The sequence below is a fragment of the Ovis canadensis genome, chromosome 1, assembly GCF_042477335.2.
Source record: "Ovis canadensis isolate MfBH-ARS-UI-01 breed Bighorn chromosome 1, ARS-UI_OviCan_v2, whole genome shotgun sequence".
Classification (NCBI taxonomy): domain Eukaryota; kingdom Metazoa; phylum Chordata; class Mammalia; order Artiodactyla; family Bovidae; genus Ovis; species Ovis canadensis.
The window spans coordinates 15,521,449-15,643,562 of record NC_091245.1 but is presented as its reverse complement, the minus strand read 5'-3'; the positions used below and the strand labels follow the sequence as shown (position 1 = coordinate 15,643,562).

Genomic DNA, 122,114 nt, shown 5'->3' with positions numbered 1-122,114 from the left:
TGCTATTGTTATTATTATTATTATTAGCACAGGAGGGAATTCCCTGGTGGTCCAGTGGTTAGAACTCTACTGGAGGGGGCATGGATTTGACCCCTGGTCAGGAAATTAAGATCCCAGGTGGTGCAGTTAAAAAAAAAAAAAAAGCAGAGGAAAGTGAATGCATATTCCAGGGTCTCAGTATATGGCCAAAGCAAACTTCTTCTCTTCCCAAGTACATATATTTGTATTGAAGTCTTGAATTTTTCCTTGACAATTCTTGCAAAAATGTTCCCTCCATTCCATACTGTGACTGTGTTATCTTGTCATTAAACTGTTTAACATTAGCTACCACCAGAGAGAAGAGTTTCTAATCTGTCTCAGTGGCTACGGGATACAGTTTGGTTGCCTATGGATTTCAGAAAACTGGGATAAATTGAAGAGACCTGACACCATATATACTCAACTTCCAGGTGACTTCTCTTCTTGGTCTTTATATCAAAATATTCTGAAACCTCAACTCACATAAATGAAAGTACAAAATAGAAACTTGTTTTTAAACTGTTACATTAGAATAGTCACTGTGGTAAAATGCCCAGAATACTACAAAAAAAAAAAAAATGATATGGTGAATATTTTGGGACTGTTGTTATTGGAAACTATCATTAGTGTATCTTTTTGCTAAGAGATCAACTCTCCTGAGTCATATATTGAAATAAAGCAGCTTCTAATCCACTGGTCAGACACTTTACCTATTCAAGGTAATACTCAATAAAATGACTTTAGTCAAGCAAACTGAGATAATCAACCAGGACCCACTGTATAGCACAGGGAACTCTACTCAGTACTCTGTAATAACCTATATGGTAAGAGAATCTGAAACAGGATAGAAATATGTATATGTAAAACTGAATCACTTTGCTATACACCTGAAACAGACACAATATTATAAATCAATCATACTCCATTATAAAATGATGGTTTCGTTGCTAAGTTGTGTCTGACACTTGCGGCCCCATGGACTGTAGCCTCCCAGGCTCCTCTGTTCATGGGATTCTTCAGGCAAGAATACTGGAGTGGGTTGCCATTTCCTTCTCCAGGGGATCTTCCCGATCCAGGAAACAAAACCAGGTCTCTGCATTGCAGGCAGATTCTTTACCAACTGAGCTACAAGGGAAGCCTTCCATATAAAACAAAGATTGAAAATAAAGCTGGATAATTAGGTTTTCCATTTTATTACCAGCTCTTGCGGTTTGTCACATGTAAATGAACTTCGTGTCTCAAGTGAACTCATAATCTAGTCAATAGCTCTCTTCAGGCAACTCTCAATTTTTTTCTCAGTGATGAGAACTTGTGATTATTTAAAAGCTTCCACTCCCTTGCAAACATATGCCTGCGCTGGAGGCCAACTCTCTGAGCTCTGAGGCTGAGCTAGGTGCCCCTCTTCTGCTGCTCCAGTTCCCGTTTGTCTATTTGCACAGCCTGAGATTCGAGGAAGAGCCTCAATTTTCTGTTGTTGATGGAATGCTCTGTGAGAAAGCCATGTCTCTGTCAACAACACTATTTCCTGCTGTTCACAGCACTTTTTGGGATTCCAGGTGATCAGTTGTAGTCCCCTGCAAGGACAGAGAGATGGCTCCTCTCCAACTCTATCACACGTTGTCATCTGGGCCCAAATGGCTGGTGTGTAGTCCTACAAGGTCTTGCTTAAAGGCAGCTTAGCTGGTGTTTGAACCTCTCCCTCTCACCTAGGGGCTCAGGCCCATTGTCCAGAAACCCAAGGAGTCTGAGGGGCACAGACTTCAATGCCGTATCAACCCACCATTTTTCTCAAGACAACTTGAGCTTCTGACCTCTACTAAACATCTCGACCTCTTTTCTCTCTCTTGGTGATGGTGGTGGTTTCGTTGCTAAGTCGAGTCCAACACTTGTGACCCCATGGACTATAGGGCTTCTCTATCCATGGGATTTCCCTGGCAAGAATACTGGAGAGGGTTGCCATTTCCTTCTCTAGGGGATATTCCCGACCCAGGGATCAAACTCGCATCTCTTGCATCTCCTGTATTGGCAGGCAGATTCTTTACTGACTGAGCCACAAGGGAAGCCTCTTCTCTTTCTCAGCTTCACAAAAAAACTTCCCATGACTATCATCAACCACTACTAATCTGGGAGAGGAGGCAGAGCCCTCTGTACCAGCAATACCTGAATCCCTGCCTAATTCACCATCACAGCCTTCTTGCTATGTTGCTCACAGGTGCGTAATGGTGACCAGACATCACATGTGAGCAGTTGGATTGCAGCTATGGAATGATGCAGGAGAGTGGGCACCGATATTCCTATTTCTTGCATTTTCAGGGCCTAGGAGGAATTGAGCAAGTATGCCTAACGTTGCCTGGCCTACTCTGGGGACCCTGTTGTATAATAACAAAAATTTAACCCTCATCAAATAGCAGGACACTGGGGGAAAGAGAGGATCCTAAGTTTCCAAAAAGGAAAAACAAGTCACATAAAAAGAATGCAAGAATCAGAATGGCACAGAGTTCTCAAGAACAACTCTGGAGGCCTGGGGACAATGGAAATTGCCTCCAAAATCCCAAAGGAAAAAGAATTGCCAGCTCAGAATTCTATACTAGCAAAACTATTGCTCTAGAGGCAGCACCGAGTAAAGACACTTTCAGATACTCTAAATTTAAAACTTTTGCTTCCTATGCTGTGCTCCATTGCCTCCTCCTGCCCCCATCTACTCTCCACCCTTCACCCTGCGTTGTGCCCCAAGAGGCTCTGTGCCCGGTATCCGCTCCTCCGCACATTGACTTCTGGTTGGATTCAGCCAACTGGAGGCATGAGTGGAATATAAGAGGGCAGGAGCAAGTGGAAGCTGAGTCATTCAAGGAGTTCCCTGGCAGTCCAGTGGTTCAGACCCCACGCTGTCAACGCAGGGTGTGTGGGTTAGATCGCTGGTCAGGGAACTAAGATCCCACATGACATTGCAACACGGCCAGAAAACTGAAAAAAGAAGACGACGATGAGTTATTTATTTCTCTGCTCCCTCCCTGCTGACATAACTACCATATTTCTAAGTGACAGCCAGCGTGCCCATGAGATAGCCCTCTCCTGTGGCTGTGGGTCTCACTATGTTCTAGGAACACCCGCTTCTCTTGCCCCTTCCAGCTTTAAGGGTAAGAGCTTCCAGTTGTTGCTAACCCCAGTGTACATCATGCCTCTTGATTTTTTCTTTTAAGCCTGCCCACATTTTGTAAAATGATTCCTTCTTTAAATTCTCCTCAATTGCCCTCTTTGTGTTGGCCATATGCTTCCTGTTGGAACCCTAACTAATTCATCTCCCAGAACGCTTACTGATGCATACTTTGTCCAAAATGACAGAGTAAATCAAGAAAAATGAAAACACCAAGTCCAAAAAAGGAGAAAATTTAGGAGGATGAGGACAGAGGCTATTCCCAGGGTGATGGTGAAGGGAAATTCCAAGGTGACAGTGATACAACAGAATGGCTACCCTAGATTGCAGCACGGAATGGCCAGGGCCAAGAAAAATTAAATTCATAGATTAGCTGAAGTGTTGGAACCAAGAGGAAATTCTCTCTGTCAGAGGATAAGGGTATGAATTTATCATAGATTCATAGAAAATTAAACAAATAAAAATGGAGCAATTATTGACTCCAGAGGGGAAAAATTAGCCAGAAAAATGTAATCAATGAATATAGGACTCAACTGTCAATAATATTTAGTCATAATATGAGAGAGATTGAGTATTAATTGAACAAAATATTGTTATTTAACTACACTGGGAAAATGTTGGACAGGAAGTATGTGGCGCGGAATAGGGAAGGATATAAAGAAAGAAATCTAAGTGCTCATCTTCCACAGCAGGACATGAATAAACAAAGCCCAAAAGGTATATAATGGTAGTATAAGCATGTCATTTAGGTAAACTTGTAAATTCCAGAAGAAACAAGAAGAATTGAAAATGGTTGCTTCAGAGGAGTAGAAACAGGGTGGGTAGGAGTGGAGCAGGGCATTCTCCTTCATCATTATAAGCTTCATATAATCAGATTTTTAAATTTTTATACATGTTTTACTTTGATAAGAACATTTCTAGTTAACATAATATTTTTTAAAACCCACTGTCTTTCTACGATCAATACCCATGAACTCTGAGAGATGTTTCAAAACATTTCCTGTTGAAGTGGTTTTTACTCCATGCTAAATTAGCCTCAGATAAGCATCCGCCTGGATTTTTCTCTCCATCTGCCCTCCGCACAGAGTTCCGCTCTCTGTAAATTCAGAATGCTTTTGAATGTGAGTCACAAGAAATCCAAATAACCATGGCTTAAACAAATAGTGGTTTATTTTCTCACAGAACAAGAAATCCATAGGCAGAGCAATTATTTACATTGATTCAGCTGCCTGACAAGGCCATCAGCACCCCCACTCTATCATTCTGTTTTGCCCTCATCAGGCTATTGAATTTTCATCTTCATGTTCAGTGGTTCTCAAGGGTGGTCCCCAACTCAGTAGCATCAGCATCACGTGAAAACTTACTAACAACGCAAATTCCCAGGCTCATTCCAGAGCTAGAAATAGGTCTGGGATAGGTTCCAGCAGTCTGTGTTTTAAGAAGTCCTCTGGGACTTCCCTGGTGGGCCAGTGGTTAAGAATCCGCCTGCCAATGCAAGGGACACAGGTTCAATCCCTGGTCCAGGAAGAATCTACATACCTCGGGGAAACTGAGCCTGTAAACCACAACTACTAGACCTGTGCTATAGCGCCTGTGAGTCACAACTACTGAAGCCTGTGGGCTTTAGAGCCTGTGCTCCACAACAAGAGGTCACTGCAGTGAGAAGCCGGTGCACCTCAGGAAGAGATTAGCCCCCGGCCACCACAACTAGAGAAGGCCCACGTGCAGCAACGGAGACCCAGCACAACCAAAAATTAATTAATTAATTTAAAATTAAAACAAAAGAAGCCCTCTGGGTGATTCTGGCGCACGCTCAAGTTTGAGAACCACTGCTCATGTTTATCACCTCATGGTCACAAAACGGTTGTCACAGCTCAAAACATCACATTATCTTTGAAGATGGAAAGAGGGGAAAAGAATGCTTTAAATTCCTTTTATCAAGAAAGCAAAAAATTTCCCAGAACTTTCCAGCATACTTTCCCTTAAGACTCCTTACCCAGAATCAGACTACATGACTCAACCCCTAACTACAAAGATGATGCGGAAGCCGTGTATAGCTTTCTAGGCCCTAGACTTGAAGGCAGCAGTAGAGAAAAGGGCTAGGAATGGCTGCGTACAGTAAGCAGACAGCATCTGCCACAGGGTTTATGATGGTCGGGGCCATAGACAGCATCGTTCCTGACCTCATCATGGAAAAGCAGCATCAGATCTTGTCACTCTTCTGCAAAAATAGCTTTGTGTGTGCGTGCTCATTCAGTCACTTCCCACTCTTTGCAGTCCCCTGGACTGTAGCCCACCAGGCTCCTCTGCCCATGGAATTTTCAAGGCAGGAATACTGGAGTGGGGTGCCATTTCCTTCTCCAGGGGATCTTCCCCATCCAGAGATGGAACCCACATCTCTTGCATCTCCTACATTGGCAGGAGAATTGTTTACCGCTAGTGGCAACCCACTCTAGTGTTCTTGCCTGGAGAATCCCAGGGACGGGGGAACCTGGTAGGCTGCCTTCTATGGGGTCACACAGAGTCAGACACGACTGAAGAGACTTAGCAGCAGCAGCAGCAGCAGCGCCACCTGAGAAGTCCTCAATATAGCTTTAGAACCTGGCAAATTCTTCAGATGGGAGAATCTACAAGACATAGAAATTGAATTCTTATTAATATTATCTGCTTCTTATGGCATGGTGTTTCTTACCATAATTCATTATGCAGAAAGAATCCCTGCCCAGGGGAAAGAGGGGACAGAAAATCCTGTCCTACCACACTGGCTGAAAGAAACATTGTTTTACATGTTAACATGGAGATTTGACATAGTGACTGCTTTGATACCGTTGATCAAACAGCCCATCAAGATGCCCTGTTTTGGTACACATAACACACAAAAAGGAGTGCTTAACTCTATCTTAATAGAGTTAGTTTCTAGGCAATCAAGCAGGACAGTCGAGGCAGAAAAAAAAAATGAGTATTCCTAAAAGAGCAGAGGTGGGAAAGGAGAACAGTGAATTGTTAGAAAGGGTCCAGGTGATGAGCATTAGGAGAAGCTGGAGAAAGAGCAAAGGGCCTTTTGTGCTGTGCTGAGGAGGTTAAGCTCTACACTGTTCCTGATATCATTAAAGCTTGGAGGATGTCTTAAGCTGGGCAGACAGATGGACTTTAAACCTTGTCAATCCTCTGAAATTAGAACAGGGACTTCATGGCTGTGCAGGTGTGTTCCCTCTTCTGAGGAGTAGGCCCTAAATTTTGCTAAGATATATACAACCCAAATGAGGTTAAGAATCACTTCTTTGAGGAGTCAAAGAATTAGTCATTAGATTTTGTATTTATCACCAGAATAAATTCAGACTCCAACCAGATTCTAGGCCCAGGTTAACTAGAGAAGGACAGAGCTCAGACTAGCACCAGAGTTCCATTTTCCTGTCCAGAGTCCTTTCCTGTGAAATCTCTGAAGTGGGCACTCTCCAACAGATGCCCAGAGAGATGGGTATTCCTCCAGTGTGTGAGAAACACCTGCTAGGCCCTACAGTTCCTCCTCTTTCCACAAACCTCTCAGTCCTGCCCTCTATCGCCCCTTTCACGTGATGAGAGAGGAGGAGATGGAGCATCTACAATGTAAGAACCACTGCTATCCATCACGGCTGGACACTCCAGAATGGCACACTTTGCACCAGGAAGTCACCAGAAAAATGGAACAGGAGTGAATGTTTCCAAGGTGAGTGGAATAGGTGCAAAGGACCTTGTCACCTGTGACTTGTCCCCGTGATTCCCCATAAAGAGTAGGATTAACTGGGGACTTCTGTGGTGGTGCAGTGACCTGAGACTCCACGCCCCTAATGCATGTGGTGCGGGTTCCATCCCTGGTCAGGAAACTAAGATCCCACATGCTACAATGAAGACCGTGTGCACAACTAAGACATGGTATGGCCAAATAAATAAATACATTTATATTTATATATAAATATATATATATATTTTTAAGAGTAGGATCAATGAGATCTCTTCCCTCCCTTGTGTCTTCAGAAGTCTTTTAACTCTGGCAGCTTACAACCATTACTTATGATGAATGAACCAGCTTCAATTCAGTTCAGTCACTCAGTCGTGTCTGACTCTTTGCAGTCCCATGAACTGCAGCACGCCAGGCCTCCCTGTCCATCACCAACTGCCAGAGTCTACCCAAACCCATGTTCATTGAGTCGTCAATGCCATCCAACCATCTCATCCTCTGTCATCCCCTTCTCCTCCTGCCCTCAATCTTTCCCAGCATCAGGATCTTTTCAAATGAGTCAGCTCTTCACATCAGGTGGCCAAAGTACTGGAGTTTCAGCTTCAGCATCAGTCCTTCCAATGAACACCCAGGACTGAACTCCTTTAGGATGGACTGGTTGGATCTCCTTGCAGTCCACGGGACTCTCAAGAGTCTTCTCTAACACCACAGTTCAAAAGAATCAATTCTTCAGTGCTTAGCTTTCTTTACAGTCCAAATCTCACATCCATACATGACCACAGGAAAAACCATAGCCTTGACTAGACGGACGTTTGTTGACAAAGTAATGTCTCTGCTTTTGAATACGCTGTCTAGGTTGGTCATAGCTTTCCTTTCAAGGAGTAAGCATCTTTTAATTTCATGGCTGCAATCACCATCTACAGTGATTTTGGAGCCCATAAAAATAAAGTCAGCCACTGTTTCTACTGTTTCCCCATGTATTTGCCATGAAGTGATGGGACCGGATGCCATGATCTTCGTTTTCTGAATGTTGAGCTTTAAGCCAACTTTTTCACTCTCCTCTTTCACTTTCATCAAGAGGCTCTTTAGTTCTTCACTTTCTGCCATAAGGGTGGTGTCATCTGCATATCTGAGGTTATTGATATTTCTCCCGGAAGTCTTGATTACAGCTTGTGCTTCATCCAGCCCAGCATTTCTCATGATGTCCTCTGCATAGAAGTTAAATAAGCAGGGTGACAATATACAGCCTTGACGTACTCCTTTTCCTATTTGGAACCAGTCTGTTGTTCCACGTCCAGTTCTAACTGTTGCTTCCTGACCTGCATACAGATTTCTCAAGAGGCAGGTCAGGTGGTCTGGTATTCCCATCTCTTTCAGAATTTTCCACAGTTGATTGTGATCCACACAGTCAAAGGCTTTGGCATAGACAATAAAGCAGAAATAGATGTTTTTCTGGAACTCTCTTGCTTTTTCGATGATCCAGCGGATGTTGGCATTTTGATCTCTGGTTCCTCTGCCTTTTCTAAAACCAACTTGAACATCTGCAAGTTCACGGTTCACGTATTGCTGAAGCCTGGCTTGGAGAATTTTAAGCATTACTTTACTAGTGTGTGAGATGAGTGCAATTGTGCAGTAGTTTGAGCATTCTTTGGCATTGCCTTTCTTTGGGATTGGAATGAAAGCTGACCTTTTCCAGTCCTGTGGCCACTGCTGAGTCTTCCAAATTTGCTGGCATATTGAGTGCAGCACTTTCAAAGCATCATCTTTCAGGATTTGAAATAGCTCAACTGATATTCCATCACCTCCACTAGCTTTGTTCGTAGTGATGTTTCCTAAGGCCCATTTGACTTCACATTCCAGGATGTCTGGCTCTAGGTGAGTGATCACACCATCGTGAATATCTGGGTTGTAAAGATCTTTTTTGTACGTATGAACCAGCATAGTAGGGCAGAATATTATTACTTATTTTTCTTAACTCAGAGAAATTACTTCATAAAAAGTGTTTTAGAAGATTATACAGAAACGTTCTTCACAGAACTAAACTGTTTGACAATGGTGTTCTTTTTGGTTCTTTTCAATCAATTCCTGAGTTTAAGATGGCTTTTAGGTTCTCGGCCCTTCAAGTACCACATCCTTAAAATATTCATCCAGTAAACTCAACAGACCTCCAAGTAACTGTCAGCACCCTTGAGCTGGGTGGGAATTTCCCTTGATCTAGCAAGGCGGGGCCCTATTACCCACGTATATTGCACAACTAGTGCCTAAACAGGAAGTAGCCCAGATTTGCACATTGCCACACAAGTTCAGTTTTGCACCAGCAAAACAATCTTCCTCTTGGTTTTGTCTCTTACCAGTAAACAGATGTATCACCCTTTGCTGAACTTTGGTCTGCCCTTGAAGTACTCACCAATTCCTGGACCTCGTCTGGCCAGGCTCTTATGGTGTCATAGGCAGGGATCTCAGATTTGTGCGTTGCCTTCTGTGCCTTTTGTTGAAAACAGTGTGATGGGTCTGATCCGACTACTACATGTCCAGTGCTAATGTGCCCTGAGGTTTGGCTGGTTCTGTTTCGGTGTCTGCCGAAGGTCATGGCTGGGGGACCTCGTGACTTCTCCTCTGGCTCCTCTGGCCTGGTCTCTGGTACTGGATCCAGCTGGGCAGCTATTCCCTGACTTCTCGAGACAGGAATCTCATGAACAGACACCTGCTCCCCTTACTGATGGGGAATTTACCCACACATCCTCTTGAGAAGACCTGTAGTGAGTACTGTCCACCCCACCAACCTGGACTCTCTGGAAAGGTTGGAGAAAATTCTTGCTGTCTGTCTGACTCACCAACCCTCTGCTGTTTCCAACAAGTGCCTATGAGATGCCATACTGGAAAAGGTGCTCCTATGAGTGATCTTAGAAGGGATGGAAAATGGGTGTTTGAATTGCAGAGAAAATAACACTGCACATGTTGTCATGAGGATGAGAAATAATGAAGAGCTTTCCACTTATTCTCTGCGTGACTGCAGGCAACCTACTTAACTTCTATGTGCCTTGGCATCCTCATCTCTAACATGGGATTAAAGGATGATTCTGGGACTTTCCAAATTAGAGATACCAAGGGAACATTTCATGCAAAGATGGGCTCAATAAAGGACAGAAATGGTATGGACCTAACAGAAGCAGAAGATATTAAGAAGAGGTGACAAGAATATACTGAAGAACTGTACAAAACAGATCATGACCCAGATAATCACAGTGGTGTGATCACTCACCTAGAGCCAGACATCCTGGAATGTGAAGTCAAATGGGCCTCAGGAAGCATCACTACGAACAAAGCTAGTGGAGGTGATGGAATTCCAGTTGAACTATTTCAAATCCTAAAAGATGATGCTTTGAAAGTGCTGCACTCAATATGCCAGCAAATTTGGAAGACTCAGGAGTGGCCACAGGACTGGAAAAGGTCAGCTTTCATTCCAATCCCAAAGAAAGGCAATGCCAAAGAATGCTCAAACTACTGCACAATTGCACTCATCTCACACACTAGTAAAGTAATGCTTAAAATTCTCCAAGCCAGGCTTCAGCAATACGTGAACCGTGAACTTGCAGATGTTCAAGCTGGTTTTAGAAAAGGCAGAGGAACCAGAGATCAAAATGCCAACATCCGCTGGATCATCGAAAAAGCAAGAGAGTTCCAGAAAAACATCTATTTCTGCTTTATTGACTATGCCAAAGCCTTTGACTGTGTGGATCACAATCAACTGTGGAAATTCTGAAAGAGATGGGAATACCAGACCACCTGACCTGCCTCTTGAGAAATCTGTATGCAGGTCAGGAAGCAACAGTTAGAACTGGACATGGAACAACAGACTGGTTCCAAACAGAAAAAGGAGTACGTCAAGGCTGTATATTGTCACCCTGCTTATTTAACTTCTATGCAGAAGACATCATGAGAAACGCTGGGCTGGATGAAGCACAAGCTGTAATCAAGACTTCCGGGAGAAATATCAATAACCTCAGATATGCAGGTGACACCACCCTTATGGCAGAAAGCGGAGAACTAAAGAGCCTCTTGATGAAAGTGAAAGAGGAGAGTGAAAAAGTTGGCTTAAAGCTCAACATTCAGAAAATGAAGATCATGGCATCTGGTCCCATCACTTCATGGCAAATAGATGGGGAAACAAGGGGCTCCAAAATCACTGCAGATAGTGACTGTAGCCGTGAAATTAAAAAACACTTGCTCCTTGGAAGAAAAGCAATGACGAACTTAGACAGCATATTCAAAAGCAGAGACATTACTTTGTCTACAAAGATCCGTATATTCAAAGTTATGGTTTTTCCAGTAGTCGTGTACAGATGTGAGAGCTGGACAATAAAATAGGCTGACTACCAAAGAACTGATGCCTTCAAACTGTGGTGCTGGAGAAGATTCTTGAGAGTCACTTGGACAGCAAGGAGATCAAACTAGTCAATCCTAAAGGAAATCAGTCCTGAATATTCACTGGAAGGACTGATGCTAGAGCTGAAGCTCCAATACTTTGGCCACCTGATGCCAAGGGTGAACTCATTGGAAAACACCCTGATGCTGGGAAAGACGAAAGCAGGAGGAGAAGGGGATGACAGAGGATGAGATGGTTGGATGGCAGCAGTGGGACGTGAGTTTGAGCAAACTCCAGGATACTGTGAAGGAGAGGGGAGCCTGGCGTGCTGCTACCCATGGGGTTGCAAAGAGTTGGACATGTCTGAGTGACTGAACAACACAATATTCCATTGTATATATGTACCACACCTACTTTATCCATTCATCTGTTAGCAGACATTTAGGTTGCTTCCATTTCTTGGTTATCGTAAACAGTGCTGCTATGAACGTTGAGGTGTATGTATCTTTTTGAATTAGAGTTTATGAGAGCTGATTGCTAAGCCTAGTGTTGCCATTTATGGTACAATTTTGATTAACTCATTGGAACTCTGGAGGAATTGAAACTATTAGGTCTGTAAAATCCTGGGTACAATTCTGATTAAAACATTCATATTCATAAACATGAGTGAAAATGTCAACTTCATCAAAATTGTGTCAGTGAAATGTCTGGCACAACCTCCCTACTAATAAAAAGAAAAGCAATTACTTGGCTAGTGCATGTTTTCCCTATCACAGGAGCAAACACATGAAAGATAGATAAGGTCTGGTGTTGGTGCGGGTGTAGAAAAATGTCCAGGCTCACAAACCATGGTGGGAGCATAAAAGGGGCTCCAAACTTTTTGGAAAGTGGTTTGATACCTTTTTTGCAGTGATATTTAAATGCACATGCTACTGAACAAGGGAGTCCTCCTCTGGTGATAGATCCTACAGAAATAATAGCAAAAACACCTTAAGAAGCACAGTCAGTGGTATCCACTGCAGTGTTGTTTGGTAATCCTAACACATCCAAGCAGCCCAGTCTTAACATGGAGTCACATTCAAAGATGCTCAGCAATCATGGGTGGACCTAGAGATCATCATACGTACGAAGTCAGACAAAGACAAATATTATATGGTGTCACTTATAGGCAGAATCTAAATATGATGCAAATGAATCTACATACAAAACAGAAACAGACTCACAGGCAAGGAAACAAATTTATGATTACTAAAGGGAAAGGGGGGTGGGGGACAAATTAGGACTATGAGATTAACAGATGCACACTACTGAATGTAAAGTAGATAAACAATGAGGATTTACTGTATAGCACACGGACTATATCCAATATCTTGTAACAAACTCTAATGGAAAAGAGTCTAGGGAAAAGAATACAGATATATACCTATGAATATTGTGTATAACTGAATCACTTTGCTGTGCACCGGAAGCTAACGCAATATTGTAAATCAACTATATATCAGAAAAAATGTTCAGCCATCAAAATCAAGTGCCAGTCCATGAAAAGATGTTCAACATCTCTAATTATTAGAGAAATGCGAATCAAAACTACAATGAGATATCATCCACTGTACCAGCCAGAATGGCTATTATCAAAAAATCCATGAACAATAAATGCTGGAGAGGGCGTGGAGAGAAGGGGACCCTCCTACACTGTTGGTGGGAATGTAGACTGGTGCAGCCACTACGGAGAACAGTATGGAAGTTCCTAAAAAACCTAAAAATAGAGCTACCATATGACCCTGCAATCCCACTCCTGGACATATATCCAGAGAAAAACACAATCTGAAAAGATACATGCACCTCAATGTTCATTGCAACACTGTTTACAACAGCCAAGACATGGAAGTAACCTAACCTAAATGTCCATCAACAGAAGAATGGATAAGAAGATTTGGTACTTAGATACAATGGAACATTACTCAGCTGCTAAAAAAACATGAAATAATGCCATCTGCAGCAACATGGATGGACCTGGAGATTGTCATACTGAGTAAAGTAAATCATACAGAGAAGGAGGAATATCATACGACATTTCTTATATGTGCAATCTGAAAAGAAATGATACAAATGAACTTACTTATAAAACAGAAACAGGCTCACAGACTTAGAAAACAAACTTATGGTTGCCAGGGGGAAGAATGGGGGTAAGGGGTAATTAGGAGTTTGGGATGAACATGTACACACTGCTATATTTAAAATGGATAACTGACAAGGTCCTACTCGATAGCACATGGAACTCTGCTCAGTGTTATGCAGCAGCCTGAATGGGAGGGGAGATTGGGGGACGATGGAGACACGCATATGTACACCATGTACTTGGCTGTACACCAGAAACTCTCACAACATTGTTAATCGACTATACCCCAATACAAAATAAAAAGGTTGTTTTAATTTAAAAAATAAAATAAAATAATCAAGTGCCAGCAGAAAGACATTTCAATGCTTTATTTCCCAAAGGGCGTTGAAGGGAAGCTGCAGCCACACTTCATCCCCTATTCTCCAGGCATCTCCCTGGCCAAACCTCCAAAGGCTCGAGGCTTCAACCTTTTCCTCTGGCCTCCTCCACTTCCTCTCTCTACCTGTACCTGGTCTGGAATAAAAGAACCTGGGAAAGGACAGAAATTTGTGTAGAAGGCAAGATAGAGGCAGGGTAAGGGGAAAAGCTGAGCAAAAACAGATTTGAATTTGATTGGGGACAGATTGTTCCTAAGGTTCAGATTGGAGAACATTGGTAACTGCAGAAAAACAATAATTGGAAGCCACAACAGAGTCCTTCATTTGTGGGATATGGTTTTAACACTACGTGATTGTATACAATAGATGCAAGCATTAAAAAAAGAGTATGTACTGATCAATGAAATCCATGGTATGTTGAAGAAAAGCAGATTACGTGTGTGTGTGTCTGTGTGGGTAGAGAGAGAGAGCTTGAGAAAGAAAGCATTTTTAAGAGGTGGGAATCTGGATGTTACTTCTTATTTTGTTTTTTTTACACACAAAAAAATTAAAACAAATAAATGTGAACCTTTAGAGTTGAGAAGTCTCCTTTCCATCAGCAGAAAGGAAACTCCTTGAATATCCCAGGGTGTGATAGTTGGGGCTGGAAGTGTTGCCTTCTGAGCTGGGAATCAGCAGCACAATCATTAAAGAAGCAACAGTCTGGCCACCCAACACTCCTGCTTCTGCCTCTGTCATTCAAAGCTCGCATCACTCCCACAAGCACGATGACTGTCTTGGACACCTCTGCCAAAATCCTCCAGCATACCCTGCAGTGAGAGTTCACAGAACAGAATGTGTGAGCTGGAAGGAATCGTGTCCATTATTTCTCAAAGCAAACTCAGGAAGAGCCTGCTTCACAGTGGACCCTGGCGGGACCACACGCAGAGACACGGCAGCCGGGCAGGCACAGCCCCTGGCCTCACAGACTTACAGTCTAGTGGGAGAGACTGAAAGGTTCGCGGGTACTCCAATGCCATAAAACACACCTTGCCTTGGGAAAAGTGCTGGAAGGCGTTGCAGGGGGACCACTAACCCAGGGAAGGTCCAGAAGAGGACGATGCTCGACTGGACCTGATGCTGAAGGCGATGAACAGTGACCTTGGTCATGGCACTGTGCAGCTGCAGCAGTTCAGTGAAGCCGTATAGTCAGGTGCTTGAGGCTGGACAGAGGGCAAGGTGAGAGTGTCCAGTAGATAGGGACGAACAGATCGCAAAAGCTGCTTTATAACAGCTGCAGTAGGAATCTGATCGGTAACCCGAAGTCCGTGCTCAGTCACTCAGTCGTGTCTGACTCCTTGTGACCCTAAGGACCATAGCCTGCCAGGCTCCTCTGTCCATGGGATTCTCCAGCCGAGAATACTGGAGTGGGTTGCCACTGCCTCCTCCAGAGGATCTTCCTGATCCACAGATCAAACCCACGTCTCCTGCCTTGCAGGCAGGTTCTTTACCACTAGCACCACTTGGGAAGTCCACCCCAAAGTCTACAGGGAGCCACTTAAGAGGTTTTTTCCATTGTTGGTTTTGGGTTTTTTAATTGAGGTATAACGTGTTAGTTTCAGGTATACAGCATATTTTGATATTTATATATATTATGGAATGATCACCAAAATAAATCTACTTAGCATCCATCACCATAGTTTCAATTTTGTGTGTGTGTGATAAACAACATGTAAGATTTAGTCTCTTAGCAACTTTCACTTATGTAATACAGTATTATTAACTATCGCCATCATGCTGGACACCACATTTCCAAGGATTACTTATTTTACAACTGGAAGTTTATACCTTTCGACCACCTTCGCCTATTTCACCCACCCCACCATCACCAGTCCCTGCCTCTGGCCACCACCAATCCGTTCTCTGTATCCAAAGTTTTTTGTTTTTCTTTTTTTGGTTCCACATATAAGTGAGATCATATGATTGTTTTCTTTCTCAGTCTGGCTTCTTTCACTCAGCATCATGCCCCCAAGGCAAAACTCATGTTAAGAATTTTAAGCAGGAGACTAACATGATTGAATTTGTTTGGGGAAGGCCATGCTGGCTAAAATTTGCATGGGTATGGTGGTAAACAGAATAATAACCTCCCACAGATGTTCACATCCTAATCTCTGGAATTTATGAATATGTTACATTATGTGACCAAAGGGATTTTGCAGGCATGGTTAAATTAATGCTCCTGAGATGAGGAGACTATCCTAGATTAAGCAGATGAGTTCATCTTAACCACAAACATTCTTAAAAGTGAAAGTGTGGGGTTAGGAGCAGAAGAGAGGGGCAGAGGAGCTTTTGCCATGGAAGAATGGTAAGAAAGATGTAACACCACTGGCTGTGAGAAATGGAAGGGAGAGATGTGAGCCAAGGAATGTGGGAAGCCCTTAGAAGGTAGGAAAAGGAGACTTCTCAGGCAGTCCAGTGGTTAAGATTCTGTGCTCCCAACGCAGGGAGCACAGGTTTGATCCCTGGTCAGGGAACTAGGATCTCACATGCCACATGGTGTGGCCAAAATTTAAAAAAAGAGAGAGGGGAAAAAAAAGGTAGAAAAGGAAAGGAAAGAGACTCTCCACTAGAGTCTCCAGAAAGGAAAGCAGCTGTGCTCACCTCTTGATCCTAGCCCAGTGTTGGACTTCTGACCCACAGAATTTTGACATAACAAACTTCTGTTGTTCTAGGTCACTCAGTTTGTGGTAATTTTTTACAACAGCAATAAGAACTAATAACATCTGCTGTAGCAGATATCTAAACAAGTGGAAGTGACTTTGGAGTTGGACAGTGGGAAGAGGCAGGAAAAACTCTGAGGGATATGAAACAAGAAACCCCGGATCACCTTGGACAGACTTTAGGAGAAATCTGGGTGAACTGGCAAGGACTCAGAAAAAAGCATGGCCAAGAAAACAAAACAACCTGAAGAATACCTAAAGCACATGAATATACTTGTAGCAATGTGGGAGCTAGAGGCGCTGCCTGTGAGAGCACCCGCTCGGAGGAGATGAGGGACATGTCATTGGAAACTGGAGGAAAGGGTGATCCTCAGGAGCTCCCTGCCCCCCGCCCAAATTAGAATTGCATGCCCTGCAGTTCTATAGAAAGCAGAACGCAGATATTTCGCTGAGGAGACTTCCAAGCAAAGAGTGGAAGGGTGTGGCCTGGTTTCTTGTTACTTTTGGTAAAATGAGAGGGGAAACAGGTAAACTGAGGGAAGAACTGGTCAACAAATAAGAACCAGGACTTGATTTGGGGAGTTCTCAGCCTATCTAAACTGCATATGATATTAACATCAAAAGATTCACTGCCAGGAAAGCTCCTGGAGGGGAAAAGCTGAGGATGTGTTCGACAATCTTTTATTAATTTCTCTGAAAGATTACAAGACTGGAGTATTCAATCACACAAGGTTTTTTGGAGATGAAGTATGTAACCCACAAATTACCCTCAGGTATCTCAACAGAAGCCAAAAATAGAAATGAAACTATCTAGGGAATATCTATGGATCTTCTTGTCTAATGGAGTGCATTCTTGGGACGAACATGAGAGACCTACAAAGTTCTTGAGAATTTCACACCAGGAGACACAGTGGAACTTGGGCTGAAAGGGACAGAGAGTGAAATAAAAGACTACACAACTCGCAAAATTCTATAGACAAGAAACAGGCTGATACAACTAGCCTGAGGGACTTCCCTGGCGGTGCCCTGGATATCTGTCTGCCAATACAAGGTACCTGGGTTCAGTGTCTGGTCTGGGAAGAATTGACACTCTGCGGAACAACTAAGGCCAAGTGCCACAACTATTGAACCTTGGTGCTGCAACTACTGAAGCCCGTGCACCTCGAGGCTGTGCTCCACAGAGACACAACCGCAACTAGAAGCCCATGCTCCCCAATAAAGAGTAGTCTCTGCTCACTGCAACTAGAGAAAGCCTACACACAGCAACCAAACATAATAAATGAATAAATATCCAGTTCAGTTCAGTTGCTCAGTCGTGTCCAACTCTGAGACTCCATGGGCTGCAGCACGCCAGGCTTCCCTGTCCGTCACCAACTCCCAGAGCTTACTCAAACTCATGTCCATTGAGTTGGTGATGCCATCCAGCCGTCTCATACTCTGTTGTCCCCTTCTCCTCCCACCTTCAGTCTTTCCCAGAATCAGGATTTTTCGAATGAGTCAGCTCTTTGCATCAGGTGGCCAAAGTACTGGAGTTTCAGCTTCAGCATCAGTCCTTCCAATAAATATTCAGGACTGATTTCCTTTAGGATGGACTGATTGGACCTCCTTGCAGTCCAAGGGACTCTCAAGAGTCTTCTCCAACACCACAGTTCAAAAGCATCAATTCTTTGGCGCTCAGTCTTCTTCACAGTCCAACTCTCACATCCATAAATGACCACTGGAAAAACCATAGCTTTGACTAGATGGATCTATGTCGGCAAAATAATGTCTCTGCTTTTTAATATGCTGTCTAAGTTGGTCATAACTTTTCTTCGAAGGAGCAAGCGTCTTTTAATTTCATGGCTGCAGTCACCATCTGCAGTGATTTTGAAGCCAAAAAAAAAAGAAAATATCTCACTGTTTCCATTGTTTCCCCATCTATTTGCTGTGAAGTGATGGGACCGGATGCCATGATCTTCGTTTTCTGAATGTTGAGTTTTAAGCCAACTTTTTCACTCTCCTCTTTCACTTTCATCAAGAGGCTCTTTAGTTCTTCACTTTCTGCCATAAGGGCGGTGTCATCTGTGTATCTGGGGTTATTGATATTTCTCCCAGCAATCTTGATTTCAGCTTGTGCTTCATCCAACCCAGCATTTTGCATGATGTACTCTTCATATAAGTTAAATAAGCAGGGTGACAATATACAGCCTTGTCGTACTCCTTTCTTGACAAAAAGTGGTCCACTGGAGAAGGAAACAGCAAACCACTTCAGCATTCTTGCCTTGAGGACCCCATGAACAGAATGAAAAGACAAAAATAAATATTAAAATGTATACATGTATAATAAATCTTTTTTAAAAACCTAGCCTGAAAAGTGAAAGTGAAAGTGAATTCGTGTCCGACTCTTTGCAACCCCATGGACTGTAGCCTACCGGGCTCCTCTGTCCATGGGATTTTCAAGAGAAGAGTACTGAAGTGGGTTGCCATTTCCTTCTCCAGGGTATCTTCCCGACCCAGGGATCAAACCTGGGTCTCCTGAGTTGTAGGCAGACGCTTTTATTGTCTGAGTCACCAGGGAAGTCTGAAACAGGTGCTATCTTTAAAGAAAAAGCAAAAATGACTCAGATGGCAAAGCTGTAGGCCCAGAGGGCTGAACCTTGAGCTTCAGAGTATTATTCCTAAGCCTTGAAATCTAACGGAGTTTGTCCAACTTAATTTTGAAATTGCTTGGGACTGGCTATTCCTTTATCTTTTCTTTTTCTCTCTTTTTGCATGCAAATATCTATAACTGTGCCTTATGCCAGCACCACCATTCTATTTTGGGAGCAGAAAACTCGTTTTCTAGTTTCACAAGTCCACAGATGGAGAGAAACTTCGCCTCAGGATAGATTATACTGAGTGTCATCCAATTTCTAACACAGATAATTTCAATGATGAGATTTGGGACTTTCGAGCTTGAGAGATTTGGATGAGATTTTTGAACTTTGAGTTGATAATATGAAAGGCTGAGACTTTGAAGGAACTTTTGAATAGGTGAATGTATTTTTTATGTAGGACAGACACAAATGTTTCGCGAGCAGAGAGAAGATTATGGTAGGTAGAATAATAGCTCTCCAAAGATGTCCACTGGAAGGACTGATGTTGAAGCTGAAACTCCAATACTTTGGCCACCTGATGCGAAGAGCTGACTCATTGGAAAAGACCCTGATGCTGGGAAATATTGAGGGCAGGAGAAGAAGGGGACGACAGAGGATGAAATGGTTGGATGGCATCAACGACTCAATTGACATGGGTTTGGGTAGACTCCAGGAGTTGGTGATGGACAGGGAGGCCTGGCATGCTGCATTTCATGGGGTCGCAAAGAGTCGGACATGACTGAGCAATGGAACTGAACTGAAAGATGTCCACATCCTAATCCCCAGAGTCTGTGAATCTGTTAAACTACATGGCAAGAGAGTCTTTGTAGATATCATGAAGTTAAGGATCTTGAGATGGAGAGATTACCCTAGATTACGCCAGTGGGTCCAATGCAATCACAAGAAAATGTGATTTTTTAAAGAAAAAAAAGTAGAAGAAACCAGAAGAGAGGAATCTATGAAAGAATGCTCAGAGAGAGGTAATTCTTCTGGCTTTGAAGATGGAGGAAAGGGGTTATGAACCAAAGAATCGGGGAAGACACAAGAAGGTGGACAAGGCTAGGAAACGGACTCTGCCCTGGAGCTTCCAGAAGAGATCACAAGAAACAAACAAGGGGCCAAACCTAGGCAAAGAGTCCAAGTCAGACAAATTCAAACAAAAAATTCAAATTCAAGCAAAAGAGAATGGAGTCCAGGGTTGCGGTGGGGATGGACTGATAAACACATAGTCCATGGGGTCGCAAAGAGTCGGACACAACTGAGCGACTTTCACTTCACTTCATAGCTCAGGGAAATCCAGCACTGTGGTTTATCAATGTCACACCAGACTGAGAAGGACTCAGATGGGAAAAAATAGGGGGAGATACGGAACCAGCACCAGGATTTGGCAGGTCACAGGAGTTCGGAAGATATTCGTTGAAGCTTGAGAAGGAAGTATGACAGTTGGCATTTTCTATCCAGGTATATATGAGGACTGCCAGAGTTCAGGGGAGCAAACCTGCTTAAGACGGGGGCTCAGCTTAGAGTACGCAGCTGATTCCAGGAAGGGCTTCCAGCTCCCCCCACTTTGCTATGGCCAAGACCTGTCCCTCCCACCCCAACCCCACTCCAGCAGGGAAGGGGGATCATGTCATCTACCGGGTGTTCTGAACATTCATCCTGTTCCCTGCCTTTGCTTACACAGCAGTTCCTTCTACCTAAAATAACTATCCAAAGCTTGCTGGGCACTATGCTAAGCACTTCATGGCCATCAAGAGGCATGAGTGTTTCCTCCAATTACAAATGAGGAAACAGGCTCAAAGAGGTGACATGACTTGCCCAAGGTCACACAGTTTGTGGTAGAATCACACGACCCAAGTCTAGCTGAATACAAATTCTAAGTCGCAGTTCCCCAAAAGTCGTGGTCTTTTCGCTCACTGAGTTCCCACCGTGTTTTATCTTCTCACTCCTTTCCATCTCCCTAGGATTCTTCTGCCTGAGAAAAGGGCTTTCCAATCACTTTTTCAGCATGGTGTGATGCTGCCGATAACCACTAGGTGGCGGCAGAGTACCAGAAGCCTGATTCCGGCTGGCCAGGAGCGCGGAAGAATTGGGCAGCAAGGAGATCAAAGCAGTCAACCCTAAAGGAAATCAATCCTGAATATTCATTGGAAGGACTGATGCTGAAGCTGAAGCTCCAATACTTTGGCCACCTGATGCAAAGAGCTGACTCATTGGGAAAGACCCTGATGCTGGGAAAGATTGAAGGCAGGAGGAGAAGGGGATGACAGAGGATGAGATGGTTGGATGGCCTCATCAACTTAATGGACATGAGTTTGAGCAAGCTTTCGAGATGGTGAAACACAAGGAAGCCTGGCCTGCTGCAGTCCATGGGGTCGCAGAGAGTCAGACAAGATTGAGCGACTGAATAACAGAAAAGGAGTTGGGCTCTCCCAGGGAGGGAGGAATGGGTGGGGAAGGGAGCCTGCCTTTTCTTCCTGACCTCCTTCCCATAAAAATGCAGAGAAAGGATCAGGAGATGGGAAGTTTAGAGATAAGAGGTCTGAGGATTGTAAACTTGAGTGCTCCAGGCCTTAATTCAAAAAGAAGATTTAAGAATTTGCCTCCAAGGAGAGCTGTGCTCACGCTCAGTCTCTCAGTCCTGTCCAACTCTGGGACCCCAGGATGCAGCCTGCCAGGCTCCTCTGTCCGTGGGATTCTCCAGACAGGAATACTGGAGTGGGTTGCCATGCCCTTCTCCCGGGGATCTTCCCAACCCAGGAATTGAACCCACGTGTCTTGCGTCTCCCGCGTTGGCAGGCGGGTTCTTCACCACCAGCGCCACAAGGACTAGGAGCAGCAGCGAATGCAATGGCAGGCTTGTGGCAGGGACGGATTTCATTCCACACCTCCCTCTGTCATCCACTTTTGTGCGGAGCTCAAATTGCGCAGCCATACACTGTGATTTCAGTGGAAAAGGGAGAAAATGCACATTCCTGGTACCCACCATAAGGCAGAAACTGTGGAAACCCGGCTGAGCATTTCTGGGCAGATCATTTCTTGGAGCCTCAGTCTTCTTTTCATGAAATGGGAGTAATCAAGGGACCTATCTCATTGATAGGTTCTGATTAAGTTCTGATTAAGTTCTGGAGACTTAACCAAATGCACATAACACACGAGTGCAATGTCTGTCTTACAGCAAGTGCTTTGTATATTCTTATAAATACATAATTATATTATTACAATACAAATATATACGTGATGAATGCTGTACTTAGTCATTTCTAGCTAACTTTTTTTTCTAGCTACCATTTTTATGATTTTTGTCATTTAATTAATTCCTCACGCTTCAGGCCTGACACATAGTAAGTAGGTCCTTGGGAAATATTAGTGAAATGAACATTTTTTAAAACAATGTTCATGTTCTCTGGGCTAATTCAGGTTGTAGAGGCTTAGTTTCTGGGGGTGGAGTCTTTAAGGACCAGCTAAAAATAAGCACAACCTCTGTAGTGTACAGAACAGTATCTGTGTACAGAGACAACATTTTATTTCTCCTCCAAGTTTCCCTCACACAGTAGGCTTCCTTTTATCTGAACTCCCAGCCCCAGGTGTGAGCTCTGTGAAGTGTCTACCTTGTTCAAAGTTATACCTACACAGTATAAAGCAGGTGTTCACTAAATAGTTGTTAAATTCCTAAACTGGGCTGAGTTCCAGTTCTGGTAAGAGGGATGTCAAAATACTTAACATAAAAACTGAACTATGGAATAGGAAAGTAACCAGAAACAGGCATAAACTAAGGGAGGGACTTCCCTGGTGGTACAGTGGATAAGAGTCTACCTGCCAATGCAGGGGACATGGGTTCGAGCCCTGGTTCGGGAAGATCCTACCTGCTGAGGAGTAACAGCCTGCAAGTCACAACTACTGAGCCCACGTGTTGCAACTACTGAAGCTCGCGCAGCTAGAGCCTGCGCTTCACAGGAGAAACCACTGCAATGAGAAGCCCATAAACTGCAGCTTCAGAGTACTCCCTGCTCTTGGCAACTGGAGAAAGCCCACGAGCAGCAGTGAAGACCCAACACAACCAAAAATAAAATAAATAAATAAATTTAAAAATAAAGGAGCTACACTGAACCTGGATTTTCTGCTGAAGGTATTCCCCAATCTTCACAGCACAGGGAAGCTAAAAATCAGGCAGAAATCCAGAACCCTATTGTTTGATAAATCAGAGGACAAGGTTCAGGATGATCACAGTGTCTAAAATTGAGGAGGAACCTCCAAAAACAAAAGCGCCAAAAGGAGAGACGGCCAAAACTCTGTGCATAAACTGCCTTCTAATCCTTTGTTGCTGTTCAGTCTGTTAGTCTTGTCCAACTCTTTCCAACCCCATGGACTGCAGCACACCAGGTCTCCATGTCCTTCACCATCTCCCAGAGCTCGCTCAAACTCATGTCCATTAAGTTGATGAGGCCATCCAACCATCTCATCCTCTGTCATCCCCTTCTCCTCCTGCCTTCAATCTTTCCCAGCATCAGGGTCTTTCCCAATGAGTCAGCTCTTTGCATCAGGTGGCCAAAGTATTGGAGCTTCAGCTTCAGCATCAGTCCTTCCAATGAATATTCAGGATTGATTTCCTTTAGGATTGACTGGTTTGATCTCCTTGCAGTCCAAGGGACTCTCAAGAGTCTTCTCCAATACCACAGTTCAAAAGCATCAATTCTTCGGCGCTCAGCGTTAAGATCAAACTCTCATATCCGTACGTGACTACTAGAAAAACCATAGCTTTGACTATACAGAACTTTGTCAGCAAAGTGATGTCTCTGCTTTTTAATATGTTGTGTAGGATTGTCATAGCTTTTCTTCCAAGGAGCAAGCATCTTTTAATTTCATGGCTGTAGTCACCATCTGCAGTGATTTTGGAGCCCAAGAAAATAAAAGTGTCACTGTTTTCATTGTTTCCCTATCTGTTTTCCATGAAGTGATTGGAACCAGATGCCATGATCTTAGCCTTTGAATGCTGAGTTCTAATCCCTGGCTAACCTTGAAGAGCACATGCATGAACAAGACTCCAAGTACCGCACGGGGAAATCAATAATAAAGGATGAGAGAACTGAGCAAAGATTTTAGCTACTGCCCACTGTAAGAATGACGGTTGGGAGTTAAATGATGCCAAGTTAGAAATTCTTAGTAAATACCCAGGACATTCTATTAACATCTCAAAAGGACCACACCTTAGGAAAAAGCTATATATCCTAGAACTAAGAGTTAGACCCTAGAACTAGGAGCAAAACCAAAAGTAGACTTATTTTAACAAAGAGTAAAGCTAAACATCCACAAATTCAAGATGATCCCCCAGTAACTTAACTGTTGGCTGAAAAATATGTTACATTCTTTGGAGGAATATTACAAAATTCAGAGTCACTATAACACATCACTCATGTTCAGCATCTGTACTGCTGCCGCTGCTGCTGCTGCTAAGTCGCTTCAGTCGTGTCTGACTCTGTGCGACCCTATAGATGGCAGCCCACCAGGCTCCCCCATCCCTGGGATTCTCCAGGCAAGATCACTGGAGTGGGTTGCCATTTCCTTCTCCACAGTATATGTACATATGCAACAAAATCAAGAAAATGTGACTCATAGTCAAACAGAAAAATAAATCAATAGGAACAGAGCCATAGGCAACTCATATCCTGGAATTACCAGGCAAGGACTTTAAAATAACCATGAAAAATACGTTTAAGAGTCCACAAGAAAGCATGATTACTTACATTAGGTTAAAAATGAGGGAGTTCAGGGGAGACTCTGAAACAATAAAAAAGAACCAAGTGGAAAGCCTAGAAATGAAAAATACAGCTTCTGAAATTTAAAAATGTATTGGATATATTAATAGCAGATTTGACACAAAGAAATAATTCATAACTATAAGACAAAATAACAGGAATCAAGCAACCTGAATCACAAAGGAAAATAAAAGATTGCGGAAAAGTAATCACAAACTTCATGACCTACGGCATACTATTGAAAGCTCTAATATGTGTATAATTGGAGTTTCAGAAAGATTAGAGAGAGATTATGAGGAATAGCAAAATTTTGAAGAAATATTGCTGACAATCTTCTAAATTTAACTTTTTTTAAATGTAGCAATCTATAAACTGTGGAAAATTCTGAAAGAGATGGGAATATCAGACCACCTGACCTGCCTCTTGAGAAACTTGTATGCAGGTCAGGAAGCAACACTTAGAACTGGACATGGAACAACAGACTGGTTCCAAATAGAAAAAGGAGTACGTCAAGGCTGTATATTGTCACCCTGCTTATTTAACTTATATGCAGAGGACATCATAAGAAACGCTAGTCTGGAAGAAGCACAGGCTGGAATCAAGATTTCCAGGAGAAATATCAATAATCTCAGATATGCAGATGATGCCACCCTTATGACAGAAAGTGAAGAACTAAAGAGCCTCTTGATGAAAGTGAAAGAGGAGAGTGAAAAAGTTGGCTTAAAGCTCAACATTCAGAAAACTAAGATCATGGCATCTGGTCCCATCACTTCATGGGAAATAGATGGGGAAACAGTGGAAACAGTGGCTGACTTTATTTATTTATTTATTTATTGGCTCCAAAATCACTGCTGATGGTGACTGCAGCCATGAAATTAAAAGACGCTTACTCCTTGGAAGGAAAGTTATGACCAACCTAGATAGCATATTAAAAAGCAGAGACATTATTTTGTCAACAAAGGTCCATCTAGTCAAGGCTATGGTTTTTCCAGTAGTCATGTATGGATGTGAGAGTTGTACCATAAAGAAAGCTGAGCGGCGAAGAATTGATGCTTTTGAACTGTGGTGTTGAACTATGGTGTTGAGAGTCCTTTGGACTGCAAGGAGATCCAACCAGTCCATCCTAAAAGAGATCAGTCCTGGGTGTTCATTGGTAGGACTGATGTTGAAGCTGAAACTCCAATACTTTGGCCACCTGATGTGAAGGGATGACTCATTTGAAAAGACCCTGATGCTGGGGAAAATTGAGAGCGGGAGGAGAAGGGGACGACAGAGGATGAGATGGCTGGATGGCATCACCAACTCAATGGACATGAGTTTGGGTAAACTCCGGGAGTTGGTGATGGACAAGGAGGCCTGGTGTGCTGCGGTTCATGGGGTCACCAAGAATTGGATACAACTGAGCAACTGAACTGAACTGAACTAATATCAAAAAAACGTTTAGGATAATTATAAATTAGGGAGGCTAAAAGGACATAAAGGGAGATAAGTTTTATACGTTTCTCTGAAACTGATAAAATATGATGTTATTTATCTATAATGTAATGTCTCTATAGTTTTGCTTTCAGACCAATGGTAGCTTCCTAAAGTGAACTGAAAAGTGTTCTCTCCTATTTTCTGGAACATATTGTTGAGTTCTTCTGGATTCTTGCTGATGTTCTAGCTGTAGTATCAGTTGTTGAGAGAAGGATGTGCAAGTCTTCAGCTCAAACTGTGCATTTGTCTATCTCTGTTTCTCAGTTCTATCAGCTTTTTAAATAACAGTTTTGTTGAGATAGAATTCACATTCACACAGCTTATCTACTTAAAGCACGTAATTTAACGATATCTAGTATTTTCACAAAGTCGTACAATCATCACCACAGTTAATTTTAGAATATTTTCATCATCCCAGAAAAAGAAACCTGTACCTATAAGAGTCACAGCCCATTTCTCTTCAGCCACTTCCTTCTCTCAGCTCTAGCCAATCAGTGATCTACTTTCCGCCTTTACAGATTCACCTGTTAGGAACATTTTGTATAAATAAAATAATAGAATATGAGGTCCTTTGTGACTGGCTTCCTTTCCTTAGGATGTCTTCAAGGTTCATTCATGTTATAGCATGTATCAGTACTTCCTTTCTTTTTATTGCCAGTTAATATTACATTATATGTATATGCAATTGTATGTATATATATCATTGTATTTTATTTATTCATTCATTAGTTGATGGACAAAAAGTGGGGTTGTTCCCACTTTTTGACCATTGTGAGTAATGCTATAATAGACATTTATGAACAAGGAACTGCCAGGCTGTTTCCAAATTGGCAGTACCATTTTACATTCCTCTTAGCAGTGTATGAGGGTTCCAATTTCTCCTCATCCTTGCTAACATTTCCATTGCCTGATTTTATATTATAGCCACACCAGCAAGTGTGAAGTAGTACCCCAATACTAGCGGTTTTGATTTGCATTTCCCTAATGAAATTAAAAGACCCTTACTCCTTGGAAGGAAACTTAAGACCAACCTAGACAGCATATTAAAAAGCAGAGACATTACTTTGCCAACAAAGGTCCGTCTAGTCATGTATGGATGTGAGTTGGACTGTGAAGAAAGCTGAGCACTGAAGAATTGATGCTTTTGAACTGTGGTGTTGGAGAAGACTCTTGAGAGTCCCTTGGACTGTAATGAGATCCAACCAGTCCATTCTAGAGGAGATCAGTCCTGGGTGTTCTTTGGAAGGAATGATGCTAAAGCTGAAACTCCAGGACTTTGGCCACCTCATTCGAAGAGTTGACTCATTGGAAAAGACTGATGCTGGGAGGGATTGGGGGCAGGAGAAGGGGACGACCGAGGATGAGATGGCTGGATGGCATCACCAACTCGATGGACGTGAGTTTGAGTGAACTCCGGGATATGGTGATGGACAGGGAGGCCTGGAGTGCTGCGATTCATGGGGTCGCAAAGAGTTGGACACGACTGAGCGACTGAACTGAACTGAACTGAACTGAACTGAATGACTAATGATGTTGTGTCCAGGCTCTGTGCATCCACTGGGAGAGATGAGGGTGAAAGGGTGTGATGTCAGTGTTTCCTTCTGGTCTACTATCTGGCTTCCTGGGCCCCCGTTTTCAGGTTATTCTTGCAGAGGTAATGACTATGGCAGGTGGAAAGACAAGAGCAGACATTTGAGTTTCTTTTTTTGGCATTTTGAAATGATCTTAAGCTTCTTTAATAATGTGGTGAATCACATTAATAGGTTTTCTAATTTTAAACCCGGTATAAAACCAACTTGGTCATGATGTTTCCTGTAATAGATTGCTATACTCAACGTGCTAATATTTTAAATAGGATTTTTCCATCTGTGTTCATAGGATAGATTGGCCTCCAATATTCCTTTCTGTTACGGTCCATCACTGCTTTTGATATCAAGGTTTTCTTAGCCCTGTAAAATGAGCTTGAGAGTGTTACTTATTTTTCCATTCTCTAAAAAACTTGTAGAAGATTCAAATCAGATAATCCTTTGAAGTGTTTGTCAGAGCTTGTTTTATTGACTTGTAAGAATATTTTGTATGTTATTCATATTAAGTCTTTGATAATGTACATGATGAATATTTCCTTTTTTGTTTTTAATTTTATCTAAACATGTTTAATATAAAGATATTTTAAAAGTGTTATGAAGTCAAATTTAAACATCTTTTCAGAGTTTTGTCTATTGCTCAGAATAGTTTTCCTTACTCTAAAACTGACTTTTTTTCTGACTATATATCCAATTACTTCAAAAGTTTTTGACTAATCTACCCTTTCCTCAATGACCTTAAATTTAACATTTATCATAAACTAAATATATAGGTCTTTATCATAGATTAAGATGAGTGTGATGAGTGTGAATACGTGTTCTCTCTCTTTCTTCTGTCCTTGGGTTGATAAAACTCTACTTGCTATATAATATGTTTTGATCTCTGGTGGTAAAGATGTTTCTCATTTACTTTTTAAAATTTTCCTGGCTATTTTCATGCCACTTCTCTCCTAGAGTCTCTTTAGAATCAGTTTGTCAAATTTCATAAAAAACTACATTCTGCTTCTTCCTGCTGGTCTTGGAGGGTCTCCTGGGGAGGCTGCGGCTCTCTCTTAAGACATAAAAGCTGGTGGCAAGCATACCCAGGAGTACTCACCTGGTGATGCAATGGTAAACAATCCACCTGCCAATGCAGGAGACACGGTCTCGAACCCTGATCTGAGAAGATGCCACCTGCCACGAAGCAACTAAGCCTGGAAACCGCAGCTACTGAGGCCACGTGCTGCAGCTATGAGGCCTGCACGCTATAGAGCCTGTGCTCTGCAACAGGAGAAGCCATAGCAACGAGAAGCCCCTGCACCACCACGAAGAGCAGCTGCAGCTCGCTGCAACTGGAGAAAGGCCCGCACAGCCAAAAACAAATGAATAAAATTATGTTTTAAAAACTGCATTCCAATGTTGATTGGGACTGTGTGGAATTCATAGACTAAGCTGACATCTTTGCCACATTGAGTCTTCCTATCCAGGAATGTCAATATATGACTCTCCATTTATTCCCTGCTCCTTAATAGCTATATGAGATTGGCTGGAACATCTGGTTCATGACTTGTGTCTAAGATTTCTCTTGATCAGCTCCTACTTGGAGCTTAAGCTTCCACTGAATTGGTTCATTTTATAAGCCCAAGTATGGTAGATTGCATTTTCCAAAAATAGCTGCACCAATATATGTTCCATCTCCCATGCTGTTTTTTGTTTTGTTTTTTTGTTTGTTTGTTTGGCTGGTTGGTTTTTTTTTTTTGCTTAAACAACAGAAGTTTATTTTCTCACAGTTCTGGAGGTTGGTAATTCAAGGTCAAGGTGCTGGCAGGACTGGTTTCTCCTGAGACCTCTCCCTTCTCATGTTGCAATGGCTGCCTCGTCACTGTGTCTTCACGTGGTCTTTTATGCATGTGCATTTCTTGTATCTCTGCTTCTTCCTGCTGGTCTTGGAGGGTCTCCTGGGGAGGCTGCAGCTCTCTCTTGAGACATAAAAGCTGGTGGCAAGCATACCCAGGAGGACTCACCCAAAGGCCAAGATCTTGCTTGGGCCCCATGCTCTTGAAATGTGTCAGTGACACTCCATCAAGAGGTGGGAGTCCCTGTTCTTTCCCCTTGAAACTGGGCAAATCTTTGTAATTGCCTGGACCAAAAGAATGCAGTGAAGTTAACTCTGTGTGACTTCCAAAACTAGCTCCTGGGTGGCAGTTCTGCTTTAGTCTGGTATTGTCCCACTATCTCTGAGCTGCTATGTAAGAAGTTCAGATACACTGAAGCTGCCACGTGGGAGAGACCTTGTGGCAAGCCCACAAAGGGATCAAGGACAGAGACACCCAAGAAATTCCACTTATTCCAGCCCCAGCTATTGAAGGATTCCCAGTACAGACACCAGACACGTGAGTGAAAAAGCCTTCTGGTGACTTCAACTCCAGCCACCATCTAACTGCAACCTCATAACAGACCTCAAGTTAAAAACCAACCAACAGAGCCATTCCTGAATTTCCAAGCTAAGCAGGGTTGTTTTAAGCCATTCAGTTTTTGGATGGTTTGCTATGCTGCAATAGACAATGAATACACTCATGTATCCTGTTCAAAGATGAAGCTCATTCTCTTTCCATCTTTCCACACACAGGAAAAAAACAGTACTTACTCCTCAGAGACTTTTGTGTGTTCAGCCCACAAAGAGAGGAAGAAATGAACAACATGAAACCAACAACTTTGGACATCTTGTTACTTAGAAATCCTTTACATATAATTCCACACACTCAGGCAGTGCCCACCAGCTCTCTCTTTCCTCCTCCTCTCATCTTACTTCCTACAAACTCCTGATTCTCCTTCACTCTGTTGGGCAGAGCAATTCAGTTCTCTCAAACGCTTTCTCCCAAACTCAGGGACACTTTTCAAAGCCCAGAGCCCTTTGCCAACATGCTGAATGGAGTTGAACTTTCCCAGGTTTCATAGAGTATTCTCCTTCACTATTTTAGCTGACCTGCTTGTGGTTATCTTCCCCACACAACAGGACTGATACAAAGAGTCCTCAATAAATCATAATGAAAGCAGAAATGTAGCAAGCACCTACTATGTGCTGCTTGTTAGGTTAAATACTTCATATGTATCATCTCATTCAATCTTCACAAAACCCCATAAGATAGGGACTACTATTATCTCCTTTTAAAGAAGAGCAATCTGAGACTTACCCAGTGGCTCAGTGGTAAAGAAAAGGCCTGCTAATGCAGGAGATGCAAGTTCGATCCCTGGGTCAGAAAGATCCCCTGGAGAAGAAAATGGCAACCCACTCCAGTATTCTTGCCTAGAGAATCCCATGAACTGAGGAATCTGGCAGGCTACAGTTTATGGGGCTGTGAAAGAGTCAGACACAACTTAGCAACTAAACAACAGCAGCAAAGACTTCATATAGTTTCAGGGCCTGTGGTCATACTTAGTGACAGAGTCAGACCCCAAAGCACTAAACCAGCATTGCTTAGTGAATGAAGGAGAAGGCAGGAGACTGGAGAGAGGCTATCGACTCTTTGCGACCCCGTGGACTGTAGCCTACCAGGCTCCTCCGTCCATGGGATTCTCCAGGCAAGAATACTGGAGTGGGTTGCCATTTCCTTCCCCAGGGGATCTTCCCAACCCAGGGATCGAACCCAGGTCTCCCGCATTGGAGGCAGACACTTTAACCTCTGAGCCACCAGGGAAGCCCACTATATTTGACAAGTAGGTTTTAGAAACTCTGGTAAAGAAGCTGTGGGTTGTTTCTGTGAACATGGAGGAAATCACCTGGAGGTAGAGGAATGGTCAGTCCTACAGACCCTGGTGCTTAAGGGAGCTGCAGAGAAGAAAAGGCAATAGAAGAAGAAGTGCTTGGGATCTCCCTGGTGTTCCAGTGGCTAAGACTCAGTGCTCCCAATTCAGGGGACCTTGGTTCAATACCTGGTCAGGGAACTAGATTCCACATGATTCAGCTAAAGATTCCACATGCTCCAGCAAAGATCAAAGATCTGGAGTACTTCAACTAAGACTCAGAGCAGCCAAACAAAAAAAAATCTTTTTAAGAAGGATGAGTAAGTGGAAGGAGGAGGGTTGAATGGTGGATACCTGGGCAGTGAAGACTTCAAAGACAGAATGGCCAAGCCAGACCCAGGTGCCAACAGCTTCATGACTGGAGGACTAAAGAGCCTCACTGGTCTCCCAGCTGGGGTGGAAACACAGAGATGAGAGGGAGATGAGGAAGTTTAGAAACGGGATGCAGACAGATTGGCTAGTGTTAGCAGTGAAGCCGGGGGAGAAGGTGAAGGGGTATTCATAGCATGGCTGATCCAGGAAGGGCCTTTGTTGTTCAGTCGCTCAGTCTTGTCCAGCTCTTTGCTGACCGACCCCAGGGGCTACAGCACACCCGGCTTCCCTGTCCTTCACTATTTCCCGGAGTTTGCCCAGACTCACGGCCATTAACTGGATGATGCCATCCAAACACCTCATCCTCTGCGGTATGTTTTAATAGGGACGAGGCCTGATTGATCGTAGGTGGAGAGGAACTAGGTGGATGGAGAGCCGGGCAAAGCCTGCTACAAGGTCGGCAGAACCTGCGGTGTCCTCGGCCTGGGCCCTGGACCAGGGCACCCAGGCCCGGGCTCGCAGGCTGAAGTGGCTGAGGACAAGGCGCAAGTTATGGGAGGCAGAGTGCGGGTCGGGGAAACGGGCTGGGTCCCGGAGATCGGGCTGGACAGGCAACTCGGACGGCCCTCTTCCTCTTCATGGAGGAACGGAGCCGTGGTCCCGGTCCCGCACCCTGGCCGCTCTTCGGATCACCCGGCCGAGGCCTCCGGGAAGCCCGGCGAGAGGATGGAGGGTGGGCGCTGGCGGCAGCACAGAGCGGGGCGGAGCTGGGCCGGGAACGCCAGCCTCCCTCCCCGGGTCCTCTCAGGTGACAGACCCCGCGGGCCCCCCGCCCCGCCCAGCCGCATATTCAGGAGGCCCTGCCCGCCGGGTCCGAGAGCAGCCGGAGCCGTCGCGCCAGGAGCTTCAGCCGTCGGTGCGTGCGTGGTGCCCGCATCAGTCCACCTCGAGCCCGACGCCCGCCATGGCCCCCGCGGCCGCCCCGCGTAGCCTCCTGGTTCTCCTGCAGGTGCTGGGGCTCGCCCTGGCGCAGATCGTAAGTCCTGCAGCCACTCCCGCGCCGGGCTCCGGAATGCGGGATCTGGGTCCAGGGTTCCGGATCCTGGGGTCTGGCGGAGTGTTCGGCTTGACTCCCACCCTCCATTGACACCCCCTCGCCTGAGGGGCAGAAGCTCACGTTCCTTCAGTAGGGGCACAAATGGGGTGGGGGGTGGAGATCTCGGCACCGTGAAAAGAGGTGGACGAGCCGGGGAGCCAGAGGGACCCTGTCCGGAGATGCTCGGCGCTGCCCGGCCCGGCGGCGTGGAGCAGGAGCTGGCGCCGCGTCCTGGCGGCCTGGGGAGCCCAGGTGGCGGGGGAGACAATGGTGCCCATTCACGGAGCTCGGCATCCTCCGCCCCCGCCGCCTCCCAGGGGGCGCCGTCTCCAGCCAGACGCCGCTCCGGCTCGGCTGACGCTCTCCGCCGGGCTAGCGCGCCCGCGTCTCACTTCCGAGGGCCGGCTGGGGGCAGAGGCCCTCACGCGACGGGGGCGCGGAGGGGCCGGGCCGGGGCGCCGTCTGGGGCCTTGGGCGGTTCGCAGCTCGCCCGTGGGACGCCAACCTGGCATTTCTCGGTCTGGGGGTGGGGGTGGGAGCGCGGGCACCTGGCAAACGCCGGACCCCTGCCTGGGTCTAGGATGGATCGCGTTAAGAGCGCCATCCAACCGAGGACGGAGAAGCGGTGCTGGGGGAGACGGATGCTCTCAAGAGGAGGAGAGAACAGGCTTGCCCTCCCTAGACATTTCGCCCCCCAACGGCCCCATCTCTCTTCGCCTCCCCAACTTTCCCGTCGGGCTTTATCTGCACCAGGGGGAGAGGTAGGGGGTACCTATCCATCTTCAATATCTGTCGTCCATCTAAAAATAATCCAAGCAACCGTTCATTGAGGATCAAGCATCTCTAGGTACCGTCTTCCTTAAGCATCCGTTATTTGAGTCATCAGCATCTCCTTCTATTCTCCACCCACGACGGCGCAGGGGCAGCGCGGTGCAGTGGAAGGAGCTGGGCAAACCTAGGACGGAACTCTAGCTCCACAGTTTACCTCCTATGATCTTTCGGAGCCTGAATCCGAACGGAGGGTGGTCGCTGACCCCTGAATCTTTCGGAGCCTGTTTCCTCACCTGCAAACTGAGGCTCGTTAGTTTCGGCTCACAGTTCTGAACCAGTCAATAAGATAATATATGTAAAGGTCCACAGTGTGTTCTCAGTGAAGGAGAGTTTACGGCTTCTCAGCGGGGAGGTGCGCCCCTGGACGCCCAGTTCCCTGCAATGTCTGAGGGCTGCCCCTTTTGCGTTTTCAGAGAGGTCCGCCAGGAGAGCCGGGGCCTCCGGGGCCCCCAGGGCCACCGGGAGTGCCTGGATCCGACGGAATCGACGTGAGTCTCTAACCCGGGACCGGCGGGGCGGGGGGGCGAGAGGCTGCGGACCAGGGAATTTTGTGTGCTCTGGGAGGGGAAGCAGGGGGTGGCGGCGGTGAGGTCGGTGCCTGGAGGTGCAGTGCCCCCAGTTGCCAGTAGGCAGCGCCGGCCTGCCCCACAAGGAGCCCGTTTGTTCTACACAAACCTCAAAGCAGCCTGGAGCGGCAGAGCCCGTTATAGCTGCTGGTGGACAAGGAGCTGCTGTTCGGTCCGCCTGCCACAGCTCACAGCGATTCCTCATCCCCCGCCCCCTCCTCCCTTTTTGGGGTGGGAGAGGCCTTAACTTCGCGCTGCCCCCTGGCAAGTCTGGGTGCCTCTTCAGGGTAGTTTGGGAGGCTTGGCCAGACCGCTGTCCAGTGGGGGCCAGACTCCAGTCTCTTCCCTTTACATTTTTATTCCCGATTTAGAAGCAGCTGGGCTCGTTCCCTGCTCTCCCCACCTTGGTGAGAGTTAAATACCTTATTCTGGATGCTCCCCCAGGAGGTCAGCCCCATATTTACCCATCTCCACAGCTTTCTATTCAACTTGGTGCCCCCACCCTCCAACCATGGGCGCTGGGCCCCTGCCAGGCTCTCTGGCTGCCACAGGCCCTGAAATGCCTGGAGGCCTCTCTGGGGCTGAATGTGATTCCACTGGCCACGTATGTTCTCCATCAAGGAGCCTTTGTCACAGGGGAAGGAGGTCCTTCCTGCCTTGGGGACAGATTGAAGCTGCCCCCTTGGTCCCTGCCCCTGCCCCATCTCATTCTCCTGACCCCAATATACCACTGCCCTCTTCACTTACCTCCTCTTCGTGTTTTCCTAAAAGCCCCAAAGTTTCTTCTCACACTTGCTCAAATCCAAGAGGCACCACTCTCCGAGGCAACCCTTTCACAGATCTCTTGACTGGCACCGTCCCAACACTGGCATGTCTAGAACTCACTTGCATGTTGATATCACCCTCTCCAGCCTACATGGGGTTGGTCTCAATCCACCTATGGTTTTCTTGAAGGAAAGGGAGCTATTTTCCTAAAAAACACGAGGTTTGAGAGGACCCAGGACAGAAAAGGAGAGGAGCACGTGGACAGGTCAACCAGGGCTTGTGTGTGTCCATCTGGGGTAGCACAAGCCGTGGTAAGCTTTCTCAACAACTTATATCTTGCAGGGTGACAAAGGGCCCCCTGGGAAAGCTGGCCCTCCGGTGAGTGCTTTTTCCCCTTGACCTTTGATGCTTCCAGGTCTCTCCTGCCTGTAGCTAATATTTGCTCCACCTCTGTTTTCAAGGGACCTAAGGGAGATCCTGGCAAACCGGGAACAGATGGGCCAGACGGGAAGCCCGGGATTGATGTGAGTATCTACCTGACTGTCAGGTAGAGTAGGCTTGGGCTCCACCCCCTGACTTCCAAAACCCAGTTCTGGCATCTTCCCCGATCTGCTGTGCAGAGCAGGATGGAGACTCTACAGCTGTGAGTTCCCCTTACCTTCATGTGACTTATGACGTCACACCCACGCCAGGAGCACTGAATCAAGGGCAGATGGGCATCCAGAGGGCTTAGCAGCAGTCAGAATTTAGCCTCACATTTCTGGCCTCCAAGTATTACAGTTAATTCTCTGGGCAGAGCTGTCCTTTTGCATCCTCACCTTTCCTCCCCTTTACCCTTCCCCACCCCACCCCCTTACAGCCCCAGGCACTACTCAAGAGAAGAACATCATTTGGTTGATAGCGTGCAGGTCCAGGGGTTCATGGGCTCAAGGCCACAGGCTCCTGGACACAGGCTCCAAGGTCACTGGCTCCTGGACAGGGTTATTGGGAAGTCATCTGGTTCGGGAGACACTTGAGTCAGTCACTAAAAGATGGGAGGAAAAAGTGACCCCCCATGAATGGCCTGCTGGCTCAAGAAGTGCCCATTAGGGCTGTGAGCAGCCACAGGGTTGCTCCAACTCATCCACACCCTGCAAAGATTACAAAGCATATTGCCTTACACATCGATTTTCATAACCACCCCGAGAAGCAAGCATTGATTATTAACCCATTTTGCAGATGAGAATACTAAGGCTCAGAAAAAGTTGTCAAGGGCAGACATTAAGAAAATGGCTAATCCAGACCCATATCTATCTAGGTTTTCTAGATTCCTAGACTGGAGATGTGAGATCTGGGCCAAGAAATCATTGGGCCTTGGTTTCTTATCTTTCAAAAGAGGATAATCATCAAGGGCTAGTATGGGAACTGGAAGAAAGAAAAGTGAGGTGTTGATGCCCATAGGCCTTCATGCAGTGTGACGAAAGGCAGCCTGGGCCCAACAAAGAGAGAGCTCTACCCACCCTATCCTCCCACTGGTCAAGGAGCAGGTTTGCCCCTCACAGATGTATCTTCTTTTTCTTCTCCAGGGTCTAACTGGAGCCAAGGGGGAGCCCGGTCCTGCAGGGATCCCAGGAGTCAAGGCAAGTGGCCTGCTAGGGGTTCAGCATGGGCAATCTAGGTACCAGAGTTTAGGAGGGGCTGTTGCAGAGAGGAGCAGAAATGCAGGAGACCCCAGCCTCTGAGCCTCTCCCATTGCTTTTGCAGGGCCAGCCTGGGCTCCCAGGTCCCCCCGGCCTGCCAGTGAGTATAACCTGCAATGGCTTTAAGGGCCCCTTTGTAGGTAGGGGGATTTGTAAAAGGAGCCATGAACCTAATCTTTCCTTCTGTTTCAGGGCCCTGGCTTCGCCGGACCTCCTGTAAGTCCTCAGGGGTGGGGCAGGGTCCCTGGGACTCTCAGAGGGGAGGGTAGAGAAGGGCTTCCAGGGGACTGGCCAGCATGGGGAGGGGCCAGCATGCTGTGATTGTGTCAGAAATGGGCAGACTTGTCAGAGAACCCTGGGCCTATCCACTGACTCTGAAATTCTCTGGTCCTTAAAGCCCTAATTTGTCCGCTTCTTTGGGGCTGGTTGCAAAGTAGAAGTGGGAAAAGGGGCCCTGGGCACCTGTTTCTATCTTTGTGGCAGGGCTGGGCTAACCCTCTGAGGCATCCTAGCCACTGATGTCTCTGTTCCTAGGGACCACCTGGACCTGTTGGCCTCCCTGGTGAGATTGGACTCACAGGCCCCAAGGTGAGCCCCAGTCACTCCTCTGCTCCCTCTGTCTCCTGCCCTCTGCCTTCAAGTGCAAGCTAAGCACCTCTCCAGGAGTTCCTGGTCCTGCTTCTGGCCACCGGGAATCTCCTCCAGGTCTGGGGCAGAAACCCCTCCTGCTGAGCACACCAATGGCAGGGCATCCTCTGCAGATCAGGCTTTGATCTCCCCAGATCTCAGGAGGGGACCTGAAGGGAAGGATGGACAGGGCAGTAGGGGGAACTGGAGCAGGGGGCAGAGGTGACCTAGCCAAGGCTGGACAAGGGTATCATTTGGGCCTTTCTTGCTTCCAGGGGGATCCTGGACCAGAGGGACCATCAGGGCCTCCGGGACCCCCTGGGAAACCGGTAAGTGTCCTCAGACCTCCCACATGGCAAGGTGTGGCTGGGGAAGGACAAGGGTCTCCGGCACAAGTCTGGGGAGAGGAGGGTTCGAGTCAGGTTCCATCTTCATACGTCTTTTCTCAGGGCCGCCCTGGAACCATTCAGGGTCTGGAAGGCAGCGCGGATTTCCTGGTGAGAGGCGGGGCCTGGGGCGGGGCTAGTCCGGGGAAGGGGCGGGTCATCTTGAGAGGGGCGGGCAAGGAGACAGGTCCCATTCGAAGGCAGAGTCCCTGGGAGACGGGGAGAGGCTGCAGCGGAGAGGCGCAGCCAGGTGCGGATGGAGGAGAGGTCTTGGGAAGCACTGCTCTATTGGCCTGGGGCAGGCCAGTGACACAGAACCCTGCGGGATTTCTCTTCCAGTGTCCAACCAACTGTCCAGCGGGCGTGAAAGGGCCCCCAGGGCTGCAGGGCGTGAAGGTGAGCTTCTGGCCCAAGTCTTGGGGGGCGGAGCAGGGGAGGGGGGGACGGGACGTACTCTAAGCTCTCTCCTTCCCCGCAGGGGCATCCAGGCAGACGCGGGCTTCTGGGAGATTCCGGCCGCCAGGGGAAGCCGGTGAGTGCGAGGGCGGAGGGCCGTGGGAGAGTGTGTGTGGAGAGGGTCCTGCTGGAGCCTCCCCGCATCCTTCTCCCTTCCCTTCACCTGTGGGGCTCCGGGGATGAAGCCTTGAGCTGGGAGGCAGGAGGCCTAGGCGCTAAGTCAGTGTGTCCCTGGGCAAGCCCCTTCCCTTGCTGTGCCCCCATTGCCCTATCTGTCCTCCCTGGGACCCTATGCTTTCCAGGACGCCTTCCTGCCTGCTCTTGCTGAGAAGAGGATGTTGTCTTTGGTTGTCTGAATATTTGTCTCTCCATCTGCCTGCCTATCTGATCTCTCTTTCCTGGCCCTTAGGGTCCCAAGGGAGATGTGGGTGCCTCTGGAGAGCAAGGCATCCCTGGACCACCGGTAAGGAACACTTTCCCCGCCCCACCTCATCCCCTCGGGAGACCTTAGTGGAGTCATTCCCTTGCTCTGGGCTCTAACTGATGGAAGAGATGCCTGTGTCCAGCTGGTGAGGCTCTGGATGAGGCTGCCTGTGAGACACTGGGGGACTGGAACCAAGGCTGCTGTCAGCCAAAAGGCTCAGCTGGGGCCCTGGTTCTGCCACTGTTCCTTTGAGTGACCCTGGCGAGTCCCTGGCATCTCTGAGTCTCACTGACCATCTGTGACAGGGACTCTGTGCCTGCCTTAGGGAGACATCGAGAAGACTGGGCTGGGGTTCAGGGAAGGTGTCATGACGTGGGCCTTCTAGTTGCCATCACTGTCATTCTGTCTTGACAGGGTCCCCAGGGCGTCAGGGGCTACCCAGGCATGGCGGGACCCAAAGGAGAGACGGTGAGTGGGTCTGGGGGGTTGTCCTGCAAGAAAGAGCTGCCGGAACCAGCCCTCTGGCTTCTGGGGTCCAGCCAGGACTGACCCACAATCTCTCCTCTCCCCAGGGCCCTCAGGGGTACAAAGGCATGGTGGGCTCCATCGGCGCTGCCGGGTCACCTGTGAGTCTGCTCCTACTTCCTTGCGCCCACTTTCCTCCCCTGGATGCAGCTTCTGGGGTGCAAAGGATGTGAGTTCCCTGAGCCCATGTAACTTGGATTTCTGTCTGTCCTTCCTGCCAGGGTGAGGAAGGTCCGCGGGGACCACCGGGCCGAGCTGGAGAGAAGGGTGATGTGGTGAGTCCTCAGTCACCCCTGTTGCAGTCAGGGCCCCGTGGGGGAGAGCTGGGTGGACTCAGCTCCACCCAAGCCTCAGGTGGATACACTGAGGTGCACACGTGTCTGCGTGTGTGCACATGTAGATGCATATCTGTGTGTGTGCACATGTATACGCCCGTGCACACGTGTTATTCTGTGTGTCTGTGCATGTGGGTGGCTGATGTGAGGGGAGAATATCTGTGCCCCTAGCCCAGCTAGCCCAGCAGCTCCTTCCTCCAAGCCTCGCCTACTGCTGGTCAAATTCAGGCTTAGGGAGAAGCTGTAGGATCCAGTCCCACAGTCACCAGGCCAGACAATGAAATTCCAGCAAATCAGTCATGGGGCTAATGAGATTTGGCCCAGATCCCAGATCTCTTAATGCTCTCCTTTTGAAAATTAATAAGAGTATTTCTTCTGAGCAATTTTGAGTTTACAGAAAAATTGAGCAGAAAGTAAAGTTAGGGGTTTTGTTGTTATTGTTAGGTTTTTTAAATTATTATTATTATGCAAGTCTTTAAACATATGCAAAAGTAGGGAAAATAATACAGTGAACCCTTATGTCCCTCTCTCCCCAAACTAATCTTTTGCCACACTCACTTTATCCATCCCCTTCTCCCTTTCTTTCCTTTACTCTGATATTTTCAAGCAAATTCTTAACATTATGTTGTTACCCATTTCACTTTTCAATGTATCTCTTAAAAATAAGGTTCCTCACATAACCACAATATCACTATCACACAAGCAACATTATCCAGTTATTCCTGAATATAATCTAATGATCAGCTTGTGCTCAATTTTTCCTAATGATTTCAACAATGTCTTTTCAGGGTTCTTGTTCAAATCAAGACCCAAACCAAGCCCACACATTGTCTTTGGTCGCTGGGTTTCTTCACATCAGTGTCACTCAGGGCCTTGGTGGGTCACACTGGCTCCTCCCCTGTCCTGCCGCTGCTCCTGCACAGCCTGCTTGATGCCCACCTCTGCTCCCTCCCGCTGGGTCCAGGGCAAAGTCACACAACGAGCACCCTCTCCACCAGCCCCTGCACAGCATGGTCTGTGCCACAGGGACCCTGGGACTCAAGAGGTCACTGTTCTCAGCAGTTCTCTGAATAGCCAGACTGGGATTCAGCCTCCTGAAGGCGGTCTGCTCTCTGTCTACTTTGCAGGGGAGCCAAGGAGTTCGAGGACCCCAGGGACTAACAGGCCCAAAGGGAGCAACCGTAAGTAGATAGAGGGCAGGGTCCAGGCGGGTCTCCAAGCCCCCAGAGGAGGAGGAGCCTGGGGTTCTAGACTGAACTCTGTGGCCAGTGGGCTGGCTCTGTCACCTTGGGAAATGCCCTCTTTCTGTGCCTCGGTTTTTTTCACCTGTAAATAGAGTGGTGATGTAGGAGGGGTCTTGAGACACTCATCACCCACACAAGGGAAGGACTGTCATCCATCTCCTGAAATCCCTTCCCACTTCCATTCTGCTCCCCCAGTTGGCTGCTGGGGCTTCCCAAGCTGACCAGGCCCACTTCCCACTTGCACACTGCCCCCCACAGAGGGACGTGGAGGGGGGCCCTGACCCCAGGCATTTCCCCATTGTGAATCTCCCTTCAATTTTCCTGCTGAGCAGGGACCCCCAGGCATTGACGGCAAGGACGGGACCCCAGGCACGCCTGGAGTGAAGGTAGGAGTGGGGACGGCCCCTGGGATGGGGGTGAGGGTCAGGGGTCCTCCCAGCTGAGGCTCTGAGTCCCGCTGCACTGAGCCTGGAGGCCTCGGAGCCTCAAGTGTGTCACCAACACATCCTTCTTGCTTCGGGGCCTCAGTCTCCCTGCCTGCCCTCGGGGGCCATGGACCCCCCGGCTGGAGCTCTCATTTATGCCTCTGGTTCTGTCTCTCGCAGGGCAGTGCGGGACAGGCGGGGCGGCCGGGAAACCCAGGCCACCAGGGCCTAGCGGTGAGTACAGGGTGGAGCCATGGGAGCCGCCACAGGGCAAGTCGCTTCTCCTCCACCGAGAGCCCAGGCACTCTGTGGCCCCCTTCCCCAAAGTGGGGTGAGTGGCTGATGAGGTGGAAGTCACATACTCAGGACTTGTGCTCTGGACCTTGTCCCTGCTCAGCTCAGGCCTTCTCACCAATTGCGGCCTGGCTTAGGCCTCATCATTTGGACAGCCGCCCCAGCCTTCTCTTGGATTATACCAACCCTCCATGTTGGCTAAGTGGAATCTGACCGTTTCCCTGCTAAATATCTTCCATGGTGCTCCACCCTCCCTGTTCCCCAACCCCCCCACCCCCACCGCCTCCAGGAAAATGTCATTCTGTCCAGTCATTCAGCAGAGTCACTGAGGTGCAGGAAGTGGCAGGGGAACGGTTATGACCAGGATAGCTACACTCCTCATCCTCACAGCTCATCTTAGCATCCAAGAACCACCATAATCTGACCCGTCAGCCACTGCCCCTCTTCACCCTCTCCCTTCTCAACAGAGCCTTAGCTTTTCTACCACCACACCTTCAGGCCTTACTGGTTCCTCTTATTGGAATGCCCTTCCCATCTCTGAGTCTTCTCACAATTCAGGCCCACCTCCGTCCCCCACCTTCTGGGAACCCCCATCCTTCCCTGCCAGGGATACTTGAGGACTGCTAACATATCCATGTGCAGACCATGTTCTTGTATGCTCTCGCATGTGCTCCTCTTCTCCCTGTGGACCACAGGCCTTGGAAAGCAGGTCTTTCTGTTGCTATCTCCTGTCTCAGCAGGGATTCAGGGCTGGGCACAGTCAAGTTCATGGCTGGGCCTTCTGCTCTTCAGCTCCCACAAGGCGAGAGAGGAATCTGGGAGGCAAAATAGCAGATGCTCAGGGCTCCCTGCTGCCAAGGGAGAAACTGACATCAGCTTCCTTCTACAGGGTGTGCCTGGTATGCCTGGGACAAAAGGAGGCCCTGGAGACAAGGTAAGGTGACCCCAGGCTGGGGGCAGAGAGTTGGCTTCATCTGAGCAAGGGAGCCTGAGGGCAGGGACCAGGGTTGTGGCTTAAAGACTGCAAGGTCCAGGCCTTCTCAGGCTCAGAGACTGGGCTTGAACACAGATTCATTGGGCCTAATCACCTCCCTCCTGTTGCCTCCCTCCCACCTCTCATCCTGGCTAGAGAACAGGATGGCGTGGCTGCAAGTCAGTGGAGTCCAGAGGCCCTAAGAACCCGGTCCGCTTCTCAACTCATTGGCTTCTCCAAGGCCAAGGGCCTGACTAGGCTACACAGACTGACCTCAGAACTCTTTTCCTGCAGGGTGAGCCAGGCCGGCAGGGCTTCCCTGGAGTCTCCGGTCCCCCCGGGAAGGAGGTAAGTGCCCCCTCCTCTGACTCAAGGGCTCTTCTTGCTTTGCTTCCTCCCCATCCCTCCCTCCAGGCCTGAGGACTCTGCTTTTAGCCTGTGGAGCCAGAGTGAGACTGTGGGGTGGAGCCCTAGCTTCAGAGTGCCCTTGGGGCCAGTCAGGACTCTCACGCTGACCCAGGAAAGCTCTCATCTCTCTCTACCCCCCTTTCCCTATGTACAGTGCAAAGAGGATGGGGCTGCTTCTGTCCTGGGGTGTGACCTCTCTAGATGACTGGGGCTGACAATCCAGCAGGCAGACTCATTCACTCATTGCATAAAAGAAAGAAAAGAAAGAAAGTGAAGTCACTCAGTTGTGTCTGACTCTTTGCGACCTCATGGACTGTAGCCTACCACGCTCTCTGTCCATGGGATTTTCCAGGCAAGAGGACTGGAGTGGGTTGCCATTTCCTTCTCCATCACTCACTGCATAAACATTCACCAAACATCTGCAACCCACTAGACACTGAGATAGACAGCTTACAGATTTGTGAGAAAGACACTGAATTAAAGACTCCGAATGTATTGGGTCTTATGAAGGAAAAGGACAGGGACCCAAAGAAAGAAGGTGAAGGAAGTCTTCCCTGATGATGTAAATTAGCTGAGCCCCAGGAGTGGGTAAGGGTTGGTCAGGTGTGGAAAGGAGGGAGGGATCCTCCAGGCTACTGCTCACCTCCGGATTTCTCTGTCCCCCAGGGAGAGCCAGGGCCTCGAGGAGAAATCGGTCCCCAGGGCATCATGGGGCAGAAGGTAAGTGCCTGGCACAGTGGTCCCTCCCTGGGGGCCTCTGCAGCAGCTGGCACTGCTGGACCCAGAATCTGGGTCCTCTCAAAGCTCCATCGTGAGGCCTCCCCAGCCAGGACCTCAGTCTGCTGGTCTGTGAAGTGGAGCCAATGACCTCCATGGTGGTGACCGCAGGAATAGAGGGCACGCTGACCATGCAGGGTCTGGGATCTGGCAGGGAGAGGCTGCCCCCGCTGATGGCTAGGGTGTGACCTTTACTTTCCATTTCAGGGTGACCACGGTGAGAGGGGGCCAGTGGGGCAGCCAGGCCCTCAAGGTCGGCAGGTAAGTACAGGGCAGCTGAGATGGGCTCTGGGAGTATGTCTGGGCACCTTGTCTGACTTATTCCTCTGGTTTCTTTTCTCCTCAGGGCCCCAAAGGGGAACAGGGTCCTCCTGGAATTCCAGGGCCCCAAGGCTTGCCAGGCATCAAGGGAGACAAGGTACTAACTGGGACTGAAAAATACCAGGGGAAGAGGCCTTCAGATTCTGAGGGAGGGGTCAGTGGAGCTCCAGTGCCTCAAATCCACCTGGAGAAATGACCCCTTGCCCGTCCCCAGGGACCCTGGGGAGCGAGGTGGAGCTTCGGAGGCGGCTGTGGCTGGGAGCCTGGGTTGGGGAGCCAGGCCCAGCCTGCCCTGGATGGGAGCTCACCAGGCTCTGAACTCCCCACTTCCAACAGGGTTCCCCAGGGAAGACAGGGCCCCGCGGTGGAGTGGTGAGTGCCAGCAACCCGCCTTCCCCCCAAACCTCCTCACCCCCACCCCCAGGGCATCTCTCGCATCGCATCGGGATGGGGGCGCGGGGGTGTCGGGCCGCCGCGACCTGACCCTGTCTCAATCTGCAGGGCGACCCGGGGGTGGCTGGCCTCCCCGGAGAGAAAGGCGAGAAGGTGAGCGGGCTGCGCGGGGTGGAGGAGGGGAGCAGCGGGCGGGCCTGGGTACCCCACCGCCTCGGGACAGCACCTCCTTGTGCCTACAGGGCGAGTCGGGCGAGCCGGGACCCAAAGGACAGGTGAGTCCTGCAGCTGTGACGCCACCTTCCCCCGCTCCTGCCGCCCCGCCCGCGCACCCCCGCCCCGTTGCCTCAACGCCGCTGGGGACTAGGCCCTCGACTCTCCCGGCTTCCCTGCCCCCCACGCCATCCTTCCCTTACTCCTGCATAACCCCCCACCCACCACCCCTGCGCGTGCGTCCCCTGATTCCCGCTGGGAACCCAACCCACCCCGCAGCAAGGAGTCCGCGGAGAACCTGGCTACCCCGGCCCCAGCGGAGATGCGGGAGCCCCGGGGGTGCAGGGCTACCCGGGGCCTCCGGGCCCTCGAGGACTGGTTGGAGACCGAGGCTTGCCCGGACAGCCCGGGAGGCCGGGCGTGGCGGTGAGTTGGCTTCCAGGGGAGGAGTCTCTTAGAGAACGCGCCTCTTTGGGTTGGTTGCTGCTTATCCCCTCAAAGGCTGGGAGTTCCTTCCTTGAGGCTGGTACCCGAGATCAGAGAGGATGGGTGTGGGTGCTGGAGGGATTTCAGTCAGATGCTGAAAATACCGCTGGTGAGAAAATGGGAACAGGAAGGGGTCATAGCACCAGAGCAGTCAGACCTGGCAGCCAGGGGCTTCTTCCTGAAAGACCTCCTCTGCTTTCAGGGCCGAGATGCTAGTGACCAGCACATCGAGGATGTGGTGCTGAAGATGCTGCAAGGTGAGGGGGCACCAACTCCTCCTCCTCACCTCCAGGGCATCGCCACCCTTCAGAAGACTGACTCTCCATGTGGCCTTGTGGGAAAGTCACAAGTTCTGCCTCCAAGGGGTTGGGGACCTTACCTATGTCCTCACCCGCTCAGGACCTTTGATGTCTGCAGAGCAGCCTGAGGAAGGGGGAGGTTGACCCCCGGCTGTTCTGTCTGCACATCCAGAGGCCAGGATGCTCTGCCTTCCCAGTTTTTCTGAGCCACACCCACCTTACAGACTTCTCTGTCTCCTCCCTCCCTCCAGAGCAACTGGCAGAAATGGCTGTGAGTGCCAAGAGGGAGGCCCTGGGTGCGACTGGGATGATGGGTCCTCCAGGACCCCCTGGGCCTCCTGGGTACCCGGGCAAACAGGGACCCCATGGGCACCCCGGCCCTCGGGGCGTTCCTGGCATCGTGGGAGCCGTGGGTCAGATTGGCAACACTGGGCCCAAGGGTGAGTGCTATTCTGTGGTGGCTGGGAGATGGGGATTTGGCCAAGACCAGCGTCCTGGGGTCTCAGTTATGCCAGCTGATGGCTCAGCCTCCTGTTTTCTCTCTTTTATCATTCCCCTTCCTAGGATGAGGTATAGACATTCTCATCCATGGCTCTTCCATATAACTCCTAGGCTTGCTTTTCAGTAGCAAATTGATAGAAACAAATGTACTAATTTATAGCCTGGGTGTTTTTTTTTGGGGGGGGGGAGGGATGTTGTTTCTGTTTTAAATTGACTTAGTTGTACTCCAATGGCAACCCACTCCAGTACTCTTGCCTGGAAAATCCCATGGATGGAGGAGCCTGGTAGGCTGCAGTCCATTGGGTTGCGAAGAGTCAGACACGACGGAGCGACTTCACTTTCACTTTTCACTTTCATGCATTGGAGAAGGAAATGGCAACCCACTCCAGTGTTCTTGCCTGGAGAATCCCAGGGACCGGGGAGCCTGGTGGGCTGCCATCTATGGGTCTCACAGAGTCAGACACGACTGAAGTGACTTAGCAGCATAAACATCCCTCCATGTCTCTAAAAGAGGGGAGGCAGATGAACAAAACAGTAAGGAAGGCAAGCTTGAGTCAAGGCAGGTGTTGAATCCAGACTCTCTCACTTTCTCTTTGTGGCTCTTGGACAAGTTACCCATTAATATTCCTGGGTCTTAGATTTATCATCTGTGAAATGGAGATATTTATAGCAACAATCTTATAGTTGCCAGGAGGATTACATTTAGAGGTAATTTACATGGAGTTGGTATATACTAAATGCCGACTTTTGACATTATCAGACACTTTCCTGTAATGAACTTTATCAGCTTTATAGCCTTCCATCCTTTGGACTTGCCTTTACTTAGTCAGTTCTGCAATCATTTCCAACTGTCTCCTATTATAAACTAGCACAAAATAGAAATAATTATTGTGTGTGAAGTAAAAATTAAATAGCAAGCCAAGAAGAAAAAAAATTTTTCCTATTCTGAAAAATTAAGGCTCGGTTCTTTCTCTGCAGGAAAACGTGGAGAGAAAGGTGATCAGGGAGAAATTGGCCGTGGGCACCCCGGGATGCCTGGGCCCCCGGGGATCCCAGGTAAGACCGTGGCCCTGCCCAGTAGCAGTCCTGTCCCTCAGTCCTGAGATTAATGACCCAACACAACTGGGTCTCTTCCATGGAGGCCTCCCTCGTGCGCTCACATGAGGCCAACTCAGTCCCATGCATCTAATTTTTGCATCCCTTTGGAGCAGCCAGGAGCCTCTGGGTCAGGTCTGGCTGGGAACTGGACAGCTGGGATTCCAAGGACTTCCTGGGTTACACAAAAATCTGCTTCATGGAGGGAAGGGAAGGGGCATTTATTCCCCCGACTCACTGACTGGGAGTAATGGACCATGAGACATGACTCTCTTAGAACCTGTGTCTGGGGCAGAGTCCCTTCTTTCTATGGTGTCCTTGACTTCAGTTTCCCTGAGAGACTGAGGAATTCGAAGGCTGAGATAGGAGGAGACCTTGATGTCTTGACCTTTTCCCTTCCATAGGACTGCCTGGCCGGCCTGGTCAGGCAATCAATGGCAAAGATGGAGATCGAGGGGCTCCAGGGGCCCCAGGAGAGGCAGGTCGACCTGGCCTGCCAGGCCCCATGGGGCTGCCAGGCTTCTGTGAACCTGCGGCCTGCCTTGGAGCCTCAGCCTACGCCTCTGCACGCCTCACGGAGCCTGGATCCATCAAAGGGCCATGAGCATCAGGCCAAGACAGAGCCCAGTGGGCATCCTGGGGGGGAAAGGACTCAGGCCCCTCTGGGTGGACATGCACCCCATGCCTCAGTCCAGGAAACTAGCTTTTCCAGGACCTTCCATCTGGGATCCAGGAGTCCTGAGGAAAAGGAAATTCTAAAACATGGGGGAAGGGAAGGGAGGGCATCAGATGAAAAGGTGAGGCCAACAGGGCACGTGGCACTGGAGAGTTCACGGTCCAGAGAGGATGGGGTGGCCTTCGTTCCTGGAGCACTGCTCGGATGTCATCAAAACAAACGTGTCCTTAATCTGCACCATCCTCCACTGGCCATCTTGTCCCTGGGGCAAGTGGACCGAGGCCTTTGCTAGTTCCTGATCCCGTTTTCGCCCCCAGGCTTACTGGGTGACTGCCCAGAGGGGGCCATCCCTAAGCCAGTCCTCTGCTTCCTCCCTGCCTTCCTCCCATCTGAGTATTTAAACACCCATCTCCCTTTCCTTCCTGGCGTCACCCTTTCCCACCAAACCCTAGATCCACCCAGGCCTTTCTGTAAATAAAAACCCTCAACTTGGGTACAAGCCAAGATGTGAGTGCTGAGCTTAATTTCCCGTAGGTTAGGGGTGGGCCCCCACGACCTGAGCAGGATGGTCAGGGGTTCTAGAAAGGGGAGGGTGGAAGGTGGGGTACTTTCCTCTGGGCACATCCTGAACTGTGAGGGTGGCCTGGCCTATTTTAGGAACACCTGTGGGAAAAGCCTGCAGGTAGAGTCAGGATGGTGGCCTGCTATCTAGCTGTGGGCAGATCCCTTCCCAGCCTTTGTACAGCTGGGCAAGGACCCAGGTTGCCTCATTTATCCTGTAGAGAGTACCCAGTGTCTCACCAGAGCCTGGCCCACAGGAGGTCCTCTGTGAGTTTTGGCACTCAGCGTGTGCTGGTCTTGGGGCAGGAGCTGGCAGCCAAAGATGGGAGGACCTGGCTCTTGCTTTCGAGGGGTTACCAGGTCCGTGAGAAAAACAGACCTGAAGCTGGATGATGAGAGCAGAAGTGACATTGTCACGCCACTTTCACTGAGAGGACATCCAGGGGAGACTGGCTCGGATGTGACCGTCTGGGGCCTCCCAGCCTCATTAACTGTGTAGGCCAGCAGGGCTACTCCAAGCAGCAGGAGCAGGAAAGGGTGTGGCAGGTGCCTCTGACCCATGCGATGGTGGGAGCTGTTGAAATTCAGCTAGTGACCAACCTCTTGGCTCCATTATTGAAGAGTTCTGCTGGTTCCCTCCAGGAGACACAAGAACTCCAGCCTGAGGTCCCAGCATCTGATGAAGTCTGGGCCCTCCTAGACCTCACCCTAAACTTGGTTGCATGTCCCCATTTGTACTGAAGCAGCCTTCTCTTCCCCTGGCCAGCAGAGGCCGGGACTCCCCTCAACAGCCTCCCCTGCATCCATCCACACACACACCATGGGTGACTTCTCAGCTCCTTTACCCCTCCAGGGACAGATGGCTACTCTTAGGTAGCCCTAGGGCCCACAGAGGTGGCTTCAGCGCCAGTGCTTTCGCAAATCCTGAGTCACAGCATCCCAGGCCCCTCAGAAGGCCCTGCTGCTGCCATAGGCTGCTGGGGGAACACTTGGAATGTAGAGAGAATCAAGCGTTCCGTGCAGGGGAAGCAGATGAGGGCTGCAGGGGGCAGTGAAGACTGGCCCCGAGCCGGCTCCCAGGTCATCATACCTGATGGGGAAGCATTCTCCTTTCCAAAGCCATGGCTCTTTACTCATCCTGGTGCCTGAGACTTTGGGCTTAAAGAGCCAGTTTACCTAGTCCTTGAGGTGTCCTGGCCTCTTTTCTTGTCCCTTTCTGTGACTTTCTCTGAGTAGGTCCACTGGAGGATTTGATTTACATGATTCACAGATCTTAAGCAGGATTAAGGGTTACACTTCATTCCTTATGACTCAGGCATTTGAAGGAGCCAAAAGGGGGCTGACTCCCAGGGACTAGTGGAAGGTAGCCTTTCTGATACTTTCTGGAGGGTGATTCACTCAGGAAAAACCCACATCCTTACTGTGATCTACAAGCCTCTCTGACCTCATGTCCATGCTTGGACCCTGGTTTGTTTCCTTCCAGCTACTCGAGCCCCTGCGCTGCTCCTCAAACACGCCATGCCACATGCATGCTATTTATGCTCTGAACCTGGAAAGCTCTTTGCCAAAATGTAGTCCATGGTCTCAGGCCAGGTCTTTACTCAAAAGTGACCTTCTCATCCCTACCCCAATATTGATATTCATCTTGGGTTTTACTATTTTTCCTTAGCACTTGTCCCTATTCAATATATAACATACAACAAATAAGGGCAGAAACTCTGGTCTCATAGGCCACTTCATTCCCCACCATATAGAACAGTGCCTGGTAGGGAGCTTATGTAAAACATAAGTGACTATACAGTTGATAAGACTATATAATCGAAATTTGCTGAGTAGAATTTAAATGTTTCACCAAAGATACATATATGCATACATACTCTATACATCGGGAAAAAATCATGTGTAAAGAGAAAAATAAAAGAGTTTCAAAGACAAAGACTAAACAGTGCCTGGCACATACCAGGTACTCAATAAAATAGTGATTAAGTGAATGCATAATTATGTTCAGGGTGCTGAGAGAGGACCCCACCAATCATCAAACCAGGAAGGGATTTGGTCTCAGCTTGTGTGTGGCTGAGACATTTCTTAAGATGGTCCAGAGCAGCAGTCCCCAACCTTTCTGGCACCAGGGACTGGTTTCTTGGAAGACAGTTTTTCCACAGACTGGGGGGATTAGAGGGGATGGTTCTGAGATGATTCTCATAAGGAGCGAGCAATCTAGATCCTTCGCATGTGCCCTTCACAGAAGGGTTCATGCTCCTGTGAGAATATAATACCACTGCTGATCTGACGGGGAGACGGAGCTCAGGCAGTAACGTGAGTGATGAGGTTGTGTTTATAGTCGCTCAGTCGTGTCTGATTCTTTGTGACCCCAAGGACTGTAGCCTGGACTGTAGCCTGCCAAGCTCTTCTGTCCATGGGGATTCTCCAGGCAAGAATACTGGACTGGGTTGCCATGCCCCCCTCCAGGGTATCTTCCCAACCCAGGGACCGATCCCAGGTCTCCTGCACTGCAGGCGGATTCTTTACCAGCTGAGCCCCCAGGGAAGCCCGACTGATGAGGAGCAGCTGTAAATACAAATGAAGCTTTGCCTGCTCACTCACTGCTCACTGCCTGCTGTACTTCTGAGGGTCGAGGACCCCTGCCCTAGAGCATCCAGGTTGTTCCCTCCACCGGGAGTGGGTCTCAATATGATGGCACTGGGTGGGCTTCAGTTCAGTTCAGTCGCTCAGTCGTGTCTGACTCTTTGCGACCCCATGAATTGTAGCACGCCAGGCCTCCCTGTCCATCACCAACTCTTAGAGTCTACCTAAACCCATGTCCATTGAGTTGGTGATGCCAGCCAACCATCTCATCCTCTGTTGTCCCCTTCTCCTCCTGCCCTCAATCTTTCCCAGCATCAGGGTCTTTTTATATGAGTCAGCTCTTCACATCAGGTGGCCAAAGTATTGGAGTTTCAACTGTTGGTGGGAATGCAAAGTAGTACAGCCACTATGGAGAACAGTCTGGAGATTCCTTAAAAAACTGGAAATAGAACTGCCCTATGACCCAGCAATCCCACTGCTGGGCATACACACTAAGGAAACCAGAACTGAAAGAGACACATGTACCCCAATGTTGATTGCAGCACTATTTATAATAGCCAGGACATGGAAGCAACCTAGATGTCCATCAGCAGATGAATGGATAAGAAAGCTGTGGTACATATACACAATGGAGTATTACTTAGGCATTAAAAAGAATACATTTGAATAGGTTCTAATGAGGTAGATGAAACTGGAGCCTATTATACAGAGTGAAGTAAGCCAGAAAGAAAAACACCAATACAGTATACTGATGCATATATATGGAATTTAGAAAGATGGCAATGATAACCCTGTATGCGAGACAGCAAAAGAGACACAGATGTATAGAACAGTCTTTTGGACTCTGTGGGAGAGGGAGAGGGTGGGATCATTTGGGAGAATGGCATTGAAACGTATAATATAAGAAACGACTCGCCAGTCCAGGTTCGATGCAGGATACAGGATGCTTGGGGCTGGTGCACTGGGATGACCCAGAGGGATGGTACAGGGAGGAAGGTGGGAGAGGGGTTCAGGATGGGGAACACGTGTACACCCGTGGCAGATTTATGTTGATGTATGGCAAAACCAATACAATATTGTAAAGTAAAATAATAATAATAAATAAATGATAAATGGTTAAAAAAAAAAGTATTGGAGTTTCAGCTTCAACATTAGGCCCTCCAATGAACACCCAGGACTGATCTCCTTTAGGATGGACTGGTTGGATCTCCTTGCAGTCCAAGGAGGCTTCTCCAGCACCACAGTTCCAAAGCATCAATTCTTCGACACAGCTTTCTTTATAGTCCAACTCTCACATCCATACATGACTATAGGAAAAACCATAGCCTTGACTAGACAGACCTTTGTTGGTAAAGTAATGTCTCTGCTTTTCAATATGCTGTGTAGGTTGGTCATAACTTTCCTTCCAAGGAGTAAGCGTCTTTTATTTTCATGGCTGCAGTCACCATCTGCTGTGATTTTGGTTCCGCCACTCTTATGCTGTTCATAAGGTTACAACCAATTATAGTGGATGAGGAGAAATGTGTCCTCTGCCCCTTTGAATACCTTTCTGCTAAGCACCTCAAACTCAACTCATCCAAAACTGGTCACCCCTGCCCCTAACCTGCTCCTCCTCCTTAGTATCTAGTTCTACCATCCACCTAGTACCCAGGACTGTGAAACCCGCATCATCTGTAACTCTATCTGCCTTCACCTTGTCTTGCAAATTCATCTCCAACCCTGCTGACCACCTTTTCACAAATGAGTGAATATTTAGCAAAATATTTATTCATTCATTCTTTGAGTGCTGTTCTTTGTCTCCTCAACAAGAATATAAGCTCCATGAAGCAGGGGATCTTGTTCTGTTCCCTGCTGTACCCTCAGAGCCTACAACAATGTGTGGCATTTAGCAGGGATTTAATAGATACCAGCTAAATGCCTGATTGTATTATACAGGATAATATTCATTTGCTTTATTATGGCACACAGGCCTTTACGTGTGGCCCTCTTCCTCTCCGGCCTCACTTCTCACTCTAGCATCTCATAGTCCCCCAAGTCCCCCATGTTCTCATAATTTTGTACCCCCTTGCCCTTGCCTACCTGATTCCTTCTCTTTGAAAACTTAATCATGTCCTCTAGTAACCCTCTCCTCACCCCAACTGCCAGCTGCGTTAGGCACTTGTTTTTTGTGCTTATTTACACCACAGCAATTATGATGAATTATTAATATCATTATCATGAATCAGTTATTGAGCTCTTATTATCTGTTGTGCTAAACATCCTGCAAATGTGATCTCGTTCAACCCTTAAGATAGCTCCAAAAACCAGGTATTATCCCCATTTGTCATGTTAAAAAATGAGTCTCTCTCAATCCCACGTCTCCTTACAGCTACCATCCCATATTTTAGCTCCTTTTTACGGGAATAAAGTTGTTTTAAAAAAGTTAAACTTCAGCTTCTAGCTCACCACCCTGTCCTACTCAGATTCCTTTGCTGGGTCTCTCGTCTCCCCAGCATGTGAAAGTCAGAGGACCACATGGCACATCTTTTTCTCTCACTCCTCTTGTGGTCTCATTCAGTTCAGTGGCTTTAAATTCCGCCTGTAACTCCCTAGCTTGAATCTCTCCCCTTAATTCATTTATTGGACTGCTCACTCAACATCCCTCCTTAGATGTCTAGTAGATATCTCAATTTTCACATGAGGAAAATGTTAAGATGCTCTGCCCCTCCAAAATCCCCCTGCTCGCCATCTCAGTTACTGGCAACGCCATTCTCTCTGTGACAAGCTAAATATGCTGGAGGCATTCTCTACTCCACTCTTTCTTGTACCTCTGTCTGATGCATCAGCAAATCCTGTTGGCTCAGCCTTCAAAATATTTCTAGAATCCAACCACTTCTCATCACTTCCCTACTACCCTAGCATCCATTTTTACTTTTTTGCTGGAAGTATTGCAAGAGCTTCCCAACTAGTCCCCAGCTGGTACCTTTGCTCCTCACCCTAGTAGCCAGTTAACACTTAGATTATGCCACTCCCTGGCCCCAAGCCCTCCAGTGTCTTCCCCTCTGCAGTCTAATCAAAGCCTGAGTCCCTCCAGTGGCCTATGGGGCCCTCTAAGTCTGCTCCATGTCTGCCCCTCAGACTATCTCCTGACGCATCTCCTTAGAACACCCCATCCCAGCCTCTCTGGCCTCGTGGTGTCTCTAAAACACTGCCTCACTCCCACATCAAGGCTTTTACACTTGCTGTTCGTGTTCACTCTTCCTGGAACGCTCTTCCTCCAAACACCTGTAGGGATCACTCACTCCCTTCCTCCAGGGCTTTGTTCAAACATTACCTTCAGTGACACTTTTACAACCATCCTGTTTAAAATTACAACTTCCCTCCTACCCCATAAACACCTCAGGCCTTCCTTTTTCCCTAAGACATGTATCACTGACGAATTTCTACTCTGGTTGTCCGTTTCTCCACCCTAGAATGTAAGCTCCATGAGGTGGGGCTCTTTCTGGGTTTATCTGCTCATGCACCCTGCGGCACCCAGAGGAGAGCTCGGTACCCTGTCGGGGCACCGTATGCGCTGACTAAACAACAGATGAGAGACATAAAAGCTCCACTTCTTACCCACGGTCTGCCTACTAAGTGGTGTGTTACATTCTAGAGCCCTGCCCTGGATCCTAAGCCTAAGTGAAGCTTCCCTGCTGGTCGCTCATCAGGCAGAGAGCCAGAGGAGAGCTCTCTCCTGAAGGTGCAGGCTTCATCCTCCTTACCGGGTGGGAACAGTCCTGGCTTCACAGGGTTTTAGGACACATGGAGGTATCTTCCTATCTGTTCAAATTGTTTGGGAAACCCTCCTCCCTGGAAACCATCCTGGATAATAAGAGAAGGGCAGAGGTCTCCCTATCCATATTATCTGAACAGGGCTATACCATCCCACTGTGGATTGTTCCTGCTCATCCACCAGACTGTACATAGCCTGGTACAGAAGTTACTTGCTCACATCATCATGATCCTGAATCAGGAGTTTTTGGAAAGGGGTTCTCTGTACTTTTTCTTTGTATGGCCTCTAAGACAGAACTTAAGGCCCACAAGGTAAGCTTTCTGCTATGGGAAAACTTTTCCGCAAACGATGGCAGAACTCTCAAAACAATCAAAACTACATGAAGTACATATGCACACACACAAAAAAAAGACGGATGACAAAGACCAAGTGGAAGAAGGAGACCTCAGGGAGGGGAGTCATCACACAAAGGATTAGGGGTGACCATGAGGATATACAGGTCAAAGGGCAAGCTGGGACCATCATTGGTATTAAAATCACTGACTTGATCCCAGCTCCTATCCTAACAGAGGTATCACTTACTAGTAGCTCTGAGACTTTAGCATAGGACCAAGTCAGACAAAGGCAGTATATACACACAGCAAGGACTCTGCCTTAGATTCAGAAATCAACCCAGCTGACGTCATACCATTTTATCTGAGGCTGTATCTACTGCATTCTGTCCACCAAGTATTAGCGTACAGAGTGCAACCTCCTTCCCTCCTTGGCTGGCCTTTCTCCCTCCCTTGACTGGCCAATACCTCAGGAACCTACCAGTAGTAGCCTCTGGCCATCCCTAGGCCTCCCATAAATTGTAGGGGACCAGGTCAAAACAATCGCGCATTAAAAAGCTAGTTATTGTTGCCACATGAAAGAAAGGCCGGAGAGGCAGCTGGAGTAGACCAAACAGACCAAGACAATGAGAAGTTACGGGAACGGAGAAGGATGGTTCTGAATGACGCTTCTGAGCAGACGTCGGCAAGAACTGGTAACGCTTTGGACTGGAGCAGGAGGAAGGCAGTGAAGAGGGCTCTGAGCGAGGTACAGCAGTGGTCCTGCCACCACGCAGCACGATGGCTGTCCCTTCTACTCTTTGCTACTAGCACTCAGCTCCTCTAGGGTAATAACCATACATCCCAGGTAACAAATGACAGACAGATTTTGTCAAATCACAGACAAAGTACATCAATCTGCACTGGCAATTTTTAATGTTTCACTGGTGTAGAACTGTATTTAAAGGCAAGAAAGGAAGGAAGGGCAGTTATCACAGCATGAATTCATAGGTAAAAGATGTTGGATAAAGTCACAGAACTGTTCCTTAGGAAAATAAATAATGCGGTACTAAACTAGAGGCTTGCTTTTATTATGTTTCCATGTAGAGACATCATCCAAAAGCAAAAGACTTTCTGGCCAGAGGCCAAGCGCACACAGTTGATCCCACTTTGGAATAAATGCCCAGAAGGTATATACATCACCAGTGGGTGGGACTCTGGGCACAAAGTTGGGTCTCATTCAGAAAGTGAACAGAGATTTGAGTCAAACATGCAGCTTCAGAAACTGGAAATCTTTCATGACATTTGTTTTGAAAATAAAAATTGCCTGCATATCAAGAACTATAATTTTCTAAAATGGAATTATGCCTGATTAAATAAAATAGTACTCATGACTTACTGATAAAAATTAGAAAAATAAAAACAAACTTTTCTGTCCAAAGAGATAGAAAATTATATTTTTTCCTGTAACATCATAAGAGAATCATCAGTATTTCACTCTTATGTCTCTTAAAATGTCACTTCTTCTTCTTTCCACAATTCTCCCACTTTTAACAGCAAAACCTGTTCAATATGGCAATTTCTGCTAAGTAAAAGGATGCACTATTTATTGAATACTTAAGAGTATGAATGAAAAAAGCTGAATGTTTGGGATAATACTATATTACCCCTAATGGGATCATACCCACCAGGTGGAAAGAAAGATAAAGACTGAAATTTTCTAAAAAACAAAAAGAAAACCCAATGATTTAAAATACTCTGTACATATTTCTAACTACTTTCAGTTGTATAACATCAGCCTTATGAATTATTACTTTTTTTCCTTATTTAAAACACTGATTGGCCAGCTTAAATCATAACAGCATAAAAGTAGAAATAAGTTTCAACTTAGGTATGAGCACAGTGATTTGGGACCACTATTTCTGCCTTACAGAGAGAATTCAGAGGTGGTGTTCCCTTTTAAACATATGCCCCCAAATACCTTATATGCAGGTTCCGTATAAACATGTAAATAAAACAAGTTCTGTATTTTCTGAAATAATTTTACAAGTTGATGGTAAACTAGATTTTAAAGATAAAACTATGCCTTTAAAAACATTAAGCCTCAAAATTTCATCCAGTGTTTTCTTTAAGAAATGGATTATTAAAATCATTTTTGAAATGAGATATTAAATGTATTTAAAGCTTCACTTTTCTGTACTTAATCATTTTTCCTTAAAAAAAAAGTTAAAAACATCAAGAGCCAGAACATGCTGCCAGGACAGAAAATAATCAGAAATGTCTTCAGTTGCAGACCCTGGGCAACTCAGTCTTGTTTTGAATTTTTCAGAGCTTGAAGTCTCTCTAGTAGTGGAGGATGAGAATAATGCCACATGGAAAACAACCAGTCAGAAACAGGGAATCCCAAGTTGTCTTTGTTCAGTTTGATTAAAGCAGAATATAAGTCTTTGGCCTTCCCAAGTTTCTTGGCAAATGCATCGGCTTGAAACTCAAATCTGCGGCTGAGGACTGTTAGGCAAAAAGAAAGAACCTGAAAAAGGAAATAAAAGCATTTTAACCACTTCCCCTCTTTGTTGTCACTAAAGCTTTCATGAGCCAATACTGCAGAGGAAGTTCAGCTCAGGACAAGAGAAACAGCAAGCCAAAAGAAACCTCACTTGTATTTTGGAGACCCTAGGGTGGGGGAATTACTGGAAATTGAGCCTTTCCCTCTTTAAGCAAACAGACCAGAAACAGATATATATCCAAAGACACGTCAATCTTAATGAAGAGATACTTCTGAGGACCTGCCATGGGCCAAGCGCTGAGTCGGCGTTTTACATCCTCCAGCAATCCTACAAGGTAATGACTCTTACTCCTGTTTTACAGATGAAGAAGGGGTATCTCAGAAGCGAGACAACTTATTTGTGGTCACACAACTAGAAGGTGGTAGTGCTGACATTCTCGACGACTCCAAAGCCCATGACACCGTCTTTCTCAGAGGTAAGATGTGGTGGTTTATACTCAGACTCTTTTTTCCATTAAAAAAAGATAATCTTGCTTACTTATCCACCTTTAGATGTTAACAACCGTCTTCACTGAGAATGTTCTAATAACATAGACAAGTATACATGTATAGATGTATATACATGTATACACACACACTATAGCCTCTAATGATGGCCTCAAAATAGAATTTTTTAGAGTGTTCTGAGCTATGGTAGCTTCATTAAAATAAATATTCAGTCTCTGAGGGTGACTACTAGGAAGGGGACAAGTTTCATTTGAAAATAGAAATTTTTGAGGGAAAAATTATTTATTTGCATACTGAAGTATTAATATTATAAGTTGGATGACATGATGTCTATTTCTTACCTTAAAATACATCAGGCAATAAAGCAAAAAGAAAGTTTAAAGTCTCTCAACTGTACCTCATATTGCCATCAGCAGATCCAGAGCTTCAACATAAAGTCTGGGAGCTCCTGATATCTTCTTAGACATGTTCAAAGCTAATATCTGGCTCCTACCTGAAATGTCTTTCCAAATCTTGAATGTACTTTTTGGGTTATAATCATTAACTAATCTGTCTATGTGTCTCCTGACTTCAAGTGTCCCCGGGCAGCTGTCCCTTGAACCTCACTGTGACACAAATAAGCCCTGAACAGACACTCGCCCGCGCCCATCTGCTCCACTGTAGGTTTTCAAACCCTTCTTGATAAGGCATGTTTCCCGTTTCCCAAGAAAATCTCTCTTTCTTATTATGACCTCTTAAATGTGGACATTAAACATATGGTTTTCTGTTTAAATACTTAATCTTTTTGAAATGAATACCCTGGGCTCATTGAGGTTTTTAAAACAGTTGCTAATATCTCCAAATTAATTATATTTCAAATCACTCTAATATCCCACATTTACTTAGCTATTTTTTGAAGTGAACTCAACTACTCAAAATATAAGGAGATAAAATAAAAAACTGAGAGGCCAAATTAGATGCCCAAAGCAGGCTAACATTACTGGTGCCTTACTTATCAGAGGACACTTATACACTCGGTCAGAATCCAGTAACTTTTACCTAATGAGTTTGATTATCTGATTTCCCAGTCTCTAGTTGGTTGAAGAAGAAAATTTGAAACAAATAATGACCATATCAGAAAGGTCACTGACATTAGCAAGGATTATCAGCTTGACAGTCAGCAAGAGATTATAAGAAAATTAGTTATATAAATAGCATGACTGCATAAAGAGCAGAGGATTCTGGGACATTTCATACACATAGCTCAGTGTCTTTAAGGCATTCCTGAATTGTGACTGAAGACAGAAATGACAATATCATTATGGTGGTGGTTTAGTCACTAAGTTATGTCCCATGGACTGCAGCCTGCCAGGTTCCTCTGTTCATGGGATTCTCCAAGCAAGAATACTGGAATGGGTTGCCATTTCCTTCTCCACAATATCATTACAAGCGGTTCTATAACCTCTTTGAGAAGTAACGATCAGCATACAGTACTTTATAAGTATTCTCAACAAAAGTTGAAAAATTAAAACATTTAGAGTTTAATGATAATAAATCTTACTTCTCTGGAAAATGAATGTAGATTCTGTGGACAATGCTATACAAACATGATCTCTTCCTCCCTGTTTGTCTTTCCTGGTGCCTTATACCTCACCCTACTCCTACCTTTTAAGGAGAAAGTTAAAACCTTAACTCTACAACTTGTCCCAAAGGAAGAATTCTTCTGAATGGAGATATCTCAAGATCCCTGATCTCTTGGCTTACTCTGGAAGCCTCATCAATTAGTATGTTGCCATCACTGGACTTATTCATATACAGTCTCATTAATCCATGTCTTATACCATATATGGCGTTCCCCTACTGAGCAGTCATGGAGCAGTGGTTCTCAAACTGCTTACCATGAAACATCCAACTTTGCTTCAGAGGGTCTGGAGTCAGATGCTAAGTCTGTTATGAAGCAGGTGGTCAGGAAATGCAACCAGAGGAACACTGTCATACAATCTCTCTTATCCAGTCATACACACACTCAATTATCAGTTGTTTTGTCGCCTCACATACAGATTTTCGCCAGCACTTGACGAAATGTGGTCTAGGACATAGTGTTCCAATAGTTAATTTCCATCTACCAAGTCTCTGAGGTACAGGCTACATCGAGGTTTTCACCACTAAAGTCTAATTCTCCACTTTTTTTTCCCTAACAATATAGAAGCACCTTTTATTTGGGACTGGGTTTTTCTGCTACATTCTTATACTGGCCAGTAAATCAAGGGACTAAACTTGCTTGTTAAAACTATAGTTTTGTTTGTTTCTTTTTTCACTACTCTCAAGGTTCTAGATTTGAAACAGATAAGAGTATATGTGTGATAATTTTAAAGATTATACATTACCTCATTATAAGGTGAAAAAATAAACTGGAAGATGATCAATAGTCCAATCAGAGTGGGCTGGCTGTCATTAAAACCAAATGCAACAAACAGCTCCTTTCGACCAATTAATACAGCAAACAAGAAAAAACACAGGAAAGAATTCATCTAGAAAGAAGGATACAAAATTTCTAAGTTATTACTAAGCTAATTTCTTTTTTTTTTTTTTTCACCAGAGAAAACAGCTTTTATTGATGAGTTATCTCGAGAAACCAGAAAGACTATGTATCCACTTTTGGTCACCCCCTATCCCTCTAGACCTCCCAGTGCTCCACCTAGGGAAGGGATATAAATTGCCTCTTGGTTTTTCAAGGCTCTAGTTTTTCCTCTTCCTCTGTAGCCCAATTTAAGAAATCCAGTAGCAATGCTGTTTCTTCCAGCAGTGTCTGCTGCAGCTACTTAGTAACAATTATGGGTGAAAGGGTGTCAGGGGAAGCAGTTAGATGAGTAAGAAGAATGATGCACAGGAAAACAGGAACCGCAGCCTATCAAAGGTCCCTCTGTCCTGCCTCAGTGGCTTGATCCTTCATTGGCTGCATTTCTCTTTATGCTGAATCACTCCCTTCTGAATCAGATCGGGGATTTCCACTGCCAGCCATGGACCCAGCCCCAGAGCCATGAGATGAGCTAGTCCAAACTTAGGCACATTCCTGGCCCACAAAGGCTTAAAGTGATCAGTCAGACATATTTTGCCACCCCTGTACATCTCTGCTGTTTTTCCATCTAGTTCAGGTACTGCAATTTCTGGAGCAGTAGCGGGATATGTGATAGGAATGTCAAACTCATATTTGAGGAGGTCATGGATGTACCAGCATTTTCCAAACCACCGAGTCCCTTCCTTGTTGGACTCCAGTCGGAACCAGTCATTGTCCGCATTCTTGTTGTTCTCCACATATCTCTGTTTACCCAACTTTTCTGACATAAGTTGAAGTCAAAGCCATATTGGTAAGTAGGGGACTTGCGCAGAACAGAGAATAGAATGCTTGGGTTCTACTCAATTTAACAGGCACAAAACATTTTATGATGTTGCCTGGCTTTTCTTCTCACTTCTGACAATGTCAGCGACAACTCATTTTATGGCATATTCCTTCCCAAGACTTCATTTTGTCCTGATTTTGACTAGCACTCATATGCTGATAACTTCTAAATCTTTACCTTTAAACTAGAGCTTTTCTCAGAGCTTCAAAGTCTATATCCAAATGTATTTTGAAACTTCTACCTTCATTCCACAGGTACAATTCAAACTTGGCAGTGCAAGTTTCCCCCTAGTCCTTCAGACTTGTTTCTCCACCGCACCAATCTCCATTGGCAGTATTAGCGTGCAGTCACCCACGCTAAAAACCTGGAAATCATCCTTAAGCCTCCTTCTCCTTTACAAACCAATCTTTTATGATATTCTGCTGATTTTACCTTCTGAATATTCTTCAAGTCTACCTCTCTTTACCATAACTGCTGAATTTATATCATCACTTTTCTTTTGCCTGGAATGACAGCCTCCAAACTTCAGCCTTAGCCCTGCCAGTTCTGTTTTCCTCTCTTCTGCCAGTGACTGATCTAAACCCAAATCTCATCATGTTAACGTCCTCTGGTTAACATCCTTTAAAGGTATCCCAATGCCTCCAAGATAGAATTCAAGAGTTCCAATCTATTTATTAAGTCTTATCTACCACTCCCTGACACACCCTGATGCTCTAACAACTCTGAACTACTTGTGTTTCTTCATATAGGTCATGTATTTCTAGCTTCCATAACTTTGCTCATGCTGTTCCTTTTGCCTTGAATGTTCTTCTTATGCTTGTTTTTTATAAGGCTAACTTATGTTTACCCTTTCAGTCTCAGCTCAAGCATTGCCTCTTCTAGAAAGCCTTCCCTGACCAGACCCAGGCTAGATTTAGGTATCTCACTTTCTGCTTCAAAATATCCTAGCAATTTCTCAGGTTCCTTCTCCCTCTTTCTCCACCTTATGTATTATAATAATATGTTTCTGTCCATCGGTAGGCTCCACTTTATTCGGCTTTGGATGCCCCTCCTAGGTACTAGATGTACATTATTTTTTAAATTTATTTTTTAGTGAATACATGCATCAGGAAACCTTTGAAACAGAGACCACCGCAAGAAGTCAAATTCTTTCCACAGAACGGAGATTAGCTGAGAAAACGGTTCATTCCTAACTGAGCTGAGCTCCTCATCTCTCTGCAACTAATACCTACTTTAATTTTTCGATCTAACATGTATTCCTACCTTAGGACAAGTGAAAGAGCGGAGGGACTCAGGCCCGGACTTAGGGCTCTAAGAAATCCTTAAGACCACCTCCCCTACATCCAGGAGCGCAATCACCTGGGGCCAGAAGGACACGTCATTTTCCTGGGCCGCGTATCCCTAAAATTACTGCTGCTTTCAGGAAGAAAATCTGGCCCCACTGTAGTTCCTAAGTTGAGTCTCTTCTGCCTGCTCCCCACCGCGGCTCCTTAAGTCCCCCGGCCCCGAAGTCCACTAAGCTAATTTCATTGTGGGATCAGTAGAAAAAGACATCACAATGTGATTTTAAGAACAATGTTAGCGTGACCATAGAAAAAGTTACTTGGGTGGTTTTATAGTTTTACTTTTATTCTAGAAGTAGAGAGGGTCTGAGTTGAGGGTATATATATACTAATTCATTATTAGTGAGCAAATATTGGTTTAGCTGGGTGATTAGGGCCTTGGAGCAAACTAGAGGATGGATAACAAGCAGATGTGGAAAAGAGTTATGTGGGAAAACTTCCAAAACTAGCCCAGAGTATGATAATACTTAGGTCTAATAAGAATCTTCACCGAAACTATTCCACAGCAGGGGAGGCTCTGTCAACGCTCAGGTGGAGAAGATGCCTGTGGATGTTGGCCAGCTTCTGTGCCCAGCCACTCTAGGACTTGGCCAACTGCTCATGAACAGAGGGGCCAGGGTGACAGGGATGGAGTCAATGATTAATCAACAACGCAGACCTTCCCCACTGGCTCCAGCTGAAGCGCCCCATCTATTAGAAGAGGCAATCAACTCCAGCCCTGATGAGGCACCTCTGGGATCAGCCCACTACCCTCACAGTAGGCTGCTGGACCCCTTCTTTCATGAATGGAGCAGTGATTTTCCTTATTAAACTGAGTACTTAAATACACTTGCATTTGGACTTATTTAATGTCTTACTCACTGCCATGTATCCATACAACATAGCTTCCAGCCAAGGCGTTCATTTTTATACCTACAGATGTAAGGCAACAGAAGAGTACCTATAGGAGCAGGTACACAAGCCTTCCCATGTGATCCATCACCCAGAACCAGCTGACCTTTTAGAAAGCTACAAAGACCATTAAAGACGCATCTGAGACCATATATGCTCAGAATCAGTCCAAAAAACAAGAGTGCTATTTCACTCAGAGCCTGAAAACTATCATCATTCTGTTGGTTTAGCGGTATAAATACCCAAAGAGGAATGTTACAGAAAGTATTTTCTTCTTTATATTTACTATTTTTTGCAATTTCTTTTCAATGTTTGTACAATGACTTTTTTAAAAGAGAAAAAATGTTTTTTAAAAAACATTTTAATGCCCAACTTATCTAGGCTCACTCCTTTTGATCTTCACAGCTCCTGCAGCTGAGCAACTGATAACAACAATAAACATTTATGTAGTACTTGCCCCATTTCAGGTACTACTCCAGACTCTTTACATGTATTAACTCATTTAATTCTTTCAGTCTTATGAGGTATCATCATTCAACAAGGGAATGGAGGCAGAGAGAGGCTCAGGAACTTGCCTGAGGTCACAAGGGTAGTAAGTCAGCAAGCTGTGATGTGAAGCTTGGCTACAGAGTCTGTCTTCACTTCTCTACCATGTGAACTCTCATGCCTGCTATACTTATTATTTGACTCTCCTGCCATAAAAAGAGAATTGTCAGGACTTCCCTAGTGGTCCGGTAGTTAAGACTCTGTGTTTCTACTGCAGGGGGCATGGATTCGATCCCTGGTTGGAGAAGCTGGCAGTGTGGCCAAGAAAAAGGGGTAGAGAGAGAATTACTCCAGACTTACCTGGCTAATAACGATATTTTTGACTGTGTGTCCCAACTTCCAGTGCCCCAGTTCATGGCCTAGTACAGCAAGCACCTCTTCATTTTTACATCCTTGTTTCTTATTCTGAATCAAAGAACAAATTGAAAATAAACTATCAAGAAGCTTCAAAAAGTTTATACCTTTTAACCAAGTAAGAATCCTTTTTAGAGTCTAACTTAAGGAAACAATCAGACTTTCGTGTAAAACTGTTCATTCACTGAACAAAACACTCCTCCAGCCACTCCACATTAGATACTGGGTTAAGCTCAAAATACAGAATCATGAACAAGACACACATATTCTGACTGCATGAGTCTAATTTAGGTTAGAAAAAATATAAATCAATAGGACAAGAGTTAAATAAATCATGACAAAGTCATGTAACAGCCATATTATAATCCCACTGGAAATTTTGCTTTCAAAGACCATTATAACATGGGAAACTGCTCATGATAGTGCCTAACAACATTTATATTTTACATCCATTAGAAATGTTTTGAAAGAGTATGTTCTGACATGGGAAAATGGTTCATTAGGTGAAGAAAGCAGGAAACAAAACTAAAAATAAATAGTATGATTCAAATTATGAAAAAGACCAATGTGTATGTAAGAATACACAAATAAAGAAAACAGACTGAAAGTATATCAAAATGTTAACAGTTTTTTCTGTATGGGAGAAATACAGTGATGTTTAACTATCTCAGATTATTCCTATTTTCCAAATTATCTACAAATAAGTACATGTCACTTGTGACCTTCAAAAACACCATGAATTGCCATTTTAAAAACTGAGACCTCCAAGTTAAAATGGCAGAAGGAACATTTGCATCTAATTTTATGTCCTCCAAAAACCCCAGTAAAACTACAATCAAGAGTTTGTTTTGTTTTGTTTTGTTTTAAGACATAAACAGGATAGGGAAAATAGGATAGGGAAAACAGGAGAGCTGGCAATAGTAACAAGATTTTGGAAGCAGGAAAGCAGACAGATAAATAAAAATGGACCAGGCAGGTCAAGAAAGTTGAATCATAAGCCAGCAGTGGAGAAAATATATAGAACCAGTCAGATCTACACTGCAGTGTCTTCAAAGGACCCAGGTACTTCTGAAATGGGAGGAACAGGAAAGAGGTTGTGGCAAATATAAGAACTGGGTGAGAGCTGTTTGAGAAATGGTACAGATTCCTCTCCAACTCCACACTCAAGCAAAAGGCAATTGCTTGTCCCTCATCCTGGCAAAAGCCTGAAAGCTCACTTTGGATAGGGCAAAGAAAAGGACACTTCAACTGGAAGTTCGACATAGTTGAAGGCCTGGGTACACTAGCAACAGACCATGGATTTGCTTACCTAACGGTATGTATGGTACACTGACTATGGGGCACTCCCTCTCCCAAGCTAGCCCTCTCCCCATACCTGGCTCTCAAAACACTGCCCTCCCGGCAAAAGACTGGAAGAGTACTCCTTGGGAACTCCGATCCCTCTACCAGGAAAGACCAGGAATTCCCCAACTGCAAGCACCCCTAGGACATACCACAGTGAAGCTCAAAGTTCATAAGCCTTACCTACAGGCCCAGAGAATCTAACCAGCTTTTTAGTCCCACTCTCTTCCTAAACTGAAAGAAAGTCAAAGTTGCATAGTCGTGTATGACTCTTTGCGATCCATGGACCGCAGCCTGCCTGGCTCTCCTGTCCATGGAATTTTCCAGGCAAGAGTATTGGAGTGGGTTGCCATTTCCTTCTCCAGAGGATCTTTCCGACCCAGGGATTGAACCCAGGTCTCCTGCACTGTGGGCAGATTCTTTCCCAACTGAGCCACTAGGGAAGCCCATTCTCTTACTAAGGAGTAGACAAACAACTGTATATATTATAAGATGTACAAGGTAAGGGTCAAGATGGAAGACCAGATACAGAAAAAATGCAATATGGAAGAAACAAATTACCTAAGAAGAAAATTTAGAGAGAGACTGCTTTCATGGAAAAACTGAAGCTACTATAAAAAATGGGAAATTCAGGACTTCCCTGGTGGTCCAGTGGTTAAGAATCCAACTGCCAATGCAGAGGACACAGGAAGATCCCACACATCTCAGGGCAACTAAGCCTGTGCCCCACAACCACTGAGCCTGTGCACCACAACCACTGAGCCTGTGCACCACGACCACTGAGCCTGTGCTTGAAAGCGTGTGCTCTGCAGTAAGAGAAGGCACTGCAGTGAGAAGCCTGTGCAGCGCAACTAGAGAGCAGCCCTCGCTGGTCACAACGAGAGCAAGCGTGTATGCAGCAACAAGGACTTAGAGCAGCCAAAAAAAACCCTAAAAATAACTTTTTAAAAAAAGGGACAGAGAAAAATAATGCTTAGAAATCAAGGCTTAATAGACTGATTGGAAGATGATGTATCTCCCAGAAAATAGAAGAAAGAGATAAGCAAATGGAAAAGCATGGAAGAAACAGTAAGAAAGTTCAGTATAAGGAAGCCAACCTTCAAATAATAGGAACTCTGAAAAGAACGAACAGAAAAAATAGAGAGGAGAAAATCATCAACAAAACAATTCTAATAAGTCTCCTAGAACCAATGAACTTCAATTTCCAAATTAAAAGGGCCAAATACATACCCAGCACAATGGGTAAAAAGAGACTCACAAGGTTGTACGCTGGAAACTAGTATAATATTGTATATCAACTATACTTCAGTTTTAAAAAACAAAAGCCACACACCAAGGTATGTGAAATTTCAGAACACAGAGAAAAGATTCAACAATTTTCCAGAAGAATAAAATCAGGTAACATACTAAGGATCAGTAATTTGAATGGTTTCAGACACCTCACCAGCAATGTTGGAATCAAGACGGTGATGGAACAGTGCCTTCACAATCCTGAAAAAAAGTATTTTCAATCTAGAAATCTAAACCCCAATCAGGTGACAGGAAAAAAACGTGACAGAAAAATGAAGGCATTTTGATGCAAGAACTCAAAAACTTTACTATGCAACCTTTCTCAGGAAGGCGCTGGAGGATGATCTTTAGTAAAATGAAGGAGTAAATTAAGAACAAAAAGTCATGGAATACAGGACACAGGAGACCCAGTGAAGGAGAGAAGTGAAGGGAATCTCTAGCGGTGAAGGGCAAGCTCAGGATGACACCTGTACATCAGATAAAAGGGGGAGGCCCATTCAGATTTACACAATGTGTCTCAAAAGACAGTCTTGAGGACTGCCGTGACCGCACTCTCTCAGTCACCATAGCACCCTTTTAACCTGCAGAAACTTGTAGAAGACGTACACTATTGAGAGAACACAGTAGATCAACATGGATTTCAACCTAAAGAAAAGGAAAAGGAATACAAGAGTGACCTGGTGGTCCTGCGGCTAAGACTCAGTGCTCCCAAAGCAGGGGGCCTGGGTTTGACCCCTGGTCAGGGAACTAGATCCCATATGCCATCCCACACGCCGCAACTAAGAGCTGGCACAGCCAAATATAAAAGAATAACCACAGGGGAAGTCTATATGAGAGCTGGAGAGCAGGACTTAGAGAAATACCCCAAAGAAAGAGAACAGAGCTCTCTCCCAGGGTGTAGGACGGATGAGGGGGACTAAAACTAATAAGGTTAATGATGCAATTAACCTTGTAGGAAATTATACTGAGAGACAGCAGAAGTTGTGCGAAGAATTAGCAGAAAGAAAAAGGAACACTAAAAAAAGAAAAAGGAACCCTAAGCACTTTTTTTTTAAGCAATTATTAAGCAAGAGGGGAAAAAAAGGTAACATATTCTCAGCAGTGAAAAGGTACAATATTATTTAACAATAATGTTTTCAATACTGTTTTGATACTGGTTGAAAGATAGACATAGAAAACAGACCTATGGATGGGGTGGGGGGTGGGGTGCGTGGGGGGGGGGTGGAAGGAAAGAGTGGGATGAATGGAGAGTAGCGTGGACACAGCACACTGCTGTATACAGAAAAAGATAGCCAGTGGGAATGTGCTGTATGGCTTAGGGAACTCAAACTGGGGCTCTGTGACAACCTAGAGGGACAGGATGGGGTGGGAGGTAGGAGGGAGGTTCAAGAGAAAGGGGACATATGTATACCTACAGCTGACTCATGTTGCTGTATGGCAGAAACCAACACAATATTGTAAAGCAATTACCCCTCAATAAAAACTAAATAAATTAAACACACACACACACAAGCACTGCAACTGGACTATACTGGAAGAACTGGGGGAAGGCAGGAGCAGAGCACACGTTAGGCCAAGAGCTAAATCCTCGTCTACCATGATCAACAGGCAAGGTAGTGTCAGTAGATGATAGTATACACATATTGTATATATAAATGATACACATAAATGTCAGAAGAAGCTAACAGAGTTGAAATCTGTAAGGAGAGGAGCCTGAGGGGGTGAGAGGCATAGAGAAAGGAGGAACATGAAACTACTACATTTCATTATATGCCTTTTTGTACTCTTAACTTTTAAACAATATGTTTGTATTACTTTAATAAAGTTAAATTTAATGTTAAAATTTATTGGCGTTCTACTTCCCTAATTTTACCATAGCTCCTCAAACCAACATTAAAAATACATATATGTAAATACATATATATATACACAAAAATATACATATACACATGCATACGTCTATTTTTCTCTTTCAACACACATGAAGAATAGGCTAGGAAAGATTAAAAAAATAACAACAAATGTTGCTAACATGTACCAAACACTGACTATGTACCAGACCCTCTGTGCTATATACTGTATTATTTATACATCATAATCATGATATGAAATAAGTATACTTATTACCACTTTACAGATGAGAAAATCTAGGTACAGAGAAGTTAGCTAATTTTCCTACGGCCACACAGCCAATAAACAGAAAACCTGGGATTTGAAGCCAAGTAGTCTGATGCCAGAGACCTGTGCTTTCAACTTTCACACAAGTATAGATAGAAAAATAAATTATTCAACACTTATCAAATAAACAATTTTTAGTTAACAGATATGGAATCTGTTATAGTATTGTTATAGTATTGTTATAGTGTTGCTTTTAAAATAAACATAAATGGTAGGTGGTCATATGAATGACACAATATAATGTTTACAAAGCCAAATAAAACTCTCATTGTTTATAAACTTTCCAGGTTCAATTTAAATAGTGCCAAGACACAATGAACAATTCCTTACACACCACTCACATGTGCATACCTACATTCACTCACCAATACACACACACACTCTGAAAAACGTCTAAAAAATGCTTAATAAAGTAAAACAAATATCCTTTTAAACATACAGTTTAGTTTACTTTAAAGTAAGGAAAAGCCAAAGCTGAGGAGTTGAAATTAACATTCCTTGTATAAAACTATGAATGGCTATACTCTGAGTCAAAGAGCGAGCGAGAGGAAAAAACTGCTGGTAAAATAACCCAATCGTGTGAAGCTCACCTAAAGTGGAGAAAAACAAAAGTCTCTCATTGAAATTAAAAACATGGGACGTCCCTGGTAGTCCAGTGGTTAAGACTCCACACTTCCATTGCAGGGGGCGTGGATTCGATTCCTGGTTGGGGAACTAAGATTCTGCATGCCCAATGGCATGCGTGGCGAAAAAAAAAAAAAAATCAAAAACATTATCTGCATGGACCAGAAAATGCCAAGCTGGCTTGGTAGCACTAGGGGCAACTGACAGAAGCAAATGCAAACGCTCTATTGAGGAATGTACCCTAAATCCAGACCCCTCAAGATTCCTGAAGATTAAGATCACTGAACTAATATGAATTTACAGTAAAAATTATCAAATACTTCAGAAAACAAGCCACAGTAAGAGTTAGCAGAAACAATACAGGGTTGCAGTAGTTCCTTAAGACTTCAGATAATGGAACCATCAGATACAGAATAGGAAATAAACATGTTTTACATAAAGAAGGGTGGGCTTCCCAGGTGGCGCTAGTGGTAAAGAACCTGCCTGCTAATGCAGGAGATGTAAGAAACGCCAGGTTCAATCCCTGGGTCAGGAAGATTCCCTGGAGAAGGGAATGACTACCCACTCCAGTATTCTTGCCTGGAGAACTCCATGGACAGAGAAGCCTGGCAGGCTACAGTCCCCCGGGTTGCAAAGAGTCGGACACGACTGAAGCAACTTAGCACAGCACACATACAAACAAGGGAACTAAAAACATGAGAAAGGAAAAAGAGGCCACCAGAAAAGACTGATTTGAAAAAGAACCAAACAGAACTTTAAAACACAATGGACTGGTCAAAGAACAGACTGAATGCAGCTAAAGAAATAATCTATGAACTGGAATGTGGAGCTCTAAGAGACAAATTTAAAAGTGTCAGCATCTGTGGGAGACAGAATGAGATGGTATAACATTCATCTAACTGGAATTCCAGAAAGATAAACTACGGAGAATGGGAAAGAAGCAATACTCAAAGATAGAACCCATGGTGGATTCATGCCAATGTATGGCAAAACCAATACAATATTGTAAAGTAAGCCTCCAATTAAAATAAATACATTTTAAAATAAATAAATAAAACAAAAAAAGATATAATGGAAAAAATTTTTTAAACTTCAGGAAAAGACATGAGTCCTTATAGTCCTTATATCCCAAGCAGGACTGGGATAAAGTTCATACTTGCACAACACAAAAATCAATGAGAAATCTTAAGAATAACCAGAAAGAACTAAAAAATAAATAAGTAAAAGACAACTAAGCTCAGAGCAGACTTTTTTAACAGTAACAAAGGAAACCAGGACAAAATAGAATGGTATCTTTAAAGTGCTAGGATAAATAGTTGTCAATCTTGAATTGACATCAAGAATGAGAGCAAAATAAAAACAAAACCAGAATTTTCCAAAGAAATTTCTAAAGCATATACTTCTGGAAGAAGCAAAGTAGTTTCTAAAAGGAAGGTGTGAGGGACCTCCCTGGTGATCCAGTGGTTGAGACTCCATGCTTCCACTGCAGGGGACGTGGGTTTGCTCCCTGGTCGGGGAGCTAAGATCACACATGCTGCATGCGGCCAAAACGAAAAAAGAAGAGAAAAATAAACAAGATAAAACTAAAATACAATATGAAAGGGCTAATTAGATCAAACTGTTTATTTAAGGTTCCTCGATTGTTTAGGAAGCAGTGAAGATATTGTATATTTTAAGATTTTAGGCTTTGTGGGCATGACTTATTTTTAACAGCAACCATAAAAGAACAGTCATATATGAACTTCAAACCCAAATGAAAACTCAAATATAATTTTTTTAAAACCTTTCATCAGTTCTAAAACTAAAGCAGAAGGAGGTGTGTTTGGGGTGTGTTTGGGGCAGAGGTGGGGTGAGGGGATATGAAAAGGATAAACGGGAAAAAAGGCCATAAAATAATATGGCAGAAATAATTCAAAATATATCAGTAATCACAATATATATGAAAAAACAAAGCTAGTAAAAAAAAAAGATAGTGTCAATTTGGATTTAAAAGCAATCATACTCTTGCAGCCATCTTGGACCCTGTGAAGGCCTGCTGGGCACGGGACTTCTAAAACGACAAATATGTCTGGAAGGCTGTGGTCCAAGGCAATTTTTGCTGGCTAAACGGGGTACGGAACCAAAGGGAACACACTGCTCTCCTGAAAATTGAAGGTGTATATGCTCGAGATGAAACTGAATTCCATTTAGGCAAGAGATGTGCTTATGTGTACAAAGCAAAGAACACCACAGTAACTCCTGGTGGAAAACCTAACAAAACCAGAGTAATCTGGGGAAAGATCACTTGAGCTCATGGAAACAGTGGCATGGTTCGTGCCAAATTCCAAAGCAACCTTCCTGCTAAGGCCATTGGACACAGAATTCGTGTGATGCTGTACCCTTCGAGAATTTAAACTTCTTGAAAATAAATAAAACTGTGGATTTAAAAAAAATATATAAAAGCAATCATAACAACAAAGTATATCTATGTATGAGACAAAGATACATGGTAAGGTTAAAAGTAAAAGGATGAAAGTGATATGGTCATGGCTACACATTAAGAATATATTTAAAAAACACTAAATTGTACACTTTAAAATGGTTACAATGGTAAATTCTCTATCAATACTATTTTTAAAAAGTTAAAGGATGACATCCAGCAAATATTAACCAATATTAACACCAGAAAACATCAACTTAAAGGCAAAAAGGATTATTAAAGAAAGTCACAAAAGAATGATAAAAGATTCAATTTACCTGGAGGACACATAATTCTAAATTTATATGTTCCTAATACTAACGCCTCAGATATATTCATTCAAAATTATCAGATTTACAAAGAAAATCTGACAAATGTATCATAATAGAGAATGTTAACACGTCATTATCAATTAAAAGACATCAAGCAAATAAAATGTCAACAAAGGTAAATAATAAAAAAGGCTTAAAAAAAAGCTTCATCTATGGGAGACTTATTAGTTCTACAGCAAGCAAGGAGAGAATATATATTCCAAAAAGTGAAGGCTAACAGTTTTGAAATAAACTCCAGCTCCTTAAAAGAGTGAAGTACAAATAGATGAACATGGAACTGATTTTGTTTTATACACCTTAGAAAAACACAACCTAATGGGAACACAGGCAGCAAAATACTGGAATCTAGATATTCCACCAGTTTTCCATTTCTTCACCAATTCCTCATCTTTAAGGAAAATGACCACTTAAAAACGAGGCTGGGTAGATGCATGAAAAAGAGGGATAGATTAAAAGTGATCGGCAAGACAGCTTTTACATTTACTATCTCTTTTCCTTTTAAACATCAGAATCTAGGTCAGAATACACTTGGTAGAGAAAGTAAGGAAAGAGCTAACTAGCCTAGTTTCTTAAACGGCTAAAAGACACGTGTACCTGTACCTTCAGGGAATGGCCATCAAGAGGGAAGAACAAAGCACTAATTAATAGACACCTATTCTAAGAGATGCAACACAAAAATATTCATTGCAAGAATATTTTTAACAGTAAAAAACTGGAAACCCATGTACCCAATAAGAGGGAAAATGATTTTTAATTAAAAAAAACACAGAAACAGATATAGTAAGATGTTTATAGTTAGTTGAATTACTCATGTTTTCTAATTTATCTATTACTTTAGTAATAAGCAAAATAGGCTGCTATGTTTAATAATAATAATAGTTTCCATTCATTAAATGACCTATGTACCTGACATTGTATTATTAGATACTTTACAGTTTGTTAAGCTCTACTACTACAAGGCAGATATCATCAGCCTCATTGCTTCTTAATATGAACTATGAATTAAACCTTTTATAAAACAAGTAGGTCTCTATTAGAAAACATAGGCTCTTGTATCTTGGTTTGATGTCTGGGTTTAGGAAGCTATTCAGAACTCAAGGAGTCATATTCAAAGATGTGGAATGACAAGAGCTTAAATAAGGGTCATTTTTTGCAAAAACAAAACTTATTTATTTGTGGTAGATTCTTAAGATAAAATTGGATTTTCTTTTCTTCCCATGCTAATTTTACATATAAGAAAAAAAAATAAGTATCTTTCTCTTTTCTATAGCACTTTCCTTTTCATAAAATAAAATTTACATGCTGATTCATTTGATCCTTACAACAGCAAGCTGGGCAAGATGGGAAGTATTATCTTCATTTTAGAGATGATGGATGCCAGGAAGTTAAAATGTCTTAAGATTATCATGCTAATAAGCAGTGGGTAAAACCCAAACTCACACCTATGGATCTTGTCCTCTTTCTATTATACTTATCAACTGGGAAGACATTCACATGACCCTAGCTCTTGCTGGGGAAATACTTGTTTTCTTCTATAAAAGGACAGTTTTTATATATTTAAATTTTTCCTTTCACTTAAAATGCTTTTGAGACAGGTTGTTCTAATTATTGAATTTGTATTCTGAAGGATAAACTGCAGGAAGAAAGTCTCCTAGACATTTTTTAAAATGTGAATGGCCAGTATGGAGATACTCATCGAAATGTTAATAATAGTTATCTCTAAGAAGAGGGATTTAGTTTTCTTCTTTAAACATCTGCTCAAGTTGAAACACTTCATCCTCTCTACACTATCCAGACTTAAAAACATTTCTGCTTTCCCCACTGTGCTGTATCAATATGTAGTAGGTGTACAGTAGCAGGTGCTGAATAAACCACTATGTCCTAAACTTCTGCCACACTTGTATATTTGCTGTGTGATTATTTAATATCTTTTAAAAAATAAATTCACTTTTTACAACTTAGCCTTATCCCAAATAACAATTTTCATGAAATCATGATACACTAGTTTGATCTTTTTCCTAATATTCATTAATACACATATAGCCATTCAAATTCCAAATATTGATATCCTACCAAAATCACCTCACCTGTATACATGCACTGAAAAGCAGTACATGAGATCTGGGTCAGTCTTTGACTTTCTCCTTCAGTCTCCACAACAGCAATCACCATAAGTCCTTTAAATCCATCTTTTGTTATGATTCCACACTTACTCTGACCTCTCACTCTAGTGTAGGCCCTAATTTCATGCCTATCTTGGTTATCTTGATGCAGTAAGTCTCTAGTAGCCCCCTTTGCCTCTAATCTTTGCTCTATCATATATGTTGCCATCAAATCTTAAACTTCCTAAAACAAGCTTTGGCGTCTTTCTCCCAAGGGATCTTCCTGACCCAGGGATCGAACCTGGGTCTCCTGCATTGCAGACAGATTCTTTACCATCTGAAACACCAGGGAAGCCCCTTGGCCTCTACCCAAATCAGTGGAAACTGCAGACAACCACTCGGAGAAGGCAATGGCACCCCACTCCAGTGTTCTTGCCTGGAGAATCCCAGGGATGGCGGAGCCTGGTTGGCTGCCATCTATGGGGTCGCACAGAGTCGGACACGACTGAAGCGACTTAGCAGCAGCAGCAGCAGCAGCAAACCACTAGAATGTCTTCAGGAAGAAGCACTTTAGAAAATGGTCCCGGCCTACCTTTCTATCCCCTTCTACAAGAATCCATTTATTCATTAGTCTTAGAATAGCCATTGTGCAGCTGTTTTTATAGCTTTATTCATTACATATCTTCATCCTGAAAAGCCCCAGCCCCAAGTCAAAATTCAAATATTTCCTCTCTTTTAAGAAATCTGTCTGACCATTAGAATCTGCATTCATTTCTTAATTTCTAAAAGTCACACTATTTCAGCTACTTATTTACCACCCCCTGCCTTAAACTATGAGCCATATCTAGTCTCCTCTACTACAGGTTCTCTAGGGCAAGACTACGCAATTTATACATAGATGCTAAAATATTTGCATCTGGACTTCCTCATGGTACAGTGGATAAGAATCCGCCTGCCAAAGCAGGGGACACCGGTTCAGTCCCTGGTCTGGGAAGATTCCACGTACTGAGAAGCAATTAAGCCTGAATGCCGTAACTACCGAACCCACGTGCCACAGCTACTGAAGCCTGTGCTCCACAACGAGAAGCAATGAGAAGGCTGCACACCACAACAAAGAGTAGCCTCCATCCACCACAACTAGAGAAAGCCTGTATGCAGCAGTGAAGACCTGGCTCAACCACAAACAAAATAATTTTTTTTAATTTAAAAAAATAAAATTTTTGCAGCTATCAATGAAATAGAGCAGGCTCTTCAAGAAGCTAGCAAAATAACTCAAACTACACTCAACACAGTTCAAAAGACTAACCTTTTCTAAGATCTAAACCAAAGAATACTGTTCCCATAGATACTGTGTTATATGTGTTAAGTCACTTCAGTCATGTCTGACTCTTTGTGACCCCATGGACTGTAGCCCACCAGGCTCCTCTGCCCATGGGATTCTCCAGGCAAGAATACTGGAGTGGGTTGTCATTTCCTCCTCCAGGGTCTCATAGATACTAAAGGTCAGTAATTTCATTAGATTGCTTGAAACCAGCAGACCACTATCTAACACGCAGGTCTGGCTATCGTCATCTACCCTGTATATAGATACCACTTCAGCAAATTGACTTGCTGAACATGCATGATTCCTCAGTGTTCTTACCTGGTTACTCTTTCTGGACTTCAGTTTTCCTATCTATAAGATGACCTTAAGAGCTCTTACTAGCTTAAAATCCTATGATTCTTGGTCAGACCAAAATGACTTTTATCCCAATAGCCTGATAAAATAAATCTACTTTAAAAAAAAATACAATCCAAAGAGTTAACCCTCATCCAATGCTATTTAACCCCTTCTCATTTTGTTCCATCTAGACATTTATAACAGTCCAGGCACTCTATTAGAAGATATCTATTAGACCGTCTCTTTAAAATCAAAACAGATGCTCAATGATAATAGGTTTTTACACTGGTACTCAGAATACACAGGTTTTTCTCATGTATTATTTCATTTAATCTTCACAATCCTAAAAGGTAGGCATCTTTATCTCAGTGTTTTTCAACTAGCAGTGATCTTGCCTCCTCTCTCCCAACCCTGGGGCCATCTGGGAATATCTAGTGACATTTTCCATTGTCACAATTGCTGGGAAAGGAGGGACTGATACTGGCACCTGGTAGGGAGAGGCCAAGGATGCTGCTTAACATCTCATGAGACACAAGACAGGCTCCCACAGAGAAAAACTATCTGGTCCAGATGTCAATAGTTTCAAGATGACAGCCCCTGCTGGCATTGTCTATCAGTTAAGAAATCAAAGATTTAGAGAGCTTAACTTATTTGCACAGTTACACAGATCTCAGATCATCTCTGAATGCCATCAAAGCCAATGACATGTCCCATCACATATGCAACTGCTAGAGACTGTTTTTGATTAAACATACATTGTTTTCTTATCACTATCTCCCCTTCCCCATTTAGTCTTGGTATACTTTATATTTTGCTAATTACCATCAGTTGACCTCATCTAGGAGAAGATTCAGAAGAAGCTTTCTCAGACTATAAGGTCAGATTAAAGAAATATCTTCTCTTATGCTATCACTGCATCCAGTACATATGGCTTTGCTGCAGCAACTACCATATGGAGCTGTGCTTGTATGACTTTCTCCCCTTTAGACTATTAGCTCCTTGACAGCAAGGTCTCCCTCTTCGTTTCTGAATTCCAAAGAAAGTATCTCAGCAGAGTTTACAATTCATAAATGTTTGTTTAGCAAACAAAAGAAAACTGACCAAGTTACACAGTGTACTCCAAAATGCACAGCTACTAAATGACAACAGGATTCAGATTGAAGTCTCTCCATCACCAAAGCCTATAATTACTACATCTCAGTGAAGTTAAAAATGAGATGATTATTATCTCCTCTTTATCTTGTCTGTGGGAATTCTTCAATCATAAACATATCAGGAATTATATATAAAGTCCCTGTTTTAAAAACAGTTTATAATCATACAAATTTTCCTATCTTATACTTGTGAACATTCTGTGAAAGCTTGAAAGATAGTTAACAGGTAACAACAGTGATATTCTTTCCCAAATACCACAATTATAAAGGGGCAGTTATATTTTTATTTGACAGTCTCCCTGAGTTCAACACTCACTACATAGAAATTAAGGTTATTTTGAGCTGTCACAGAAACTGTTTATAAAAACTAAGCCAGGGTCTCTTAGGAAAAGAAGAACTCACTTTAACTTTAGCTTTTATTTCTTCACTGTCCCCTTCTCCATCATTGCGGGGTTCCATGCCAGACTCCTCCTGGATGTCTCTGTTTAGTACAGAATACTCTTCTAGTAGAGTGTCAAACAAAACTATTCGCTTGTTCTTGAAGAAGCCATAAAAATAAGCATTGCTGTGGGAAGAGCGTTTAGATCCTAAGGAAAAGACAGTTCAAAGCATGGAAAATAATTAAAAAGTCTGGGGTCTTTTGGAGAGATGCCTAGAAACTGAATTACTGGAAAGGATGTTAACATTTTCAAATTGTTTAATACCTGAAGAATATTATATCAACATAAATCACCACCAGCAGTGGAGACTGTCTGTTTCTCTTCAGTCTTAACAACAAATATTTATGCTCATTGCAGCTTTCTAACAAAATAAATAAATAAATAAATAAAGCCTAAATATCCAATGGTCGTGAAATGATTCAATTATGATAAAGCTATGAGTTGGAATTTTAAGCAGCCAGAAAAAAACTATACTTTTAAAATATTTTAACAAGATAGGAAAAGCTCACCAACATACTGAAAAGGATATAAAACCTTGTGTATACAAAGTTCCATTACTGTTGTAAAAAAATGTACATGTAAAAGAAAAGCCTAACACAAACCTATTAAGAAATATATTAAAGTACTGAAGTGTTTATCACTGGCTTATAGAAACATGGATTTTTGTTCCCTCCTTTATACTTTCTTCTCTTCCAAAGCTATTAAAGTAAGTATGGCACCCCACTCCAGTACTCTTGCCTGGAGAATCCCATGGACGGAGGAGCCTGGTAGGCTGCAGTCCATGGGGTCGCTAAGAGTCAGACACGACTGAGTGACTTCACTTTCTCTTTTCACCTTCATGCACTGGAGAAGGAAATGGCAACCCACTCCAGTGTTCTTGCCTGGAGAATCCCAGGGACGGGGGAGCCTGATGGGCTGCCGTCTATGGGGTCGCACAGAGTCAGACACGACAAGCGACTTAGCAGCATACTTATTTAATCAGAAAAAATTAAAACTATCTTAAAATCAACTGGAAAAAAATGCCCTAAATTTTTAGTAGTGGCTAACAGTAGCTAAACTATGGTTAATATTTATTTTCTTTTTATTTTTCTTTATTTTCATTATATTTTATGTTCTGCCATGTGCAGTGAATTTATTGGTTAACAATAAACTTTAAGTTCCAATCTTGGCTCTGCCATGTATTATTTGTATAAATGCAAGAAACTTTCTTAATTTCTTTGAGCTTTATTTTCCTATTTATGATATGAGGCTAGGACTTTTTGGTTTGACTGCCTGGAAGTTAAGAGCCAAACATGTGGTCCAATATTATCAATGATATAGGATCTTAGCATCTGGAAAGTTGTATATCTGCATTTTATATTTCTATCTCATTTCTATCTTTCCTAATTTTTTAATTAATTTAAAAATATTTCTTAGAAGTTACCTAAAGTTATCTATGGAAGTAGGCAGATAAGCAAAACAAAATTAATGTCTTAGTATCTCCCACTGGCCCAAGGCTCTCAAAGTATGGCCCAAAGAATGCCTACACCAAAATCACCTACAGGTACTTGTTAGACATAAACGGTAGAAACATCCAGTAAGTCAAAATGTCTGGGAATGGGGCCAAGGAATCTTTTAACGGATTCTCCGGGGAATTCTTATACTCACTGAACTTTAAGACCATAAGCTCTTGTATCACTGTGCCTTGCATGTAGCATTTACTCAATAATGCTTGTTTACTGAATAGATTTATCGTACCATTTGAGGTATGAAGTAATGTATTTGAGAATTCTGAACACCAAAATGTCCTATGTGATTGTATGGCACTGCCAGCTGTCTCTTCATCTTTTGTTTGTGATGTCTTATCTTAATCAACCTCTCAGCAGCATCTGATACAGTTGACCATTCCCTCCTTGACACACTTTCTTCTCTTATCCCAAAAGAAACAACATCTTCTCCTCATTTTCTTCCTACCTCAGTGATCTCTCCTCCTCAGTCTCCTCTGCCCGCTCTTCCCCCTCAGCTGACCCTGACCTGAGTCCCCTTCTCTGAACGCCCTCATGCATAGAAGTATCTACATGCCAGATACTTTCCAGACCACTATGTCCAGCCCTAGCCTCTCCCTAGAACTCTGGACTCATATATCCAGCTGCCTATTTGACAAGCCTACATCTCCACAAGGATGTCTATAGTGCATCTTTGTTGTTTATATTCTCACCTGTCATTTTCTCCCTGACCAGGATTAAAATCCCCTTGCAGAGTTTAGGGAATTTAGCATCATGCAAGCCTTGTAAGAGACTGTTTCTCATTTAAGAAATCCAAAAAAGCTGGATAGTGCTTCCCCAGCCCAGTGCCCTGGCTCAGTCCATCAGATGCACCCACTGGGGACTCTGAATAGTAGCTAATTACACAAGGAAGCAGGGCAGGGCAGTGAGAAATTAATTCTGCAGGTGCTAGTGGGAGGGTGTTAGAGATGCAAACTGCTAAACTCCAGCAGCAGTGTCCTCACCAGACTGGTTCTTCAGGGTGATTCTGAGTTCCTAGTCTCCCAGTGAAGAGCCCATTTCCCAAGTTTGGCAAATTTAACTTTCCTATGACCTTGTGACTTATCAAATATTGTTTCAATAAGGAATTTTTCATGTTAAATTAACCATAGTTGGTTTCTATGGCTGACTTGCAATGAATTATTGCTTGTAGAACTCTGGTATGATATTGAATAGGTATCTCAAATTATAACACACCTAGCAGAACTTCAACTCTCACACACTTGTTCTTCTCCCAGTTTTCTTCCATCTCAGTAGCCTACCATTCATCCAACTGCTTAGGCCAAAAATCTAAGTCATTATCTTTGAGGTTTCTTGCTCCCTTATTCCTTTACATGTCATCTATTATCAAATTCCATCAACCCTACCTCTAAAACACATCCTCGATACACCCACTTCTCTCCATCAATTACTACTGTTGTGTGGTTCAGTCGCTAAACTGTGTCCAATTCCTTGCAACCCCATGGACTGTAGCCCACCAGGCTCCTCTGTCCATGGGACTTCCCAGGCAAGCATACTGGAGTGGGCTGCTATTTCTTCCTCCAGGGAATCTTTCTGATCCAGGGATCGAACCCAGGTCTCCTACACTGGCAGGTGGACTCTTTACCACTGATCCATCAGGATAGACTACTCTCGTCTAATTAACCATTCTCTCCTCCTGAACGGCACCAGCCTTCTGATTGCTCACCCTGCTTCTACTCTTGCCTCCCTACCAACTTCTCTATATGGCAACCTAAGATAGGTTAAAAAGTAAAAACCAAGGCTATGTCACTTTCCTGCCTAAAACCTTCCATAGCTTTATCTGTGGACTGAAAATTCAAGATTCTTATCCTGATTTACAAAGGCCTATGTAGTCTGACTCTTGCCTATGTCTCAGATTTTATGTCAAAACACTTTTCTGCCATGTGGCAGCCACACTGAACTTTTTTCTGTTTCTTGAAGAATCAAGCTCTGGACAGTCTCCCCATGGATGGCTCCTTACTTCAGATCTCAGTTTAAATTCATTTGCTTGGAGAAGTCTTGTCTAATGACCTAATCTAAAGTATCTACTCAGCCATTCTTCGTCATTTCACACCAGTTTAACTCTCTGTGCAGCACCTGCTCTCTGATATTTTCTGAGAGCAAGACTACTAGTTTTTCACTTGATTTTTCCTTTCAGTTTACAAATCCATAATATGTGTTACTACTGTTAGTGACAACATTCATTCACTCAAAATATTTTTGAGGATTATTACCATTACTAACAACAACAAAAATATGCATTACAGATGAGTACCTACTGTTTAGCAGAGGTAAGTTCCCCAAAGTCAAAAAGGGACTGTGTCATAGAACTAGAATTTAAACCCAAGCCTACTGGCTCCACAACCTGTCCTCTGAAATGCTACCCCCACCTCCTCAAATCTTGATTTTCCCATAAAGTCCCATAAAACCCTCCATAAAGCTTTCTCTATTTCAGCTAAAATCATATAGTACTGATAGTGTATTTCACATATCTTCTCAATTACCTCTATTGTCATAGCATCAGCATTCACATTTTCTGATTATAACTTAAGTGGTCAGCAACTTAGGTTGCTCCCTCAGTAAAAGTGCCTCAGAGATTGTTCTACTATACTCATCATTGTGCTACTAGTTTAATATTAATTAAAAGAATAATAATCTCAGAGGCTAAAGTAGTATGCATTGGTTTATTTTTCTACCATTTCCCCACAGACATGTTCCAGTTGTGCCTTCAGCTGGCCACCAAATGTCTAAGATTTCTTTACTCTTCTGGTCACTGTTAATTCATCTTTCCTTGATGAAAGACTCCTTGAGACTTTAGCAGTCTTACACAAGCTAACATAGATAGCTTAACTCTCAGAAGTAGCCATCAGAAAAGCAGAATATAACTAATACAAAGTACTCAGTGGTACCAGCCTTGGGTAATTTGCAGGTGAAATCAGAGTCTAGCAGAACACTGGAAGTCTTCTTGGGGGAGATAAAGCCAATAACACTGGTTTTGTTTCCAAGCGCCCAAACCAGTGCCAACGGATCTGACAAAGCCAGAGTCCAGTTCCATTACCTAAAGAAGCCAGGTAGGTAACAGGAGTGAATAAATCAGTCTAGTATCATGACATAACAAGGAGTGAAGAAGGCCTCGGCCCAGAATGAACAAAACTGTAAAGCCAAACAAACGCAGCTAGAGGCAAGAGCAGGATTTGGCATCAGGCCACCAGTTTCTATCCCTGGACTATGGTATCAACTCTTATAAATCTTCAAAAGCCAAAGTGGAAAATCTAATCTTTAAATAACAAAAACAAACAACCCCCCAAAAAACCAACTGATGCGCTCTTTTATTAAAGTTTTAAGAATAAAGTACTCAACTAAAACAAATTACTCAAATAAAACCTTCTTACCCCAGGGAGCCTTACCTTCAACAACATACACCTTAGTCAAAGGGAAGTCAATACTCTTCGCCATGACTTCGATTTCTTGTTTCAGCTTTCCCTCAGGAAGAGGGGTGAATTTGTCAAATAAAGGGGCAATGTAATCAGCATAGATGGTGACAAGCACCTGGAAAGCAAATGTTAGAACAACCTGATTATGTCCTTAAAGAGAAACAACTCACTATACAAATTCAATACAGAAACAATTATGTAATCCCCAGCCCTGAAAACAGGGACCTTATCTTATTTGTTCTGGTATCCCCAGCCCCAAATGGTACCAGACAGTAAGCACTTAATATGTGTTTGATGAAATAAATAAAAATGAGTAATCCCTAGATGATAATAATTAAGAAGCCAAATGGTCTGTTCAAAACTACCTTGGGTATTTCTGACACTTCATAAGCCCATCATAACTTGGAATTCTTTCAGGGTAATCATAATAGACTTAAAGCGTTTGCTAAAAAAAGAACTACTAGAGCTTAATTTGCCTGCTAACACTAATGACTTGCAGTTCACAATGGTACACAGTGGCTGAAACAGCACCTCTTTAAGCATTTTGGGAGCATCTCTTGTGCTCTCTCTCCTCTCATTTCAATTAGCCATACAACATATATTTATAAGTCCAACTAGCACCCGTTTTGCAGTTATAATCCACTGGCTGGAAGTGAAGCGATGAGCATCATGGTAACCTCATCATGAGTGCAGCTGAAGAGCTGATAGGTGGTATTTTCTGGGGGCTGTTAATAGGCCATTTTGATTGTGTTGTACGTAGTGTTTGTGCCATGAAGCAGTTTAGAATTTGGGAAAGAGAAGAGGAAAAGAAGACATGAGGCAGGGAGAATGGGGGAGAGGAGAGGAAGAAGGGGAGGGAGGAGGATGAGAAGAAAGAAGAGGGAGCTGGGGGGAGAAAAGGGAGGAGACAGGGAGAAGGGAGGGGCACAGGGGACAGAGAAGAAGAGGCAGAGGGAAAAGGGAAGAAGGAGGAAGGGAAAGGCAGGGAAGGAGGGCAGAAGAAAGCAAATACGGTTACGCTTTCTTCTTCTTATCCCACTTACATCTATTCTCTCTTCAAAATATCCACGGTTTTTAGACACTGGAGCTCAGTCAAAGGTCATCAAAATTGTCAGTCATCACTCTGGTGGCAACTCACAAATGCACAGCCCCAAACTGCCTGACAACTGGATAATCAAAAGTAACTAACAACTAGCTTCTAGAATTTGTAAGAGTCAGTATAAGGAGAGGAAAATCTATGGTCAGAGTCAGCTCTCCTATTTCTATAGCTAAAAGCAGAAAACAAAAGGGGAATTTATATGAGTACTTATTTATATTTCTTCTGCTTCTTAAGAACCGTACAGATGCTAACAAAGATTAAATCACAGTTATCCCATCAAGGTACGCTTTGTAAAAGAAAATCGAAACAAATATTTCACTCACCAGAGACACAACTAGCGTGAATAGCCAGGCATAAATAAAAAAATAGTCTCCCCCAATTTTAATAATGTAAAGTAGAAGTGAAGATACAGGTAATAAAATGCACTGAGTCACAACAAATTTCTTGATTGCATCTTTCATGAAGAACCCCAAAGTCTGAAAAAATAAAAAGTCATCACAAGAAACTAAGAAACTGCTTTTTAAAATAATCAGTGAATAGAAAGGATACATTATTAAAGCAATTTTAAAAATGAAAAGGCAGTCATATAAAGACTATATGACAACAGGTAGCCTAAGACAATACATCAATGCCTTGCATTTTACAATTTAAAATAAACTTGTTTAAATGTTATTAGCTAAAAAACACTAGATGTTAGTAGAAGAGTTTATGGCAAGACCTTAAACTATGATCTTTACCATATCTGCAGTTCCTTTTTCCTAGATTAATTCATGCTGTAAAATAGCAAATTGTTGTTGTTGTCAGTCACTCAGTTGTGCCCAATGGGGTCCAGTTTGTGACCCCATGGACTGTAGCCTGGCAGGTTCCTCTGTCCATGGGATTGTCCAGGCAAGAATACTGGAGTGGGTTGCCATTTCCTTCTCCAAAACAGCAAATTATGTTTTAATTACTACCAGCAGAGGACAAAAGCACAAAAGATCTTCACACTGAAAAGAGAACATTGTATTCTTTATTTTACCTGTTGATTGAAACCATGTTTTTCTTCTATCACAAAAGTATTATAAAGACTCCATGGCAAACCAGTCAATGCACTGAAAAGTGTAGCCAGCAGCAGAAACACCAAGGACTGAGTGATCTAAACACAAGAGAAAAAAGGCAGTTTTTAAATATTAATTGATTCCTCAAACAAATTACTAGGCAACAAGTCAATGAGTATACACTAAGTACTTACTATAACTAGAGCAATGTGCTTGATTCTATGGCTAACACAAGGTCTAAAACATCACCTCCACCCTCGGCTTATTTGTAAGATGGGGAGGCAATAAAATACTTCTTTAATCACACAGGCACCATATGAAAGTTAACTTGAAGTCATACAGACAAAATGGTTAAAAGAACTTAAAAATGAGAGACAGCCACATATGCTGATGAATTCAGGAGGCTTACAAAGCTGATGAGACTGGGAGTGCTACTCTGAAGAAAGAGATAAATTAGTGGAACAGAAGAGACAGAGGAATTCCACAGAATCTGTAAAAGCAAGGAGAAAGAAAAGAGCACTCTGAAAGCAAAAGATGACAAGACGATGGGCCTGGAGAAACACAATGGGGCATCAGAAAAGCTGGGCCAGGGCAGGTGGGGCAGAGTGTGCTGAAATTTTCACAGAGCCCAAATCCAACAGAGACAGTTGTTCTCAAGGATTCCTTTCATTGCCTTTACAACAGATCCTTAGGAAATTAAAAGCTAAGAACTGCCTCATTTCTCTCACAAATGTTTTCCTAAGACAGTGGAAGACAAGGACTAATTAGCACAAAGGGACTTGTGGGGATGGGGAAAGGGCACTGAAGCAAACAGAACCCTCTCTTTCCCTCCCACCACATTATCACTCCCCCTCTTCCTCCCCAGTGGACAACTGAATTCTTTTTTAAAAAACATTAATTAATTTTTTGCTATGCTGGGTCCTCACTGATGCGTGAGTTTTTCTCTAGCTGCCGTGAGCAGGGGCTACTCTCCAGTTGCAGTGTGCGGGTTTCTCAATGCAGGGGCTTCTCTTGTGGAGCACAGGCTACAGGGCTTGCAGGCTTCAGCAGCTGCAGCAGGCAGACTCAATAGTTGCAGCTCACTGGCTCTAGAGTACAGGCTCAATAGTTGTGGTACTTGGGCTTAGTTGCCCCAAGGCATGTGGGATCTTCCTGGACTAGGATTAAACCTGGGTCTCCTACACTGGCAGGCAGATTCTTATCCAATGTGCCACCAGGGAAGCCCCTAAAACTGAATTCTTTTAAATGGGAGTATACCACCAAAGCATATTTGATTTGTCAGTAAAGATGTAGCCACTATGTTTCTAAACATAGAAAAAGGGAGAAGGGAAGAGGAAGAAAGGAGATTTGGCTACAACATGCAGGTGATTCATTTCAGCATTTGTCCCCAAATGGGAAATGAGATATTAAAAAACAAACAAACAAAACAGATTCCAGGACCTTCTTTAAAATTACTGAGTCAGAATCCCATCTTCAAAAAATATAACCATATTAAATAACAGCAAGTAACATAATCTTGGTATAGGATATGCTTGCTGCAACTTCTGAAGCTCAAAAGCTCCAGAGCCCATGTGCCACAACTAGAGAGTCTGGGTGCTGCCAAAAAGATCCCGCGTGTGATGTAACCAAATAATTAATTAATTAATAAGTCTAACTCCCTAATCACTGGGCTTATTTCCCCCTTAAACACTATGATTCCAAGGGTGTTTTAAATTATTTTGCCTTAAACACTAAAACAGCCAGCACCATTCCCTGACTATTATCAATCCCTCCCCTTGCAATCCATCCTATATACACATCAGATGAATCTAAAAATGCAACTTCTCTACTTAAAAAATTTGTAATGGCTCTAAAAGACTGCAAACTCATTACGCTTTTAACGATTTTCATAATCCAATCCCCAAATGCTACTTTTCACTACGCTTTTCTAAGACCCTTCTACTCCTAACAGATAACTGTAAGCTAGCGTTTAGAAAGATGATTGAGTTAAGGAAGATATTAATACTCTAGTTGAAAAAAGGAGGTGTGACAGTCACACTGGGAAAACTGGAGAATACACAAACACTCAGGACCTTTTCTCAGAAGAACCCTAATTCTAACTCAGAAAGGAGAAAACATCTTAGAAACAAGATCTACTGGGCAGTGAGGGGAAAGGGTTTTGACTTATAGCTTCTCAAAGGCAACAAGATCTGGGCTCTAGCCCCATAAGTGAATAACTTAAGGTTCCAGGACACAGAACATTATAAAGTCCTGCGCCATGAGGGTGGAGTGATCCAGACCAAAATGGCCTGATGGCACACTTCACCTCTTGTCTGAGATGAACCTACTCATTCCAGCTCATATTTATAACAAGGGAACAGAACTCTGGAGCATTCTGAGTCTTTAAGTTGAGCACTTGCTGGAAAAGGCTGGGCCAAATCTCACTGTCAAAAAGTAAGGACGCTAATCATGAGGCCACTTGTCGGTATTCTTGAAAGCAGAAAAGTGAGTGCAAGTCACTCAGTCGTGTCTGACTCTTTGCAACCCCCTGGACTATACAGTCCATGGAATTCTCTAGGCCAGTTTACTGGAGTGGATGCCTTTCCCTTCTCCAGGGGACCTTCCCATCCCAGGGACTGAACCTAGGTCTCCCACAATGCAGGCGGATTCTTTACCAACAGAGCTATCAGGGAATCCCGGAAAGCAGAAAGTCCTGTTGAAAAACACACTACCTATGCCTAAGGATATGTTGAGGTCCACTTAGTTCTCTTCTTTTTTTAGTGAAGAAATTGGTCTTCATTATATAAGAATTACATGCTCATTACTAAATTTTCTTAAGAGATAACCAAAAATAAGGAAATAAAAATTGCCAAAATTCTCTCCAGAGGAAACTACTTTTCAAATTTTGGTATGTACTAGTTCAGGTTTCTTATAGATGTGAAACCTGTCTACAACAATGGACACCTCTATATGCAATCAAGAAAAATTGAACCACCTTAAATATTCATCACTAGGACACTAGTTATATGAAAAATCTGAATGGACATTCACATACTTTTACTTTCATATGCTGCTTCATTACTGACTTTTCCATTCAACAATAAGTTATATGAAATAATAGTACAATAATATTTTCTCCCTGTCCAACTGGCAAAAATAAGAATATCATGTATATAACAAGTACTATTGGGATCCAAGAAAGAGGTATTTTAGTACTTCATACACTATGAAAAAACATAAAGCAAGAAGAGTTGTTTTAGGTAAGAATTTGGTCAGCTCTTCCCTCTATACCATGTACGTTAGATGTGAATTTCAATACCAATCTTTCCCTCCTCTACTCTTTTTTAAGCGTTTACTCATCTGACTGCATCAGGTCTTAGCGGTGGCCCACAGGCTCTTTGTTGCAGCCTGCAGGCTTCTCTCCAGTTGCAGCACACGGGCTTCAGAGCACACGGGCTCTCAGCTGTGTCACATACAGGCTTAGCTGCTTCGTGACATGTGAGATCTTCCCAGAGCAGGGGTGGAACCCAAGTCCCCTCCATTGGAAGGCAGACTCTTAACCACTGAGCCACCAGGGAAGTCCCTATACTTTCACCTTTGTTGGCCAACTCCCTCTTTCAGTGATCCATCTTTGTGAAATGTCAGGTGGGTTTACAGCTGGGAGACAGGAGACAACACAACTGCACACTCCGAATCACTGAACAGCACCTGGGCAGCGACCAGCCACTGGCAGAATTTGAAGAGTGATGTGATCAGTCACTATATGAGCATCTGTTATTTGCACAGTGATCTGTGAACTGAAGAGCTAGCAAGGAACTTGTACTTTATGCAGTGACGCACATAACATATTGTGGTAAGTGAAATTTGAAACTGCTGAGGGGCTGGTGTTATTAACTAAACCAGGGAAACTGAAATGTGTGTATATCAGAATGGTACAGAGTGAGGACTGCTGCCAGTACCAGGCACCCATCAAAGAAAATGAAGATCTATATATAGACAGAAAGAGAGCTCTAAAACATTGTTAAATGCAAGGATAATGTCTAAGAACATTATATAAAAAGCTTTGTTAAGGTAAGGAATATTTTTATATGTATGTATATAGATTGGGTTCATTAATTCAACAAATATTTATGAAGTACCTACACTGTGACTAGCACTGTTCTAGGCACAAGTCACAGCAGTGAAGAAAATATGTAAGGTCTCTGTCCCCTTATAACCTAAAAGTTTTGTCAGGGTGATAGATCAAAAGTAAACAAATAAACAATAAGATAAATGGAGGGCTTCCCTGGTGGCTCAGACAGTAGAGATAAATGCAGACAGTGGTAAATGCATTTGTAAAGAAAATAAAATAAGGTGATGTGCTTCACTAAAGAGTGACAGAAGGATGATGTTTTAGCTCATAGTGGTCAAAGAAGGCCTCTTAGGAACCGGTCATGTTTACAGAAAACCACCTTAAACGGTTTACAAAACAATGCAGAGAACAAGCAAGTAAAAAGCAATAGTGCAATGGCAGGTCAGGACATGTCTACCAAAATACTGAGATATCACAGGAAGAGGAGGTCTTAAAAAGAGTTTGGCTTCCTTAGAAAATGGTATACAAAAAGCGATGCAGGATGAGCTGAATTAAAGCCCAAGGTACCTACACATGTCATGTTGAAGAGATGCATCATTTCACATAAACAGGAAGGAGAGAACAGACCAATTACCGAGAAAAAGTCAAAAACAGTGTCCCAGCATCCATTATAGGCAAAGTCTCAGGTCTAAGGCTTTGATTCCAACACTGTACCTAAAATTCCCAGAAGAAGTGGGCTGCCAACTCAAGGAGCTCAGTGGAGATACTAGGAGATACATTCTGTCTCTGTTGAAAGTATCTGCTATACATGTGTAGCACAGGGATCTGCTTAGCACAAGTTCAACAAAATTCATGCTTCACTTTTCACTGATTGCACAGAGCAGTTTCTAAGAATCAGCTGCCTACCCAGAGGCTACACTACCTAGCTCCCTTGCATCTGAGACTAAATGACTGGTTCACCAATGAAATGTGAATGCCAAGGACAGGTATCACTTCGGAGCCAAGGAGTTAAGAAGGGGATGCACCTTCCCCACCCTCTCATCCCTTCTGCCTGCTGGATGCAGAGAACACAGGTGCACTTAGGCAGTGGCAGAGCCATATAAGAAGAGACTGGGTCTCTGGCTTACCACATAAAAGGATGTCACCTGTTGACTCCCCAAATACTCACACTGGACTATTATGTCATTGAGAAATAAACTACTGTGATAAGCCATTGAAATTCTGGAGTTTACTACAGTAATGTACATTATCTTAACGTAAGTGGATGAGAACTACACAGAGAAGCCTTCATTAAGTAGAAGCCAAAAAATTAACTTGAGTAGAAAGCTGGCCAAGGAAGAAGAAAAGACTGACAAATATATGCTAATGAATGACATACCTCATATTCTGGTCCAAAGCCAGCATAACCACAGAAGCGCCCTGAGAGTCTCCAGAGGTACGGAATTCCTCCAAAGAGAAGAATAAGCTGTAAAACAAAGCATATGTTGGTCACATTCAGGCAGTACTAGAAACTACCATATGAGAGTATGTTAAAAAAAAAAAGAGAGAGAGACTTATCTTATTTAGGATAAAATACACATTTAGACAAATAGAAACCAACTGAGATACTAAGGTTAGACCATTAAGCAAAAGTTTTTCACCTATACATTTTATATGGATGAATTGTATATGTTATTTTATCTCAATAAAGCTGTTTAGAGAGAGAGAGGAAAAAAAAAAAACTTTTATCAAAAGACCTCAAAAGATCTTAAGAATCAGGAACTAAGCTTAGCATGACTGAGTCAACTTATCAAAAATCCTATGAGTGACAGAAATGGGATTTAAGCCAGGCTCTATGGCTCCATAACTGGTTTCTCCTTGAAAGGAAACAGCTCTATTGGTTAGGACAAAGTTTTAGTATTGGTGTAACTAAACATGTCCACCTACCAAACTGGGGGACAGAACAGGCTATCAGAGCCATCTCTGGATAGGAAAAAGTGAATCCTGAGGAGGGAATCAGGGTTTCACAGGAGTAGGTCCCTTTCTCAGCACCACCCTTTGTCTTGAGCAGATAAAGTGAACAGAGATATTCACCAGACCAACAAGACATATGAATGAGGGAGCAGCTTTTAAAAATGTGAAAAGAATATATGCTTACGAAACATGACTTCTCACAACAGATACCAAGTTTGTGGAAGCATTTTGGCCAAGAGGAGTCAATATATTGTTTTTTCACCCATGGAGCCTTGGAAACACAATGATCATACTCCTTGGTTAGAAGCAAAATATTCCCATCCATTCAGACATGGTTCCTTGTGGCTTTGAGAATTTGGGGCATTATCATATATTGCACAGGTGTTCTTCCAATCCACTTTCCATTTTTATATATGTATCCATAAATAACATAGTGGTTTGGTGCTAGTGGTATTGTTGTTTAGTTGCTAAGTCATGCCTGACTCTGTCTGACCCCACAGACTGCAGTCTGCCAGGCTACTCTGTCCATGGGATTTCCCAGGCAAGAATACTAGGGTGGGTTGCCATTTCCTTCTCCATGAGATCTTCTCAACCCAGGGATCAAACCTGCATCTCCTGCCTGGCAGGAGGATTCTTCACCACTGGAGCCACCAGGGAAGCCTAATATAGTGGTTTACCTATGCTTTCTAAGAATATATATAACTGAGATCATATTGTATTTATCATTCTACAACTTGCTTTTTACACTCCACATCTTTTTAGATCCATATGTGGTGAGTTTTAACTTTATTTGGCATTATCAGCCTGTTCTCTAAAGTGTTTATACCAAATTATACCCCCATTAGAGCATTCCTGTTTTCCCCACTCTCTCTCTCATACTTGATCTACTCATCTTTCAGATTTTTATAAGTATTTATCTGGCTGCCTCAAGTCTTAGCTGCAGCACGTGGGATCTTTTGTTGCGGCACATGGGCTCAATAGTTATGCTGTATGGCCTTAGCTGCCCAGGGGCATGTGAGATCTTAGTTCCCCAACCAGGGATCGAACTCACATTCCCTGCAGTGCAAGGCGGATTCTTAACCACTGGACCACGAGAGAAGGCCCCATCTTTTGGAGTTTTACCAGTATGCAGGGGATTGATATAATACCATAGGTTTCAAATATAGTCTTTGGAACAGCATCAGCATCGTCTGGGAATCTGTTAGAAATACGTCTCCGGCTCCACCTTAAAACCAGAATCAGAAACTGGGAGAGGGGCCCAAGAGTCAGTCTCCAGTTGTATGTGATATACAACCAAAGTCTGAAAATCACTATTTTAATAAACTGCTTTTTAAAAGTAAGGCCCCCTTAACTCTATAGCCATCATTTCCATTTTAACTCACTCAATCCTGGATATAAACTATTTTCCCAGAGGACATGCTCTGGCACCACTCTGTGTGGTATGTGCTCCACTTGTTGAACTAATTGACTTGGAATGGCATTTCCTTCATCCTATTCTCAATACTAATAAATAATGCAGAATTAAGGATTTATAATGCTTTGGGGAAAAGACTGGAACACCTATGATTAAAAGTCCAGCTTTTAAGTAAGTATCAAGGGTAGCTTTAATATGAACTCTGAATGCATTTGGAAACAGCTATTGCCAATGTTGTTTAGCATGCTTTGGGGAACGAAAAACAAAACACAGCCAACAGTAAAGTTTCTCTGTATAGACAGGATGTCCTTTAAAAAGAACTAAAGATGCCAAGAAAGACAAGTCACCTGCTTCCACATATATTATTTCACTAAAGTCTTGAAAAGCAGCCAGGCTAGGGAGCACAGTAATCTCTGTCTTATAGATAAGGCGGCTCACACACAGAAATGTGAAAGTAACTTGCCCAGAGAAACCCAGTGACTAAGTCATTGCTTTGTGTTGAGCACTGTACTAATTGCTTCATTTATCTTATCTTACTCAGTCCTTGCCACAAATCATATGAAATACGATATTAATCTATCTGCTTCTCATCTTAAAAGAGGAGAAAAAATGAGACTCAAAGAGGATGAACTGCTCACTCAGAAGTGATCAGAAATTAGAGAAGCTAGTTTGAAAATTTTCCGCTCTGCCTTACTCTACTCCCCAACCACTCCATTTCTTGAGAGGGCTCTTTAGTGACACCTATGAGATATCGGGAAAGTTCGTCTCAGAAAGGGGGGACATTTTATATCTGGGTGCTCTGTCACATTTGTGTGAACAGTGGCATCTGTAATTGGTCACATGAGCCTCTTATGTTCCCTTGGGTAGAAAGTAGCACAGCAAAAAAGTCTAATTTAATTTTTGTACTTTTTCTTTGTGACCAAAGCTTACAAACCAATTAATTTTAATCAACACAATGGGAACTAATGAACTTGCTTTCAAACAGAACAGGATTTCAAAGTAACACAAACGCTTCTTATCTAATGGCAAATATAGTTTACTAATTCCCCAAGGATAAATTTACTATATCCATGTTGCCAGTCCTAGAGTTTCAAGAATAGTTTCTTCTTTAGATTCAGAAGAACAGAGTCTGAAACTCCGTTCTCTCATTTGGCAGTGAGGGTCACCTGGCCATTATATGGTCAAGCTGTTTAATTTCTCTGAGCCTTTGCTTTCTCATCCATAAAAAGAGAATAATAACGCCTATATACTTTCTACTTCAATGTGTGTGTGGCTAAGTCACTTGAGTCATGTCCAACTCTGTGTGACCCTATGGACTGTACCCCCAGGCTCCTCTGTCCATGGGATTCTCCAGGCAAGAATACTGGAGTAGTCTTGCTCCATGCCCTCCTCCAGAGGATCTTCCTGACCAAGGGATTGAACCCATGTCGCTTACATCTGCTGCAATGACAGGCCAGTTCTTTACTAGCGCCACCTGGGAAGCCCTTCTAGAACCTCAGCGCACTGTTGCAAACATCAAACAAAACAATAAATATAAAAGCAATATATGAAGTGAAAATCACAACTCATACAATTATTATGAAGATAACTGTTACTGTCCCCAGGTTTAGCCCATCAGTGCAGCTTCTAGTTTGAGCCATAGCACATTACAAAGGTCTCTCATTCTATATATGGATTCTCCCTACCTCTGTCATCTCCTAGAACAAACTGTGCCATTCCTATGGCTACTAAGCATAATAAACAAGCTACCACCCATCTTTCCTAGAATGGTTTACGTGACAGCCAAGGAGACTGAAAATATTTTCCCTGTCATTGTACAATGGCCTTGTAGGGGTAAGTGAATGAATTTCAAAGAATCAAACATCAGTGAGGGAAGAGGACAGTGTCTAATTCTACCCCTCTACATGCATCTGAAGGCTGATTTCCTACTTGGACCATGTCTCTAATAGAAGAAATGCTTCAGATAAACTAGCCAAAACCAGATACAATCCACATATATCACACATGTATACCTTTCCTGGCTTGGCTGGAAGGCACTGAGTTTTGATATTAATCCTCAATATCTCAGTAAATAAACTTGGCTTGGATTAGTAAAAATATAATAAAAGGTCAATTCTGAAAGACTAATTACTAGCAATCACTGTGTACCCCAAAAGGCAATATAATTTTATTTTTCAGACCATTTATTAATTTTTCTAAAATGCCTCTTCCAGAATCTTTGCCACTTTCCATAATCTTCAGGAAATGAGAGAAGTTCCTAACAACTCAGTTCTAACCACACTAGTCTTAATAATACATATTTGTCAATGCAATTTTTGTGACTTACTAGTCAAGGCTATGGTTTTTCCAATGGTCATGTATGGATGTGAGAGTTGAACTGTGAAGAAAGCTGAGTGCTGAAGAATTGATGCTTTTGAACTGTGGTGTTGGAGAAGACTCTTGAGAGTCCCTTGGACTACAAGGAGATCCAACCAGTCCATCCTAAAGGAGATCTGTTCTGGGTATTCATTGGAAGGACTGATGCTGAAGCTGAAACTCCAATACTTTGTCCACCTGATGTGAAGAGCTGACTCATTGGAAAAGACTCTGATGCTGGGAAAGGTTGAGGGCAGGAGGAGAAGGGGACGACACAGGATGAGATGGCTGGATGGCATCACCGACTCGATGGACATGAGTTTGAGTGAATTCCGGTAGCTGGTGATGGACAAGGAGGCCTGGCGTGCCGTGATTCATGGGGTTGCAAAGGGTCGGACACGACTGAGCAACTGAACTGAACTGAGACAATTCTATAATCATTTAATAAAGCTACAAACAGCTTATTTCTTTAACTGATGAAACAATTATGGTAGCCAATCTCAACTACTTTCACTTGTCTGTATTTTTGCCATGAGCTTCTTTGCCTTAAATATGTTGCTGCAAACATTTTCACTGCATAACCAACTGGCTGTAAAGAAATTTCTTGTGAAAGATAAAACAACTGGTTGACAGTTTGGGGGTTGACAGTTTGGTTTCAACTGCAAAATTAGTTACCATAACCTGCAGTTAGTGATGTTATTGATGGCTTTACTGAATTGGCTTCTCACTTTGAAACACACTACTTCACAGGAGAAAGAGGCATTGAGGGTCTCAAAGGTGCACAGTTGAACCCATATTTGCCATAGAATTTTGGAACATCTATCAGTGGACATATTACAATACACCAGAAAAAAATACAGTACAGAGTCTTTAACAAAGCAGTACAGGGTTCAGTTACAAATATGCCTCCTAGTATTTATAAACCAATACTTCTCTTAACAAACGAATAAGTTTTAGTGAAAAAGTGCAACACTAAACAATGAGACAAATCTACAAGAAAAAAATGTATACAATACTATGAACAAAAGACTTGGATGACAAAAATGCTTATGTACAATTTACAAAATAATATTAGTTATTACACAGTATTGACACAAATTCACACACGTTTTAAATGCATTGAAATGTTCCACATTTTGCAATAATGTCTTCTCAATTTTGGTATCAATTTTACATGCTTCATTATGTCTTTTTTAATGTCCCTCTTTTATTTTTCATTATTTTATCTTTTATGGCAAAAAATGCCTTACAGTCAATTGGTTATGTGAAGAAAATGTTTGCAGCAAAGACGAAAGTACCCAAAACCTTTGAAAGTACCTAAAACCAGTGAAAGTACCTAAAACCTTATTTTCAATTTAGGAATCTTTCTCTCAGTGATATTGAGGGACCTAAAAGAGTTCTGGAGAAATTATGACAGAATATTCTCTCAAAAGGAGTATAAAATCAAGCCATGAAAAGACACAAGAGACTTGAGTGCCTATTACTAAGTGAAAGAAGCCAATCTGAAAAGGTTATAAGCTATAAGATTCCAATTTCATGACATTCTGGAAAAGGCAAAACTGTGGGGATAATAATAAGATCAGCTGTCGCCAAGGATGAGAGGGCAGGCAGGGACGAACAGGCAGAGCACAGGCCAGTGAAACTATTCTGTGTGGTACAGTAATGCTGAATATTTGTCATTATACTTTTGTCCAAATCTACAGAATGGAAAACACCAAGGGAGATGGTAATGTAATTATGGATTCTGAGTGATATCGATGTGTCAGTGTAGGTTAATCCATTGAAACGAACATGTCATTGTGACTCAGGATGTTGACAGTGGGAGAGTTCTGCACATATGTGGGGTCTCAGGGTATATGGGGATATCTGTACTTTTCACTCAGTTTTGCTGTCAACCTAAAACTGCTCTAAAAGAACAGTCTAGTCTTTTCTCAAAAAAGAATATATACCCATTTTTCATTAATATAAACTTATGGATTCTGTTCATGTATATATTATTCTATACCGTACTATTTATCAATAGTAGCTCTTAGAAACTTCAACAAAATTTAACATATATAACTTAATTTTGTGCCTAATGAAATAAGTAGAGTATGGTGTTTGGGCTCAGTTAGATATATGATGGATACATAGAATGAGTCACATTTCAGAATAACAGAATGGTGCTGAGTTTTTAAGTTTTATAAATGGATAAAGAGTAGCAGATCTGTCTTTAAAACATAAACAAATAAAAATAATAAAAATGTGAATAAATAAAAGAGTTCTGGGGGGTTAGTGATAACCATGACTATGATGATAAAAAACACAACAGACAACACTCACAGTGTTGAACATTTACAGTGGATTTGGCCTTGTTCTCAGCATCCTATGTATATTAACTAATTTTCAATCCTCTCAACAACACATGAATGAGGAACTATTATTACCATACGATTTTAATGGAAATTTTAGGCACAGAAATGTTGAATGACTTGCTTGAGGTCACAAAGTTAGTATGACTGAGCTGAGATTCAAACTCAAGCCACTGCAGTTCAGTCAGCTCTTAACCACAACAGCAGGCACTTTCCATTGTTCCTGCTGTTTACTTGCGCAGTCATGTCCAACTCTTTGTGATCCCATGGACATAGCCTGTCAGGCTCCTCTGTCCATGGGATTTTCCAGGCAAGAATACCTGAGTGGGCTGCCATTTCCTTCTCCAGGGTCCATGATTCTCAGGGGTGGAAAATCAAGAATCAGTCTTATGGGTGCCGGTGTGAAAAAATCTTACTCATTTTATGTATAAAGCACAGTTTTATATACACAGACAGTACAGAAACAGACATACAGATATCTGTGGAGGGGCAGTTAGGAAAATTGGCTAAAAAAGTACCCAGGAAAAATCACAAGGGTCAGGGGCCAGGAAAGATCACAAGAAGAAGACAGAGAAACGGCTTGGTACTTTACAGCGTCTCTTCTTTTAGCATGGGGAAAGACTGGCCCTGTTTTACTAAGTAAAAACTATCTGTCACTCATTATTTCATTCAGTAAATATGAATTATATGCTTATTATATGCCAGATACTAGGTATAAAATGATGAACAAGACTTTAAAGTACCCTGTCTTTAGGGAACTACCAAGCTGTCATCCAAACAGGCAAGTTCAATACAATGTGCTAAGTAAGTACTCTGATGGGAATAATGATGGGATGCTGCCTGACGCAGACTTGAGGGATGGGGAAATTTCAAAGAGTTTCTCAGAAGAGATGATGTCTCAGGTGGATCCTAGTGGAAGAGTAGGGATTAATCAGGCCCCAGTGCAAGAGTGGAGATGAAGGGGGACAGGAATGGCGGCCCAGACAGAGATAGCAGCATGTGAAAAGACTCAAGGTCATAAGAAACCAATCTGGGTATGAGATGGACAATAAAGAAGTGGGAAGAATCTGGGGGAAGGAATAAAAAGATGAGGCTCAAGTAAGCAATGCCCCAGTCAAAAGGACCTCTTAAATCATGCCAGGAAATTTAGACTTGACTCTGAAAGCAACAGTGGGCCAGCAAAAGGTTTTACATAGAATAACACGATCAGAATTGTGCTTCAGGATTCCTTGGGCTGCAATGTGGAAGATGGGTTAGAGTCATGAGTGAGGCAAGAAAACAAGCTGAAATTGCTACAAAAGTAACTTACAATGTAAGCCTCTTTTTGGTATGTGGCCTCAGGGTAACAGTTACCATATTCCACAATTTTCAACTGACAGTTATGTTTCTGCCTCCTTTGCTCCCACTCATTACTATCAACAATAAAGGTTAAGAAAGTATTCTGGGATTTGTAGGTGTGGTACCTACCCTCTTGTATCACAAAACACAAAAATGAAAGTAAACATTACAAGGTATTAAATAATTTGAGAGACTGTCTCTCCAAGAAGTAAGGTACTCACAGTGCCTTCAACCTCTGAATAGAGTCCTGACCAGAAGCTGAAAGTACTTTTATCCAGCTGATACAGTCGAGATTTCTCAAATGTTTCTGAATCCATGATCTGTCCTAACTCCAGTGGCACATGAGTTGTAGTTTTATATACCCGTCTCTGAAATATTTTGAAGAAAACACCTTAAGGAAATAGTCAAGCCAACTTGTTACTTATTACAATAGTTGTTTACAAATACTGACTGGCTTATAACATTAACTTGCCACTTAAGCCTGATGAATTTGCTCTATACATGCACAAATACTGCATTTGATCAAATATACTGACCACTAAAAACTGGTGGAAGAAAGTAAAAGGAGAAAACCTGAAACTAGTTGACTAGGTGAAATTAAAATCAAAGCTGTCATCACACTTAAGTTTGCACAGGTAAACCAAAATTGTAACTTTACAAAGACTACGAATCATTCCAGGAATAATATATATCCTATAACACAGAAACCAAATCCCTGGATAGAAGAAAGTAAATATGCTAACCAGGGGTATTAACAGCTACAGGGACTAGTCATTAAATTTGCTTCTAGAAGCCAAATTAAGGGAAATTTGAGAAATGACAGAAATAGATCAGGTCTTCAAGAAAGAAACTCTTATCACACCAAACTCTAAAAAGTAATTTCAGCCCATGGTACATAACAGAGGGAACAGATTCCAAATAACATAATGGACAGCATTTTCTACAATGGTTTTACAACAAATGGTTTTTCTATTTATTGTTTAACAAACCCTTGATAGTTGGCGTTACATTAAAGCATAATTGAATAAAGAAGACTGCCAAAAAGTAGTTACTATAACTAGGCTTATTATTAAAGATAGGTAGATGTTCAATACCCCATCTTCAATTTAGACACTACATTGTGTGCTTACTTTCTGCAAAGGTATTTCTCTAGGCCTAAAGATTTTGTACTAATGAAGCTATCCTAAGAGCTTAGTCAGAGAATCTAGTGCTATACAGCTTAACACCTCTTTGAATATCGTGGACTAAAAAAAAGAAATCTAGATAGAATCCAGACATTGACAGACATAGAAAAATTAAAATTTTCGATTTAAAGATTCATACAGAATGCAATCTGAGAGGAAAAATTTGCAGAGGAAAAAGAATGTAATGCTCAAGAAAAAGTTTCCAGCAGTTAAAAAAGGAAAGGTTTTCCTAACCATCACAGTTGACAATTCATTGCCAACATAGAAGAAAACCAGCAGTGAAAGACTGGTCAATTAAAATGGTCAATTACACTTAAATATCTATCTCATTTTAAAGCTCACATTTCAGGAATTCCCTGATGGTTAAGTGGTTAGGACTTCTGCCCTTCCACTGCCAGGGTGAGTAGGGAAACTAAGATCCCTCAAGCAGTACCGTGCTGCCAGAAAAAAAAAAAAAAAGTGTTCTGTAATCCATCAAACTGTTAATTCTGATTATCTCCAGGGAACTGTTACTAAGTAACTTTCACTTTCTACTTTACTGTTTGAACAAAAACAATAAATATGCTTTTAAGAAAATACTGTTCTTTGGGCAAAAACCAACATAGTTGTTTCTTTTTTTAAGGGAACAGTTCAGGTCCTTGGAAGGACTGAGAAATCTTTATTTTCAAAAAACGGCTTCCTAGTCCTATGGTTAAGCGAGAAACAAATGTCCTGGGGAAGCTGTGATTCTAAACTTTTAGCACCTTCCTTCTGAAGGCTTATGGGTTGCTGCCAAACATAAAGGAGGTAAGTTTAGGTCCGAGAATCTTCAGGAAGCTGTTGGGTAGGTACAAGAGCTCAGGCCTGACAAGGCGGAAGCCCTGATTGCCCTTTCACCAGGCCCTAATCGGCCTGGGGCCCGTGACCACGTTGCGGAAAACATTCTGAAGCACCAGATTCCCTCAAGGCCTACCCCGCCATCGGGCCAAGCTAGGAGGCTCACAGGGACCCATCACGTCAAGGTTGCTGCTGTGGCCGCAGCAATCATCCAGGGACTTGGAGTGGAGATCGAGGCTGGCCTAGGGCAGGCCGGGTGTCGGGGTCAGGTGGGCCCTGTCTAGGCTCACCTGCCGCTGTGCTAGGAAGGTCTCCCAGAGATACACTGTCCAGGAGAAGAGCAGCACGGCCCCGAAGATACGCTTCTCGGCCGGCATCTCCCACATCGCGTCCAGCAATGCCCACATCCCCATGGCCACCCGGTTCCGCCGGCTCCTTCAGCGTGCGCTGGTGCCACACCGACACCCGTCCCCTCAGAGAGTCCCTGCAGTGTCACAGCAATACGCGTCCCTCCCGAACGCCCCTATCCCGACACCCCGCCCATCCCATTCCCTCCGCTCGGCCCGCAGTGTTACACAGACACTCTTCCCCATGCTGACGCCCCCTAGGGCCGCCTCGTGTCTGCTGGAGAAGGACAAGCCCCGCCTTTCTCACTTCCGGTCCGAGGAAGCTCCAGATACCGATTTCCGGCCTCCGCCAGCTTCAGCGTCCCTGTTGCTGCGCTGCCGCGACATTTCCCCCCTCCATTCCACGCCAGGTGCCTGCTAAGGGTTCCCGTTTCCCTTCTGTCCGAGGCAGTGTGGTGGGATCTCCGCTTTCTAGCCTCCAGAGGGGAAATTACTTCTTGTTCCGGGTCTTGTCCTTGTTGGGCTACAGTCTCTGCTGTACTTTCCGCGGCCAGGACCGGTCCACTGTATTTGGGGCTAAGTGGGAACGGAGTGGACCGCTGCTCCAGCCCTGAGGAAAAACGGAAGACGAGCCGGCTTCCCAGGCTCTAGAAATCGTTCCTCTAAACTGGTGCTTCGCAGACCATGGTGTTCATCCCGGGGAAGCTTTAAGACTAAAGGAATAGTTAAGAGTGGGAGTAGACATTGTAAGTGTAATATTTTTACTTTATTGAGCTGTTTTGAATTTAGGCATGTTAGAGAGTGGGCCGTAGTAAGGAATTTGTTTTCTTTTGCCACTTTGTACCGGTTAGGTTAAAAAAAAATTCTAGAACGTCCCACAGAATTAAGGAAAACACCTCACTTACATTACAGGTTTGTTATAAGAATACAACTGAGGAACAGCCACATGGGAAGTGGTAAGGCACGGTATGGGCTACAGGGTGGCTTAGTGGTAAAGAATCCACCTGCCGATGTAGGAAACACCGGAGTTGCAGGCTCAATCGCTGGGTCTGGAAGATCCTTTGGAGGAGGAAATGGCAACCCACTCCCGTATGCTCCCCTGGGAAATTCCATGGACAGAGGAGTCGGGCGGGGGTTCGAGGGGGGCGCTACAGTCCATGGGGTCTCAAGAGAGTTGGACAACACTTAGCGACTAAACAACAAAACCCAATACAGTATTGTAAAGTAAAATAAAGTAAAAATAAAAATTAAAAATAAATAACAACCTCTTAGAGGCTCTTAGTTCCTCACCAGGAATTGAACCCAGGCAACAGCAGTGAAAGTCTTGAGACCTAACTGGAGGTTTTGCTAGTTGCAGCAGGCTGGCTCAGTAGTTGCAGCATGCGGGAATTTTCATTTAAAAATCTCAGCGCTCCCATCCCAAGTGAAGTCAGAGGTGGCATTTTGCCAAAGAGAGTGTGCCCTGGATTAAAGCAAAGAGCTAGGGTAGACATACCTGAAGTGAAGGAACTCTCCTACACTGTTTAAATTGGGAATTTAAATTGATACAGCTACTATGGAGAACAGTATGGAGTTTCCTTTTAAAACAGCTACCATATCTTGCAGTCCCATTCCTGGGCATATATCCAAAGAAAAACACGATCTGAAAGGATACATACACCCAATGTTAACTGGAGGACTGTTTACAATAGCCAGTGCCTGGAAGCAACCTAAATATCAACCAACAGAGGAATGGATAAAGAAGACATGGGGGTGTGTGTGTGTGTGTAATGGAATATTACGCATCCATTAAAAAGAATGAAATAATGCCATTTGCAGCAACATGCATGACCAAGAGATTGTCATACTGAGTGAAGTCACAGAAAGAAGAGTATCCTAATATGATATTCAGTTCAGTCGTTCAGTCGTGTCTGACTTTTTGCGACCCCATGAATCGCAGCACTCCAGGCCTCCCTGTCCATCACCAACTCCCAGAGTTCACTCAGACTCACGTCCATCGAGTCAGTGATGCCATCCAGCCAGCTCATCCTCTGTTGTCCCCTTCTCCTCCTGCCCCCAATCCCTCCCAGCATCAGAGTCTTTTCCAATGAGTCAACTCTTCGCATGACGTGGCCAAAGTACTGGAGTTTCAGCTTCAGCATCATTCCCTCCAAAGAAATCCCAGGGCTGATCTTCAGAATGGACTGGTTGGATCTCCTTGCAGTCCGAGGGACTCTCAAGAGTCTTCCCCAACACCACAGTTCAAAAGCATCAATTCTTCAGTGCTCAGCCTTCTTCACAGCCCAACTCTCATATCCATACATGACCACAGGAAAAACCATAGCCTTGACTAGATGGACCTTAGTCGGCAAAGTAAGGTCTCTGCTTTTGAATATGCTGTCTAGGTTGGTCATAACTTTTGTTCCAAGGAGTAAGCGTCTTTTAATTTCATGGCTGCAGTCACCATCTGCAGTGATTTTGGAGCCCCCCAAAAATAAAGTCTGACACTGTTTCCACTGTTTCCCCATCTATTTCCCATATGATATTGCTTATATGCAAAACCTGAAAAGAAATGATACAAATGAATTTATTTGCAAAACAGACTCACAGACTTAGAGAACAAACTGATGATTGGTTACAGGGGAGGAGGAGAATATATACATATATATAGCTGAGTCGCTTTGCTGTGCACCTCCAAAAGTGTCAGTAACATTGTATCAGTTATACTCCAATATAAAATGAAAAGTTAAAAAAAATACCTAAAGTGAAAGAGCTTTACTCCTTATCTAAGAACAGATTTCTATCAAAACTCAGTGTCATGTGTGTCTTGAAATTTACAAATGACTTGTGGTCACTAACACCTGTTAGCACATTGATTTGACTTGAAAATTTTTCTAAATGAAGTCTGATTTAGCTAGTTTGACAGAGACTGGCCTTGCTAATTTGCATGATTCTTATTTACAATAAATTGAGCTGCAGCTGCAACTAAGATATATTTAAAGTGGTATTTTAATGCTAAAGATGTGTTGCAATTAACAGTTTCTCAAATTTCTCATCTCTTCCTAAATGCCTCTCAGTGAGAGTGATCAGTATAATTAAAGGTCCCTTGAGAAAGTTAAGGAATCTAATGACAGCATAACAATTTTTTTTGCAAGTCACATGGTTATAAGTTCTTTGCTTTCAACAAAATTAGTGGTGGAGCTAACTGAACTGTCAGCTGATGAAGGAACAGTATTGGATTTTTGACATAAAGTCAGAAGGAAACTGTCCAAAGAAAAAAATGCAAAACCTAAAAGCTGAGAATTATGTGTTTTTTGAGGACATTGCTGAAGACTATAACCTGGGAAGGCCTCTCAGAACTCTGAGGGACTGTTTCAAAGAAGTAAGGGATAAGCCAGGATAAGTGAGTTTTTGCTGGGGAAAAAACAACAAAACATGTAGTCAAACACGAAAAGATTATTGCTAAGCACAAAAACAGGCATCTCAAGTTAATGGTTTCAGTGCTTCTCTATGTGAATCAGTTCAGTTCAATCACTCAGTCATGTCCAACTCTGCGACCCCATGGCCTGCAGCACGCCAGGCTTCCCTGTCCATCTCCAACTCCCGGAGCTTCCTCAAACTCATGTCCGTCGAGTTGGACATCCAGTCATCTCATCCTCTGTCATCCCCTTCTCCTCCTGCTTTCGATCTTTCCCAGCATCAGGGTTTTTTCCAATGAGTCAGTTCTTTGCATCAGGTGCCCGAAGTATTGGAGTTTCAGCTTCAGCATCAGTCCTTCCAATGAATATTCAGGACTGATTTCCTTCAGGATGGACTGGTTGGATCTCTTTGTAGTCCAAGGGACTCTCAAGAGTCTTCTCCAACACCACAGTTCAAAAGCATCAATTCTCTATGAATGGGAAGATGTAAGACTCTGGGCTCATTGTAATTATTCCTTTTGCTATATGTCTTACTATCTAGGGCCAGTATGCTCATATTCTCCATCCTAAATTCCTCTCAGGGCACAATGCTGGGGCAGCTGCAGTAGCTGATGATGTGACGACAGGCAACATTCTCTGTTTTTGCTGTTGATGTTTTCTTGTCTTTTTGACCACATGCAGCTTGCAGGTTCTTAGTTCCCTGACCAGGATTTGAACCCAGTGCCACTGTAGTGAAAGCACAAATTCCTAACCACTGGGGCAGCAGGGAATTCTTACAGGTAACATTCTTTGTTTACTGAAATAGCAGGCAGCATTTTTTTTGTTCATAAAACCAAAAAACTGATTAATAATCTTCTAACAAAACTACCAGTGTTATCATATATTTTTGTGAGTAATATTCCTCAGCACTGTATCAACTAAAACAAAGAAGAAATAAAATTGAAAGGGAAACCTTTTATGTAACAGTAGGAAGTAGTCATTCAGATACATGAATTAATTGGTAGAGAAACCCCATCTATCTCACAAAGAGTTGCATTTCCAGTAGAATTTTACCTTTTATGTTTATGTATTATCTAATTTGTAATCATGTCATTTTGAGCAGTTATGTGTTAAAGATGACTATAATAATTAGTTCAGAAGAATTCTTTTTAATACAGTCAAACAATTACACAAAATATTTTAAAATTTTACCTATATACATATTTTTATTGTAAAGATGTGATAAGTAAAATGTTTTTCAAACATAAAACGTATTACATTTGGATACCATTCTATGGGGAAGTAGAACATAAATATAAGTTGTAAAAAAACAGTGTAGAATTATGGAATGCTGATGACCTCATTTATGTAATTTTAAATGGATAATGGTTATTCAGTTATTATGTAGATCCTGTTGGATATATTATGACTAATGATTTAAATTTTATCTTAAATTGTCATTATTTATAATTTACAATTACATCAAAAAAGCAAGAGAGTTCCAAAAACACATCTACTTCTGCTTCATTGACTATGCCAAAACCTTTGACTGTGTGGATCACAGCAAACTGGAAAATCCTTAAAGCGACGGAAATATCAGACCATCTGAGCTGCCTCCTGAGAAATATGTATGTAGGTCAAGAAGCAACAGTTAGAACCGGACAGGGAACAACAGACTAGTTCTAAATCGGGGAAGGAGTACGTCAAGGCTGTATACTGTCACCCTGCTTATTTAACTTTTATGCAGACTACATCGTGAGAAATGCTGGGCTGGATGAAGCACAAGCTGGAATCAAGATTGCCGGGAGAAATATCAATAAACTCAGATATGCAGATGACACCACCCTAATGGCAGAAAGTGTAGAAGAACTAAAGAGCTTCTTGATGAAAGTGAGAGAGGAGGGTGGAAAAAGTTGGCTTAAAGCTCAATATTCAGAAAACTAAGATCATGACATCTGGTCCCATCAGTTCAGTTCAGTTGTTCAGTTGTGTCTGACTCTTTGTGACCCCATGGATTGCAGCATGCCCAGGCCTCCCTGTCCATCACCAACTCCGAGAATTTACCCAAACTCATGTCCATCAAGTCAGTGATGCCATCACTTCATGGCAAATAGATGGGGAAACAATGGAAACAGTGACAGACTTTATTTTGGGGGGGCTCCAAAATCACTGCAGGTGGTGACTGCAGCCATTAAATTAAAAGACACTTGTTCCTTGGAAGAAAAATTATGACCAACCTAGACAGCATATTAAAAAGCAGAGACATTACTTTGCGAACAAAGGTCCGTCTAGTCAAAGCTATGGTTTTTCCAGTAGTCATGTATGGATGTGAGAGTTGGACCCTGAAAAAGACTGAGCGCCAAAGAATTGATGCTTTTGAACTGAGCTGACTGACATTTTTCCAGGATTTACATTTTTTTTTTCTTTGCAACTATTTCAATTTATGATGAAAACTGTTAGACGTCGTTCAGTCACTAGGTCGTGTCTGAATCTTTGCATCCCTGTCAACAGCACCCCCTGGTGTGCTGTCCTTCCCTGTCCTTCACTATCTCCCATCAGTTCAGTTCAGTTCAGCCCAGTTGCCCAGTCGTGTCTGACTCTTTGCGACCCCATGAATCGCAGCACGCCAGGCCTCCCTGTCCATTACCAACTCCCGGAGTTCACTCAGACTCACGTCCATCAAGTCCGTGATGCCATCCAGCCATCTCATCCTCTGTCCTCCCCCTCTCCTCCTGCCCCCAATCCCTCCCAGCATCAGAGTCTTTTCCAATGAGTCAACTCTTCGCATGAGGTGGCCAAAGTACTGGAGTTTCAGCTTTAGCATCATTCCTTCCAAAGAAATCCCAGGGCTGATCTCCTTCAGAATGGACTGGTTGGATCTCCTTGCAGTCCAAGGGACTCTCAAGAGTCTTCTCCAACACCACAGTTCAAAAGCATCAATTCTTCAGCGCTCAGCCTTCTTCACAGTCCAACTCTCACATCCATACATGACCACAGGAAAAACCATAGCCTTGACTAGACGGACCTTAGTCGGCAAAGTAAGGTCTCTGCTTTTGAATATGCTATCTAGGTTGGTCCTAATTTTTCTACCAAGGAGTAAGCGTCTTTTAATTTCATGGCTGCAGTCACCATCTGCAGTGATTTTTGGAGCCCCAAAAAATAAAGTCTGACACTGTTTCCACTGTTTCTCCATCTATTTCCCATGAAGTGATGGGACCGGAAGCCATGATCTTCGTTTTCTGAATGTTGAGCTTTAAGCCAACTTTTTCACTCTCCTCTTTCACTTTCATCAAGAGGCTCTTTAGTTCCTCTTCACTTTCTGCCATAAGGTTGGTGTTATCTGCATATCTGAGGTGATTGATATTTCTCCCGGCAATCTTAATTCCAGCTTGTGTTTCTTCCAGTCCAGCGTTTCTCATGATGTACCCTGCGTGTAAGTTAAATAAGCAGGGTGACAATATACAGCCTTGACGTACTCCTTTTCCTATTTGGAACCAGTCTGTTGTTTCATGTCCAATTCTAACTGTTACTTCCTGACCTGCATACCGATTTCTCAAGAGGCAGGTCAGGTGGTCTGGTATTCCCATCTCTTTCAGAATTGTCCACAGTTTATTGTGATCCACACAGTCTAAGGCTTTGGCATAGTCAATAAAGCAGAAATAGATGTTTTTCTGGAACTCTCTTGCTTTTTCCATGATCCAGTGGATGTTGGCAATTTGATCTCTGGTTCCTCTGCCTTTTCTAAAACCAGCTTGAACATCAGGGAGTTCACAGTTCACGTATTGCTGAAGCCTGGCTTGGAGAATTTTGAGCATTACTTTACTATATCCCATAGTTTGCTCAAATTCATGACCATTGAGTCAGTGATGCTATCTAACCCTCTCATCCTCTGCTGCCCTCTTCTTTTGCCTTCAGTCTTTCCCAGCATCAGGGTCTTTTCTAATGAGTCTGCTCTTCAAGGTTAGGTAGCCAAAGTATTAGAACTTCAGCTTCAGCATCAGTCCTTCCAATGAATATTCAGGGTTGATTTCCTTTAGGATTGACTGAATTTATCTCCTTTCAGTCCAAGGGACTTTCAAGAGTATTCTCCGGCACCACAGTTTGAAAGCATCAATTGTTCAGTTGTCAGCCTTCTTTTAGAAGACAAATTAGATATCAACTTAAAAATGAAAGGAGATAAACATTTTTCTCAGAATACCCTCTTGGACTTTTATTGCTGTGTCCTCTTCAATCTTGTCTCCTCTCTCTGGGTCCATCCAGCCTGCTGCATTTAGTTCAGAGCCTCCCAGAAGCCCCTGCCACCAAGACTGTGTGGCTGAGGGCACAGATGTAGAGTCACTGCTTGCATGCTAGGACTTCACAGCTACACCACATATTAGTAACGTAAACCTGTGAGCATCATTTTCTTATCAGTAAAATGAGAATAATGCTATTTACCCCCCTCATTTTGTGAGGATTAAATGAAGAAAATCATGTAAAGCTCTTAGTCATGTATCTGGCCCTGAGTTAGTGCCCAATAAAGATTAACTACTAGCTCACCATACTTAGGAGAATCACACCTTAGTTGATCTATCACCATTAGTCTGAGTAGACAGAGGATCAGAAAGCTGGTATGAGGTTTCTAAAAGTGAAACTGGAATGCAGTCATTTATTTAACAAATATATGTCTACTAAGTACTAGACAGTGTTCTAGGTGCTGAGGATATTACAGTGAACCAAACAAAGCCCCTTTCTCTCTTGAAACTTAACTTTCTTAGTGCACTGAAGTGGATGACAAGTTAATGGCTAAGAAGCACATATACAGCAGTAAAAGCTGAGGATGTGATAAGTTATATGAAGAAAAAGTAGGGAAAGAGGAATGCAGTGTGTTGGGAAGGGCACTATTTCATATTAGATGGTCAAGGACAACCTCTCGGGTTGTTATGCAAAAGACTGGGTCACCACTCTTTATGGTGGGTATTGAGCCAAAGAACACAACCGATGGGAATCCCCTGGCAGTCCAGTTGAAACTGTTCATGTCAGATTGAGACTTGAACCCTGGCAAAACCCATGGTCTTCCAACTAAGATCACACACCTGATTTTAGGACTTAGTGAAGCTCAAGTTCTTGATGTCTCATCACAGAAAGAATTCCTTGAGAGACGAACTGATAGGCACGAAGTAGATTTATTAATATAGGAAGCTTGCAAGAGATGAAGGGGCAGGCGAGGAAGCTCTGCCCCAAGGATTAAGTGGGCTACAATTTTATAATCAAATGAAAGTTTTGGAGTAGGAAAGACCCCCTTGTTTGAGTTGACATCAGGTTTACACCATTAGCTCCTCCTTCATATTGAGAAGACAGAGTCTGACCCTATGAGGTCAAACTAGGGTTGTCATAGTGCTTACTCAAATCAGTAGAAGGGTAGTGACATTTTTCTTTCACCTAATGACCTGGAGGCATATCTTGTGCTCTTACTGGCTTGACAGTTAAGCAAGACTACTTAGTTTCATGACCTTGTTCTGATAGCTTTCTTGAGCGATCACTGACATACAGTGGTCTCCCAAAGTCCTAAAGGAAATCAACCCTGGATATTCATTGGAGGTGGCTTCAGTACTTTGAAGGGGACGACAGAGGATGAGCTGGCTGGATGGCATCACTGACTCGATGGACGTGAGTATGAGTGAACTCTGGGAGTTGGTGACGGACAGGGAGGCCTGGAGTGCTGCGATTCATGGGGTCGCAAAGAGTCGGACACGACTGAGCGACAGATGCAAACAGCCAACTCATTGGAAAAGACCCTGATGTTGAAACGGAGCAGGACCATATGGTCCTTGACCCCACACCATGTCCTCTGCCTGCCTTTTGCCTGTGGAAAACTTTAGTCAAAGAATAAGTGTAATCAGAGAAGTGAGAAATGTGGAAACAAAGCAAAACAAAGGAGACTAATAATAATGTAGTCACTAAGCATAGACTTTAAGCATAGTCAAGGGCCTTCAGTTCTTTCTCAAGACCTATAGATAATGTTCTGAGCCATATCCCGTGAGCTGTCTTATAGGTACCAAAACACCAGGTGGAGAAGCTAACTACATACTGACCAGACTGTACCCAGGACTGGAGCTGCCACAGTTCTGAGAACTGACCTCAAAGAAATGGAAACAAGTGCACCCTAGAATTGAAGATTTAACTATACCTAAAACAACCAAGATGATGCTGGTCGGACCACTGATGACCAATTGAACATGACTGTTAGAGATGACTGTGCTGTTTCTGCATGTAACCCACTGCCCCCCAAACCACTCTATTCATAAAAACTCTCACTGCCTCCTTATTGGCAGGGGAGTTGGGGGGCATTGATGCTTTCGAACTGTGGTGTTGGAGAAGACTCTTGAGAGTCCCTTGGACTGCAAGGAGATCCAACCAGTCCATTCTGAAGGATTTCTTTGGAAGGAATGATGCTAAAGCTGAAACTCCCATACTTTGGCCACCTCATGTGAAGAGTTGATTCATTGGAAAAGACCCTGATGCTGGGAGGGATTAGGGGCAGGAGGAGAAGGGGATGACAGAGGATGAGCTGGCTGGATGGCATCACTGACTCGATGGACATGAGTCTGAGTGAACTCCGGGAGATGGTGATGGACAGGGAGGCCTGGCGTGCTGCGATTCATGAGGTCGCAAAGAGTCGGACATGACTGAGCGACTGAAATGAACTGAACTGAACTGAACTGGGGGGAATTGGCCTTTGCATAGGTGTCTGCCACCCTCCCCACCCCCACCCCCAACAGCTGCCGGCATCTGAAATAAAGCAAACTTAACTTTCCACCAACGTGGTCTGCTTATTGGCTTTTGAGCGCTGAGCAGCCAGACCGCCACCGCCCTCCCCGCCCCCCCCATACACCTCCTTTGGGTAATAATGCCGGGAAATATTGAAGGCAAAGGGAGAAGGGGGTTACAGAGGATGAGATGGTTAGATAGCATCACCAGCTCACTGGACATGAATTTGGGCAAACTCTAGGAGAGAGTGAAGGACAAGGAAGCCTGGTGTGCTGCAATCCATGGGGGTCACAAAGAGTTGGACATGACTGAGAAACTGCAACTTTCACAGCTACCTGTATAACTATTCTATTCCATTCCTATTCCCAGGTGGCGATGGTGGTAAAGAATCCATCTGCCAGTGGAGGAGACATCAGAGATGCAGGTTCGATCCCTGGGTGAGAAAGATCCCCTAGCGGAGGGCCGGGCAACCCACTCCAGTATTCTTTTGTTTGTTTGTTTTTACACTCTGGTATTCTTGCCTGGGAAATCTGGTGGACAGAGGAGCCTAGAGGGCTTCAATGTATAAGTTCGAAAAGAGGCAGACACAACTGAAGTGAATTATCACACATACATTCCTATCACAGTGGTTAGGACTCTTTGCTTTCACTGCTGAGGACCCAGGTTCAATCCCTAGTCAGAGAACTAAGATCTTGCAAGCCATGTGGTGCAGCCAAAAACAAAAACAAAAAAGACACAAAGCTTCCCTGGTGGCTCAGAGGTTAAAGCATCTGCCTGGAATGCAGGAGACCTGGGTTCGATCCCTGGGTCGGGAAGATCCCCTGGAGGAGGAAATGGCAACCCACTCCAGTACTCTTGCCTGGAGAATCCCATGGACTCCTCCGTCCATGGGGTCACAAAGAGTCAGACACGAATGAGTGACTTCACTTCACTTCAAGCCAAAGAGTGGGAGAAGGAATGATATATTTCTTGCAGCAAGTAAGGAGGACACCATGATTTTTCCTGCAGCGGTATCTCCCCAAACAGCAAAACTGGGGAAGTTTTGAACTATGGGAACATGCATATTCATGAAGGGGCTCAAGCTAAAGAGAATTTAGCATAGAATTGGGGCAAAGCTTGCCAGAACCCAAGCTTTAGTTGATTGAGGGTCAAAACAGGTCAACATTATCATTCCTTGGGTTCCAACCAGTTTGGGATCTTTGCATGTATTGACAGTTACCATCCTCCACCTGGGTGGAGACCTCGTGTGTTAGTTGCTCAGTTGTGTTCAACTCTTTGCCACCCCATAGACTGTAGCCCGCCAGGCTTCTCTATCCATGAACTTCTCCAGGCAAGAATGCAGGAGTGGGTAGCCATTACCTTCTCCAGGGGATCTTACCAGCTCAGGGATTGAACCCAGCTCTCCCGCATTGCAGGCAGTTTCCTTACCATCTGATCCACAAGAGACGCCACTAAGGTGCAGACCTCAGTTCCTGAAGAACAGCTCAAAGATATATATGAGATTGTTAAGACTGTTTAGCACTGAACTATTGCTTCTTGACTGCTTTTCCTTTGTTCCTGCCTTCTTTTGTTCCCTTGTTGTGGCTGTTCAGTCGCTAAGTCCTGTCCCATTCTTTGCGACCCCATGAACTGCGGCATGTCAGGCTTCCCTGTCCTTCACTATTTCCCAGAGTTTGCCCAAACTCATGTCCATTGAGTCAGTGATGCCATCCAACCATCTAATCCTCTGTCACCCCCTTCTCTTGCCCTCAATCTTTCCCAGCATCAGGGTCTTTTCCACTGAGTTGACTCTTTGCATCACGTGACCAAAGTATTGGGACTTCAGCTTCAGCATCAGTCCTTCTAGTGAATATTCAGGGTTGGTTTGCTTTAGGATTGACTGGTTTCATCTCCTTGCTGTCCAAGGGACTCTCAAATTCAAGGGACTTTCCACAGTTCAAAAGCATCATTAATTGGCATTTCACCTTCTTCAGATGTCCAGATCTGACATCCGAACATGACTTAAGCTCATTAATTACCAAGACCTGTTCAAGGGCAACCATTTTGGCCAGGCTTAGATCACAAAATGGCTTAGGCCAAAAACAGATTCTCTTATGTCAAGAAAGCCATCCCTGGTTTTCTCTGAGGGCCCCATATGTTATCTGTTTACAAGATTAGCTGACATTTGAGTACAGACAGACCCAAAGAAAGTAAGAGAAAAACTGTGGGGCTGGGAAAAGTGTGCCATGCACAGTGAACAGCAAGAGCAAAAAGGCCCTGAGGTCTGACAATGTTTAGCATATTTGAGAAGGAAGAGACTGGGGAAAGAATGGGAAAAGCAAGAAGGAGCGGGGAATGTGCGTCATGCCATCATGCATAGTCTTTCACTTAAGAATTTGACCTTTACGCAGAAGGAAATAATAAGCCATTAAAAGCTTTAATAAAACGAGTAATATGATGTTTTCAGCTACTCTGTAAAGAATAAATTGAAAGGGGACAAAGATGAAAGTAGGGAGTCCAGTTAGGAGCCCAATTCATAGAAGATCCAGGTGAGAAATGTTTGCCCCTGGGACTTGGGTGGTAGGGGTGTAGCTCTAGAGAAGTGAATCATGGAAAGTGAGTAATAACTTGTTCCCCTTTTCAGAAAAATAGTATTGATAGATGGGCTGGAGAGCTCTACGAGGCAGCCCCTGTTCATCCTTTGTAACTTTAGCCCTGACCTGGCACAAGAAAGGGGCTCCGTAAATGTCAATGCATCAGTGAAAAAAAATACTTTTTTTTTTTTTTTTGGCCGCTGCAGCTGCAGCCATGAGTATGCTTAGACTTCAGGAGAGGCTTGCCTCCAAGGTCCTCTGCTGTGGCAAAAAGAAGGTCTGGTTGGACCCCAGTGAGACTAATGAAATCGCCAATGCTGACTCCCATCAGCAGATCTGGAAGCTGATCAAAGATGGGCTGATCATGGGGAAGCCTGGGACTGTCCATTCCCAGGGTTGATGCCAGAAAAACACCTTGGCTTGCTGGAAGGGCAAGCATATAGGCATAGGTAAGCAAAAGGGTACTGAAAATGAAGTTGCTCAGTCGTGTCTGACTCTTTGCGACCCCATGGACTATAGCCTACCAGGCTTCTCAGTCCATGGGATTTTCCAGGCAAGAGTACTGGAGTAGGTTGTCATTTCCTTCTCCAGGGGATCTTCCTGATCCAGGGATCGAACCCGGGTCTCCCATATTGTAGGCAGATGGTTTACCCTCTGAGCCAGAATGGGAAGAATGCTCAAATGCCCAAGAAGCTAACCTGGATGAGGAGGATGATAATTCTGTGCCAGCTGCTCAGCTGATACCGTGAATCCAAGAAGACTGACCACCACATATATCACAGCCTGTACCTGAAGGTGAAGGATAGCATGTTCATAAATAAGCAGATCCCCATGGAACATATCCACAAGCCGAAGTTAGAGAAGACTCACAAGAAACTTCTGGTGAACCAGGCTGAGGCCCACAGGTCTAAGACCAAGGAAGCCTGCAAGCACCATGAAGAGCATCTCCAGACCAAAAAGGAGGAGATCATCAAGACTGTCCAAGAAGGAAGAGACCAAGGAATAAAGTTCTCCCCTTCTTCTCTGTACATAGTGGCCTCAGCAATTGCATAGATCACTCAATCAATAAAAAACAAGCCTTCATCTACCAAAAAAAAAATATATATAGATGGGTCGGCCTGTGTGGAGGCTGACACGGAAGCCTCAAAACAGGCTGTTGTCTGGGTTTTGCAGAGGCAGAGAGACTGAATTTGGTGAGCAAGGATTCTATTAGAGTGGTGGCCATTGGTTTAAGGCAGTTCATGTACCCCACCTAACCTGAATGGTAAAGTAGCTCTCAAACCTTTTCCCTATTTTGCCTTGATTCTCTGCTTGCCAAGCATCCAAGATCTCTTAATTGATGTATTTTACATAAGTGATTTGATCTCAAGAAAAGAATGACCCTCCCCCACTAGGAATGAGTATTTGGTATCAATCTCTTATGATTGTAGTTGAATCACCTATCTTTTCTGGAACTGAGAGCCAGGAACAAGGTGACCCCCATCAGTTTCTTTTGCATCTAGCTCATTGTATCCTCTGTTTCCTGCACAGACTACCAAATCTATGTTACTCCCCTGTTTAGAAACCTATACTGGGCCATTTCCAAGAGTAATGGTATGAAATTTAAGGCCCTTCATTACCTGACATTGAAATGGTGCACCTCTGATTGGAACTTGAATCCATGGTCTTTTCATTAGAATCACTTACCTGGTGTCTGGACTTACTGAGGATCAGGTTCTTTGTGTCTCAGAGCAGAGAATTCAGTGAAAGACAATGTGATAGGTAAGAAATGGATTTGTTTAGAGAGAAGCACGCCCCACACACAGTGATTGGGCCATCTCAGGAAGCAAGAGACCCTGAAATATGACATGGTTATTTTTTATGGGCTGGGTAATTTCATAGGCTCATGAGTGGGAGAATTATTCCAGTTATTTGGGGAAAGGGGTGAGGAGTTACAGGAATTGGGCCAATACCCACTTTTTGATCTTTGATGGTCAGTCTCAGAACTCTCATGATGCCTGTGGGTGTTCATTTAGCTTTCTGATGTGTTAAAATGAGTGTATACTGAGGCACCAGGTCTAGCGGAAGTTGACTTGTCCACCATCTTGGACCTACTTGGATCTAATCAGTTTATGTCACGGAGAAGGCAATGGTACCCCACTCCAATACTCTTGCCTGGAAAATCCCATGGATGGAGAAGCCTGGTAGGCTGCAGTCCACAGGGTCGCTGGGAGTCGGACATGACTGAGCGACCTCACTTTCACTTTTCCCTTTCATGCATTGGAGAAGGAAATGGCAACCCACTCCAGTGTTCTTGCCTGGAGAATCCCAGGGACAGGGGAGCCTGGTGGGCTGCTGTCCATGGGGTCGCACAGAGTCGGACATGACTGAAGCGACTTAGCAGCAGCAGCAGCAATTTATGTCATGTCCTTGGGACATTCTTTTAAAGTTTGTGCCCTGTTTCAACATCACCCTGCTCTTCTGGGTCCTTCTTTTGATCTAGCCCAGAGCTGTAACCAAGAAAACTGGGACTTTGCAGGAAGGAGCTGAAAATTAGCACAAAAATTGAGACACTGACTTTAAAAGATTGATTGGCACTCCTTCAGCAGCACAATTAAAAACCCTCCCACGTACACTGTCAGATAATGTACGTTATTGATAACCCCCATCTGTTCTGTTCACGAATTAAAGCTGATTTGAGGATGAGGTTAGTGTGTCCTTGCCTGAAGCCAAAATCCTTCATGGTAGCTCTGGAAATAGCCAGTTCTCAGTCATCCTGAAATTCTCTTTGTCCTCCAGGTCAGCCAGCCTCTTTTGTCTATGGCTGTGTGATAACCCCACCAGTAGGAATACTTTCCGTGTCATTGTCTGCCTATGTAACCCTTTATGGGATAGCTCAGTGTAGCTTTCTCTGCAAAGCCTTTCCTGGCCCCCACCCTGTATTCACTAGCCAATTTTTGCATGGTCTCATCTTTATTCAGCAGTTACATTTTAATTCCTGTGCACTAGACAAAAGTTATGATCAGAATTACCTGAAGAAATCCCTTAGGAAGATGTCACTTGAGAGACTGCTATATTGTCTCCTGTGGAGCAAGGCAGCCAGTTTTTCTCGAGTATGGCAACAAATCACTGTTTATTTGCACATAAAATATTTCATTTAGGTGTCAAAGTGTTTCCATGACTGTAATCACACTTGTTGCGGCAAAAAGCACACACAAAAGCTATGACAAACATAGACAGAGACATCACCTTATCGACAAAGGTCCATATAGGTATGGTTTTTCCAGTAGTCGTGTACAGATGTGAGAGCTGGACCATAAAGAAGTTGAGTGCCCAAGTATTGATACTTTTGAATTATGGTTCTAGAGAAGACTCTTGAGAGTCCCTTGGACATCAAGGAGATCAAACTAGTCAATCCTAAAGGAAATCAAGCCTGAATATTCTTTGGAAGGACTGATGCGGAAGCGCCAATACTCTGGTCACCTGATGTGAAGAGCCAATTTACTGGAAAAATCCTAATGCTGGGAAAGATTGACGGCAGAAGAAGGAGGTGACAGAGGATGAGATGGTTGGATGGCATCACTGATTCAATGGACATGAGTTTGAACAAACTCCAGGAGATAGTTCAGGACAGGGAAGCCTGGCATGCTGGGATCCAGGGGGTCTCAAAGACTAGCATACATGGGGTCTCCAAGAGTTGGACACATCTAAGTGACTGAACAAAAGACACAGTTTGTGGAATCTGAGACTCACTGAGAGGACCACCTACCACCATCTCTCCAGGAAGCTATCTATCTATCTAATCAGGGGGACACACTCATTGAGTGGAACAGCAGATAGGTGCCTCCTTCCCTTCTTCCCTCCCTGCTAAGCCAGGATTCACATGTGGAAAATTCACATAAGTCGAGATGATATGACCCTTGTTCAGTATTATCTTTTTTTTTTTTTTTTTTTGACCACACGGCTTGCAGGATCTTAGTTCTTCAACCAGGGATCTGATGCCGAAACCTCAGCCTCTCTGTATACTGCTGCCTAATTGAATCTGGGAAACAGAGTTTTGGGTGAAGCAGAAAAGGATAGCTTTATTGCCTGGTCAGATGAAGAGGGACACAGTGGGCTAATGCCCTCAAAATCATGTGTCCCACTGGGGAAGATAGCAAGAAGTTTTATAGTATTGTTCAAAGATGGCATGATCAATTCCTGGACATTCTTCTGATGGGTTGGTGGTGAGTAAGTTGGAGTCAGCATCAACAACCTTCAGGTCCAACTGGTGTGGGGTCTCCATGCTGTGGGCAGCACACCATTATTAATCAATAACTTGTCCCACCAGGAGGGGTTTCAGTATCTGCAAAACAGCTCAAAGATCTTCTTACAGGACCTTGCCCCAAGGCTGCTCTTGACTGTTTCTCCCTAGTCTTCTATCTCCTCCATCCTTAATTATGGCCTTCCCTGGTGGCCCGGCTGATAAAGAACCTGCCTGCCAATGCAGGAGACATGGGTTCCATCTCTGGGTCAGGAAGATACCCTGGAGTAGGAAACGCCAATCCACTCTGGTATTATTGCCATGGAAATCCCATGGGCAGAGGAGCCTGGCAGGCCACCGTTCATGGGGTTGCAATGAGTCGTCGGACAAGACCAAGCACTCATGAATGCATGCACCGCCCTCCCCTAATTAACAACGTTGAATCTGCCCACTGGAGCTCAGGGAAGGCCACGGAGGCTGAACAAAGGCCATCTCCTATAATCAAAGAAATGGGGCACGCAGAAAGACCTTGTGCCTAGGAGCCCCACAGGGCCCTGCACAGTATCGGATTGAATCCATGCCCTTGGCAGTGAAAGTGTAGGCTCCTAACCACTGGGCCTCCAGGGAATTCCCTGTATTGTTTTTGTAATTCCTTATTCTGAAATTACCCAACCAGCTACCAAAACTGAGTGCCCCAGAAGCATTCAGGACAGATTCCCAAGAATTACCATAATGCTCTTACTCAGCCCAGAGTAAGAATTAGCAAAAGTTGGATAAATTCAAACAATCTCCTTTATGTCCAGCCCCATCCTTGCCCACCTCTGAACAATTAATGCAAGGAGATTCCAGGCCACATAGTTTAGACCAAAAGCAAGCAAAAAGGTCAGCCTCCCTCTCTACAGGACAGTCCACAGCATCGCCCGTAACAGTACTCCCCTGTTTTTATTGTATCTAATCTAACCTCTTCAGCATGGAACTCAAGGTCACATCCCTGACCATTCTCCCTTCTGTTCCCTCCGCCATGGTTCCTTTCCTATATGGCTGCTTATGGTCTCCAGCCTGCCAAGCAGGCCCCACAGACTCAGACATTTTTAACCACCATGATCCCCCATGTGATCCCACCACACACACACAAGTGGAAACGGCCCTGCTGAATAGAGAACCAGTCCTGGCCAGGTCATTTCAATATAGTTCTCTGTCTTTACTGATACACCACCACACACATGAGGAAAACAGCGTTTTTCTAGAAAAGGTTGGAGTCCATCACATTTCAGATGTGGATGTAAACCCTGACGTGAGCAAGGGACTCTGGCAGTCGGAACAGCTGCAGTAGTGCTCAGAGGAGTAATCCCTCTTTGTGGTAGGTTTTTGGGAAATGATCATCCCTTCCAAGTCCTTCACTTTGTTTTCCACTGTCTGAAGCTTTTTCAGAATCTTCTCTTGCAGACCCAAAGACAGGAAAATATTATTGTCTTGAAGTGTGAGATCACTCCCTTCTGGGTTGACCAGCAAAGCCTGAAAAAAATCTGAGCCTTTCTTGTAAAATTTGTAGAGTGTGATTGCAAACAACAGTATTTTCTAAAATAAAACAACAGAAGTTAAACGTTACTTGTTTATTCACATGAAATGGCACAGCCTACTGTAGATGCAAAAACAAAACTCTAATAGTAATAATAACCCCTCATTCCTAACAAAACATCCTCACACCTATTTTGTCTTTTGATCTTTACTTACCACAAAGTGGAGAGGTAGGCAGGTCAGGGATTATTATTTGCATCTAATTAATAAAGATTATAATAGTAGATAATGTTTGCTGAAAGTTTGCTTCATGCAAGGCTCAGTGCTAGAAGTTTCCTTGCCTGTGCAGGACCTATTTATGTAGGGAAAAAAAATAACCAGATAATCATTTAGATACCTTCCAGTTGGGACCCTGTCATTGCCCAAGGTCATATACTTGGAAATGGTAGAGCCACAGCTGGAATCTAGGAATTCTGATTCCCATGTATATTCTCTTAGGACACGGCAGTCTGAAACACTGGATTTCTTGGTAATGGAAATTTTTTTTAAAGATGCTAGGTCAGAGTCTAACTAGGAAAAGAAAAAAAAATCACCTTTTCCCCTTTTAATAACTAGCCTTGCTTATTGAGCACTGTTACGAGCTGTTTCATACATACAATCAGTTCAGTTCAGTCTCTCAGTCGTGTCCGATTCTTTGCGACCCCATGAATCGCAGCATGCCAGGCCTCCCTGTACATTCTCACAAAAAACCCCAAGGGGGCACTGTTATCAAACCCATTTCACAGATAAGGAAACGGGTTTAGAGCCTAAGGGATTGCTCTCAGCTCACTCAGGAAGTGGTGAAAGCAAGAAACCCCTGTAGTCTGACTCCAGAGTTTATTAACCACTCTGTTGTACACCTCCTTTCCTTGGATGAAGTGCCTGGAGGGCTGCAAATTCATCTGATTGAACTAAGCAAAAACCAAACAAGAGCAGAACTGAGTAGCACAGATAAGAGTTTGGTGTTTTGCCTTCTCTTCTTCTACTAGCTAGCTGAAATGCAGAATATGAATATGTAGACACACAAATCCCTGTTAGGGATTTCGATCAGTTGGACTATATTAAATGAGATTTTGGAGAATGTAATTTGGAATGCTAAAAACTGAGTTCGAATCTCAGCTTGGCCAGCATTTACAATCTATGCCACCTTGGGTAGGTGATAAGCAAATTCCCTCACCTACAAAATGGAGTCAATAATCCCTGCCCTGCCTACCATGCAGCGCAAGTTTTCAAAGGTTGGGAGAAATGCAGGTGAGTGATTTCTCAAGAGGAGTGACACGAAAATAAGTGAATGCTACAAAATAATCCAATAATAGCTTCTTTCAGCATTCACCAAGTAAACCAGTCACTCCTTAACAAAGTCCTCTTTAAACCCCATCTTCTTAAATTTAGGCTGAACGTCAATGCACCTGTTTCCTTGTTTGTCACATGGAAAGAAACTCTATCCATTTAATGGAATTGTTGAAATTCTCAAAAGATTTTAATTATATTATAAATATAGCTGTTATTATTGGTATTTAAACGGAAGTATATAAAATCCTAAATGTTTCTTGTAATTCCAGCCAGTTATACTCCTAATCCCCAAAAGAGCACCTGTACTTTCATTGCAATGACTTAACAGACATATACATGCTTCCTCATCAGTTACAGAGCAAAGGCGCAGTAAGAACAGAGAGGCAAAACCCAAGATGCCAGTTATACTTGTGGTGCTATTCTATAGGAAGTACTCTACATGGTGTCAGGCACGTGGTTAGACACTCAAAGATGAACACCAATACATGATCAAAGAAATCTGGAGATAAGGCTGCCTTCTCATGTTATAAGCTTCTTTAATCTGTTTTATTATAAGCAAGCCAAAGATCATTGTGAGAAAGCATTTTTATGTCAAAAAGCTAACTGAAGGAAAAATGTTAAGAATAACCTAATTTCAACCAACTACAGAGACAAAAGGTGCACTCTCGCTCATCTGCATGGTCTTAAAACTGGGTGGCAGCAATATGGGAGAGAACCGACCAAATTTCACAATGAGTAACTACTTAAATTTCTCCATAACAAAAGAGTATAACCTGAATTGACTGAACACTTCGTTTCCATAAGGCATACATTCCCACTCCCAACAAAATCAAAAAGGAAATTCCCAGGATAACTTGCACAGCCGGAGCAAGGTTATCTAGTGGCCCCCAGTTTGTTTCCTGAGGCACACTAGTCTCTCCCAGAAGAGTTGCTTGTAGATAATTCCATATCGAGCTCAGAGAGAGATAATCTATGATGGTGTCCCAGATAGAAGATGAAGATGACATTTTAATATACCAGCAGCTCCAGGAACTACATGTGCAGAGGCTTCAGGAACCTGGATATGAGTTAGGAAGAGTGGTCTGGGGGTCCAGGTGTTCTGGAGCCACTGTGAGCTGTTCTTTGTGATGTCACTGTTCTGGAGGTCAGCTTGCTTCCCACCCACCCACTGAACCTTCTCACTCAAAACCAACCAGGCAATGGCTTGAGTTTTCAGTTCAATCATATCACTTTATCTGATCTTTGACCAGTCCTAGCACTGACACGGCACTGTTCAATAGAACTTTCAGCAATGATGTATCGCTCTTTCCAACGTGGAAGCCACTGGTCACTTGAAATGTGGAGAGTGTGG

General features: G+C 43.8%; 3 protein-coding genes, 1 long non-coding RNA gene and 2 pseudogenes across 4 annotated transcripts; 4 read left to right on the top strand and 2 right to left on the bottom strand.

Annotated features, from left to right (window-relative positions):
• The first annotated feature begins 32,828 nt into the window (after window positions 1-32,828).
• Window positions 32,829-48,275, top strand: COL9A2 (collagen type IX alpha 2 chain). The gene is made up of 32 exons (XM_069587196.1): window positions 32,829-33,012; window positions 34,317-34,391; window positions 35,577-35,612; window positions 35,696-35,758; window positions 36,800-36,853; window positions 36,978-37,013; window positions 37,106-37,129; window positions 37,448-37,501; window positions 37,816-37,869; window positions 37,990-38,037; window positions 38,266-38,322; window positions 38,405-38,458; window positions 38,792-38,845; window positions 39,221-39,274; window positions 39,379-39,432; window positions 39,553-39,606; window positions 40,794-40,847; window positions 41,243-41,296; window positions 41,516-41,569; window positions 42,519-42,563; window positions 42,897-42,950; window positions 43,677-43,730; window positions 43,995-44,048; window positions 44,134-44,205; window positions 44,445-44,480; window positions 44,610-44,654; window positions 44,744-44,776; window positions 44,994-45,140; window positions 45,403-45,457; window positions 45,751-45,939; window positions 46,979-47,056; window positions 47,500-48,275. The coding sequence occupies exons 1-32, from the start codon at window positions 32,941-32,943 to the stop codon at window positions 47,697-47,699; spliced, it is 2,067 nt and encodes a 688-aa protein (XP_069443297.1). The 5' UTR covers window positions 32,829-32,940; the 3' UTR covers window positions 47,700-48,275.
• A 7,627-nt stretch (window positions 48,276-55,902) lies between these two features.
• ZMPSTE24 (zinc metallopeptidase STE24) lies at window positions 55,903-101,435 on the bottom strand. The gene is made up of 10 exons (XM_069587174.1): window positions 100,935-101,435; window positions 98,866-99,012; window positions 90,612-90,698; window positions 85,164-85,280; window positions 84,469-84,621; window positions 83,020-83,161; window positions 78,052-78,236; window positions 64,457-64,561; window positions 60,363-60,506; window positions 55,903-57,513 (listed from the first exon to the last, which is right to left on the bottom strand). Exons 1-10 carry the CDS (start codon window positions 101,055-101,057, stop codon window positions 57,289-57,291), a joined length of 1,428 nt encoding a protein of 475 aa, XP_069443275.1. The 5' UTR covers window positions 101,058-101,435; the 3' UTR covers window positions 55,903-57,288.
• Window positions 57,556-63,547, top strand: LOC138438983 (uncharacterized). Its single transcript, XR_011256522.1, has 3 exons — window positions 57,556-57,965; window positions 61,126-61,343; window positions 63,226-63,547. It is a non-coding gene; the product is annotated as an uncharacterized lncRNA (long non-coding RNA).
• Window positions 71,959-72,375, top strand: LOC138428916 (large ribosomal subunit protein eL33 pseudogene; annotated as a pseudogene).
• Window positions 101,436-113,905: 12,470 nt separating the features above from the next.
• On the top strand, window positions 113,906-114,697 carry LOC138428910 (large ribosomal subunit protein eL19-like; annotated as a pseudogene).
• Window positions 114,698-119,093: 4,396 nt separating this feature from the next.
• TMCO2 (transmembrane and coiled-coil domains 2) lies at window positions 119,094-121,854 on the bottom strand. The gene is made up of 2 exons (XM_069587160.1): window positions 121,537-121,854; window positions 119,094-119,491 (listed from the first exon to the last, which is right to left on the bottom strand). The coding sequence occupies exons 1-2, from the start codon at window positions 121,768-121,770 to the stop codon at window positions 119,177-119,179; spliced, it is 549 nt and encodes a 182-aa protein (XP_069443261.1). The 5' UTR covers window positions 121,771-121,854; the 3' UTR covers window positions 119,094-119,176.
• Between the last annotated feature and the right edge of the window lie 260 nt (window positions 121,855-122,114).

Excerpts from the sequence above, each read along its gene's own strand:
- COL9A2 (XM_069587196.1), top strand. The coding sequence starts at position 32,941 with ATGGCCCCCGCGGCCGCCCCGCGTAGCCTCCTGGTTCTCCTGCAGGTG. Across the intron at positions 35,613-35,695 it reads CTGGGAAAGCTGGCCCTCCG|GGACCTAAGGGAGATCCTGG; the intron begins GTGAGTGCTTTT and ends TCTGTTTTCAAG. Across the intron at positions 44,481-44,609 it reads CAGGGCCCCGCGGTGGAGTG|GGCGACCCGGGGGTGGCTGG; the intron begins GTGAGTGCCAGC and ends CTCAATCTGCAG.
- ZMPSTE24 (XM_069587174.1), bottom strand. The coding sequence starts at position 101,057 with ATGGGGATGTGGGCATTGCTGGACGCGATGTGGGAGATGCCGGCCGAG. Across the intron at positions 64,562-78,051 it reads AAATAAAAGCTAAAGTTAAA|AATAAGAAACAAGGATGTAA; the intron begins GTGAGTTCTTCT and ends TCTTTGATTCAG. Across the intron at positions 60,507-64,456 it reads AAAATATCGTTATTAGCCAG|ATGAATTCTTTCCTGTGTTT; the intron begins GTAAGTCTGGAG and ends CCTTCTTTCTAG.
- TMCO2 (XM_069587160.1), bottom strand. The coding sequence starts at position 121,770 with ATGTCATCTTCATCTTCTATCTGGGACACCATCATAGATTATCTCTCT. Across the intron at positions 119,492-121,536 it reads GAAGTGTTCAGTCAATTCAG|AAAATACTGTTGTTTGCAAT; the intron begins GTTATACTCTTT and ends GTTTTATTTTAG.